Source organism: Gossypium hirsutum, chromosome D11, assembly GCF_007990345.1.
Source record: "Gossypium hirsutum isolate 1008001.06 chromosome D11, Gossypium_hirsutum_v2.1, whole genome shotgun sequence".
Taxonomy (NCBI): Eukaryota; Viridiplantae; Streptophyta; class Magnoliopsida; order Malvales; family Malvaceae; genus Gossypium; species Gossypium hirsutum.
This window is the reverse complement of record NC_053447.1, coordinates 34,261,560-34,405,738: the sequence shown is the minus strand read 5'-3', so window position 1 is coordinate 34,405,738 and position 144,179 is coordinate 34,261,560. Positions and strand designations below refer to the sequence as shown.

At 33.6% G+C, this 144,179-nt stretch overlaps 4 protein-coding genes and 2 long non-coding RNA genes across 13 annotated transcripts; 3 read left to right on the top strand and 3 right to left on the bottom strand.

Moving 5' to 3' along the window:
* Positions 1-27,192: 27,192 nt before the first annotated feature.
* LOC107913449 (uncharacterized) lies at positions 27,193-28,407 on the bottom strand. The gene is made up of 3 exons (XM_016842026.2): positions 27,775-28,407; positions 27,595-27,639; positions 27,193-27,512 (listed from the first exon to the last, which is right to left on the bottom strand). The coding sequence occupies exons 1-3, from the start codon at positions 27,963-27,965 to the stop codon at positions 27,416-27,418; spliced, it is 333 nt and encodes a 110-aa protein (XP_016697515.1). The 5' UTR covers positions 27,966-28,407; the 3' UTR covers positions 27,193-27,415.
* A 1,655-nt stretch (positions 28,408-30,062) lies between these two features.
* Positions 30,063-31,562, top strand: LOC107913450 (uncharacterized). The gene is made up of 2 exons (XR_001688528.2): positions 30,063-30,710; positions 30,843-31,562. It is a non-coding gene; the product is annotated as an uncharacterized lncRNA (long non-coding RNA).
* A 27,557-nt stretch (positions 31,563-59,119) lies between these two features.
* Positions 59,120-67,969, top strand: LOC107913451 (mediator of RNA polymerase II transcription subunit 18). Of its 7 annotated transcripts, none has more exons than XM_041104059.1 (9): positions 59,120-59,335; positions 59,885-59,961; positions 65,577-65,636; positions 65,729-65,862; positions 66,396-66,556; positions 66,645-66,752; positions 66,995-67,052; positions 67,135-67,491; positions 67,646-67,969. In XM_041104059.1, the coding sequence occupies exons 5-9, from the start codon at positions 66,526-66,528 to the stop codon at positions 67,746-67,748; spliced, it is 657 nt and encodes a 218-aa protein (XP_040959993.1). In that variant the 5' UTR covers positions 59,120-59,335; positions 59,885-59,961; positions 65,577-65,636; positions 65,729-65,862; positions 66,396-66,525; the 3' UTR covers positions 67,749-67,969. The 7 variants fall into 7 exon arrangements, with proteins under 7 accessions (XP_040959993.1, XP_040959992.1, XP_040959991.1 ...); XM_041104058.1 differs by having other exon boundaries at positions 65,726-65,862; XM_041104057.1 differs by having other exon boundaries at positions 65,574-65,636.
* A 3,187-nt stretch (positions 67,970-71,156) lies between these two features.
* Positions 71,157-120,468, top strand: LOC107911153 (uncharacterized). The gene is made up of 6 exons (XM_041104295.1): positions 71,157-71,365; positions 71,642-71,713; positions 100,074-100,159; positions 118,748-118,909; positions 119,578-119,762; positions 119,841-120,468. The coding sequence occupies exons 1-6, from the start codon at positions 71,157-71,159 to the stop codon at positions 120,333-120,335; spliced, it is 1,209 nt and encodes a 402-aa protein (XP_040960229.1). The 3' UTR covers positions 120,336-120,468.
* A 575-nt stretch (positions 120,469-121,043) lies between these two features.
* On the bottom strand, positions 121,044-122,462 carry LOC107911411 (uncharacterized). Its single transcript, XR_001687875.2, has 2 exons — positions 121,644-122,462; positions 121,044-121,551 (listed from the first exon to the last, which is right to left on the bottom strand). It is a non-coding gene; the product is annotated as an uncharacterized lncRNA (long non-coding RNA).
* Positions 122,463-127,571: 5,109 nt separating this feature from the next.
* On the bottom strand, positions 127,572-134,320 carry LOC107913453 (ABC transporter G family member 1). 2 transcript variants are annotated; one of them, XM_016842034.2, is made up of 8 exons: positions 133,936-134,320; positions 131,183-131,265; positions 129,528-129,992; positions 129,343-129,429; positions 129,134-129,256; positions 128,853-129,047; positions 128,685-128,771; positions 127,572-128,591 (listed from the first exon to the last, which is right to left on the bottom strand). In XM_016842034.2, exons 1-8 carry the CDS (start codon positions 134,228-134,230, stop codon positions 127,905-127,907), a joined length of 2,022 nt encoding a protein of 673 aa, XP_016697523.2. In that variant the 5' UTR covers positions 134,231-134,320; the 3' UTR covers positions 127,572-127,904. The 2 variants fall into 2 exon arrangements, with proteins under 2 accessions (XP_016697523.2, XP_040959987.1); XM_041104053.1 differs by lacking the exon at positions 133,936-134,320 and adding an exon at positions 132,887-133,061.
* Positions 134,321-144,179: the final 9,859 nt, after the last annotated feature.

Sequence of the window (144,179 nt, the reverse complement as noted above, 5' to 3'; positions counted from 1 at the left end):
ATAGGGAAAAATAAAATAAAATAAGTAATCCAATTACTTCGATTCAAATATATCTAGGCATTATTTCTAGATTGGGGTGTGACAACTCTCCCACCCTTGAGAAAAATTTCGTCCCAAAATGCAATAACACGTGGTGAGCATGAATTGGTGGCCATGTTCAGAAATTTTAATTTAAAATTTAAACCGAAGCTTATAAATGATGATCCGTTATATAACTAATGTTAAAGAAATCTAATCACCACTATCTTCATCAAATTTTTATTTTTCCCAAAAGCATTGTCTCATGTTAATTTCTAAACTATTTTCCTTTCCTCATTCTTGCCTTCTCCAACTGTTTGTCGTTTTCTCTACCTGAGAGACTTTCTCACATCCTTTCAAATTTATATCAACCCCACAAGGTAAACTTCTATTCTCCGCTTGCTATTTTCTTTCCTTTAGGTATATTTGACAACCTTGGTTAGGGTTAAAAGGTTGTTAAAAGGGAAGGTAAGGGATCAAGGGGGTCGAGATCCACAAGTTCGTAAAGTTAATTCTGCCTCTGAAGGTAGCGATGAACAAAAAAATTGAAATGTTAGCGCTCTAATAAAAGCAGCTAATTATGATGGCCAGTCAACAGAGGAGGAAATGATGCGACACCTGGTGGCTTGAGAAATCTATTTCCAAATTTCGCTTACAATTTTTAGGTCGTCGAGGGAGAGACATGACTGAGCAACACCGAATGAGGTTTCTTATTCCCTGTCTATTTATTAGAAGTTGGTTTCCATCTCCTTCTACATCCATTCTTCTACTTCGTACTCAATGAGTACAGAATTGCACGTAAGTCATCGATCTATCCTAGTGCACGTTGGTGTCCTACTTCATCGATTATTGAATTACAGGAGAGCCACCACTGCTTAGTGTCTTTCAAAACATATATCAAATTAAGGCTTGCCATCGAGGGCTTTGGCAAGGATAATGCACTTTAGTCCTCACAAAGGGCACGATCCCATTGTTGAAAATCGGGTCACGAACCTCTGTCTCAATCGTAATTAGTATATAAGGGTAAGGAGAAAACTTAAGGGTGATTTTAACTTCCCAATAAAATGGTCTATTCCAAGTAAAGCCACATGCCTCCAACGACAAGTCCTTGACTCCCTGACTGCCTTCAAGCAATATACTAGGTTGTACAGAGGTCGCACTTTAGTATTGGAAGACCTTCTAACAGTCAAAATATTTCCCTTTATTATCTGGATGAAAAAGGTCCCAATGGTTACCGGGCAGAGGATGCTAGGCTTGTTGCTCATCCAAATAAATTGTTACCCGCTGAACTTGCTTGGCCATATAAGGCCCTTGGTGACTTAGCTTTAGTTTTAGGAGGGAAGAAAATGGAGTCTAGAAACTTTTTCTATACTATCTGTCAATTATGTCCCCGCCGTTGGTCCTCCTTACCTGTAGGTGATAGGGAGGAGTCAACGAGTACTCCTGCGAACAGTGGTGTTTATGACAATATTGTTAATGATGCAGGCTGCTCTTTCAATTCATCAAGCACACTAAGGCATATATTGGATTTAGACTCAATGATGGACAGTTAGCGAGGTAGCAGGGAATGTAACGCCCTAAACCTGACCCAATTTTTTGGGTTCAGATCTCAGGTGTTACTTTACAAAAACTTAACGGAATTCAAAATAGTAGAAAAACCCTCTTTACTTAAAACCTTTTTCTTATCATTTCTTTTTTTAAGGATTTAATTTCAAAGACACAAAAGAAAATATTAAGAATTTAAACTATCACATCACACTTAGTACAACACATTACAACATATAAATTTACTAAAGATGGACTCTTAGAACGTAATCCCTACAATACACCCTTTTTCCACTGTATGCATAATAACTCACTTTGCAACTATCTTGGCGAGCTCCTAACATAGTCCCTCTTGGTGCATTCTCTTACCACATCACCTGAAATAATAACAAGCATTGTAAGTTTAGGAGAACTTAGTAAGAGTTAATACATAATACTTTGGAGGATTCTTTTATAATACTTGAGGAACATCTGTATGCCAGCTACCCTTCTTAACCACTTACTTCTGTTTGGGCTGATTCTATCCCAGATTCGAGTTTACACTTACACGCCAACTAATATACTCTTAATCATACCACCTCTCTCTTAACTAACTGATTAATTTAAGATACCACCAGTCATTACCTTAATATTTTCTTCTTATTAGAACCTTAAAAGTACTTTTTAAAAAAAATCTCTTCAAAGACTACTTTAAACAAACCATCTATTCAACCTCACACTTAACCTAGAATAGTTATTCACAGATACAATTCATTGGCGGATACATACACATTTGGCAGATACTCACGCAGATTTGAATACCCTCAGTTTACTAATCAAATCATATTCTTGTTCAATAGCCTTCAAGCTTACACTGATAATGAACTATACAGATCCCTTAGATGATTTCTACGCAACTTTATTACATATCTCTAGATGCTCAAAAATACAATGACTCTGATTCTATAATATTTCAGAAAAATTCATGGAGTTGTTCAGATATAGCAGATACCAGATAACTCAAATTTGACCCTACATGGTATAGAAAAATTTAGAATAATGGATACTTTTCTCATTCATAACTATGAATATGCCCAAATTCAAAGCTAATAGGTTATCATGGCGGATACCCCTTTCTAAACATATACACTTCTTCTCAAGAAATTCCCTCAAGACTTACTCAAATACATCACAGATCTTATTCAACTACGTTAACTTCAGACATATCATAACCTTATCATAGTAGTACAGAGTAATCGAAATTTATCTAGAACTTACCGTAAGAGCAGACAATCATTTTCCACCAGCCAGACTTAACAGAGTACGCCACAAGAGCCAAATAGAATACGCCGCCAAAGCATCTCAAGGATTTACATGTTTACTATCTCGACGAACTTCCACATAAGGTGTCATGGGTTTCTCCCTCATGGACTTATACATAAATTTCATGTATCGTGATTTGCCAATTCGATCCATACCATATTAAAGGTTACACTATGAACATACACACAAATATCTCTTGTCATAGGTCTCAACCACATAGTATCACTCATATTCATGTACCGTGATCTGCTAGTCTAGTCTTCATCTTACTAGAGGCTACACCATAACTATTCCCATATCATACTAAGAAGCCGTGGGTCTGAACCACATGGTCTTACTCATATTCATGTATCGTGATCTGCTAGTCTAGTCTTTATCTTATTAGAGGCCACACCATAATTATTTTCATATCATACTATGATGCCATGGGTCTCAACCACATGGTCTTACTCACATTCATGTATCGTGATCTACTAGTCTAGTCTTCATCTTGCTAGAGGCTACACCATAACTATTTTCATATCATACTAAGATGCTATGGGTCTCAACCTTATGGTCTTACACTTGATTTCATATCATGATCTGGCAATATGGTTAGCAATATAACTGTCATGCTAGAGGCTTCACAGAGGGACATTGCTCAACATTCACTTACTCAGAATTGTTAGCATTCCTGACTGATTCATAGTTTACGTATATCAAACCTTACCTGCATGCTTACCAATCAACATTCTTTTCAACATAACTTTATACATATAACACATCTCTCATCTTTACTTTACTCATACGCTTACCAATTATTATAGATATCATCATCCTTTATATATATACTTCTACTTAAATAGTTCACATATAAGAGTCAGGATAGAGACTCACTTGATACTCATCCACTATAGTTTGAAGTTCTAGACTCAGGTGTCCTTCATAAACTAGCAACAACAATTGCTTAAAGAACATAGGATTACCATTAAAACTCTATTACATACAAATTACTATTATCTCAATCACTGATAACCCTTATGCAAAGCCTTGTACTTACAACTTACTGTTCATAAACCTCTTTCAGACTTACTCTTTCAAAAACTTAACATGCAAAGCTATAATACTTACCAAGAAATGGAACAACCACTGATAAATCTAAAAATCTTAGCTTCCAGCTCCAAGAGAAAAGATCACATTTAGATTTAGAAAAGGAACATAGAGTAATATTGTAGAAAGAATAAATTCCTTCCAACTCCTTCTCACCTATATATATAACTCACTTAACTATTGGAACTTAACAAGTGTCGCTTGAATCCATAATTTATCTCTCCTAATGGCCTACTGGTTCTAAGAGAAACATAAATAAAAATCCTGAAATAATGATATTTGACCAATAAATCCTGTTGGTCCCTAACCAAGTCACTTTACAAGCCAACTCGCACAGTGATTTAGACAAACAAGGAATAGAATACCTTAGGTAATAACTTATACCTTAATTACCTTTTTAATTTAACAAGATATTTCTCTTTACATAATAGAATAACCTGAAACAAAGTCTTCACGTACTGCTACGACAGTTACTATACGCCCATTCGTATTCGCCAAAAAAAGTAATCTGGTGGATTACACCTCGCCAAATAGATTATTTGACTACAACATGTCTTAACTTGGACCTACCAGATTTGGGATGTAATAGGGAAGCTGTTGCCTAGTGGGAAAGGGATAGCAGTAGTGGTCGCAAGAGGCCACAGGTAGAAATGTCCTAAGGTATTGAGGAAAGTGGCAGTGGAAGATTGGTCAACCGTAGAAGAGAAGAAGAATCTACTGCAGTTGTAGGAGAAATTGTTGTATCCTACATTCCTGTGGTCTCTGAGTCTCCAACGATTTCCATGAACCTGCCAACCCCTAACACTAAATCTCCTCTAACGGAGCCAAGCTTTTGTACTATCCGCAACATCTCGCGTGCCTCCCCTCTTGGCTCATTACGTCTGACTTCTCCCACTAGTGAGGTAAAAGCTTTTTTCCCTTGGAGGGATCATCTTAGTGCTAGGAAATATCCTTTCTCCCCATACGCAGTTAGGTAAAAATGGGAGAAAGACTTGTCCCAAGAGTTAAAAGAGTGTGCTTAACCCTCTTTTTCCTCATCTAGTGCTAGAAGACCCTCCTTGACGGAGTTAGTGGCACCTTCGAGATTATGGTGGCGAGGTGTGAACTCATTGCTTAGGGCCTTTAAGAAACTTGCGAGAAGGATGAGGCCAAGCGAGCGGAGTTTGAAAAATTCACGAACTTAAGTAGAGAAGCCCTTAATAGACTCCACGAGCTGCATGCTAAAACTGAACACCAAAATAAGGAGCTTGCTGATTCAGTCTTTACCTGGGAGGCTAAAAGGATAACATGGGAGGCCAAAGAGAAGAAATTGGAGAAGAGGGTCAACCATTGGAAGCTGAAAGTATCATGGGAGGAGCAGATGAGGGCCAAGGAAGAGAAACATTGTGCTATAATAGAGCAACTGCGGGAAAAGAGTAGTGAGGCCTTGGAAAGCTATAAGGTAGAAACCACAAAAATGAAGAGCTATCTGCTTAAACTAAAATCGAACATCCTACTACACGCCCAAGCTACTATAGGGCCCTTTGATATTCAGCATGTAGACTTTGAATGCATGTACATGTACAAGCTTACCAGTGCTAATCTTGTCTTCGATGTTCTTTTTCCCTCGGTGGATTGTGCGTCATTATGGTGCACTCTTGACTACAGCGCCATAGGACAACTTGCAAATTGGAACATTTTATACAATGACACAGTTCTCCATTTTCATCATACGTGCATTAGTATATTTTGTAGGATGATACCACTTATTAGAACGACGAAAATGTGCAACTGTACACAATAGTTAACAAGTAATAAAGTGACAAGAATGTCGAGTTATCGTACCTACAAGGATTGTGCAATAAAATATTTATGAAATGTAAAAATTAAACAAATTGGTGAGGAAAAATATGTTGATTTGAAAGAGGTGATATAATAACTAGAAATTAACCAAGTGATTAACTAAGAAAATAAAATTAAAAATTTCTATGCACGATTTCTAAAAACAAATTTAATCAATATGACATAAATATGTTAGATTAATTTTATTCTTTAGCTTAGAATAATTAAAACTATGTTCGTGTTGTTACGAATAAATTCACAACAACTTGGTACCTTGTTGACTAATGCACATACTTACTTACTAAACTCATTAATCTCTTGAACATATCTCTATGTCAATTTAAACAATTAATCAAATTTTTATAAGTATAAGATTAAGTAAGGTAACAATATATCTCTGTATTGAAACAATTTAATCACAATAATCTTACAAGTTATGCAAGGCTAATGTATTGTTTAATACCATCGTTAATTTAACCCTCAACTACCTTAGAAGATTAAACATGCACCAATTAAATATTGTGTCAACTAATTACAATTTCAACCTATTTAATAATTAATTCAATTGTTACCTTACAATTAAAATGCAAGCATAACATAAGCATCATTTTATTTAATTGAACAATTTACGAAGACTTAATAACAACACAAACACATTTTTAACAATCTAAGTGGGCAGAATACAATTAATCTAACATAAAAAAATTAGGTCATTTTAATTAATTCAAGAAAAACAACACAAAAAAATATTCATATTCATGATCACAATGTAAATGGGAAAAAATGAAGAGAAGGGAACTAGAAAACAAGTCCCGATGTTTCTTTGAAACTAGACTAGTGTGTTCCTCTTCTTCTCTACTCGTTCTATCAATTCAATACCTTCACGAACACTTGAATGCTACTACTCCAAGGAGTGTGCTAGCTCTTTTTCAAGAGGGGAAATCGGAATGGGAAGGAAGACAAAGAAAATATGAAAATAAGAAAAGGAATGGAAGAAAGAAAGAAAAAGAAGAATGATGTGTGAAGTGATGGATGAAAATTGAGGAAGTGAAGGGGCCTTTTTATAGTGGGAGATGGCAGCTAAAATTAGCTAAAAATAGCAGTCAATCCTCCTTCCCATGGCCGGCCATGCTAGGTGGAAGGGATGGTTGACTTAAATTTTCCATTTTTAGTTTATGGCTAAAAATAGAAGGCATGAAAAGGGGAGGGGTTTGAATGGAATTTAGAAAAAGTTCAAGGGCTGATTTGCAAGTGAAAAAATAAGCTGATTGGTTAGATATATGGGATGGTTTGGGCTACTCTTTTGGGCTTGTCCATCCTCCCTCTTTACTTGCTCAGTTTAGACCATTTCCTCTACTTTAAGGTGCCCATTTTTTCGATAAAAATCAAATTGGACCAATTGATTCGAAGAACAAAAACTTAAATTTAAGCCCTCCATGGATGTTAATTCATCACCTTGTTCTCCCAAGGTGACTGCCGAGCTAATTTTTCATCATTTGTGCAAAACTGTCGAAAATAGATCAAATTGTGCAAATTTATTATAAAAATAATTAAAATTCAATATGTTTCATTAATTGAGTGCTATTTAATTATTTTGTAATTAAATTATGAAATTCAACAAAAATTACTTAGAACTACATGAATTAATGCTAAAAAATGCTGAAAAAGTCTATATATTCCTGTGTTTCCACTTACGCATATGTATTGATTTCATACATGTGGATTCATATACGCAGGTTCCTACCTGTGGGTCCTTACTTAGTGGACACGCTTCCATGGGCTCACACTCGTAGACTCACATGTGTGGATTCATGCATACGAACTCATTCTTGATAGACTTAGATTCGTGGGATAATATCTTGGCAAACTTAGACTGGAGGATTCATACTCGTTGGTTAGTTCCTACAGACTCTTGCTTGAAGAAGAGTTCGTGTGAACTCTTTCTTGAAGAATAGTCCATGTAGATTCTTACTTGAAAGATCGTCCATGCGAAATTTTACTTGAAAGATAGCCCATGTGGACTCTTACTTGAAAAATAGTCCATTCAGAATCTTGCTTGAAAGATAGTTCATGCGGACTCTTACTTGAAAGATAGTCAATGCGGACTCAAAAGTCAATATATTTAATAAGTCTCCATTTTCTACTTAATGCATTTAGAATCATAACCTAATTGCCTAAAATTTTAACCAAATATGTTTTGTTTTCATAACGTGTAGTGTAAATAGAATATAAACTACTTGGATAATCACACGATGTGTATGAATTTACTTCTAGTTATAAGACTTAATTCTAAAATACAAAATATTTTATGGGGAAATCATCAACATGCTAACAATAGAACTAAGTTAAAAAATAACGTTCTAGATACGGCTAAATACTGATTTAACTAAGGCATGAGGTTCCACCTCAAGGCCGTCCCACTGTATGTATGTTGCATCTAGGTGACAATTTTGTCTTCGCTCAATTGATTTTGGCTTGGTTCCTACTCGCACTCTCAATCTCTCTTACTTACGTACAACATATAATAACACAAAGGTATGTTCTAAAGAACTTTGTTAATTTTCGTACCTTTTCTTCACAACACGAATATGTTGAGATTCATTTGTGAATTATATGTAGTAGGACAATTCGGTCATCTATTTGGTGTAATATTCACCTCACACAAATTGTTTTACTTTTATTTGGCACGTCACCCTCAACGATTCGCTACCTGCTTGGTTCCAACAACTTATAAGCAGATATTTCATTCACGTCTATACGCAATCTGACACAATTACAGTTGTGTCAATGACAAAGATTCACCGGTGGATTATTCATGTGGATTCTTTCATTATTAGTAGTTTGCATGGCTCCTTGTGTATCTAATTCCCTATCCTCACGATTACATAAGCCGACATGGCATATAGTCACTGTTACAAACTATTATTTGTAGTGTTCCAATGGACTCTGATTCATATTATCGTCATCATGGTTCTTGTGGATTTATGCCCTTTGGACATACCGACAGATTCATATAGAAGATCCCACTATAAACTAGTGAAACAAGTTTACTCAACTTAATAAAGTGGACAGATTTGACAGCCCATCACACTCTGTCTCTACTTTGAAAGATAGCTAACATGTTCTTAGTAGTCTTCTTCTTTAAATCAACTAGTCATAATTGTCTGGTATATCCTTTATTTAATGCTTGTATAACATTTAGCTTACTCATAGCAACAGATTACACAATAACGATTGTGTTCTTGGCGGACTCATATAGGCAGATCCTTTTGTTACGGAATCATTTTTGTATTATAGCTCAAACGGGTCTCCATTATAAGATTGTCTTGACAGACTTCCCATTTAAGATCATCATGGCTAAATTTCTACTAAAGATAGCCTTGACGGACCTCCCCCATTAGATAGTTCTTGCAGACTTCCCATATAAGATAGTCCTTGTGAACTTCCCACTTAAGATAGTCCCTGCGGACTTACCGCATAGGATAGTCCTTGTGGACTTCTCACATTAGATATTCCTTGTGTACTTTCTGCAAAAGATAGTCCTTGCAGACTTACCACATTTTCGGACTTCCATTCGTCCCACTAAGGTCTCTCATACGTCCCTCGAGGGGCTCTCAAATGTTTCATAGTATGGCTCTTATACGTCCCACAAGAGGGGCTCTCATACACGGGTTTCCATCGAGTCTTCGTATCATTTATCTCCTTTTTTATCTCAATCTAATCAAACCCCCCTCAAAGCCACATAAATATAATGCGTATGCAATTCCCGTGTAGAACCATCTGAACCTCCTCAAAGCTACAAACATAACTAGATGCATATCAAACATACGTTCTGCCAATAAGGGCTATGAATCATACGACATATAACACACAAATTCCACTGACATATCATAAACATAATTATTACCAACCAGTCATATCACTTTAATACGAAATAATGCATTATACCAGACAAATCACTCACTCAACATAGTTAGTGACCGCTTATAAACATATTATTGTTTATAGTTAAATATAACACCAAAAATATAAGAGATAAGAACAATGGTGTACGCAAATGCACGGGTCAAATTGTAATATTGTAACACCCCTAACCCGTCTCCGTCGTCAGATTAGGGTTATGGAGTGTTACAGGTCATATTAAAGCAATTTACATCATTAAACCATTCATTTAATAAATTTAATAACTAGACTTGAATTACATTCCATTTATATCAAAAACATATTTACGGCCTTAAATTGAGCTTATGATGCCCTAAAAATGGTTTGGGAACAATTTGGGACTAATTTGAATCAAAATAGAAAAATATTTAAAAAATTGAAAATTTTGGAAACAAGAGTCACACGGTCGTGTCACTAGGCCGTGTAACTCTCTGAGACCATGTGAATAATCTTGTACTTAAAATTAAAATGACACATGATCGTGTGAGGAGGCAATGGGTGGCACACGGTCATGTGACAGCCTATGTCCTAGGTTGTGTGCATCTAAAATTGCTTCTAAAACAAGACAAAATTTCACACATCACTTGTGTACCAAGCCAAACCTAAAACCAACCCTTAAATACCTTAAAAACACTTTCAAAGAAGTTTAAAACATGTCACAACATACAACCTAAGTACTAATTCAACATGACCTTTATCACACATTGCTAAAAGGACCAAACTTAAATACATGTATAAGTACTAACCTTGCATAAAAGTTTATTTACAATCAAAGTGCTAAAACATACCCACACATTTACAAAATGAACATCCTATTTACATGCCACAATTAACCATAATTCAAGACTTCAAATTCTACTGATTTGAGACGATAATAGGTGTGATCTCCGACGATTCGACTAACACGATCCAAAAGTTCAAAATCTACAGAGAAATAATAACAAAAATAAGTATGTGAAATACTTAGTAAGCTTCCACAAATCAGTACATTAACTTGTCAAACTCATTTAATAGCTATTTGCACGTAGTAAATCGAACCTCGACCTTATTACAACATAATTCAATGATTCCAAGTCAGTAACAATTAGTCATACGAATATTCATAATTTAGAATTCATTTATTTCATTGAAACAATTCCATATCAATTACCCTTTATTCTTTCGATACATAATAAATGTGTTAGGTTACCCGTCCGGGCTAAACTAATGACAAAAAAGAAAAAAAATAGTCTGGCCAGGGCTATGTATACATGTAAGGTTACCAGTCCAGGCTAAACCTTTAAAATGATAACAGATTACCAATCCAGGTTAAATCCAAGTCACATGTCTATCCGAGTCCGTAACACATGCAAGAGCTCGGTCCAGAATAGAAATTTAGTCAGAAATCTCATGTATGAAACTTTTACTCAATCCATCGAAATCATTTTAGAATTTCAGTGTGTTTCACATATACCAATTTTGTTTCATCGGTTTTAAAAATATATAAATATCATTAACAACATTCAATGATGAATTATAACCAAAGATAACTATAGGAATTTACTGACATCATAAACTTACATTCATTTAAACATCATCAGCTGACATTTAGACGGACATCATTTTCGAACAACATTATGATGCACACAGTGAATTGTACTAATTTCCACGGTTTCATCATGTACAAACTGAGCTACTTAAACATCCATTCCTATAAACAATTAATTATAATAAATGAAATAATTAACCACCATTCAGATATCACCAATTTCACCTGTTCGAACAACTTAAATAAGCCTTAACACCATTTAAACAACAATAATTATTCACTTCTTTGACAGATTTATTTGATATCAAATAATAAGTTAACAATCATTATTTACCATTTGAACAACTTAAATTCAATAATAAATCGTCATTGAACATCAACAATTTATACACCCCTTTTTTAGTAGCTTAATTCCAGTAATAAATAACAAATGATAGCAACAATTAAACCTTAAATGAAACATGCATTGAAACTAAATCGAATGTCATGAATGTGTCTTGATTTGGATTGTATTGCAACCTCGATTGAAACATGTAATTTATACCACCGAAATGACATGATAATGTTATAAAATGGAAAATATTAAACTTCAATTAAAACAAGAATTAAATTCAACCAAATGCGATGGAATTATCCAACTTTGCACAGCAACTAACTTCAAATAAAAACATGATTTTAATCGAATCGAATGACATGCATTTAACTTGTACAAAAAGTTAAGTAGCAGCCGGAAATAAGAATATGAATAATCAATGGAGTTAAGCTCAATTTATTACCTTCATGCAAAAAATTTATCATGTTTGTTAGTAAATTTAAAGATAAAACCGAAAGTGTAAAGGTTTAAGGACCTTACGGCAACAGTTATGATCCCTATTCGGACAGCATGGAAATAATCAATTTAGGTCATAAGACAACAATAAAAATTCATATTTGAACAGCATAAATTTGCTCCAATTGGAACAATGAATCAGCAGCTATAATTCTTGTTTGAACAATATAAAAACACATAATTTTGGACATTAATGCAGCAACAAAAATTCATATTTGCTCACCACAAAACACATGATTTTGGTCAATAAGCAGTAGCATCGAACTGGAAAGAACATAAAAACACACAAGCAAGCTGGAATTTTACAAGTATAAAGGATGTACGAACAACATTCCGAATGACACCACTTAAGTGGTTTTTCAAGTGACTTACGTCCATTTAATTTGTCCAAGAACAACCTATCATTGCAATTAAAAAGAATGGAATCATTACTTCACTTAATCGATGTCGAACCATGCTTGATCAAAATTAAACATTTAGTAAGCTTAAAAGGAATTTAAGAGAACTTACTTCATTAATCTGACACTTGACTAACCATTTAACATAGAGTCTGCAGCATTTAATTTACTTTCATGTACAACTACCGGCATCATTAATGGCAACACTAAACATTCCTCAATTTATAGGTTGAGACATCATAAATCTACAACTAATTGGTCGCATTTAACTAGGCACATTAATTGATAGCCAGTCAATTATTTCCAGCATTTAAATTAGCCTTCACTAACCTTCACAAGCTTCATAAATAATAGCAATGACACTCTTCTTTTAACAGGTTTGAGAAATTAATTTCCAGCATTTACTTTCTTCAATTTCATCATATTCAAACTATTTTAATACAAAATCAAATGGACAGTTTTTTTTCATGTAATATTTGGGCAGCAACAACCCAACTATTCATCTCATAAACTCAAGCCGAAAACCGATAATCATGCATGGGGTTTGCATGCTATAACAACTTACTCAATACTCCAAAATCATCAAATTTTATTTCATTTCACTTACCAGCCAAAAGAATAGCAACGTACCAGTCGAATCCCATTCCGAGCCTAGCCTTGTGCAAGCTCCTTCCCTTTCTTCCTACTACATTCTCCCTTTCCCTTAGCAAGTTTCTTGAGCAAATTAGCCCCTAAAGAAAACACGCAATAAGCTATCCCCTCACCTTAGCCTTCGAATGAACAAAGAAATTCCAGCTGAAAAATTCTCTCCTCCCTTTTTTGTTTTTGTTTTTATTATTCTTTTTTCATCCTCCTATTTTCTTCCGCTATCTGTTTTCTTTTTATTATTATACTTTATTATTTTATTTTTTTCTCCTTATCATTTTATAATATAACAAACATATATATTCTTTTTCGTCCACTAAACCTCGTCCTTAATCTAAGTTTCCAATAAAAAAATCTGTAGTAATTTTACTTTTACCATTTTTACAAATTAGTCCCTGTACCTTAATTAATTTCTAATTCGATGAAATTATCTATCCAAATTTCAATTCACCTATAACATAACTCTATAAATATTTAATAAAAATACTTATTGTCTCGATTTATGAAAATGGGGTCTCAAAAACCGCATTTTCCGATACCATTGACTTTATGATTGTTACACTAGTACTTTCTTTTTTGTTTTTTTATTACACTAGTACTTTACTTAACTATCAATTACACAAAATTATTAGATCAAACTTTAATATATTTTTATTCTAGCCTCATAAATATTAAATTTATGAACACAGTTTACGAAAATGGCATTTCGGAACTGATGTTTTTGATACCACTAGAAATCAAGTTGTTACGAATATAGTTCAGTACAATGAAATACATTGAAAGTATTCCGAGGATTGTACGCAAGGGAGGATGGAAAAAACCATGAGAACCTTTTTACAATAATAAGTCTAAGTAGTAGTAATTAATCTCTATATTACGATAAACCATAAAATAAGTTGAAGAGGTAAAAATAAATAAAGAACAAAAAGAAAAAAAAAACAACTGAAATAATTCAATAAACCAATCAAGAAGATTAACTCGCTTCAGGGTTTGTAACTAACTTCGAATTAGGGATTTAGGGTGGATTAGCTAGTGATTAGCCAATTATCACCTATTGGCCTCTAATTAGCTAATTGATTAGTTGATACTCGCTTATCCACTGACCTCACTTTCTCAACCAAAACAAATTATGATTTACTCAGTTTGACTTATCTCCCGACCTCGTCTAGCCTATGATAACTTCCTAGGGTTGTCAAGCCTAGTGGTTTAAGCACACGTACTTCATACTAATTAATCCCTCTCGAGAAACCCTAAATCCTTCGTTAATCACATCCCCATCCACTCGTTAATCTCTTCTAAGGGATTTAGCCACTCAAGTTATTCATAATCTCTCTCTATTGAATAAACCATGTAAAGAACATAATCGATTTAGAAGAGAAAACAGATTTGAATAATCGTGGATTAAATATCGAATGGGGAATAGAGTAGTAAATCTCTTGATTGGAATAAAGAAATAAAACCAATGCAAAAGAACATAAACTAAAATACTTTAATTAAATAAAAAAACTCTTGATCAAATCTGATTTCAAGAGGAAAAACAATAGTTAAGAAAAACTGAAACGAAAATAATCTAAATCTACTCCTAAACAACTAGGGGTTTTGAAGGTGTTTAGGGTGAATTAGTTACATTCAACCCCTAATGTCTTATTTATAGAGGTGTTGGAAGCCCAAATTAGGTCTTCGACACGTCCTAGGTCTTCGTATAATTTTGATTGTGTGGACGAAAATTACCACGAATTTCTTGGGCAGGACATCGACGTGTGTCGCGCCACGCAAACTCTTCCTTGGTTGTTTATTTTGTGCCTTGACGTCCTGGGAAGCTTGTGCATCACTCGACCCTTGCTTCCATATCAATTGGCCTTTATATCTTCATCATGCACACTCAATTAAACATATTAACACAATCTAAGGCTAGTGTCGACCTATTGGGTCACAACACCAATAAAATGTGTTAAAAATAGTTATTTTATTAACTTTTAATCCTATGGCCTAAATACTGAAAATGAAATATAAAATCCTAAATTGCATAGAAAATAAGGTCCTTAAGTTCAAAATTGACCCAAATTGACTACTACATTTGATGGCAAGTCAAATACCCCCACACTTAAGTCTTTGGTTGTCATCAAGAAAACTAACCAAAAACAAAATAACAGCTGAAAATAAACTAAAACAAAAAAAAAGAAATAAACATGCAATAAAATGTACTTGAGATAGGTTCGTACACGAGATTGGATTAGGGCATTGACACTAGGAAGATTTGCCTAAATATAAAACTATAGCTAGAAATTTAAACAATTCAAAATTATTTACACCTAAACAGATTGGTTCAATAAATTACAAAGTAAATAAATTAAAGAAAATTAAATATATAACTCTATCAAAATGTATATACGAACATTGTATTCATTTTGGCAAAGTATAGTCAGTTCAAATATTTTTTCCTACTCGGTTTATTTTTATCTATGTTTTGAACTCTATTGCAGTAATATTTCCACGATAATCCCTTATGATTTTTTTGTCTGTGCCAATACTATCGAGATTTTTCTCGGGCACTTTTTATAAGGATTATACTAGTCATATTGCACCATTTCAATAACCATGGATTGTACCGAATATTTTCTTTTTAATTCGAACATCTTATACTTCAACAAATATAATTACCTATTTGTGTCTACCTTTATCATTTGGTATATTTAATCTCTTTTACTTATTTACATTCCAATAAACTGGACTAATTAGTCTAGATGTAAACAACCTGAATTATTTAATTTCACACTAAATTTACAATTTAAACAAACGACCTAGGTATATGCTCGTAACCAATCACTTGTATTTCCGCAAGTTGAAGCACAAGCATGCAATAAAGAAAACAAAAACTACTAAAACAATTAAAATAACTAAAAAGAAATTTTTTTAATTTTTTTCCTAAATCACCACCACACTTTAATCGACACATTGTCCTTAATGCGCAACTAAAAATATAAAGGAAAGAGGTTACCCGATTTGCGTGATACATGCAATCTCAATTGGTGGGACTACTCATTTCAATTTTGGCTTGTAATGGTTGTGCCATAAAAAATTGTAGGGTTCCTATAAAGAAAAATTAAAAACACACAAATATATATAAAAACTACTAAATCCTAACTAATTAAACTTAAAGAAAAACAATAAAAATCATCTCAAAAATAAAAATAGATTACACAATTCAAATATACAAAAATGTTCAGAATCAGTTGGACTTAGATTCTGACTCCTCCATCATCTAGGCTTTGCCTCTATCACGCCTCGTTGATGCTTTCATAGTCCACCTCCCGAAGTCCAGGTCGGATTGTGCTGGCTTAGGTCACAGATCACCACGCCATTTGTCGATGAGTGGTTTGGTCTAAATACACACTCATAGTTCAATGGTACGATAAGGGTCTCTTCCTCATCATCATCGTCACATCATCATCCTCGGTACCTTCCTCGACTGGTGGTACGAACCTCTCATACATGTCAGGGAATGGTACTGGTGTGGGTCACCCATTCTATTCCGCAATGTGGATTAAAATGTCTCCCAAGTCTTGCATCCAACAGGTTTGCCACTCTGATATTAGCATATTCATGAGTCCCATCTTCTTGGATGTGTGTGTTTGACCCTTCTCTTCATTGGCCTCTGGGTGTCGCTCCTATGTTTTGTCCTTTTCTCCTTTTCTTGATTTTGCTTACGTTAGAGCTCGAGGAACTGGTCATACAAGTTGTCCCCAATCACGCTTCTCACAGGTCTTGTGAATGGCTCGATTGGAGACATGAGTAAATTGACCTAGCAACATAAGGCAGTAATCAAATGTGGGAAGTACATACTTCTCTTCCGGTCTCGTATGCACTTGAGCATCTCCTCTTTAGTCCCGAGGCTGATGCAAATTTGCTCTCTCTGCAATATGGAATAAAGCATAACTACTCAATAGGCGGTGACATCATAGGCATTATGGGTAGGCGCAGGCGGGTGCAAATAAATTGCATTCACATCTTGGCCATCAGGAACATAATGGCCATGTTAAATTTTAGGGACACTTAGAGTTGGCTTGACAAGTCCACTTGCCACACCATTCCATTAAGTAATTAATTATAACTTGTACATTAGAGTCTTCAAATGTGACTAAACCTAACTGGTCCAAATGGTCATAGGTATGATATGAGGCACCGTAATATTGGTAAATCACATAAGGTGTAATCGGCACCCATTTTCCCTGAACAACAACGTGAGTGATCATCTTGCCCCACTACTTGCGATCCTTTCTATCTTTTAGGGAGGCACAGAATTCGTAACTATCGCATCAACCGCCAGTTCGGTCAAGGTTGCGTAAAATTTGTTCCAACAATGGAATTGTACCAACTCCCATATTTCATCGCAAGTAGACATGGTGGGACCAAACCTATGTTCTTGAATAAATGATCGTTCACTCATTTGAAGAAAAAACCATTTGACATCCGTTTTATAGAAGCGGTTGGCACTGAAATTACTCGGTGCTTTAGTGGATCATCGTTGTTTTCATGTTTCCATTTTCAAATTAAATTAAAATAACAAACCCAAATGATAAAAATGATAAAGATCGAGTTTAGAACACGATACCTTGGGTAGTTGTCGACAAACCTCAGCTCTCGACCGATGTGGAATGTGATAAAATTAAAAGATGAAAACTAAAATGAAAATAAATGGAGAACACTTACCTATGTGAATCGGAGGTTAGGAGTGCGAAGAACCGAAGCTTGATGGCGAGGAAGGCTTGCGACAACTAAAATAGGGTGTTTTCTCTCTTTTGGGTGCTTTAGATGTGTGTTCTTATACCTAAAATCAATTATTATAAATAGAATTTTAATGGGCTTCCTGCCTGAAACAGCTCAATTTTTTGCTATAAACACATGCGTGTTCCATTTTACAATCGAAGTGCTCATGTCGTACCACAACTTGTGTGTGGTGCGACACAACCCCCAAACATCAGGTGCTTTTGCTTCGAAGAGATTATGTTGTACCACAGCTTATGTGTGGCGCAACACAACGTTGTCTCCAACCCTTTGGGGTTTGTCGACATCCTTTGGTTGTCTGTTTTCGTCCCTGCTTAGCTTCCTTTCGTCCCTTTACATCCAAAAAATTGAATTCTCCTAATTCTAACATGTAATTACACTATAATTATCTTAAAATCTATCTACAAACTAGGAATTTAAACTATTTTACAATATTTTACAATTTTGTTAAAATCCAATAGTTGATGTTATGTCGTGCGACTGGACGTGTCCGACAATTCTTTGAACTTCACCATTGACTTCAACCGTAGTTCAAGACCATCTCGACTCTTCCAATTAGCCCTTTGTCCACCAGAGTCTCATCATTTTTCTCGTTCTCGCCTCTTATGAGTGCTTACACATGCATAACTCGGGAAATGCCTTTGATCAAAGTCGTTAGGGATTATATTAAGTAAAACATGACATTCCTCCATAACTAATCCCTCACTTTAGGAATTGCGGTCACATTTGGACACTTCTAACTCATCATTGATCTTTATAATTAATTCATTTTGTTTGAGATCAATCATTGATTTAGAAGTGACCAGAAATGGTCTACCCAACAGAATGGGGTTTCCCGATCTTCCTTACAATCGAGAACTACGAATGCTCGTACCTTAACCAATATATCATATCTGGTGTCTAAGGAAATTTTCAAGAATTTTCGATTAAAATGTGGGTTTTCATAGAAAAGGACCAAATGTAAAAAAAAAAAAAAAAAAACTTTCTCTTTTCTAGCTCTCTCATGTTGGAGCATAGAAGGATACTGAGTTATCTTCATCTTCCCTCTCTTTTTACATTAACATTTTCATAATATAATATTTATAAAAATATAATTAAAATGTTAATATTACAACATTTATCTAATTATTTAATTTAAAATATCATTAAAACATCTCTCATGTCATCATTACACTCTAGAATTCTCTCTCATGCTAATTGACCATTTTGCCCTTTGTAATATTTCAAAATTTCATCTTTGAATCCTCACTTAATTTAGTAAAATTGCAATTTAGTCACTCATACTTTTTTCACTTATTCAATTTGGTCATTATTCATCCATTTTTCTTATTTTCTAGATCCTTCTACCCTTAAGATATTTACACTATTAGCCCTTTAACTTTTCCATATTTATACTTTAACCCCTCAAATTCTGAGTATTTACACTTGGGCCACAAATTTTTCTCATATTTATGATTTAATCATTGCTTTAAATTAATATATCACAACATACCTCTTAAATTTTCTTTGAAATTACTCATCTTTCTCTTTTTTTCACTTTTATTTCCTTATTTCATTTTATCGAGGAAAAATCTCAATTTTTCACTACTTTCTTACTATAAGGATTTTTTTGGGGTGTTATAGTTTGTCTATTGAAGTATTTTGCTAAAATTTTTGTTTCCAACTAATAATTGTCAACTAGTTAGATCTTGAATGATAATATCTTAATTTATCATCTATTAGTGTTGGTTTGTTTACTAAAGTATTTTGTTAAATTTTTGTTTCCAACTAATAACTCTCAACTAGTTAGATCTTGAATTTAATATCTTAAGTTATCATCTATTAATAGGAACAACACTACTATGATTTTGAAGTTGCTTTCGAGATGCCAAACCTTAGCCTCAACAAAATGTCCTGACCTCTACATGATCCACCCGAATGATAGACAATTAGAACAACCTCAGAACTTTTCAGATAGAAAACCCCCAAAAAAGTACGTTGCTACTAAATGTAGTATTTCGATTAAAAATAAAATTATGTTAACACATTCTTTTTAATCAAAATCTTATCTTTGAATAAAATCTTTCCATAGAGGGATTTAAGGAACCTTCATAAAACACAATATCTTTACAATTAGGTTATTAGTTACCATAATCCCTCAAAACATGTCTTTGACAAAAAAATATTATATCATTATTAAATATTTCCAGTAAAATTATTCCAAGTTAAAATTAATATGAAGTCCAATTCATATATATTTTTAAATGTATCATCTATGCGTGTACATCAAGTATGTACTCATCTCGTGTTTAATATTTAACTTTGTCAAATTAAATTAATAATAACATTTCTATAATTAATTTTGATTTGTGTAACAATTAAATATAATTCCAACTTCTTTCGATTCTAAGCGCTACAACCATAAGGTGTGACCCTATAGGATCCTAAAATGATGGTAGTAATATTTGAACATTTATAATGTTATAAACAGTGGGTGACATCAAGTAATGCATCACTGCTACCCAAGTTACAAGAATTCATGGTTCAACATAATCTTTCTGTGATAATGTCATCATGTAGTATATCTCTTTGTCCTTTGGTATATGGATTGAACAAAAGTCATGGAATAATCACACTTGTATAGTCCAATCTCTTGTTTCTTGATTTTTCGAGTAGACTAAGATAAACAAATGAGTGTGGTTACCCATATCAACTCATTTGAGCATGACCATGTTTTTCTAGTCTCACGATCAATAGGTCTAAGATATTACACCCATTATGTAGAAGGGACAAATTCTATCTTGGTCACTCACATCCCATTATATAAATTGTGGCATACCTAACATCAGTCTTTATAGTGCAATCATTTACGGAGGACGTCTGGCTATGTCAAATCATATGACTCACGATGTTGGAATAATGGTGATCTCAAGTCTAAGGATCATAAACACAATTATCATTATGAGAAATGTTGTGACTATTACATACTAATCCAAGAAATATTCTCAATGTGGATTAGTCCAACATATTTTTCCCTAACATATACTTATATGTTGACTTGATATCACATATTCATAACAACACTTACCATCAATCAAGTACATATTAGTCTCAATGCATTATTGTTGTCTAAGCCCACAATAATTATTAACTAAGGACAATTAAGAATGATCATATCATTTTTAGGATTCTATCATTATGCAACGTATTTAACACAAAAATAAATATTGAAAACAATAATGGCAATGCATTTATTAATAAAGTAGGTAAAAGGTATGTTATTTCAATCATTATACGATCGGTCTTTGAGCATACTCTAGCACTTCAATCAGTTCAATTCTTCCCAACAATGAAACAACCAACATTTTTTTACACAAACCATGAACATCTGCCATCGTGAACTTCTAAGGATAGTACTTAAAATAGATGCCAAACATATCTAGCATTAAGGGAACTCGTGGCATTGTGGACTTCTAAGTACAATACTCCGGAAAGGTACCGAGAATATCTAACATTAAGAGAACCTCCAAAATATATGTTGACACCAAAACAATTAATGCACTTGCATAATTCAAAATCTCGTAACCAATATCAAAAATATGTTCGACCTCCACAAACAATTCCATTTCAACATCACCACTTTTTCAATACCCAAACATCATCGTCTCAATCTCTTTTTCATCATTGAGATCCACTACATAATCCTAACACTCCCTTCTAGTTGACATTAAAAAAAAATCTAAACTTCAAATTAGATATCAATTCAAGCTTGGATTTTCCTTAAAATCCTCTTTTTCATATTCTCCAAGGCAACATCATTAAAAGGAGTTTATGATTGAAGTATGACTATTATCAATCAAAATAATATATTCATTCAAATGGATCTGTTCTATTAACTAATTTGTCATATTCTCAATTGGCTGTCGAACATTACAATTTTAACAAATGATAATTCTTTTTTGTAAAAAAGTTGTTTTCTTGTTTTTTTTTATTCTGCCATGATAGTTTATATATATATATAAGTGTATTAAATTTTAGTTCTTTATTGCAAATATGATCAGAATCTATAAAGAGATTGTTCAAAAAAATTTAGTTTTTTTATTTATAACAATAAAACTAGTTAATTAGTATAACTTCCAAGTACTTGTGTTAATTTGTTGAAATTTTAAATTTTTATTTATATTTAAATATAATATATATCATTCTCTTAAACCACTAGAAAAATAAATGTTCACTCCAAAAGTTCAAAATTGAAATCTTTAAACCAATCTATAATATATATATACATATACATATATAAAAGCACGAGTTTGGAAAAAATTTAACTGATTGGAATACCTTTATTTTTCATCATATTACTAAATTAAATTTAAAAATATTTTAGAATGATTAGTTAAGACACTTGTGCAAATTTTAAAATATAGTTATCATTTGAAGACAACTCTATGAAAAAATTTGTAATTATAATTTACAATTATTAGTTAAAAAATTGAGGTAAAAAAGTTATTGGGAATATTTTATTTTTTTTAAATTATGCTAATTTTATTGATGTAAAATAGATATATTATTTTAATATAATTCTAAGCATCTTAATTATCACTTAATTAATATTAGAGTTATATACCAATTAAATTTTAAGTTTAAGTTTATAAATAACATCTAGTAGTTAAAAATATTCAATCAAGTAGCATTTAAGAAAAATTATACGTAAAAAAATTGAAGATTATTAAAGTTAGAATTGTATAAAAAATAATGAAGCATTGAAGCAATAATTTTTCAAAGAGGTAATATCGAAACATATTCGAACAACAATAGCATAAAAGAGAAAAATGTTTCGTGGATTTGTTTTGAAAGAAAGTCAAATTTTATCAATTATTTTTTAATCACTATTATTAAATGTATTTATTCATTTAGTGTAAATATTTTTTGTATTTATAATGAAATATTATTATAATTTTTGTATGTTACTTTCTCTAATTTTTTGTTTTATTAATTATAGTTTACTATAGTTAACAATATTTTAAAAGTATTATTTAAAAAAAGATTTGGTGGTTTTAATAATTTAGAAAAGTCTGCTACCCTAGCATGCAACTTTTGCCCTCTCTGGCATGTTTTTTAAGTTTTCTTGTTTTCGTCTCCTGTTTGTTTGACGGCGGCGTTCTATCAAGTCCTCTCTATTCCTCTAGAAAAGTGATACTCACGTTTGGGATTTCTACCTGAATTCATGGAAACTGAATTAGTTGGATTAACTCTCAATGAAGAAGAAGAAGCAGTCCTACAAATACAACTAGAGCCGAATACGGAAAAAGGAGGTGGGGGCTTTTCGGCTGATGGGGTGTTTCCTAACAACTAGCATTATTCACTTCCCAACAATGAAAAGTATTATGGTGAATCTATGGCATCCTGTTCGGGGTGTTCAAATCCAAGATCTGGGGGAGAAAAGGTTTTTGTTTCAATTTTTTCATGTCATGGATATGGAAAGGGTTTTGAAAGGGTCTCCATGGACTTTTAACAACCACTTGTTGGTGTTATACAAGCTGCAATGGGGGGAGGATCCATTAAAAGTTCCCTTAATTTTGACAACTTTCTAGGTATAGATTCATGATGTTCCTACTAGTTTTTTCTTTGAGAATTTGGCAATGCAATTGGGTAATTTCATAGGGAAATTTATGGAGTATGATGGGTCAAATCTAGGGAAAGAAAATTAAAACTTTATGAGAATAAAAGTCCAAATCGATATACGGCGCCCTTTGAAAAGAAAGAAGTAGGTTATCTTTTGTGGAAAATGCTCATATGTCAGATTTAAGTATGAAAGATTGTCACTCTTCTGTTTCTACTGTGGTCGATTAGGCCATAATGATTCTTTTTGTGAAGTAAAAATGGCGTTAGGAGCGGAAATTGCTGAAATGGGTTGGGATTTATTGTTGCGAGCACAATCTTGAAGAGCTTTAGCAATGAACAATGTCTAGTTACGTGAGGAAGGTAAGGTAAAACTGGGTGGAAATCGTGAGGATAGTCAAGTACTAGGAAACAGTCTATGGGACGTAGGAAAAAAATAGGGTGTGGAAAGGCTATTGATCCAGTTTTAGGATTTAATTTGGAAGGGGACCGTCCTTTTCAGGTCAATGGAGGGAAAATTCCTTGGTAGATCAAGTTCAAACTGCTATGGATCATGATCTGGAAGATGGTGTTTTAATTGGAGCTGAAGGGAAAAAGAGAGCTAGGGGGAGATTAAAAAATTAACAGCCAGGGAAGTGATCAATACTTTGGCGGTAAGGAATAGGAGAATGTTGGAAATTAACCATTTATCATCGGCGGCTGCCAAGAGGCAAGCCGACCAGGCGCAAAAAAAATTTTAAGTTGGAATGTCCGTGGTTTGAAGAGCCCAGGATAGTTCGAAGACTTCAGCATTCGCTGAAGGTCTATAACCCCCAGATGGTCTTCTTTATGGAGACAAAGCTTTGTAGAAGTCAGATGGAAAGAGTTTGCCGAAGTTGTGGTTATGCGAATGGTATTGAAGTTGGTTTAGATGGCACTAGAGAAGGGTGTGTTTGGCATGGAGAAATGATTTTAGTATCATATTTCAGAATTTTTTTAAAAGGCATATTGATGTGATAATTGAAGATAATGAAGTAAAGAATAAATAGAGATGCACAGGTTTTTATGGAACCCCTTATGCACAGGATAGAGATGACTAATGGGTTGTTTTAAAAAAATTATATAACGATGAAGGGATTCCTTGGTTTGCATGTGGAGATTTTAATGAAATCATGTATGGCTTTGAAAAAAAAAAGGAGGGTTGCCTAAAGATGAAAGAAGAATGGAAATTTTTTTAAATGTGTTGGAAGATTGTCACTTGATGGATGTGGGGTATTCTGGTAATTGGTTTACATGGGAGAGAGGTAATTTTCTAGAAACAAAAATCCAAGAACGATTGCATAAAGGTGTGGCAAACGAGGAATAGATGACCATGTTTCCTAAGGTAACAATTCAACATCTAGTACATTCTTTCTCTGATCATTGTCCTCTTCTAATTAATACGAAAATGGAAGACAAATGGTTCAATGGAAAGATATTTAAGTTTGAAGCTTGGTGGGTTATAGAGAACTCGTTCGCCCATGAAGTAAAATACATTTGGGAAATGTCATTAGGGAACTTGTTGCAAAAGCTGGATAACATAAAAAAGGGTTTGGAAAGATGGGCTAGTCGAATATGAATAAATAGAAAGAGGAGAAAGGAGTTTTTAACAGTAAAATTTTCAGAGTTGATAGGAGCTGAAAGGGATGATAATAGTTTGGTTGAGATGATTGATGCGAAGATCCAACTGAAATTTGAGATTGAAAAGGACGAACGCTACTAAAAACAAAGAGCTCGAGTGAACTGGTTGAAATTTAAAGATAGGAATACAACATTTTTTCATAGCCAAGCAACACAGCGTTGGAGAAAAAATTTAATTCATAAACTGCAAAATGAAGAATGAAGGGAAACGGAGGTCCTATAGGAAATGGAGGGTATTTCGAGATCTTATTTTCAAAATTAATTTTCGACAGGAGAAAGGAGAAATTATGATCATTTACGCTATGTCTCTAAGGAAGATAACCAAAGACTTCCGGTGCAATAGACAAAGGAAGAGATTCGAGAGGCGGTGTTTGAGATGGGGCCCATAAAAGCACTAGAGGAAGACGGATTCTCAGCTTTATTTTATCAGAAGTACTGGCATATTATCGGAGAAGATGTCACCTCTTTTTGTCTACAACTTCTTAATGGAGGTATGGAGGTTAGCTCAATTAATTCCACGCATATTGTGCTTATCTCAAAAATTGCCAATCCTTCTAATATGAAACATTTTTGACCAATTAGTTTATGCAACGCAATATATAAAGTATTGGAAAAGGCTATAGCAAATCTGCTTAGAGAAGTTATTGAAAAATGCCTCGATGTTGCACAGAGTGCTTTTGTGCCAAGTAGGTTAATATCGGATAATGTGTTATTGGATCATGAAATATTACATACGCTAAAACAGAAGAAATTAGGGAAAAGGGGGTTTATAGCGATAAAATTAAACATGAGTAAGGCATATGATAAGGTCGAGTGGAGTTTTGTTAAAGAGATAGTAGTGCGAACGGGTTTTGCTCCAAATTGGATTGAAACTCTCATGAAATGTGTGACCACTGTCTCATATTCAGTAGTCGTTAATGGTCATGCTGGAGAAAATTTTCGTCCAACTAGAGGACTTCGACAGGGTGACCCATTGAGTCCGTTTTTATTTTTAATATATGGATAGGGTTTATCTTGTCTCATGCGACTTGTAACAAGGAAAGGGTTATTGAAAGGAGTTAAGGTTAGTAGGAGCGGTCCACAAGTATCGCACCTGTTATTTGCAGATAGTTGTATTTTATTTGGGGAGGCAACAAATAGAGGAGCTACTTTACTCAAGGGAATCCTAGGTGAGTATAGAATTTGTTCGGGTCAGTGTGTTAATTTTGATAAATCAACTGTCTTTTTTAGTAGAAACACATCAGAAGATAGACTTTTGGTTGTCAATATATTGGGGGTACGCAGCTCAAGTGACCCAGAATGCTACCTAGGCTTGCCTAATATAGTCGGAAGAAGGAAAAGGGAGTCTTTTCAAAATTTAAAGGATCGGATGAAGAAGCGCATCGATAATTGGAGTGTTAGACACCTCTCTCAAGGTGGGAAAGAAGTGTTCATAAAGGCTATTCTCCAATCCATACCGACCTACACAATGGCTTGTTTCCTATTACCCAAATCGTTATGTGCTGATCTAGAGAGTATTATTGCGAATTTCTAGTGGCAGAAGGGACATGGTAAGAGGGGAATACACTGGTGTGCTTGGTGAAATCTTTGCATCTTAAAAGAGAATGGTGGTTTAGGTTTTCAAAATCTCGGACAGTTTAATATTGTGTTATTAGCCAAGCAAGGCTGACGTCTTATTAATTACCCAAATTCTTTGTTAGCTAGAGTTCTAAAAGCTAAATACTATCCGCACTCGAATTTTATTAATGCACAGTTAGGAAATCTACCTTCGTTTACCTAGAAAAGTGTTTGGGCGGCAAAGGGTCTCCTGTAAAGTGGCCTGTACTGGAAGGTTTGTAGAGGGAATGAGATTTCTGTTTGGGACAACTGATGGATTTAGGGAATTGATACAGATAGATAGAACAACAGAACCGACAATGAAGAAATCAAGTTAGTTTCGGATCTAATTGATATCACAAATAATACTTCGAAGGCGGATTTAATAAACAATACCTTTCAAGTGGACATAGCTCAGAAAATTTTGCAGATTCCTCTAGCGAAAACAGTTCATGATGACTTCCAAGTGTAGAAAGGAGAACCCACTGGTGAATTCTCAGTTTGAAGCGCCTATAAACTATTACAAGATGCTAACTTGGGTCCTAGTAATTACTTAATAAAGGCCAAAATTAAGGATTTTACAAGAAACTATAGAATCTACAGCTACCATAAAAAATTACAATCATAATATGGCGAAGTTCCTGGAACTACATCCCTACCCTAATAAATCTCAGACATAAACGAGTGGCCACGAATGTTATATGTCCTCTCTGTTGTACTTGGAAAGAAGATAGTTATCATGTCTTTCAACAATACCCTACAATAATAGAGGTATGGCAAAATTTAAACCTCTCTTGGGTCATAAATAACACGATTCAAAGCTTTTGAGAGTGGCTTACCTAGGTTTTCGAGAGGGGTACTTGTAAACAGTGCCGACTTTTTTGCTGTACTTTATGGTCAATTTGGAGTTCAAGGAATCAGTTAGTACATGAGGGGAAAAACACGACAGAAAGGGAATTATCATAGAGAATACAAAGGTATATGGCAGAGTTGGATGGTTTGGGAAAAAGGAAGATTACCTTAAATGTGGATAGAAGCCATAGACAACGAGAAGAGAACACGAGGGTGACGATTCAGTTTGATATAGCTTTTGACAAAAGAAACTCCAAATAGGCTTTGGGTCTGGTGGTTCGGGGTCTGATGGGCGAGATTCTAGCATCGAAGATTGTCCTTCATAATAACGTTTTATCTCCGTTTGCAACAGAAGCATATGTAGGATTACAGGCCATTACGTTAGGAATTTCAATTGGTATACTCTCAGTGGCAATCATGGGGGACTCACGAGCAGTCATCAAGAAATGCCAAACAAAAAAACCAGATAAACCAGCTATTGGGGCTATTATTAAGGATATTTAAAGCAAAAAATCTCGTTTTCAAGAAATTAATTTTCAGTTTATTCACAGATCAGAAAATGTTTATGCCCATAAACTTGCGTAATAAGCCTTAGAAAAGGGAGAGGACTCGCACTTGATAAGAGTAGTTTCGGATCACAATCGATCTGCTCCGGAAGGACGATGGTTAAGGAACCCAGACTGAGGCAGTTTCGTGGAGAAATAAAAGCAGAACAGATAGCAGGTAAAGAAAATATTTTGGAAATGGCTATCGTCAGAACAGATGGGACAACTAATGTGAAAAGACGATGGAGTTATGGTGTCCAGCTGTTGAGATTGACTAGGGTAGATAATAGGTTTCCTTTTCTTTGTTTTTTTTTCCTTTTTTTATTTATTGGTTTGTCTTTTGCTTTGGTGATTTTAGGGGGTGTTCACTGATAACGAAATAGTGAGGCTCGATTTTGCAATGGCTTGTTTTAGCAGGCCTAAACCCAGTTTTTGGGAAACAGCTTATGTTTTTTTTTTATAATTTAATTATAATAAATATTCAGTTAATTTTATTAAAAAAAGTATTATTTAAAAACTAATTAAAATTAAACACATAAAAATATATATTATTAGAAACTAGTAATTTGAAATGTTTCAGACACTTGCCATACAATTATACAAAATATTTAAGGTATAAGAGTAACTAAAATATATTTTAAGTTGCCGATAACCTCTTGATTTAATAGTTTAAATTAAAGAAAGAAAAAGAAAGGTGATGCACCCAATTCTAATGACTAGTTGTGATTTAGTTGCCTTGCCACTGGGGGAGGTTCAACCTTAAGTTAATATAAAATAATCATCAACGATACCTTTTAGCGAAGGTGGAGATACCATGGAAATTATATAATTTATAAACAATTTGTTATCCTAATACTCCTAGCTACAGGTTCTATATATTACTGTTTCTATCCGTTTATGATTTATCCCTTGTAATCTTTTCTTGTGGATAAGTTCTGAAATCATCAGCCAGGTTGTCAGCAACAGCTTATTTGGTATGCTTTCCCCGTAAATTTGCTGAAAATGCAAGACATAAAAAAAAATTGAGAGATTTAAGTTGATTTCAGTAATATTTAGGAAAATAAGTTAATTTTAAAGAGAGAAATGTATTTTAATAAAGTGTTTTTAGTCACCTCAATTGAAAACACGTTTTATAGAACATGTTTTTTGATTTTTTTTTAATATATTAGTTCTTTTGATCAATTAGTTAAATGTTAGTAGTTTTATTCTTGAGTCCCAAATACGATTCTTCTCTTACTCACGTTTGTACTTTTTATTCAATGTTGTTTTATTTTTTTAACTAGTGCTTTTAACACATTAGTTTCTCCGGTTAGATGATTAAATAATAATGATTTCATCCTTGAGCCCTATGTTTGATTTCTCTTTTAAGCACATTTGTATTTTTTTTATTTCATGTTGCTTTTAATAAATGTTTTTAATAAATAAATATATTATTTTCAATTTTTTTATTTTTAATTAATAACTCTTTTATTTATAAAATTAAATAATAAATATGTAATTATATGATAAATATATATTTTATATATATCATAATGTTAAAATATTTGAAATTAATAACTCCTTTATTTATATAAAGAAATTAATAATTATATAATAAAAATATATTTTTTTATATATTTATTATTATGTTAAATATATTTTATTTTTTGAAATATCAACTAATTTTTTTATATTTTTCTTTATATATAATATTTATATTTAAATATTTATTTTCTCCACCTATATTGTGGGTCTGATGATTTCTAATGTTATAAAATGAAATAATTATTTCAAATATAATTATTATTTTTATATGTAAAATGTAATGCCTCAGTTTTCTAAATTTTTGAGTTGTTAAATTATATTAAGTGATTTAATTTGTATTAATGATTTTTAGGTCTTTTGTTCGATTTCTTAAATCCCGTGTTTGAATCATGTTGTGTGCAAAAAAAATTATTTTTGCTCTGTTACTTGTTGCCGCCCATGCTGTCAGAATGTCTGTCAGACTCAAAATCTGATAGGATTTAGTAGGTAGTTAATCTTTTCTTTTAAAAAAATTGATTGAGAAATATTCTCCTAATTTTCTCCCCAAAACACTCACAATTTTCTCTCTCTCCCACTCCCCTATTCTGTCGTCCCATTCTTCACATGTTTTTCCATTTTCCTGTTTTTTCTCAAGCTACTTTCAACTCTTTCTCTATCATTTCTTTCCTCTAATTTTCTCTTTTCCTTTTGCTTGTTTTCACAATGCCAATAACATCCTTTACAGCCCTCTTTAGCCAATTTTCTATTCAATGTTGCTTCCGTTTAGACGTAGTGACTTGCTAGTATTGTCGTTGGTTGCCTTTTCTTAGTGTGTTGGTGGTGTTTCAGAGGTTTCGTGGGGTTGTCTTAAGTTTCTGTAAGCTATTTGTTTGTTTTTGTAAGAAAGTTGTTTTAATCTGGTTGGATAGTTTTAATTCGGATTTTACGGATGTGGGTTTGATGGATTAATTGTTGGTTCTATTTTGGTGAGGTGCAAGAAGCACACAACTTACCTCCAGCGAATTAGAGGATTTGTTGGGCTACTGCTCTGTTGGGTAAGTGATTAATGCTTTCGATTAAGGGCGGATTCCTTTTGTTAGGTCAAACGTTTAGCACTTGCAACCGAGTTAGTGACTTGGAAATTTAGCATATCACTGATTATTCGCTCGTTCTGAATGTCATTTTAGGTTTTAGAATTCTCGATGTTGTGTGGGCATCGTGAAACAATCAGGTTTGTACCTTCTGTCCTGAAAAATAGCGAGTAGCGCAATACGGAAAAACATTCTATTGGAGCCACACGATTTGGGTCAAGTAGGCTGTGTCAGCCACACGGGCGTGTAGGCCCATTATCCGTAAGTTTTAGTTAGGGTCGTGATTGAAGTGTGTTTCGATGCTAGCTACTTCGTAGGGTCTATTATGTGATATGTATAGCTTGTATATACGAAATTTGATATTCTACTTTTGTATTCTGAAAGCATGTTAGCATGTTCTGATGTGTAAAGCATGTATGATTTGTGTGCATCTAGATATTTGGATAGTGGTTGCTTTTGCATTGAGGTGGGATAATAATGTGATGGAGGAAATGTTGGCAGTTTAATGATCTGCCTTATCTAATGGTTTTAAACCACATATCTGTTCTGATGGCTTGACCACACTTATCTGATTCTACCGCATTATTTTTTGGCAGCTTTGACTACACTATTTTGTATAGTGACATAAGCTCACTTATTGGTGTGTGGGGTTAGATGAGTATTTATTACCCTATTTGGTGTGTAGAGATGGACAGAGATAGTGCGTAACAGATGGAGGTAGGATCTATATTTGTTCTATAATAAGTGTTACATTGCATGATATGACATGCCATCCGTATCTGATTTGATAATTATGTTGCATTGTATTGTATGTCATGCTGTGTATTTTGTTCGTTTCCAAACTTCCGTGTGATAATGCTATTTGTTTTGTTTGTATGGGCTGAGTTACACACTGAACTTTATAACCCCACTCAAATTTTCTGACTTCTCAAGTAATCAACAAACTTAGGATCAAGCGGCGCACGGGAGCTCGGATTGATTTTTTGGTTAATAAAACTAGACGATTAATGTATTAACGTAATATCTGGACTTTTGGGACCGTAAATCTGTTTTCGGACTTTACTTTACGGTTTGATTTATTTTCGACAGATTTTGGGCATTTTTATCGTTAAATTACAAAAACAAATTATTTTTATTCCAAATTAAAATCTTGGTTTCAAAATCAAACTTTGTAATTTCTGCTGCAAAGATTAAGTAATTAATTAGGAGATTTCTATAAAATAAATAATTTTAACGAGCATTTTCCTAGCCAAAAATTAATATTGACAAGGCAGATATTTTTTGAATTCAAAATTTGGGTTTAAAACGAGTTTATGTAATTCCTCAAGATTTGACTATAATGTCTATGCCGAGTGTAGGGTGTTACATAAAATATTTCAAATATCATTATTTTTCATCTACATTATAGTTATGATATTTCAAATATTTTTATATGTGAAATATTTCAATTAATTATTTCAAATATTATTATGTTTATATGTGAAATATTTCAAATACACATATAAAAATATATAATACTAAAATTTACTACCATCGATATGGATTGAAAAATAAATATTACACATAAAAATTATACTTACTAAAAATAATTACATTTACAATAATTATTTGATTTTATAAATAAAAGAGTTATTAATTAAAATTAAAAAACTTGAAAACAATATATTTATTAATTAAAAAAAAGTTTGAAACAACATGAAATAAAAAATACAAATGTGCTTAGAAGATAAATCGGACTTAGGATTTAAAGATAAAATCACTATTATTTAACCATCTAACCAAACGAGTTAATTTAATAAAAAAATTAATTAAAAATAATAAATAAAGCTTGAAACAATATGAAATAAAAAATATTAATGTAAGTAATAGAAGAATCAAACCTAAGACTCAAAGAAAAAACCACAAATATTTAATCATCTAACCAAAGGATACTTTTTATTTTCTTTTTTTTTTAAATCAGCTTATTTCCCTAAATATCACAAAAACTTGCCTAAATCCCTCTCTTTTTATTTTTTTTGGCATTTTCAGCAAATTTAGCCGTTTCCTTTATATGTATTTTACCTTTTCGTAACTCTGATATAATGATATTTCATGTTTTATTCATATAGATCATGCATATTAAATTTGATATAAATTAAAATTTTTAACTATTCGTTATATATAAAAAAAACTTTCAATCATTAAATGTATATTAGTATAGACAATATTTTAGATCAATATAATAGAGATATCGGATCAATCCAAAAAATTACATGCATGAAAAATACAAAATATCTTAATAAATACAACTGTTAAATTATTAAAATATTAACCATATAAAAAGTTACAAAAAATATAAAACTAATTTTAAAGTTTACACCAATATAAATAAATATTTCCCATATATATTACAATTTAAAATATAATACAAAATATAATCTCAAAAATAATAAATATAACAGCATCAAATATATGGTCCAAAAAAATAACAACATGAAATATTTAATTGATTCAAGTATTATATTTGTTTACTAAAAAAAATATAATATTTGTACCTTTAATAATTTATATTTACATAATTAGTATAACGGGGTGAATTATCCAAAAATATCGATAATTTTGAAAAATTATCGGATTAGGCCTGTTTTTTCGAAATGTACCAGATTAGCCTGGTTTTAGAGAGAGAAGGAAAACGCGTCCAGCTGGACGCACTTTCTTGTTTGGTTACCAAAACGCATTCAGCTGGACGCGTTTTCCTTCTCTCTCCACTGTTCGTTTATTCACATCGTTAGTGGTAAATTGTTTCAACATTGAAGAGATAGACGATACCTTAGCTGAAAGTGAAGTAAGGGCATCAACTTCATGAACTTTGGCTACACGTCTTCCTGACACTGCTCGATTTTTTGGCCATTGATATTTGTTACTATCGATCTTCTTGATGATTTAGTAAGCCTCATTATAAGACTTCAACAAGAGAGCACCATTCGCAGAAGCATCTACCATCAATCTTGTGTGTGCGTTGAGACCGTTATAAATCATCTCCAACTAGATGCAGTATGAAATCCCAAGATGAGGACACTTATGAAGTAATTCTTTGAATCTCTCCCACGCCTTGTACAAGGACTCATTATCCAATTGCTGGAAAGTGATGATCTCATTTGGCAACTTAGCATTTTTGCTAGGTGGGAAATACTTAACCCAAAATCTTTCTGCTAATTCTAGCCAAGTAGAAATTGAGCTAGGTGGCAATGAATTGAGTCATGCTCGTGCTCGATCTCACGAGTATGGAAACAGCTTCAACCTCAGTACATCTTCAGTCACAGCAGCTAGTTTAAATGAATCACTCACCTCTATGAATAATCGGAGGTGAAGGTGTGGATCTTCCATGGACATTCCATTGAACCGGTCCACCGTTTGTAGCATTAGAAACATCATTGGTTTCATTTCAAATTAGGGTGCCTCGATATCCGACTTCCTAATTCTCGGATTTAACTCATTAAAAAGGAGCATAGCATACTGTCTTATAGCTCGATCCCTATCATTAGCAATAAGGATGAGATTGCGCATATGATTGGCTTCATTTCCTTGTCCATCATTTTGATTTCCAATGCTCATTTCGACTTGTCTTTGGGTTAAACGTTCACGTCTTCTTTGTCTAAATGTCCGCTCGATTTTAGGGTCTACTGGTAATAAATCGATGATTCAATATATGCTCATAAACACCTAAAAAATAAATCACAAAAAATAAAAGAGTAATTAATTAATTAAGTTAGAAATAAATAAAAGAATAAAAATAAAGAATTAATTAATAAAGTTAGAAATTAAATAAAATATAAAATATAAACCAAATTGCAAAGAATAATTTCACAAAAATGATTAAGGCAACAGTCCCCGGCAATGGCGCCAAAAACTTGTAACGTGTAGGTTTGTGCAACTGTACACATTCGTTATCAAGTAATAAGTAAGTAAAAGAGTTATCGTCTCTACAAGGATCTATATGTTAAACAATTAATTGCAAACTTAAAGTTTTACAAATTGGTGATAAGAACACAATATTTCGAGCGATGGATGACTAAACTAAATTAAATTATCTATATGAAAGATGATCCCTAATGCAATTCTAATCTAAGTATGATGATTAACTAAAATGTATGAGATGAATTTAGCAGCAACAACACAAACTTCAACAATCAATAACATGAATAGGTTAGAATAATTACATCATTCAACTTACTTCGTTTTTCTAATGTTTAATAGTGTTCAGAAAATATTTCATGGCAACTTGATCTTTCATAAGTTTGAAATCAAATTAAGTCCTTTTGGAATCTTTTACTTAGTAAAACATGTATTTTACTGATCATATTAAACTAATGGTTTCTTATAATTCATGTGAAGTAACAAGGACGGGTTAGGTTTGAAACAATTTAATTACATAAACCTAAAAACTATGCAAGATAATAGAGCTCGTTAAAGTTATTATGAACCTTTAATGTAGTTGGGTTACGATCTAAATTAAGCATGCACTTTTCAACTATTGTTTCCATTAGCCATCGTTTGGTTAGGATTGCTCAGCTAATTCCAATGCATCCAATCACGTATGAATGAAATACATGGTTGAGTTTAATTGAAAACATGAATGATTGAGGCACAAACACTATAAACATGATTTATACAAACTTCATTGAATTAATGCACTCATCCTAGCTAAATAGATTTAAGCTACCATTGTTGATGACAAGATAACAAAGCACATTACAAACATGATTAAAATCAAAGCAACAAGTAAAAGAAGATTAAACTTTGTTCGAATTAGCAGCCTTGCGAACTCCAATTGAAGAAGTTTCCTCCCGTTCTCATGTTGCTCCTTTGCTAATGGCTCCTCAAGGTGGCCGACCAAGAAATGATCTTATCAAGGTTTTGCTGGCTAAGAAAGAAAGGAAATATGGGATGCTATGCGAGGGAATGAAAATAGGGAATGAGAGAATGGAAGAGAAATGTTAAATGAAGGATGAATGAGGGATGATTGAAATGTGAGATGGGAGTGGGTATTTATACTTGAGGTTGGTGGAGGAGTTTACTAAATATGGCATCAGAGATCCCTTAGATTTCTCCCACCTTTGGCCCGCCATAATATGTGGAAAGGAGTGTGAGTTGGTTGCTTGATTCAAGCATAAAATCATGTTTTAATCATGCAAGGGGTGGATGGTTTCTTCAAAAAATGTAGTGTGTTGATTTTTAATGATTTTCCAAGTGTAGGGACCACCAAATAGTTATCTTAAAAGCTTATTTTTGGCTACCCAAATATCCTTGCTGAATTGGGCTTCTATTCTCCTTGTTTGAACGGTTTTGTGACCCATTTAATAGTTCTCTTTGTTTGAACGATTTTGTGACCCATTTAATAGTCAGACTTGTGCACCATATAGCACCATTTTTCATTAAGTCAAAGCAACATTTTCATGACCCAATTTACACGGTTTTGTCGTCCAAGTAGGGTAGAATTGCTCATATCCATGCAAAAATTATAATAAGCTCTTTATTAAATCAACATCATGGTCCCACTGCATAATTAAATATATCACATTAATAAATAATATGAAAGAATTTAATTTATGCACATAATTAATATAATAAAACACAAATTTGTATATTCTATAAATTTATGTCCATTGTCAAAATATAAGCAAAATTCATTTAATTAATTAAAAAATACTCGGGATTAGTATCATTTTTAAGTAAAAAGGTGATAAAAACTACTAGAAAAACCCATATAATTTAGAGTTTACAATAACCTCGGTTGTGAAAGAAACATATTTTCGCTTCGCAGGACTATTTCTAAAGCGAGCGAAAAAATATGTTGGACAGATGAAAGGTGGCCACGTTTGGTGCGAGGGCTTTATGAAAGAAATTAGAGAGGCTACAACACGAGCGAACAATATCCATTTAGTATGTCACTCATGTGAAAACCTATCATTTCGGGTTACGGAGTTCAACAGACCTGACCAAGGTATTGTCAGGGGAGCGTACTATGTACACCTAAGACGATGGACCTGTGACTGTAGGAGATTTGATGCACTTTGTTTTCCATATGTAACACCCCTAACCCGTCTCCGTCACCGAATTAGGGTTACGAGGCATTACCGAACAAACACAACCATTTCTAAAACCAAACTGATCACAACATGAAAATTTAATTACTTTCGCATAGCTATTATAATTTACAATCAAAATGTAATTAACATCGTACTCAAACCTATACATGCCATAAGATTAAGTTCAAATATTTAACAAAATACCAAAAGAAGTCGATAGTGTGATGGACTATGCTGATGATCCCCGAGCTCGTAACGCATCTCCAAAATCTATAAAATCAAATGGACGAAAACAAACAAAGTAAGCTTTTATAGCTTAGTAAGTTTACAGCATAACTAAATGTATATAAATATATATATATATATAATATAACCTTTTAATCTATTTCACTGAGATTTCAATTAACACGAATAACTAATTTTTATACATTATTGTACTCAGACCATTTTATTTATATTCAGATATGTATGCCTGTCGAATGCGATCATTTGAATATTTATTTATACCAAACAACATTACAACCGAATGTATACAACCGATCATATATATATTATACACATATCATAACCGAATGTGTATGTATACTCATGATAAACTTTAAACCAATACAAATCTAATACATATGAACGAATGCATTCATTTTCATCAAATACTTATAAACAAAGATATATATATCTCGAATGCATATGTAGTTACTAATCAAGTATGCGTACCAAATATTTATAAGTATATATTTATCAAATGCAAAATCCCAAAGCATATATATATATTTTACAATTGCATAAACCGAATATATATATAATCATCAAACGCACTTAGCCGAATGTATATATAAATATACTTATCAATTAAATATATCCAAAATCATATAATTGTACACTTAATCACATGCTTAAAAGCAGATTCACCGGCATTTAGCCTACTAGGCTTAAAGCCTGATTCAGTACACCGGCACTTAGCCTGCTAGACATATAGTCTGAAATATTTCACCGGCATTAAGCCTGCTAGACATTTAGTCTGAAGTGTTTCACCGGCAATAAGCCTGCTAAGCGCTAAGCCTGAAAATCTCAATTTTCCCATATACATAATAATTTCCTCAAATACTTATTAATAGCAAACACACATTCATTGTAGTCCATATTCAATCACAAAAGAGTTGCAAATCATACATTCAATTCAATTCAAGAATCTGTACACGAATATACATTTAGATATATTCGAACTCCCAAGTACGTATTTAACATTTATACCTTAAAATATAATCAAGACCTATTCATATATATATAGATGTTCCAACTCCCATATACCTACTTATTCGAACTTATCTGTACAATTACAACATACATACCTTTAATCAAACCCAAATGTTTTTACCTACATATATATATGTTCGAAACTTATGTGCACATATATATATAACTCTCATACAACCAACCAAATTCAAGTATATATACATATAGATACATATATAATTATTTGAATATATATATACCTTTATACCATTCATACTTTAACTTAATTCAAATATTTATATAAGCATATACCTATATATTCGAACATTGTATATACATATTTATACCATTTATAATTTGAATTTATTCAATTAAATTACTTTTAATTATAGCTCAACAAAAAACATAATAGATATACATACATATATATTGATTTGATAACATTAAATAGCTGATAGACTTACCTCGGATATCAGCAAACTCGATCGACTAGTCGATTACTTTCGTTTTTCCCCGATCCAAATTCGTTTTCTTCGTTTCTTGATCTAAACATAATCAAATTTAACCTTTTTATTCATCAAAACATTCAATTAAGTCCAAAAATACATAAATGGAAAAATTATCATTTTGCCCCTAACATTTTGCACTTTTTACAATTTAGTCCTAATACAAAAATACACCAAATACACAAAATTCATCAAAATCATGCCTTATCCGAATCTTCTAATGGTCCCTAGTAGCCCATATATTTCATTTATTTCACATTTAAGCCCCTAAATTTTCAAATTCCACAATTAAATCCCTAATTTGGATTTTTTTATAAAAAATCACTTAATTAAACATGATAATCAAACACCAAAGATTTATTTTTCATCATCAAACAATAAATTCCTCACATTATCAACAATGGAAAATCTCAAATTCATCATCAAATCCGAAAATTAAAGCATGGGCTAGGTAATATACAAAGCAACGATCTCAAAAACGTAAAAATTATTGAAAACCAAACAAAAACCACACCTCAATTTGAGCTTCAAAGTGCCGAATCTTTAAAGCTTTCAAATGGTTCTTTTTTCTCTTCAATATTTGGCCAAAAGATGAACATGCATGGCCCTTTTAATTTGTTATATTAAGCATATATTAGCCTTATTTTTAATTTACTATATTAACCTTTATATATATATGACATATATAATAAGGTTACATTAGTCCTTTGCCACCCACTAACTTACATAGTGGACTATTTGCATAATAAAACCTCTAAGTTATAAAGACAACAACAATTAAGTGCTTTTATAATTAACCCCTAAATTTTCATTTTACGCGATTAAGCCCTTTTATTAAATCAGACACTTAAACGACGAAATTAAAACGCGAAAATTTCACACAATCAAATGCACACAAAATAATATTAAAATATTTTTTTGACTCGGACTTGTGGTCCCGAAACCACTATGTCCGATTAGAGTCAAAACCGGGTTGTTACACCATACGATCATGCAATTGCAACATGTTCCTCGGTACATTTGGATCACATGAGATTTGTGGACGAAATGGATGAACTACAACACATGTATAACGTATGGAAATATGAATTCCCACCGATCCCAGATGAAAGTATGTGGCCGCCTATATCGAGCACTCCATTCAAGTTGTTACTGAATAGTTCATTGCGTCGCAAACCAAAAGGTCAACTGAACTCTACTTGGATATGCAACAACATAAATATTCAAGAGAGGACAAACTAACCGAGGTTATGCAGTTAAGGTAGGAACTCAAGGCATACAAAGTCGTCATATCCAATCTTGGAGGATACTATGAGGACAAGATCTCGTTAACCAATTTATTTGTTTTTTAACCACTATTTGTTGATTTTTTTCATTCATTCTCAATTTTTTTATGGTTTGTAAATATTATTTTATTATACTATAGAGAACAATACAATATACAACTTTATTCCATTTCTCTTGTGGAAACTAGATCCTTGTACAAATTTGTAATATCCGTATAAAGTGACCGAATAAAACTTGGCTTAGCAATATAAAATGGCAATGACAACCAATTTTGATTCAAATATAATATTTATTTAAAAACATTTCATATTCAATATTCATACAATGTTATTGACTATAACTTAAGTAAACAATTAATATTTATATGACAAGTACAAAAAAAAATCATTTGTGTCGTCGAGCAGAATGTGTGCCAAGATGGGTGGTCGTCGGTTACAAGATGAATTTCTTCTTCGTTCAAGCTGTGGTTCCAGCTACCCTCTTCTTCATCTTCATCGTCACCTCCACCCTCTTCTTCGCTTCCATCCATGGTTGATTGTGATCTACTCTTTGGTTGCCATCATGTCTTCTCTATTCTATGAACAAATGGTTGCGAAGATGATCCACCTTGGTAGAACAATGATCCCAGGGGTGTTTCTGACACTATTAGCGTAGGCGTATAAGTATATTGTGTCTCATACACTGATGGCAAAAAATATAAACTTTTTGTCAGTGCCGCAAACATAGTCGGCATATATGTCATCTTCAAAATTGTCGTCATCTGATATGTGAATGGAATTGATATGTAATACAATAGGGACGGATGTTGTGGTCCAAAAATTATATTTGGAGACAGTTTAAAAATAGAAAAATATGATACAATATGTGGTGCTTGTGTAAAAATGACGAGGTTAGTGAGAATAGTAGAATAAGTCGAGTCATGCTAACCAAGGGGTGGTGCGACCATCGGTGCCTTTTCTTATGTTGGTGTAGATGGTTGACTCGCCTCGGCAACTATACCAAACCTTGGATTCCTAAGCATTTGTCATAGCCTCCTCATATGACGTTGCCTACCCTTGTCTCCTCCGATAGTAGATAAGGCTTACCATGGTGTCTAAACCATGGCATGTACTCCGGATCGCAGGCTAATTCTCTAGCGATAATGGGTTCACAATTAGGTATAAATCCATACCTATGTGTCCAAATATTTATATATTGTATGTGGAATGTAACTCAATTTTCATCGATTCTCCCTCGTAAGTCGATATTGTGCAGATATTCGATGTCTTAGGGTGTCGGTGGAATCGTTTCTTAAACCAAAACTGCCACATAACTCTATCAAATTTGTGCAGCTCCACTGTAGTATGCACTACCAATGGCACTTTCACGTGCTAGATGTTGGGATTCACTAATATTCGAACGAGATGCATGCTTGAATTCTCGGATTGGAGTATGGCGTCCATTCAAACTATAGTACAATAATATTTTTAGTTATATATTTACTACTAATTTTAAAATCAATTATGTTAATATTATATAATTTAAAATTTAAAAATATATATCTCCGCTTTTGATAATTGATCTAACCGAAGCCGTATATCTTGAAGCTCATTCGGTAGTCCCACATAACTCGGTTCATGGTTCCACCTATTGAAATAATATGTTAATACAATAATTTTAAATTTAAATAATTTTCTTATGGTAAATAAATTATCTAATAAATTTTACCTTGTTACAAGTGAGAATGTATAAGGGTAGTCCACTCAATGATATAAAAACGATAGTTGTTACCACGCCCATAATTACAGTAGGAGCATGCAACCATCAATTTTAATTTTCTATGGTTACATCGCCCGACACATCTCCCGGTATAACGTCACCAACATGGCTAACCCCCAATTAAGTAGGCCCATTTCTCTAAATTCCATGAGTTTTAGCAGCCACCTTAAATGGACAAGATTTCACGATTTATCGGGCACTAGGAGACCCCCGATGATCCTAAGGATGTACGTCTGAGTGTATTGTTCTCATTCAACTTCACTCAATTTTGCATCGAGCTCAACAAAATTTCTTTTCAATCAATTCATCTCTATTTGGGCTCCAAAAATCGTGTCTAGAACCATCCCTATAAGTTGCTTACATAAATCTCTCCAATCAATAGCGACAACTGACCCAGTCACTACCGGCCCATCCACTGGTAAATCGAGCTATAACCGCACGCCTTCGAATGTGATAGTACACTTGCAGCATGAAAGATGGAATGTGTATGTCTCAAGTCCCCATATTTCCACCAATGCGCTTACAAGTGTGGGGTTCAACTTACACCCCCTACCCATACAGGCCATATACAAAAATCATGCATCTCTTAAGTATGGTTTGATTAAAAAAGATGAAGGAGCGAATAGGTTGCGAATATACTTCTCCAAAATCTGATCTTCCGGCTAATTATAAGAAAACATACAAAATCTTAAATTTAAATATAACAACAAAATAATTAAATTAAACTAGATTTAAAAAAGTCTTACCATTTGCAATTGAACAGCCAGAATGTGCTTGCCATCCAAACGAATTAAAAAATTTATCATTACTAATTTCAATAAATACGAAAAAAATCATAAGAAAAAATTAATTTAAAAAACCTTACTAAAATTTTAATAAAAAATGAGACTGAATTGAGAGAGTTAAGTGAGAATTAAGAGAGAATTGAGAGAGTTGAAAGTGAATTAAAAAAGTGGGAAATTTGGGGTTTAGATAAGGAAAAAATAGCTATTGAGAGGAGCCATTGTAATTCGACCGTTGGGGGTAGTTGTTAGGGAAAACATTTCCAACTTGACACTTTTCCTTCTCTCTCTCCAAAATTGACCTAATCCAGTAAATTTCTAAAAAAACCGGCCTAATCCGGTAGTTTTTCAAAATTTTTGATATTTTGGGTAATTTACCTAGTATAACAAGTATCAAAATAAATCCAAAGACATCAGTTATATTTACATAATCTATTTATAATATATACATAATATTGGAAAAAATTTGAATCGATGAGAATATCATATATTTTCAATCATATTATTAAATTAACTTTAAAAATAATATAAAATTATAGTTAAAATGTTGTGCTACTTTTAAAATTAAATTATTACTTGAATACAATTCTAAGCATAAAATATATGCAAATTTTGTGATAATTATAATTAATTGCAATTATTAGTTAAAATTGAGGTAAAAAAGTTGTGTTAATTTTTTTTAATTTGCACTAATTTTATCGATGTAAAATAGAGTTGTAACACCCCAAACCCGGCCTAAAAGTTTAAGCCGAACTTGGACGAGTTTTAGGGAAGTCTATTTGGTGTGTAATGGAGTTTGGGCAGACTATTCTGATAAATCTACATAAACATACATGCTCTGCTCTATTCCGTTCTACTCTGCTCCGTTCTATTCTGTTTAGCTTAGTTCTGCTCTACTCTGTACCATTCGGTTCTATTCTGCTCTATTTGATTCAATACTGTATGATTTATTTTGTTCTATTCTATTCTATTTTTTGCTTTGTTCTGTTGTACTACCTTTGATTAAATCCCTGTGATACTCTAGATTTATCCGTATTGGTTATACAACTGCCCTTAAGTTCTTTACGTTACTACGATTTATGTAGCATGCTCTGCTTATTTGTATTGAGTCTGGTTATATGCGGTGATTGGTAACTCACCTTTTGTCTTACCTTCATCTGTTCAGGAAAACATCGAATTTGGGATCGGATGGCGTACGGGAGCTTGGATTGTCTTTCACTATAATAACTGTGATTTAATCTTTTGGGTTTGTAAATTGTCTTTGGATTTGCCTCGCTTTCCTTTTGATAATCTCTTCCGTAGTAATTAATTTCTAACAAGAAACTATAAAATCACCTAAACTGACAAAAACAAATTTCTAGTTTTCAAAGTTAACATTTCGAAAAAAGATCGATTTTCAATGCGCTGGTGTAACTCATCCAAGTTCAGCTTAAACTTTTAGGTCGGGTTTGGGGTGTTACATTTAGTGGTATCAGTGCCAGGTTTACAAAACTCGAGATGTGTTTTTCGGTTTTAAAAATCTTATTGAAAAATGTTTTAAGTAAATGAAACTTCTAACTGACTTCGAGATATGAGGTTTAAAAAAAGTGTGTGTTCAGATTTTGATTATTTTCAAGTTTGTAAATAGAGCATCCGAGATTCCGACGTCGATCTATAAGTATCTCTACCTTAGCTATGTTAAATGAGCTAACATATGTTGTAGTGTTTGATTACTTTGTTCTAGTTAAAACTGTGAAAACTCCGTGAAAACCTCTGCTAAAACTTTAAACGTAAGATTATTGATAAACCTAAATTAACTCATAAAATCTCTGAAATTGTAGATTGGTATACTAAGTATAGGTAGTCTCAATCATTGAGCAACTCGAGTCGAGTTCTTTGCTTGGGGCACTGAGCCAATTTCAGAATATACGAATTTGTAAAAACACTCAAATCTAGGGGGAGATAGTTAGGAAATGTAGGCGCTACGGTGCTTGGATTGTGTTCAGTGATTAGAAAAGGGATGATGAGACCCAACTTGAATAGGTGGGTCAATAGTCTTCATTTGAATGACTCTAGACTATAAGAGGAGAACGAGTACTGTTGACTAGAGTTCACAATCTAAGAATTCTTGCGTGAATGAGTAAAAAGTCGTTAGAAATATTGATTGTTTGGTATTAAGTTTGAGTTGTGCAGCGACAGCGTGGTGGTCCGTATGAATAGGAGCTATATCTATTCTACGGTTTAAGAACTGATGGGATTGTGGGAATTTCGGTGAAAAAATTCTTTTAAGGGGGAAAGAGTTGTAACATCCTAAAAACTGGCTTAGAAGAAATCGCGTTTTGGAACCAAAAGAGGTCATCCCTCGATTTGAGTTTAGACTTTGGAAATTCTTGACAACTAAATTGGTTTGGTTCAGTGGTCAAGTGTTCTGGGTATATGTGTGAGGTTCCGGGTTCGAATACTATTTCTAGAAATTTTGTCATTTTGCTTAAACTCTTACCTTTGAATGTTGGTTTATAAGTTAAATTCAATCAATTAATGTCAAGAATGAGCCTGCTAGTTCACTAGTTAAGCTTCTGTATTCTGTTTGGTCCTGTGTTTGAATCCTGGTCTGTGCATTAGGGAATTTTAATTTTTGCATTTCGGCGGGTGGTAGTTAGTCAGTTAGTTATTTAAAACCTTCTAGAAACCTTCGGTGAAGTTTTTATATCTTTTTGCTCTTTTCTATTCCTACCATATTTCTTCCGTCCTTCATTCCCGATGCTTAGTCCTTCATTTTGGCTTCTTCCTTTCATAGTGATTGTTCCTTTTGTTACGTTACGCTGATTCTATACGAAATCTGACTTATCTTTCTAGTTTAATTCGTTAGCCGGTAAGTTTGTTTTAAAGTTTTGGTGTCGAAAGTTCTTTGACATAACTGTGATTTGGGAATGTTAGGTTTTAGCGATTTGACTGCGAATTAATTATTTTGTTAGGCAATTGCTTGTTGTTTAGGAACGAGAATTCATCCTTGTTTCTCCTGCATTGAGTCTGTATCAGGTGGGTGCCAAAACCCTTCTTTTTTGTGTTTTTAGTTGTTAGAAAATGGGATTGTCGACGCCACACGACTAGGGACATAGGTGTGTACCTAGGCCGTGTGAGCCACACGGGTAAGGACATGGACGTGTGCCCAGGTCGTGTGAGCCAGACGGGCAAGGAAATGGGCTTGTGTCTAGGCCATGTAACTCATTATTTATGATTTAGAACCACACAGACAGACAACATGGGCGTGTGCCCAGGCTGTGTGAGCCATACGAGGAAGGACATGGGAGTGTGCCCAGACCCTATGGTATATGAATAGGTTTTGAATCTTATTTTTGGGGCCGGGAGTGTTGCCCAACATGAGCACTGACCTCCACAATGTACTTATGGTCTGAATTTGATTGTAAGAGGATTATTTGATGCTCTAAGACCTAGATATGGATGATATATGTGATATCTGAACTTGTTATACTGATGATGAACAACTTGTGATCGGTACGTATATCTGTTATGTTTGAACCTAAGTGAGTAGGATCCTTCAGAATGTAATGTGCTATTGTTTATGTATGCGAACTATCAGGTACAATCTTTATTCTATTAAGTTTGTTGGCACGCCTCTGCGTTGCTCTATTGATGAATAATATGCGATATCTGAACATGTTAGATTGATTGTTACTGATTCTGTTTTATAACTGTGCACGTGACTTCATGACAAACTTGATATGATCTGTTATGGTTCGAAAAGTCTGCTTTACAAAACATGGATTCTCATTGTTACTAATTCTGTTATTGGAAGATAGAATGTCTTACATGCTCATTACTCTAATTCTGCATATGCATGCCATGACACAATACATGGGACTTAGGTTGATGTTAAAGGAGGAAGATTTTGTACTGGCAGTTAATGTTCTGCGAAATTTATGGTTTGACCATATATAATTGATTGGCAATTTAACTGCATATTGATAAGCCATCGTTGTCGGGTAACCTAGGGTGGTGGGTCATCGTTGTCGGGCAAACCGGGATGACTTTTTTGGTATGTTTTGGTTGGATGAGTTCTGGGGAACTCTATTTGGTGTGTAACGGAGTTTGGGAAGACTGTTTTGATAAATCTACATTCTAACCTATTTGAAAAGAAAACATTGCATCTGCATAAACATACATGCTCTGCTCTGTTTCGTTCTACTATGCTCCGTTCTATTCTGTTTAGTTCAGTTCTACTCTACTCTGTACCATTCAGTTCTGTTCTACTCTATTCGATTCTGTATTGTATAATTTATTTTTTCTATTCTATTCTATTTTTTCTTTCTTCTGTTGTACTACATTTGATTAAATCCCTGTGATACTCTAGATTTGTTCGTACGGGTTATACAACTACTCTTAAGTTCTTTGCGTTACTACAATTTATGTAGTATGCTCTGCATATTTGTATTGAGTTTGGTTATACGTGGTGATTGGCAACTCACCCTTTGTCTTACCTTCATCTGTTTAGAAAAACATCGGATTTGGGATCGGACGGCGTATGAGAGCTCGGATTGTCTTGCACTGTAATAACTGTGATTTGATCTTTTGGGTTTGTAAATTGTCTTTGGATTTACCTTGTTTTCCTTTTGATAATCTCGTCTGTATCAGTTAATTTCTAACATGAAACTATAGAATCACCTAAACCGACAAAAACTTTTTGGTTTTCAAAGTTAAAATTTTGAAAAGAAATCGGTTCTCAATGCGTTGGTGTAACTGGCCCAAGTTCGGCTTAAACTTTCAAGCCGAGTTTGGGGTGTTACATGAGTTATTTCTTGAATAAAACTCCAAGCATCTTAACTATGACTTAATTAATATTAGAGTTATATATCAATTAAAATTTATGTTTAGCTTTATAAATAACTTATTGTAGTTAGGTATATTCAATCAAGTACCATTTAACAAAAATTATCGATAAAAAAATAGGAATTGTTAGCATTAATAAGGTAGAATTATATAAAAAGTAATAGAACATTAAAGCAATGGTTCTTCGAAGAGACAATATCGAATCATCTTTGAACAACAATGGCACCAGCGAGTGAACGAAGAGTATTTTAATTGATGATAATGTAATATAATATTATGATTTTTAATTTTTTTTGTAAGTTATTTATATTGTGTGAAGCACTCTTAAAATCATTTTTTATCTATCTGTTATTAGTTTGGTATAGGTGAAAAGATTTGCTAGTCTGATTTGCTAGTTTGGTTCAAACAACCATGACTCTAAATCTCTATACTTCATACATTTAGAATCAGTCCTACTTGTACTTTTAAAATTTTAATTGGCTATTTTACGCAACTGACCTAAAAAATAAATATTTACAAAAATGACCCTATTTGAAAAACTATGATAGAAATAACTTGAAATCTACAGTGCTGGGCGATGTCGGCCATCTCACCGCCAGCACCACCCTCCATCATTCCCTAATCATGTCTTAATGATTGCCCGTCTAATAAAAATGATATTTTTTTTGTCGGCACTGTAATGGCCGACACCCATATGCATTTTTTTTGAAATACCTTCAAAAAAATATGAATATTCTATGACTTAAAAAGAAAAAGAAAAAAAATATTTTAATAGGTGCCGGCTTTGTAGTGGCTGGCCCTGATTCAAAATAAAAAAATGGATTGAGGAGGAAGAGAGTTGCACTCCGATTGTGTCAGTTGGCTCGAAGGACGTCAGTGATGGCTGACTGCATAATGGAGTGAAGGAAGCGGGTAGGGCAAATGAAGAAGGAAGAAGAGATAGAGAAGGAATGAGAAAAGTAAAGAATGAAAAATAAAAAATAAAAATGAAACCAAAACCCATTTGTAACCATTATTGAGGAGAGAGAGGAGATGAGATGAGATGAAAGTTCAATAAAAGAGAAAATCTCTTACAGTTACCAATAAAATGACATTGGGGCCTATTTACTTTATTAGTATGAAAATAATCAGAAAAAACAAAATAGTTAAAATAAAAGTTAATAATATAAGCATCAAAACTTTTGAAAAGAATCATTTTTGATTTTATAGTAATAAGAAAGAACTAAAACAATAAAAATAAAATAAAATAAAACTCTTGCTTGATTTGATTGTATTCAAATTCAATGTAACCTTTTATGAGATATTAACTAAAAATAATGAAATTTGGAATTAGACGGGAGCTAACATATTGTTTAAATACTTTAAATGCTAAGGGGTTTAAAAATGTATTTAATGAATTCTTTTTATTTTTTAGAAATATTTAATTGAATGTTAAATATGAATTATTTAATACAAAATATCATGAGTTTTAATAAGTAAAAATAAAATAAAAATAAATTTACTCAAATAAAAATTTTATATCTTTTTAAGCGGTAAATGAAAAGTATTCTTGTCAATTCTTGTGAAAAAAAGAGAGGTAAAAATTAATAATTCAATTGATTGACTTAAGCAAATGATAATGTCTTTGACAAGACTCTTAACATAAAATCCCCAACAGCCATTGAATTATTATTATTTCAAATTTTGTTTGGTGGAACATTAATGTCAAAACTTTTTATTTCTTTGGTAATTGTAAGAGTTTTCTCTTTTATTGAGCATCAATAATGGTTTTAGTTTTTTTTTTATTTTTTACTTTTATTTCTTCTTTCTCCATCTCTTCTTCCTTCTCTACTTGCTTTAGTCACCGCCTTCACTCCATTATATAGTTAGCCATTGTCGACGTCTATCGGGTCAACTAACACAATCATAGTGCAACTCTTTTCCTCCTCAATTCATTTTTTTTTATTTTGAATCGATGCTGACCACTTCAACACCGACACCAAAAAATAAAAAAAATCTCTTTTTTTTAAGTTTTGAACCGGTGCAAGTCACTTCAACGCCGACACCTATTAAAATATTTTTTTCTTTTTAAATCGTACAATACTCATATTTTTTGAAGGTATTTCAAAAAAAATAAAAATATCATTTTTTATTAGAAGGAGCAATCATTAAGTCATGATTAGGGAATGATGGAGGGTGATGCCTACAGTGAGATGGCCGACACTGCTCAGCAATGTAGATTTCAAGCTATTTTCGTCATAGTTTTTCAAACAGGGTCATTTTTATAAATATTTTTTTTAGGTTAGTTGGGTAAAATAGCCATTTTAATTTCTCTAATTTTTGGATTTAAAAATCCGCTTTCAAATTATTTATAACCACGTAACATTTTAATCGAAAAGTTAATTATATTAATAATTTGAACTAATTAACAATATTATGAAAATATAGAGATCAAATTATGTTAGAAATTAAAGTATAATGATTAATTCTCAAATTCGACAAAAATTAAAATTAATCACTTTTATAAAATGAAAAGAAACACACTGGGTGTGGCACTGTGTCAACTTATATATATATATATAAAATTTGAGCATATTGTAAGAACTAAAATTAAAATTATACTATTGTTTTAAAATCTAGAAAAAAAAAACCTTTGTTTATTTTTGGACAGGTGTCAAGAGATGGAATGTTTGCATAGTGTATAGATTTCCTTCGTTGACATAGATTCACAAAAAAGATGTATTAAAGGATTGGATCAATGAGTCCGGCTTGATTCAAGCTTTAACAAGGCATTTGAAAAACCTATTAAACTATGACCCGATTTGATCTATCAACATAGACATCTACTATATGTGTTTGGTAGGAAAAAAACCATTTGATTTCTCTTACATGTCTATTAGAATAAAGTAAAACTACGGTCAAAGTAATGAATGATTAATAGGATGAGTGTCGTGTAATTGGCTTCAAATTTCATCAAAAATTCAGCAAGTACAACTCAAGGGTTAATATTTTTGGGTCTTTTTACCAAAAAAGTCCTTTTTTTCAAAATATACTGAAATGGGCCACTTTTTTAATTATTTACCGAAATGGGCCAATTCCGCGAAATCGCTGCCACATAAGCGCGATGTCAGGATACGTGACAGATCATCGCGTCCACGTCAGTGCGACCTGCTGACATGGAAGGAAATCACGCCCTCAAGGAAGCGATTTCCTTCCACGTCAGCAGGTCGCGCTGACGTGGATGCGATGACACGCGCGCGTGAACAGTGGCCCAACGGTCAAAAATTTGACCGTTGCCCCCCCAACGGTCACAATTTTTTTTACTATAAACCCCCCTACCCATTATTTTTTCACAAACAAATATTCTCTCAATTTCCTTCCATAATTCTCTCAATTTCCTTCCATAATTCTCTTAAACTCTCAAATTCCTTCCAAAATCCTCTCAATTTCCTTCAAAAAATCTCTCAAATCCATATTTAATTTCCTTTTCCATTCAATTTCATTTTTTAAGAAAATTTTAAAAATTTTTATTTTTTTAAAATAATTTTAATAATTTTAATATTTTCAACAATTGCCGGATCATTGATTCATCTTGATAGGAATCACATATCGGTGGAGCAAATAAAAATGGTAAGTATTAAATTTAAATTTTAAATTTTATTTAAGATATTTTTATTTATGTATTTTTAGATAATTATTAATTTATTTTTTGTTATAAAAGTCTAAAGATCGGGTATTGGAATGCAATATTCGGAATATGCATGGTCCTCCATCACCGTTAGTAGAGAGCTATCTGCGGGAAGCGGGATTTTGGCACGTGGCGACGGTAGGCCGGGGATGCAAGTTGGAGTCGAAACTGATCAGTGCGTTAATCGAGAGGTGGAGACCCGAGACGCACACATTTCATCTTCCATGTGGAGAGTGCACTATCACTCTGGAAGATGTCCATCTGCATTTGGGATTGCCGGTGGACAGGCACCCAGTCACCGGGTCTGCCCAATCTAGCAATTGGGAGGCGGTGTGCTACGAGCTTTTGGGCGCTGTTCCAGATAAAATGGATGGAGGTAAGGTGGAGATGGGCTGGTTACGTGCCACCTTCCCCGATCTGAATGAAAATTCAACCGAAATTGAAAGAATCCGATATGCTCGATCATACATTCTTCAAATAATTAGAGGCTATCTGATGGCCGACACGTCACGGAGCCGTGTACATCTAAGGTGGCTGCTAAAACTCGTTGATTTTAGAGCAGCCGGTGAATTAAGTTGGGGGTCTATCGTCTTGGCAACATTATATCGGGAGATGTGCGGGGCGACCAAACCGAGGAGAGCAAAAATCGGAGGTTGCCTGTCACTATTGCAACCATGGGCACGGTTTCGCTTTCCATTTCTACGTCCTCGAGTGAACCACCCATATACATTCTCACTCGTAACGAGGTAAATTTTATATTACATTTTGAAATTGTTATGTAGATTTTGTAAGAACAAAAGTATGCTAAAAATTTATTTAATTAGGTGGAACCATCCGGCAAGTTATCGTGGATTACCGTCTGAACTCGAAGAAATACGGCTTCTATTGGAGCAACGGTCGGAAGCAGAAGTAAATATTATTGCAAATAGATATTTCCATACATTCGCTAGTGGATTGATATTTAGTATTTAGTATTTAGTATTTAGTATTTAGTATTATGTATATAAGTAATATTTCTATCATGTTCATGTAGTTTCAATAGACACCATACGAGGATCCGGCAGTCCGGGCAGTAATCCCGGAAGAGTTTTTACAAAATCCGAACGCTTGGCACGTGAAAGTGGTGTTGATAAACTATGCAACTGTGGAGCCCCACCAGACAGACAGAGTCCTACGTCAGTTTGGATGTAGACAACCGATCCCTGCGGACCTTGAGGTGTTTGACGAGCACCACAAAATCGACCTTCGGCTATTAGGTACGGATTGGACTAGATACTAGTCAGAGTACATAGAAATGTGGGAAAATTGGCATGAATATCTACCTACCCGGGAACAAATCATCGTTCCCGAGTTAGCGTGTGTTCCAGAATACATGCCATGGTTTAGGATCCATGGGAAGCCGTATTTACTTACACCAGAGGAGAGGCAGCGGCAAATACGTGTCGGAAGGGAAAGGCGCGGGCCTCTAAATCCAATGGGACAAGACTACGAGGGCAGCCCCTCAACGAGACCCAGACATTCACCTGGTTCATCATCAGCGGCCATGCAATCACCGTCCCCAACGAGATCACCGACGCAGTCACCTGACGCAGCAATTCAACAGATGGTACCCACGCATTCGCCTTTCCCTATGATGCCAGGTATGTTTCCTAGCCCTTATATGTACCCTAACCCGTACATGTATCCTTTTCCGAGTCCTACGGCAGGTTGGAGCCAAATGCCCGGATCAGCTCCATTTCCTATAATGCCGAGCGGACCACCGATAACTAGGCCAGCGGCACAGGAGGAGTCGCAAGGGGGGCCGTCTGGGAGCTCTCCTTTTTACCAAACCTAATTTAATTTAATTAAAAACCCCAACCCTAATTTAATTTAATTAAAAACCCCAACCCTAATTTAATTTAATTAAAAACCCTAACCCTAACCTATTTTAATTTAAAACCCTAACCCTAGTTTAATTTAATTAAAAGCCCTAACCCTAAACTAATTTAATTAAAAACCAATTTTAATTAACAAAAGTTATTGGGCATAATAATTTTACACAGTTTTACAAGTTATGTTGGATTTCGTAAAATATTTCGACTGGTACTAACATTTAAGAAATTGTAGTAATTTGATAATTTTACTAACAATTAATACAATTATCAAATAGTAATTGAATAAAATGTAATTGCATCTAAAATTACATTCAACTATTGCGATTAAGGCATGATCGACTTGTATGGCCTGGGTTCCTACACCATCCGCACAACTTCTGTTGATTGGTTGTTTCTCGGATATCTATATTGTTCCGTATTCTAGTGGAGCAAGGTCGACCCTTCGGCTTGCGACGCAATTCTCATCCGGTAACAGCTTAAAAGGAGTAAGACATACGGGCGGCCACTTACGTTCATCTGGGACCGGTGGAAAAACGTGTCTCCATACGTGGTACATGTTTTCTAATTTGTACACATCATCTACATAACTCAGCGGATCCAGGCGGAGTTTCTGACAGGCTGCAACAACATGAGCGCATGGATAACGAAGTGCATCGAACTTCCCACAGTCACAAGTCCTGTTTCGCAAGTGTACATGATATTGCCCGCCAACAACACCTTGGTGCGGTCTGTCAAACTTCGTCACGCGAAACCATAAATTGTCTCGATCGTGACACACTGCGTGCATGATGTTTGCCCTCGCATTCGCCTTGTTAATTTCTTGAACTACCTTACTGCACCATACATGCCCACCCTGCATCTGGTCTGCATAAGATGCCTCTCGCTTTGGAAATAGCGCCGCCAAACGGAAATGTCTCTCGCACAACCACTGTTATCGGTAGATGGCGCGTTCCTTTAAGAACAGAATTTATGCATTCTGCCAGGTTCGACGTCATATGGCCATATCGTAGGCCTCCGTCGTATGCTTGTACCCACTGTTCGAAACGTATGTTGCAAATGTAGTCCGCCCCTTCTCCGTTTTGGGATCGTAAGATTCCAACATCTCGTGAAAATGATCTTTATTCATTTCATACCCTACCAATATAAGAACATAGCGAATATTTTATACCACTTCTACCAATAAAACTAATTCAAAATGACAAACGAAATAATACAGTTATATAGTAAATACCCATGTTGGTCACTTGTCGTCGTTCGGTCTTAGATGGATATTGCCTGTAGTAGTTTGAAGCAACGTGTCTCAGGCAATATCTATGGTGTGTACGCTGCCACAAGCTTCCCTCTCGATCAAATGCAGCTAGTATACCTGCGCCCCGATCTGAAATAACACAGATATCAGGTTGGGGGCACACATGCCTCCTTAACCTAGAGAGAAAGAAATCCCAGTCATTAGACGACTCCCCCGGTGTTATTGCAAATGCAATTGGAAGAATTCTCCCACCGCCGTCCTGTGCCACTGCAACCAATAGCCGATGACTGTACCTACCAAACATGAAGGTACCGTCAATTTGTACCAACGGCTTGCAGTATGGAAATGCGTCTTGGCATTGCTTAAAGGTCCAAAATAGGCGTTTGAACACTTGGCATCCATGTAGCAATCGGCCGTTGTAGTACGCATGTTCCGTTTTAAGGTCTGTGATGGCACCTGGGACGTATCTCTCTAGCACCTGACACCATTACAATATTTTATTATATGAGGCGTCCCACCCACTATGCATCTTCTCCAATGCCTTTTGCTTAGCTATCCAAGCCTTACGGTAAGAGGGCGTGTACCCCATTTGGCTATGAATATTGGCAATTATCACCGGCACTGAAGTCCTAGGATCTACTTTTATCATGGGCAGTATCAAGCTAGCTAACATAGCTGAATCCATTTTCAGATGATCTTCTGAAACACCTACAGAGGGAGGGAGTACATTAAATAATGCAAAATTTGAAAATAAAAATATTATTCAAACACATTCAATATTGTACCTGCAGCACATGTATGTGGACCTTTGTACTTTTTGATCTCCCACAACCCTGTCCTCTTCCTTAACGAGGCGACGATTTTCCATGAACATGTGCCGTCTTGCACCGCACACTTCGCCTCAAACTTATCAATTTTTGATTTAACGATGTGGTAATTAACGCTGTTTTTGATGCTATGCTGTTTCAAAGCACCAATAAAACTATCCTTATTGGTAAACTGATTACCAACTTCAAGTTCACCGAGATCTACCCCCAAACTTGTATGATCGCACAACCGGTGTGGTAGATCTGGAAACTCTAACGCATCGTCTGCTGACAGATCGACATTATGCATGTAGGCTGGAGGTGAGTATGCTCTGAATCGTGGATTTTCTTCATCATCTGCACTCTTATCACCATCTTCACCTTCTGTTGGAATAGGCTCCGGTTCAGAAAATAATCCCACCTCTGCACCATCCGGCCCGGGCTCTCGAGGTGGATCCACATCGGACTCATCTTCTAACCCACAATTATCTGCAGCGTACGACGTCCCCTCCCCAGTTGATGTCGTAGGTAGTACGTCATCCCTTCTTCTGGGTATTTGATAACGTCCCCAATTGGATGTAGATTTCCATCCACTAGAACTTGATGCAGTTCCCCAGCTCGTATTTCCAGCGTCAAATGTCGAGCCACCGACGTACATGTCTCATCCACCGACAGAGTGTCTTGATGAGGATGTGCATTCGACACCGCTACCGAACATGGGCTGTTCTGTATTTTGTAACCCGCTAACCGAGTGTCGGCCAGGGGTCGTGTATACATCTCAAACACTGGACGGAAGTACATCAGTTGGCGACGTAAATTGTACATATAACTCAATATAAGTTGCTCCGCTAGGAAGATGAGTCTGCACCATTGCCTCCAAGCTACGAGCACCTTTTATGTCGAACGAGTCATATGTCACCGGATCAACAGAAGAACAAAATCGATACGTGATTGACAGAACTTTCATTGGCGTCGTTCCAAAAATTTTATGCCTAATTCTTTTACGAAGTTCTGTCAAATCTATGTTTTGGCTAAATGACAGTCGCACCGTATTCTCCGACAAAAAAACAACACCATTCTCGGTGTGGCAAACCTCACCATCGTAGTAAATAACAGCACTAATACGTTCACTCATTTTGAAACTCTAACTTTCTTCGCCTTTCTAAAATGTTTCTGCTATGACTTATGCATTCTAAGAACATTTTCTACCTAATTTATAGCATCAGCCCAAACTTCCTACTGTAGCAAAATCGCGTCCACGAGGGTGCGATTTGACACTATTTGGTCAGAAACGTCAAAAAATAATTATTTCCTACATGACCAACTGTAGCGAAATCGCGTCCACGAAGGCGCGATTTCACAATTTCTTCTCATATAGCATCCTGGTATCAGTGATTTTATACTATTTGCTCAGAAAACGTCAAAAAAAATTATTTCTTACATGACCAACTGTACCGAAATCGCGTCCACGAGGGCACGATTTCATAATTTCTTCTCTGATAGCATCCTGGTAGAAGCGATTTTATACTATTTGACCAGAAATGTCAACTCAAAATAATTTTTCCTGGGACCCTTAAACCCTAAAAAGCTTGCACCCTAAACCCTAAAACCCAGAAAACCCAAACGTAAAATTAACGTCAAAATTGCGTCCCCGGAAACGCGCTACGTGACAGATCATCGCGTCCATATTAGCAGGTCGCGCTGACGTGGACGCGATGATCTGTGTACCCTGACATCGTGCTTACGTGGTAGCGATTTCGTGAAAAATGGCCCATTCCGGTAAATAATTAAAAAAGTGGCATATTTCGGTAATTTTTTTCAAAAAAGGGCTTTTTTGGTAAAAAGGCCATATTTTTGAGCTACCTTCAGTGGAGGTCGGTGAGTACCCTTGAACCCAAAATGATGAGAATAAGGATACGGCGATAGTGGCTGGCCCAAAATAGCCACACATGGCCTAGTGAGCCTAATCTCATGAAACTGCTAAGGGCTTTGGACAACTCCACAATTCGAGCTACGAGTATCTTCATCATGCTTAACGAACACAAAATAGAAAGAAGAAGAAGAATGGAGAGATTGATAAATGAATTTGGTTAGCTGGAATAAAATAATTATTCAAAAGGGATGTAATAGAAACATAATAGGTATTATGTAGTTTAATTGGTTGGAATTTAGAAGTTGAAAAATATTATATTGTTTCGTTAAGGGTAAATTACACCAACAGTCACTTAATTTTGGGGTAGTTGACAAAACAGTCACTCAGGTTTCAATTCAGTCACTCAACTTTCAAAAAATAACAAAATAATGACCACTAACAATTTTTCGTTACAGACGTAACGGAGCTACCATTTTCCGTTACAAACTTAACGGAGCTGCCATTTTCCATCCCCCTATCACTGCTCTCCCATCCCTCTCTCTCTTCCCCACCATCCCTCCCCCTACTCTGATTCTCTCCCCCTCTTTCCCACCATTGCTTTAATCAAACAAGCCCCTTTACCTTTTTGCAGACCTCCCCACCCTTGCCCTTTCCCCCTCTTCCCCTTATTCATTCTTCACCATCATCCCACCACCATTACCACCGTCGTCGTTGTTACTGCTCTGTTCCTTACATCAAATTGGTGTTGTACATTTTTGGCTTATGAGTTTACATCAGATTGGTTAGAGTCCATTTTTACTTCAACCTAACCCAGATTTCCATTTTTATTTTCCTTCTCATCTATTACATAATTCATTCTTTTTCCCTGGATTTTTGAAAGGCCCTCTTAAAATAAGAGGGAAAAATAGAGGGAAGGGAGGTATCCTGTTATTACATTCAATTTTGTCATCATTCATAGACATTGAGTTCATATGATTTAGAGTATAAAGTTTAGTGGTGAAATCAATATGTAGAGTTGCCTTTTGTTTGAACCTCAAAGAAATGCTATTGCAAATCCTCTATTGCCATGGTGACTGATTTATCAACTTTACATGATCATTTAAATCAAACAATAACTCTGGTTCGTAACAACACCAACTCTTGCATTATTTTTTTTCCTTTCAAAAAAGACTAGACATAATAAATTCATCATACAGTATATTTATCAGAATGAACATCAAAACCCATTTTAAATTGTTCCTCTCTACATGTAGAACAATATAAACCACTTTGTCAAATGATAAAACTTCAAATTTTTCTCTTGAAATGAACCTGCACTTTATTCAATAAAAAACCTAAATTTGCAGTTCCGAAAGAAATGAAAGTCAGTAGTGATCTCTATTAGTGTTTTTTCGATTTAGTGTTGTCCTCTGGGGGAAGGGATATGAATTGCAGGATCGTTTGGACTTTAGCAACAAGTTCCTATAAGCACGCTGTTCCTATAAGACCATGCCAACCCTCTGACTTCCAAATTTGATGTAAGGAACAGAGCAGTAACAGCACCGACAGTGGTAATGGTGGTGGGGATGATGGTGAAGAAGGAATAAAGGGAAGAGGAGGAAAGGGCAATGGTGGGGAGGTCTGCAAAAAAGTAAAGGGGCTTGTTTGATTAAAGCAATGGAGAGGAAGAGGGGGAGAGAATTGGAGTAGGGGGAGGGATGGTGGGGAAGAGGGAGAGGGATGGGAGAGCAGTGATAGGGGGATGGAAAATGGTAGCTCTGTTAAGTCTGTAACAAAAAATGGTAGATCCGTTACGTCTGTAACGGAAAATGGTTAGTGGTGACTGTTTTGTTATTTTTCGAAAGTTGAGTGACTAAATTGAAAATTATATTCATTAATAACTTCAATCTTATATTCATTCATTAAATTTATTTTTAATCTTTTTAATTTTAAAAATTAATTAATTGTTAATTTAGCATATAGATAAATGTCACGTTAGCAAAGTTAATAGATGTTAACCTTTTCATCTATTTTGAGTGATTTAACAAATAATATAAGTCTAAAAGTAAAAATAGACAAAAAAAATTAAATAAAGAGCTAAAATGATTTTTTTTTTGTAAAGTAGGAGAGAACCAAATAAGTCATTATGCCTTATTTAAGTAAGAAAATAAATGTTTTTTAAATTGGGCCGATGGTCGAACCGGTCAGACTAATTGGTTATTTAGTCTGATCAGTTTAATCAATCTAGTTAAAAATTTATAAAAAAGTCCAATTCAACCACTCTGTATCGATTTTCGAATCAATCGATTCAAAACTCTTTTTCAGATCGATACCCCTATTATTTCTCGTCCAACTAGTCAATTCGGTCCGATTCAAATAAGGAGGATAAAAAAATAGTTTACATATCATTTTAGGTAATTTTTATACGAATAAAATGGGAATAATCCATTAAAAAAAAGAAAATGGGAATAATTTAGGGGTGATATATGAATTAAGCCATTTTCTGCTACAGTCTCTCTCTCCCCTGTCCCCAAAATCCCAAATTAATAAACCCTAATTCTTTCTCCTCTCTCTGTCTACCGTTTCTCTCCGCAAGTATCAATCTTGCTTTTTGAATCAGTCATCTCTTTTGGTCGTTGCTCCCCTTCTATTCTGAACTGGTCCTTCAACGTTAACAGAAGTAAGTAATTTGGCATCTAAATTTCATTAAAATCTCTTAATAAATTTCTCTACACCGATGGCTGATGCATCTCATCTACATGCTGGTTATCACTATTTTAAGAGCAATAATAATTTGGGTTTTTCGAACTTGGTTGATTGGTTTGCTCGAATGTTGAAAGCTTGAAATTTTAGGAGATTTTTTAAACATTGGGTTCTTGGGTTTCTCAATGAGTTCCTGTTTTTCTTTGGGTGAGAAATTGGGAAAATTTGTAGTTCCTTGAGTAGGCAGGGAGTTGTTTTTCTTGTTTCTAATTTTAGTTTTGGTTTTACGTTGAAAATTTTAGTGTTGTATGATGTTGAACTATGGATTCAAAATCAATTATTTTCATCAATAATACTCTGTTTGGTAGTTCAGAAAGCAGAGGAATTGAACTGAATTTGAGAACTAGTTTTCATTTGTTTCAAGAAGCATTATGCTGCATTTTTTATTCAATGAATTTCAATGTATATATTTCAGCTACCAATGTAGTTTATTTAGTAACAATTTACTTTGACTTTTTTTTTGCAGGTTTCTCAAACTATTCTCTTCATTTTCCCGAAAATTCTCTTCTTTCCTAGAAAAGTTTTGATCTTGAGTAACAAAAGGTTTGCTTCATAATCCCATCAACTTTTTTTTATCACATTTGAAAAATAATTCTAAAAATTAACAATTTATGACAACTTTTCATTTTTTACTAGTTTGGACCCTCGAGTCTTTGCCTAAATATCATCTACTTGGATCGTTTCCTATCAGTTTTTGAATTACATGCAAGTTCAGAAGTTAGCCTCGATTTTGGTTTTTTCTGTTATTGCATCATAACAATATCCATGTAAATTTCAACATTTTTATAAAAAAATTATGATGAATACTTAAGTGTAGCCCAACAATGCAGTCCACTTCGATTAGATTAGATTAGATGAGCAAGAAACTTGAATTGATTAGTTACTTTTATTTTTGTTACTAAAACCTAAGATGTAAGATTTTGATACTTTCAACTTCATAATCAATTAATTTTTATTTCCAAGTTACACTAATTTATGATGAAACAAATCCATAAAACTATACCTGTCTTGATACTTTGTTTTGATATATTAATGTCTTCGGTTTTCATCATAAATCAATGTTTTGTATTTGGGTTGACCTTAAATGAATCTGCAATATTGTGCATCCACTTGGACTGTAATTTGACGTTGCACTCTTCAACATTTTCAATTGATTTAAACTTACCAGAAAAATCAATATTTTCAATTATTAATTAATTTATTTAATATAGTAAATGTTAATGGATACGAAGAGAAGAATGAAAACAAGAGAAGAATAGACTGATGAAAAGTTATTTATATTTCATCTCTAGAGTTAGCCTATTTATATACAAGTTTATATAGTGTAAATAAGGACAGAGAATAAAACTCCTAAATTTAATCCCTAAGAATCTGTAACACTCCCCCCTTAAATTGGAGCATAGGTATTGATCATGCCCAACTTGTTACATAAATAGTTAACCTGGTTCGTGCCTTTTTAAACAAATCAGTAAGTTGTTCTCTTGTCTTCACATAACCTATGGAGATTGAATTGTCCAAAATTTTCTCCCGAATAAAGTGACAATCAATCTCGATGTGTTTGGCTCTTTCATGATAAAATGGATTTGAGGTGATATGAAGAGTTACTTGATTATTGCATAAGAGCTTTACTGGTGAGGAATACTCCAACCCAATTTTAGTTAACAGATGTCATATCCACATAATTTCACAAGTAGACTGTGCCATAGCCTTATATTTCAATTCTGCACTAGACTAAGATTCAACATTTTACTTCTTGCTCCTTCATGATACTAAGTTTCCACCAACAAAAATACAATATCCAGTAGTAGACCTCCTGTCTATCTTAGATTTGGCCCAATCAACATTTGCAAAACACTCGATACGAGTATGCCCATGATTGTTGTATAATATGTTCCGTCCAAGAGCTCTTTTCAAGTAACATAAGATCTGCTCTAGGGCTGCCCAATGTTTGACAATGGATGCGGACATAAACTGGCTAACAATAGTCTCAACAAATGCAACATCCGAAGGAGTTACTAGTGAGATAATATGATTTCCCAAATATCCTTCTATACCTCTTAGGGTCATCAAAGAAATCACCATCATCTTTGTAAGATACACATTGGTAACCATTGGAATAGTACAAGGTTTAGCTACCAACTTTCCAGTTTTTGCCAGTAGATAACATGCTTTTACTAAGACATAAAAAATTCCTTTCTTGCATCTCAACACTTCTATCCTCGAAAAATACTTCAATTGACCTAAATCTTTTGTGTGGAACATGGTATGCTAAAAATACTTTAGAGATGAGATCTTTGCAGCATCATCTCTTGTAATAACAATATCATCAACATATACCACAAGAAGAATAACTCTAGCCTCAAATCATTTATAAAACACAGAATGATCACAATTGCTTTTCTTCACCCAAACTATTGAACTAGCTCATTGAACTTTCTAAACTAAGCACAAGGGCTTTGTTTCAATCCATAAAGAGATTTTTTCAAATGACAGACCTTTTCATACTTCCCCTGAGCAACAAATCCAAGTGGTTGCTCCATATATACTTCTTCTTGGAGGTCCCCATGAAGAAAGATGTTTTTGATATCTAATTGGTGAAAAGGCCAATTATGAAAAGCGGCTAGTGAGATGAATAGATGAATAGAGGTGAGTTTTGCCACATGAGAGTATTTGAATAATCCACACTATAAGTGTGAGCATAACCTTTTGCAACTAATCTAGCTTCAAGTCTAGCAATTGAGCCGTTTGGATTTACCTTAACAGTGAATACCCATTTGCACTCAACAACATGTTTACTAACAAGTAAATCCACTAGGTCCCAAGTATCATTTTCATCTAATGAATGTATTTCCTCCAACATCGCATCACACCAACCAAGATGATTCAAAGCCTTTAGAATTGTCTTAGGAATAGAAATAGAATCTAGGGATACAATTAAAGAGCAAAGAGACAAATGGTTATATGAAACAAAATTAGAAATAGGATATATACATTGGTGTTTACCTTTATGTAGAGCAATGGGAAGGTTAAGGTCACTTGGGGTTGGATCAGACGGTGGAAACACTGGTAAAACGGTTGGATTTGATAATGAAGAAATTGGTATCAGACATGTATCATGAGTCTCTTTTTGTCTGGAATAAACTTGAGTAACCAATGGCGGAGTTGGAGTAGTGACAGTGTACATTAATCAATCATCTTCCTCCCCTTGTTTTGGAAGATTTTAAGGCGTCTCTTTTGAAAATAATGATACTTGGTTTGAGAATGCAACATCTGTAAACACCAAATATTTCTTGAGGTCTGGACTATAACATCGGTATCCCTTTTGAAGGCAAGAATATCCCCAAAAATACACACTTTTAAGGATTTTGGATCCAACTTAGTGACATGAAGCCGAACATCTCGAACAAAACAGGTACACCTGAAAATTCTTGGTTTCATCGAAAATAATGGTTTGGATGGAAATAGAACATTGTATGGATTATCACCATCAAGTACGGAGAAAGGCATGCGATTGATCAAAAAATAGGCTGTTGAAATAGCATCAATCCAAAATTATTTAGGAATTTTTGTTTGAAATAAAAGAACTCTAATTGTCTCAAAGAGATGCCTTTTTTTTCGTTTAGCTACACCATTATGAGATGGCGTGTCAACACAAGAGGATTGATGAAAAATCTCATTTTGGATCATAAAGGCTTTGTAAGATTTGGAAAAGCATTTTTTAGCATTATCTTTGCGCAAAATTTGGATAGGCACACCAAACTGAATTCTTATCTCAGCACAAAAAGTCCCAAAATGAAAAAACACCTCTGACTGATTTTTCATAAAATATATTCACCTCTGACTGATTTTTCATAAAATATATCCATGTTATTGGAGAATAATCATCCACAAACGTAATAAAATACTAGAATCTAGGTTTAAATTCTACCGAATATGGTCCCCAAACATTTGAGTGTACTAATTCAAAAGTGGAATTAGATCATTTGTTAGATCTTGGGCTCAAGGGGCTCCGTCGATGCTTAGCAAAGTGACATGCTTCACATTCCAACAAAGGTAGGTCTTGAAACTGTGGACATAACTTATTTAACAAAGAAAGAGAAGGATGTCCCACTTGACAATGTGCTTTGATCGGATAGAGAACATTAGGACAAGTCACGAATCAAGGAACCCACGAGTCGAAAATACAAAGACCATCAAATGCATGTCATTTACCAATAGTGCGAATTGTCACAAGATCCTGCAAAAGACAATGGTGGAAAAAATGAGATGGTGCATTTTGGGTCACAGTTAAGTTTACTGTCAGAGATTAAATTAAAGGTGAGTTTAGGTAAATTTAATACTGATGATAAGGTGATAGATGAAATTAGGTTAGTACTTTCAGAACCAACAACTTTATAAGTGATTCCATTAGCATTAGCAACAAGAGAAGATGAATCTTGTGATTGAAAGGTAGAGAAGGATTGGGATTACCTGTCATGATCTGTAGCTTCTAATTGATGACCAATTTGAATGAAGAAAATAAAACATGCATTACATTTAGCTGAATCCATAAATGAAGCAAAGAGAGCCACAATATGACGAAAGGCAGCAAAACCCGCAAAAGGAAAGACTACAAAGGGTCCAAAATAATACCCGAGTAGTACTCAAACAGTGTTGAACAGTACCCTAACAATACTCGTAAATGGTACCTAAACAATGCTCGTGAATAGTACCCAAACAGTGTGAAACCTTAAAAAATAAAAAAAATGACCCACGGATCTTCAATTGATCAAGCATTAGACCACCGGGCTATAATCGGATCAAGAAGTCTATGTTGGAGATGGAAGCCGGTGGCCTAACACTGCCTCATGTGCCCACATGCGTCCGCACGTGAAGAGAGTACTTGGATCTTTTAGTGGCGCATGGTGCTTACATGCGGACCCCTTGGACACCGGAATTAGCAGTTTGGTTGTCGAGCTAGTGGCGCACCTTCCTGTGTTGGTGGAAACAACAAAATACCCTAACGATTCGCATTCCAAACAACAAACACGAACTCATTGAATAGAGCCAAGTGGCTCTGATACCATGTTGATGAATACAAAGAGAAGAATGAAAACACGAAAAGAATAGATTAATGAAAAGTTACTTATATTTCATCTCTTGAGTTAGTTTATTTATATACAAGTTTATATAGTGTAAGGAAAGAGAATAAAACTCCTAAATTTAATCCCTAAGAATTTGTAATTATCAATAATATATTAATTAGACTTTATAGTAATTAACAAAATATTTTCTTATTTAGAATGTTATTCATTTAGTAATTTGAATGTGGTAATAGTAACTAAATAGTTATGAACTTATCATATTGCATAACGTGTTCAATTTAAATCTGACACTAACACCATTTTTGGTTCAATGTAATGTTCTATCCATTTAGGCCTAATTCAAGGGGCCCCCCACTAAACATGTGTTTGGTTGAAAGGAATGAGTTATTACGGGTCATGGCATTTCGCCCTTTATTCCAATTCTATTTTGAGTGCAGCCTGAATAACAATTCATTGGCCCCCATCTGAATTGTAATTTAGCCATGGAAGGTAGAGGAAGCGAAAATTAAACTTCCATTGTTGCATCAGTATTCACCATTGTCTCCACCACAAATCATCTTGACGCTAAAATAATGGAACTAACAAACTCCTAACTCAACCAAATCTGCTAGTTTCTATCTTGGTTTAGAACCAAATGCAGAACTCTCTCGGTCTTGGTCTCGCCCTTTTTCTGCCATTCTCCAATTTGCAAGTTCAATGACATAAACATATATATCAAAATCATTTGGAAAACAGGGTTTTCTCTTCTTCTTTTCCTTCTATTTAATTGATTAATTTTCTGTTTGAAAGATCTTTAGATTTGGTAAAGTATTGTTGAATGCTCAGACTGCTCACAGTAGTTCTCTTTCACCTTAGTATTGGATTATACCATCACATTCTTAGCTTTTTAATTACTTACAGTTGTTCACCTTCTCCTTAATTGCTATTATACTGTTGAAGATCTATGTTTTGTCTTCATTAGCATAGATTACTTGTTACATATGTAAGTTGTTAGATATTTGTGTTATATATTTGATAATAGAGAAAAACTATTTGCTTGTGTTGATGTGTTGTTTCCTTAATTGTTATCAGCAGCCTGTAGCAAAAGGAAGATCTATGTTTTGTCTTCATTAGCATAGATTACTTGTTACATATGTAAGTTGTTAGATATTTGTGTTATATATTTGATAATAGAGAAAAACTATTTGCTTGTGTTGATGTGTTGTTTCCTTAATTGTTATCAGCAGCCTGTAGCAAAAGGTCTTGAAGAGAAGGCCCCTAAGAAACCTGAATCAAAAGCTACTGAAAAGAAAGGGAAAACTGTTGAAGTAGCTAAATAAGAGCCCCTTGATCCTGTGGCTGAGAAACTTCGCCAACAAAGGTAAAATTTACTACTTTTAGCTTCTAGAGTTATGACGCTAAGAAACTTCCCCAGTTATTCAAAGTGGGTGTTACTGCATCTGCACTTGTTTGATTTAAGCTCATCCAAGTTAAGAACTATTGCTTTGTAGGTCCTCTAAACAACATTAGTTTTTTCTTCCCATTTGCATACTTGGATCTCAGAAGTTTGTGGCATTCTTTACTCGTGGTTAAAATTTTCACTTAATTGAGGATTTTAAATCAATTGTGGGAAGTAAATGGCATAATTTTTAAGATCTTATATTCATTGGATTCCTTAGCCTTAGGCAGTTAGGCTTGCTTCATACAACCTGGAAAAAATATTTATTCAATTAAAAAGATTTAGTGAAAATCCAACATAACCCTATTACTTAATGAGGGTGAAAATATTATGTATAGTATATATAGATGTAATAGAAAAAAGGTAGTCAGATACTGGGCTTACATTGGGTCAACGAATCCAAGAAAAAACATTTTGAAGTTTCAGCCTGTAATTTGTTTTTGGGTCGGTGACAGCACATTTCAACTCCCATTTCAATATTCAAAAAGAAGAAAAAGTGTTACATAGTGAGCTCCTCTATCAGTTGCCAGCTGCATTTCATTGTTCAAAACAATAAGGTTTGAATGCAGAAGTTGTAAAAATGGAATGTGTTGTTCAAGGAATTATAGAGACACAGGTAAAAATTCATGCCAAAAGTACTTTTTTTAAACAACTTTGGGAATCATGTTAAGAAGATTTTGGTTTCTGTTCTTTTTTTTTTTGAGATTTGCAGTATGTTGAAGCACTCGAAATTCTACTTCAGGGTCTTTGTGGGGTTAATAAAGAACGCTTAAGAGTCCATGAAATTTGCCTTAAAAGTGGCCCAAATCTTGGTAAATGTTCACATTCTCACTTTGCCAAAGTTCTAATTTTTCTTACAAGCCTATGTAGTATCAGATGATAGAAGCAATTTTTGCTTTTTGGTTTTTCTTGTAAATGAGTTTCCTGCTTAATCATGTAGATTTTTTTTATTCATGAGTCATCACTTGCTTTATTTGTAATATAAGACTAGTAATTAATAAACCTCTTGATCAAATTGTTTGGTTATGCGCTGCTAATGCTATGAATTTCACAGGATTTGTTGTTTCAGAGGTCAGATTATTGTGTGATCTTGAGCAGTCTGAACCTACTTGGTAAACTAGAATTTTTAGTTTTGTTAATTTTGGGTATTTGATTGTTATTTTGGATGTTTATAGCCTTCTATATTGTTTGTAGGACTGTTAAACATGTTGGGGGTGCAATGAGGGGTGCTGGGGCAGAGCAAATTTCTGTTCTGGTTAGGAGTATGGTAGAAAGCAAAGCAAGCAAGAATGTGCTTCGATTATTTTATGCACTCGGATACAAGTTGGATCATGAGCTGCTGAGAGTGGGAATCACCTTTCATTTCCAAAGGGGTGCTCCGATAACTGTAACTGTTTCATCTGTTAATAAGATGCTAAAACTGCATGCAACCGATGAGGCTGTGCCAGTAACACCTGGTATACAGCTGGTAGAAGTGACCGCCCCTGCAACATCAGAAAATTATAATGAAGTCGTTGCTGCTGTGTCTTCCTTCTGCGAATATCTTGCACCGTAAGAATTTAATCTGCCTTCTCAACATGCATGATTATTGCGCAACTTGTCTATCTTATCCAATTTTTACTTTGTGCTTAGAAACCGACACACTAGTTTATAGATGGTTGCATTATATTGAACTGATACAAGCTTTTGGTGTTTAATTTTACAGGCTGCTGCATTTGTCAAAGCCAGGTGTTTCAACCGGTGTTGTGCCTACGGCTGCTGCAGCTGCTGCATCTCTTATGTCTGATGGTGGGGGCACAACCTTGTAACTGGATTTGTAAAATTGCAGAATGTTAGTTATGTACTTTTGCATAATTGATTCATTCTCCTCATATATGGCTATCAAACATACTCACTGTAGTTTTAATCTCAAGACACATGATTAGACTGTAAAAACGATGGGGGAATTTGTGGAGTTTCTGGATGGGATGTGTACAAGTTAGTTGAGCCTTAAACCCAGAATTTCTATACTACAACTTCTTGAAATTAATATTCGTGAGATGAGCCATCATCAGGTTAAGCATAGTTTATTTCACAAATGAGTTACGAATTTTCCACAAGTTTTACTTTTTTTAAAATATATATATATATTAAATTATGGTATATATCACTTTGTTAATTTCATTTGTGAAATTAGAAAATTTTATTAATAATGAATACCATATTTGAAGACTTAGCTTGTATTGACACCATGCTTGGTTGAGTGTAATCCCATAACTATTGCTTGTCTATTCGGTGGGTTTAGGTTATTACTTTGGTTGGTTATTTGTCTTTTCGGTGGGTTTAGGTTATTATTTTGTTTAGTTAGGGGAGTTGGCGAACTGGCCTGTAATGGAAATGGATGCTATTAGGGATGGGTCGTGATAGTCATTCCATGACATGGGCTAAGAATAGGGATTCTATTTCCAATGGAATGAAAGTGAAATCGAAATTAGGGTTGGATCAAAATATTCCCTCTTCATATCGTTTTCTCGCTCGCTTTTCCCAATTGCTTTCTCCACATTGAAATTTACGTTTGAAATTGGTGACTTGCAGAGGTTTTGTTCGCTCGCTTTCAGTTGTTCATCCTAATTGAAAGGTAAGTTATGATAAAATTTATATATTATTCATTTCCCATCATCTCTCTTCGAAAGATTTTGTCTTTTTTTCTTATTACGTTTTTTTCCTTGAATTTGGCTTAATTTGGGTATGATTTTTTTCCCAAATTAACAAAGAAATGTGAAGATTTAAAAAATAAATTTGCTTTTTTCTGGACTTTCTTTTTCCCCCTACGGTTATTTTGCCAACTTTTTTTTTGGTTTCCTAGATGAACAACGAAAATATAGAAATAAAAAAATTGCTTTTATAAAGTCTTTCTTTTTGTTTGCCCCGAGTTTTCATTAATCCGGTAATGTTATTTTTTTCAGATTTAAAAAAGTTCAAGATTTCTAGAAAAAAATTGATTTGTTTCGGGATTTATTTTTAGTTTCCCACTCAATTTTCCTTATATCTTTTCAAATTTGGCAATTTAAATTTGGTTTTGGTTTGTTGTTTGCTTCCTCCAACGGTTACTTCACTTTTTTTTTGTATGACTTCTTAATTTGTAAAAATTTCGCAATTGGCTTGTTGCTTATTTTGGAATTATATTAATTTGTGATTTTTTTTTATTTTGTAGGTAAGCAATCTGAAGTTTACGGTTTTTGCTAGTTGTTTCTCAAAAAAACTTTTCTTTCGAATGGAAATTGAGAAACTGGATAGGATTAATAGAGTTGTTTTTTTTTAACTATGTGAGATGTTACAAACTTTAGGAGAACTGAAGTCGTCAAGGAACATGGACTAAAACTTCCTCATGGTAAAGTGCAGAATTGGAAGAATTTGAATTAATTTTTAAGATCATACTTTTTTTGGATAGTTATTCATGATAAATAGTTTTTTTTATAGGTTGTTATTGTTGACACCATTTTTTTGATAAAACGGGGTCAACTTGGATTTTGAAAATGAAAACGAAAATGGGAGTCGCCACCAATATTTTTTGATGAGGTGTGATTGGATCACCTTAAAAATTAGTTATTTTTAATAAACGATTTGATTTTATTAAAATAACGGTTTTGGTCCACGAAATTCAAAAAAATGGGTTCGAGAGTCGGTTACGTACGAGGAAGGATTAGCACCCTTGTAATGCCCAAAATTGGTACCTAGTTGATTAGCTAATGTCTTGATGTCGAAAATTGAAAATCTTGAAAAATTTTAAAAATACGATCCTTGCTTTGAAAGAAAATATAAAAAAAAACGATCTGCTCATTAAGACTTTTTCATTTCAGAAAGAGAAAATATCACACCCAATGCGTAGGGTACGTTATCTTACCTCTTCAGAAATGAGCAAGTCTAAACTTGCATAAGAAAATTCAAAAGAGTGTTTGATTGTTTGAGTCATACGAGAAAATTGCAACCCAATACGTTAGGGCACAATTTCTCGCAATATTAAACCTTGAATATTGCATTCATAAGGAAAATCCTCGTCTCGAGAAATCAACTAGTCATATCCAATGCATTAGGATACGACATGTTGAATTCCCAATAACGAGCTTTTAGTTATGTTTTATAATAAAAAAATTTAGATTATTTAGATTCAACGAAGGAAATTGGAACTCAATACGTTAGGGCTCGATTCTCTCGAAGATTCTAAATATCGAGTATTATTTTATTTTTGAAATTTTTACATTTTTGACGAATCCGAGTAAAAATGAATATAAAATAACAATAATGTTGATAATGTAAATAAAATAATACAAACACAGACTATAAAATAAAATAAATAAAAGGATAAACTAATATGATACACAATAACAAGCATATAATTTATGAAATTAAAACAATAATACGAATACGGATAAGTAAATAAACAAAGAAAACGAACAGCATTATGGAAATGTAAAAAAAGAAAAAGAAAGTATACACGTATATATTACACGATTATTATTCATGGAAACATATGTAAGTAAAAGCATACATATTTGCATAGAAGTGTACATACATGCATGCATACATAAATTTTAAAAGGCTCACGAAATTACATCTTTTATGTACATGTATCTATATAAAGAAAATGTGTTTATACATACATATTATTTATAATACAATAAGTTTTAAAATTTAAATGAAAATGTACAAAATGAGCAAATAAAAAAAACAATAATAGGTAATACCAATGGTAATAATATTAAACTTATTAATAAAAATAAATAAATAATAAAAACAATAATAAAAGACTAAACTAAAAATTAAAATGAATTTCGGGGTTAAAACTGTAAATAACTAAAAGAATGGTCCAGGGACCAGAACAAAATGCGCTAAAAGGGCGAAGGACCAATCAAGCAATAATCCCAACCCTAACACGCAGCGTTTCAACGCGGACCAAAATGAAACTGTCAGAAAATTACATGGCCAAAAATATAAAAATCCCGAAGACCCGATTATGCTACAGCTCAAAAGAGGGAGGACTTTGCGCGCAAATAGCCCATTTCATGAAAACACGCGGATCCCCCTGGAGCGGGTCGGATCGTGCGCGGGTCATGGGGCTTAAACGGCGCCGTTTCACTCTTGGTATAAATATATAAAAAAACTCAAAAAAATTTAGTTTCATCATTCTTTAAAAAACAAACAGAGAGCAAAGCTCTCTCTCAGGCCTTTAACCGGCCATGGCTATCGGCCGTAGCGCCACCGCCGTAGCACCACCGTGGACGATGGCCGGCGTTGCGCAAAAGAAGCGTTTAAGCTTCGCTTCACAGCGTACACGAAAGCTAGACCCTCCTAGCCTGAAAAAGATGAAAAAGGAGGGGTCTTTCGCACCCCTTCCCGTCCGATTCCAACACCGAAGATGGTCTCCGGCGACGGGCTTTCGAGACAGGTAAGTTTCCCTTTTTCTTTTCTTTTTCGTTTTGCTTGTAGTTTTAAAAGAATAGTAAAAAAAAGCAACAAATAACAGAGAAAAATAAAAATGAAAGATAATATATGAGAACAGAAAAAAGAGTTTTCGAATCAACCTTTTTGTTCTTTTTTATGCTTTTTTTTGTATTCGAATGTTGTAAAAAAAAAGCATACAGAGATGGGGCTCGGCTTTTATAGCCGATCTACTCCTATTTTCTATTATCTGGTTGCTTGCGTGTTCTCTTTCTTTTTGCAGGCATTTAATGGGCGACGGTGGATGGGACAGAGACGGTGACAGACGCGCGGTGGTGGCGGTAGAAGACGGAAGGTCTGAACCAGGCTGCACTTAGGAGACCAACAGTTTGAAGTAGGGGCGGCGCATAGGGTTTCAGAAACTGAAACCCTAGGCCGACTTTGGTTTCTGGGTCAATTGGGCCTGGTATTGGGCTCCGTGTTTGGGCTTGTAGTTGGGTTCGGTTTATTGGATTGAGGTTTGGGTGTATTGGGTTTTTGGGCCCCGGGTAAATTTGGGCTTGTACAGTTATTATCTAATTGATGCTGGTTACACAACTTGTGAGGGGTTGCTTGCGCATTTTAGGGGATAATGATATAATTTGAATGAATGGTGACAGGGTCACCAACCAAGTACTCCAGAAGAATTTTTCAATATGAAATATGTTCCAGCATGCAATATTATTAAAAGATGCTTTGGGTTATTAAAACTTAGATGAGGAATACTTAGGAGTTCATCATTTTATCCTGTGAGGTTGCACAATAAAATCATTATTACATGTTGCTTGCTTCATAATTTTATTCGAACTTATATGAGTCTTGATCCTATTGAAGCGGAGTTGGGAGAAGGATTACCTAGTAATGTGATAGAGGACGATGAACCGAATATTGTAAATATTCATCCATCGGATGCATGGGCTACTTGGAGGATGGAAGTAGCCAATTAAATGTTCTATGAATGACAAGCATCTAGAAATTAGTTAGGTTTATTAAAACATAGTGGAAGATTAATTTGTTTATGTTATTTTATGTATCTAGTTTATGAAACTTTGGATGTCTCGACTACAAAATTGCAATTGTCGAAGCCAAACCAAGATATTCCACATTTTAAAAGAAGAAGAAAAAAATTCTAATGTAAGTGAACAAATTTCTTCTACTTCACATATTGATGCTGCCACGTTATTGGGGGGAAACATACAGACTGTTGGTTTTGAATTAAATAGGAACATTGCCTTTGAAGTGCTAATTCAAGAAAGACAAAAATGCTTATTCAAGAAAATGCCCAAAAAATATATCTAGCCTTAGGTCAAGTAGAAAGATTAACTAATGATGAGAGCTTTCTTGCGCTGAGCAAAATTCCAGACTATCCAACTCAAATGCTCGTTTTCTTAAGTCCATCTTCTTTTGTGCGATTGAAATGGGTGAGAAGATTTATTTCTACCAAAATCATGGTTGTGTTGGTATAATGACATAATAGAATGCCACAGATTGTTGTAACCTTTTGGTGCTATAAAATTTAACATGATGTTTAGAGGATAATTAAATTATTTGTTTCGCTAATGATATTTTAGTACATTCGTAACAACCCGTTTTCAGTAGTGTCAAAAACAGTGGTTTCAGGACCACAAATTCGACTAGTGAGTTTATAATTATTATTATTTAATACTTATGAGTCAAATATAGTATTATGTTGAATTTTGATTTGATAATTTCTACTAATTGAATGAATATTTAAATATAAGTGGTTTGTCCCTAGAGTTAAATGGTTATGAAAAATGAGGTATCGAAATCTCGTTTCAATAAATCAAGCTCGTAAATATTTTTATTAAATATTTACAGAGTTACTATTTACGTAATTTGAAGTTTGGTTCGAAATTTTCATTGTTTGACTAGTTAATTAAGGAAAAATGACTAAATGGTAAAAGATGTAAACTTTCATCACTATTGATTACTATTAATTAAATTGCATAACCAAAGTTTGTTTAAGGATTTATAAGGCAATTAAGCCGTTACTAAAGTGGGTGGACGATTTATGATATTGTTCTAGTTATAATATTATAAAATTTAATTAATTAAGTTAATAAACAATAGTTAAAAACATAAAAAAATATCATCATCTTCTTTATGGAGTTTTTCCACCGAAAAACAAAGTGAAAGCCTCCATTTTTAGAGCTTGTGGTTCGACCAAACAAAGATTTATGCATGTAAGTGATTTTTCTATTCGTTTCTCATAAATTTTATGTTTTTGATATCGTTGTAACTTAATCTAGCTAACGCATGGTTTATTTTGTAAAATTGTTAAAGGTTTAGGTGTAACACCCCTAACCCGTATCCGTCACCGGATTAGGGTTACAAGGCATTCCTGAACAAAACATAGTTTAGCATTGTCATTTATTAAAAATGCAAGCACAAAGTAATTTAATCTTCTTTACAATTTTTTTTGCGAACTCAATTAATAACCAACCTCTTATTCCTACAAGTCAAATTCGTATATTAAACCATATCAACCCATAACACACGACATATTATTTATTAGCATATAAGACAATAGCTAATATTACAACATAGCCAAATATACTTTTGATACTACTAATTTATGCGCAATTCTCCAGAATAACAATAGCTATTTCTAAGCTCAATTGCCAAACCAAACATACCAAATTCATATGCTAAGCATCATGCCAAAATTTCATAAACACAAACAATTCATTTCTCGTTTATTCGACTAGCAAATTAGCCTCAAAATTCATACCAATTCCACCATTCAATATTAAGCTAATTATACTATTTCATAACCTAATACAAACATTAATATGTCACTCTATAACTATATATATATAACCAACGAAACATACCTAAAACATAATCATTATTTACCAATTAAAACGGTACCTAAAATAACCAACCAATCAATCATAGAACATATTCATTCTTTGCCATCATAAACCACACCTAAATAACCAATACACAATCAAAATATATATTCGTCATATAACCTTATGGGAAGATACACCATGTGTTAAAAAAATACATCCATCATTTACCCCATTACTCAAGCCGAATTATATGACCATCCACCCAAGATATACCATATAACATACTTCCAAAATAAGCTAATTACATGGTCAATTTGTACATCATACTTAACATTACTTTCAAGCCATTTTGCATGGCCATATATATATACCATTCAAAACAAAGCATATCGAAAATAGCTTATACATCATTTACAAGCCAACTCACATGGCTAATTTCATATCTCAAAACATATCCTATTGACACTAGCCTATACATGTCATATACCATATATACACAACTTAAAAGTACCGAGTAGATGGTTGGATAGTGTGACGTAGCCTCTGACGATTCCCGAATTCGAGCTAGCATTGAATTCACTATAAAACACAGGAAAAACAAACAAGGTAAGCTACAAAACTTAGTAAGTTCGTACTAAATATACTCAACAATTCATAAAACACAAATCATCAATTTGAACAAATTAATGTATAATTCATGATAATATCAAACCTTCCATAAGCTTATTCATATACTTATACGAAAAGTTTTAACCTTTTCTATTTGAACTTCATACTTACATGTACATACCTGTACAAATTCATAACGAATTCATACCTTCTTGTAACACTATCGAATACTCAATGTTTCGCACACTAAATGGCATCGCATAGCCAAAGCTATTATAATCCCGCACACTAAGTGCCTTACATAGCCGAAGTGTAACACCCCAAACCCGGCTTAGATGTTATGGCCGAATCTAGTGATGTCACATGGAAAGGGATTTGAAGACAAGATTGTCGAGTTAAAAAATCGTTACAGTAAGTTAGCTTTTATTTAATTCGAAAAAAACTAGTTGATTTTCTTTAAAACTTGTCTCTTAGCAGAAGCTTTTGTAACCAATTAATTTAGGGAAAATCGTTTCTATTTATGAAAAACCTTAGCTTTTAGAAAAAAAATCATGTTTTGTGGAGTTGCAGTTTTTAAAAAAAATCCATAAAAAACAGTATAAAGTTCCAAATTTAAAGCCAACCAGTCCATAGTCCAGAAGATACATCAAAAACCCCAAATAAGTAATAAATTCTAGGAATTAACGAAAAATAGTCTAAAATTTATGTGTGGCCACTGTTGAATCCTCCGCTGCACCGACCTGTCAAGTCTGGGGATTACCTGTACAGATTAAACAGAGAAAGGGTGAGTTTTCACAAACTCAGTGTGTAATCCCTACAGAAAACATGCATACAAATAATCAACAGAATTCAGTTAGATACACAGTCTGGGGCTCGTGCCCATCACAAATTCAGTTTAGGCCTCAGCCCATTCAGATACAGTCTCAAAAATACATTAGGGCCTTGGCCCATATCAGATACAGAATGCAGATACAATAAATCAAAATCTTACCCACTAGCCTCTACACACCATCTCCTTCCAACCCTACATGCCATGTGGGGTTTAAATCAACCCACCCATCTCTACAAACCATGCTATACCGAAATACGACACATAATCAGAAGGTTGCAGTTGAGCTGCCAGATAACAAGCTTAATAGCCTTTCAGACACTTCCTCCAAATATCGTCAACCCACCCCAATGCCATGCAACATACAAAATATGTCATGCCATTGTGCAATTAATAGTACATACATTCAGATATAATAAGACATGCTCGGTATAGAAATCAGACAGACAGATCACACATATAAGGGTCTAAGTAAAGCTTACCGACCCTACAATAGGTGCACAGTCAACTTGGGCGACCCGTGCAACCTTACAAAACTTTTTAGAAAAATGGGCTCACATGCCCATGTGGCCCTCTTGGCCCAAGTTGGCCTTATATGATCCATTTTTAATGTAACTGTGCTAGTTAATTATTTATATATGTTTTCACTATTTACTTATATGTTCCTTTAAAGTTGTCTACTTGAGTCACTGTTACTAAATTATTTATATCTTGCGCTATAAAATTCCGAATTAAGATCCGCTTGATTTTTTTGAAACTAGACTCAAATAAATTTCTACCATAAAATTTTTAAAATTTTTGGTTCAGCCAATAAGTACAGTAAAATCTTCAAACTTACCCCTGTTCTGCTGTCTGATAGCTTCGTCCCTTCTTTGCTAAAAATTAATTATCTCGTAGTAAAAAATTTGGATGATGTTTCCATTTGTTTCTATTGAAAATAGACTCATTAATAATTTAAAAATATAAATTTTAATCCCTAATTATTTGTTTCCAATTTTTGATGATTTTCCAAAGTCAGAATAGGGGAACCCAAATTCAATCTGACCTTGTCTCACAAAGTTTATTATACCTCACTATTTACAATTCCATTACTTATATTGTTTCTTCTATGAGAAAATAGATTCAATAATATTTAATTCTATATTTTTTTCATCCTCTAATGCGTTTTCCACAATTTATGGCGATTTTTCAAATTTAGTCTACTGCTGCTGTCCAAACAGTAAGCAATTTCTACTTTTCGCTGAATCCCTTTTTTTTATAATTTCAGGTACACACCTGCTTTTTGTTTGATGCTAAAATAGTCCCCGAGCACTCCAAAGCCTATAATCAAGATACTTAACATCAATTTAATGGATTTACAAGTGAATTAACAACCAAGAACGAACAGAAACCCAACTTACCACCAATGATAACCTTCCGTTTAACTATTGTTAAGATGAGAACACTGAATTCACTAGTCCGACCCTTCCCCTACGCCCAAATCGTAGAGAAAATACATTACCACTTTAGTCGTTAAGAGATTAATGACAGAAACGAAGAGAAACACTTACCGAAACTAGGCGAGCACTAACTGCGTGCAAAAACGAAGGAAAATAAATGGATTAGGGAAAATCAAGAAGAAGACAAAGTAGAGAAAGATGGAAAAACTCAGAGAATTTCGACAAGAGGAGAGAGAGAATAATAGACGGTAGATTTTTTTGGAAAAGAGAGTCAAAATTTAGTTATGGGAAAAAATAAAATAAAATCCCGATAACCCCCAAAATCCCTTAATCTTCTCCCCTAATTCCCAATACACATCCATTACCCAAAATCCCCCTATTACACAACTCTATCCCAAAACCTGAGCAAAAAATAATACCCTTGCTACATAGGGATTCGAACACAATACCTCCACCATAATAACACACCATTTAACCACCAGACCAGCCGACCCATTCTAATGTAATTTACCCAAAAATCAAATAAAAGCCTAATAAATAAGAGCAAGACCTAATTCATTTAAAATACCATAATTTGCCCAAGTGAAGGCTTGAACTTGGGACCTCTCAAACACTCCCAGAACACATAACCACTAAAGCTGACAGATATTTGTGTCATATTTTCACAATAACGAAATTAGAAAGTTTGGGGCGTTACAATTCTACCCCTTAAAGAAAATTTCATCCTTGAAATTTACCTAATCAGAACAGATGAGGACACATCGCATCCCCAGGCTCCCTTGTGGCCTCATCAGTGCTATGATTACGCCTTAGAACCTTTACCAGTGGAATGGATTTCCTTTTCAGAACCTTAAGGTCTTGATCCTGAATCTGAACTAGCTCTTCCTCAAAGGTCATGTAATACCCCAAAAATTTTTACAGTAAGATATTATCTTTGATATAGTAAGGAAATAAAGTGACAAAAAGGAGAATTTTGAGTTATGACAATATTCAGAAGTATATTATGACATATTAATTAAAGAAAGGATTCAATTGCAAAAGTGAGAAAAGTTTTGTTATCAAAGAGTAAGTACTCAAAATTTCAGGGGTTAAAGTGTAAATATGAAAAATTTGAAGGACCAATAGTGTAAATATTTTAAGGGTAAAATAATCTAGAAACTAAAGAAAATGGATGAATTGAGACCAAATTGAATAGATGAAGAATTATGAGGGACTAAAATGTAATTTTACAAAATTAAGTGATGACTCAAGGTAGGAACTTTGAAAGATCTAAAGGGAAAGATGGTCAATTAGAAGAAAGAGAAATCTAGAAAATAATGATGATATTGGAGATATTTTAGATCAAATAAATAAATAAATAAATATTAGTTTATTAATATTTTAATTTGATTTTTAAATGACATTTTATCATTTTATTATTATTTTATTTAGTATATATATGTGGAAGAAAAGATGAAGAATCGTCTTCCTTTCCCATGCATTTCACGTTAGAAGAGAAGAGAAGAGAAAGAAAGTTTTGCTTTCTTTACAATTTGGTCATTCCACTAAAAATTTACCATTTTCACCTAGAAATCAAAAGAATTTCCATAGCTACCAAGAGAGAAAAATGTTAAGGAGACTATGAGGAGCTAGAATATCAAGTTAGATTCGAGAAATAGAATCTGGAGGAGAGAGAAAATCAAGTTAAAGATTGAAATCAATAGAGCAAGGTAAGAACATCAAGATTTCAATATATTTTTAAGTTTGATATTATTGAAAAAGTATGAAATTGATGTTAATGTAGGGTTTTATTGTAAAAGGTTCTATGTTCTTGATATGTTAGTGAAGGGAAACAAAAGAAATTGATAGAAAATATTGTAGAGAAAGGAAATGAGGGTGTTATAAATTTGATTATCAACATCTTGCACTAAAATAGTTTTAGACAGCAGCAGTAGGTTAAATTTGAAAATCACCATAAATCTTGGAAATTGAATTAGAGGATGAAAAAAATATGGAATTAAATATTATTTAGTCTAGTTTCTCATAGAAGAAACGATGTAAGTAATGGAATTGTAAATCATGAGGTATAATGAATTTTGTTAGATAAGATCAGAATGAATTCGGGTTCCCCTATTTTGAATTGGAAAAATCATTAAAAATTGTATAAAAATTATTATGGGTTATAATTTATATGTTTAAATCCTTAATGAGTCTATTTTTAATAGAAACAAACAGAGACATCATCCGAATTCTATACAAAGAGATAATTAATTTTTAGTGAAGAGGGGTCGAAGCTGTCAAATAGTGAAATAGGGGAACTTTAAAGAATAAAATGTACTTATTGGATGAACCAAAAAATTTGAAAATTTTATGGTAAGAATATATGCAAGTCTAGTTTTAGGAAAAATTAACGGATCATAATTTGGAGCTCTATATCATGAGAGATAAATAAATTAGTGACTCTGACTCAGACAGACAACTTGAATTTACATATAGGAAAATAGTGATAGTATGGATAATGTTGTTTAAATGTGTTATACACATTAAGGATGTGGAATGGAGAGGAGAAGGAGGAAAATTGGGAAATATATGAATGATTTGTGTATAATTGGTCATATGCTTGATTATAGTTGATAAATGATGAAATAGAAATGATGCTTATATTTGTGCATTATTGGTCATTGTTTAAGCTCATGTGTGAAAATAAAGTTTCATAGTATGTGTATATGGTATATTCGGTATATGATTTGGCATGAAATAATATCATGAATGGTTTATGAATTAACACAAGTTGGTAAGCGTGATACATGAATAAATGTTGTGCTCATCCATGCTTATAATGCTTATCCTATATGTGTATTTGGCTAACATATTTGGTGTACATGCTTAGGATTTGGCCAAGTAGTGGTTGGATTATGCCACGTTAAATTTATAAGTTGCATTGAAATGGTAAGTGCCTAATTGGAAATATGCTTGTGATCATGAAAAGGGTGGTAAGGTTTAAATTATGTAATCTCTAGTGAAATGGTTTATCATGTGGTTAGTTCCAAAAAGAGTTATGTTTAAATACACTAGCTTGCGACTATGGTTGAATGATATGTTTATATCTTGTGTAATGTGCATAGGAAAAGAGTGTGGAAAGATAATGAAATAGTAAGTTCATATGGCTGAAATTTAATGATTAAATGTTAATTTCATGAATTATATAATGTATGATGAGATATATTTGTTGATGATTTGAGAATAAAATAACAATGCAAAAATCGAATAAATGATCAAATTGAGCTGAACGTCGGATTTGAGTACTTCTGATCAGTGACAAATGATAAGTGGTAGCTTTAGCTACACTTATCTGATTAGTGACAAGTGACAAGTGATAAGTGATAGCTTTAGATACACTTATCTGATCAGTGACAAGTGACAAGTGACGAGTGGTAGCTTTAGCTACACTTATCGTATCAGTGACAAGTGACAAGTGATGAGTGGTAGCTTTAGCTACCCTTACTTGATCAAGGACAAGTGACAAGTGATAAATGTGATTCGTGTAAGACCATGGCAGGGCTATGGCTTCGGAAAGTGTAAGTGATCATACGCAAGACCATAGTTATACTATGGCAAAGTGGAAGTGAAGTACTCAATTTTCCATAACTGTTCCCTAATTTGATTAAGGATGGTAAGTGACAAATGGACCAAAAAGAATTATAGTAAATGGATAACTGGTAGTGAATTTATACCAGGATGATGAGTTGAGTTGATGTTGTTATTTAAGCTAAAGTGATATTTTCATTACAAACTTGAGAATTTCATAAATGTGTTAATGAAAGGTATAATCAATAAACGTTGAGTTAAATGATAAATAAGTATTAGTATTGAACTTAATGATTTGAATTGTGAACATGAGAAATTTGTGAATTGAATGAAATGGAAATGAAGCATTGAATTATTAAGACTTGTGAATTGCATGAATATGTATCGGGTCTCGTAGATCCTATTTATTATGAATATAATATTTTGAGGATATATTATGAAGAATTATAAAATCATGTTAATAATTTGAAACTTTTAATTTAGATGAAGTTTTATAACTCGATTAAATACGTTTACAAGTGTATGTGTTCTAGTAATGCCTCGTACCCTATTCTGGTGTCGAATACGGGTAAGGGGTGTTACAGGTCAAATCTGGCCTAACCTCGATCTCTTCAACAGGGACAATATGAGTAGGATCAGAGCGGTAGTGCCTCAACATGTCCTCTAGTATCTGAATCACCCTTTCAGACTGACCATCGGTCTGAGGATGATGAGTTGAGTTGATGTTGTTATTTAAGCTAAAGTGATATTTTCATTGCAAACTTGATAATTTCATAAATGTGTTAATGAAAGGTATAATCAATAAACGTTGAGTTAAATGATAAATACGTATTAGTATTGAACTTAATGATTTGAATTGTGAACATGAGAAATTTGTGAATTGAATGAAATGGAAATGAAGCATTGAATTATTAAGACTTGTGAATTGCATGAATATGTGTCGGGTCTCGTACATCCTATTTATTATGAATATAACATTTTGAGGATATATTATGAAGAATTATAAAATCATGTTAATAATTTGAAAGTTTTAATTTAGATGAAGTTTTATAACTCGATTAAATACGTTTACAAGTGTATGTGTTCTAGTAATGCCTCGTACCCTATTCTGGTGTCGAATACGGGTAAGGGGTGTTACAGGTCAAATCTGGCCTAACCTCGATCTCTTTAACAGAGACAATATGAGTAGGATCAGAGCGGTAGCGCCTCAACATGTCCTCTAGTATCTGAATCACCCTTTCAGACTGACCATCGGTCTGAGGATGATGAGTTGAGTTGATGTTGTTATTTAAGCTAAAGTGATATTTTCATTGCAAACTTGAGAATTTCATAAATGTGTTAATGAAAGGTATAATCAATAAACGTTGAGTTAAATGATAAATACGTATTAGTATTGAACTTAATGATTTAAATTGTGAACATGAGAAATTTGTGAATTGAATGAAATGGAAATGAAGCATTGAATTATTAAGACTTGTGAATTGCATGAATATGTGTCGGGTCTCGTACATCCTGTTTATTATGAATATAATATTTTGAGGATATATTATGAAGAATTCTAAAATCATGTTAATAATTTGAAAGTTTTATAACTCGATTAAATACGTTTACAAGTGTATGTGTTCTAGTAATGCCTCGTACCCTATTCTGGTGTCGAATACGGGTAAGGGGTGTTACAGGTCAAATCTGGCCTAACCTCGATCTCTTCAACAGGGACAATATGAGTAGGATCAGAGCGGTAGCGCCTCAACATGTCCTCTAGTATCTGAATCACCCTTTCAGACTGACCATCGGTCTGAGGATGATGAGTTGAGTTGATGTTGTTCTTTAAGCTAAAGTGATATTTTCATTGCAAACTTGAGAATTTCATAAATGTGTTAATGAAAGGTATAATCAATAAACGTTGAGTTAAATGATAAATACGTATTAGTATTAAACTTAATGATTTGAATTGTGAACATGAGAAATTTGTGAATTGAATGAAATGGAAATGAAGCATTGAATTATTAAGACTTGTGAATTGCATGAATATGTATTGGGTCTCGTAGATCCTATTTATTATGAATATAATATTTTGAGGATATATTATGAAGAATTCTAAAATCATGTTAATAATTTGAAAGTTTTAATTTAGATGAAGTTTTATAACTCGATTAAATACGTTTACAAGTATATTTGTTCTAGTAATGCCTCGTACCCTATTCTAGTGTCGAATACGGGTAAGAAGTGTTACAGGTCAAATCTGGCCTAACCTCGATCTCTTTAACAGAGACAATATGAGTAGGATCAGAGCGGTAGCGCCTCAACATGTCCTCTAGTATCTGAATCACCCTTTCAGACTGACCATCGGTCTGAGGATGGAATGCAGTACTGAAGCCCAACCTTGAACCCAGAGCCTCATGTAACTTCCTCCAAAACTGAGAAGTGAAACGAGGATCCCTATTAGAGGTGATCGAAACTGGTACTCTATGCAGTATCACTATCTCAGAAATATAAAGCTTCGCCAGCTTCTGCAGAGAATAATCGGTACGAACAGTTATGAAGTGGGCGAACTTGGTCAATCGATCCATGATGACCCATATTAAATCCTTCTTAGTGGGTGTTAAAGGCAACCCATTAACGAAATCCATAGTTGCGCGCTCCTATTTCTAAAGAGGAATTTTAATTGGCAGCAGCAAACCTGAAGGTAACTGATGCTCAACCTTAACCTGCTGGCAAGTCAGACATCTGCCCACAAAATCAGTAACCTCACGTTTCAACCCTGACCACCAATATAACTCACGGAGGTCTCGGTACATCTTATTTCCGCTAGGATGCATAGCATAAGTTCTATTATACGCCTCTCTTAGTATGGCCTGTCTCAAATCAGTATCATTCGGAACACAAATTCTCCCACGGAAATAGAGTAACCAATCACCGTTCAATCTAAAATCTGTAGTACTACCACCTTCAATCTGCCGGAATCGAAGACCCAACGACTCATCCTCCAACTGCTTACCCTTAATCTGCTCAATCCATGACGGCTTAACCTGAAGCTCGGCTAATAAACTACCACCATTAAATAAACTTAGGAGAGCAAATATCGACCTCAAATCAGTCATAGCCCTACGGCTCAGAGCATCAGCCACCACATTGGCCTTACCAGAGTGGTACTCAATGGTGCAGTTCAATCTGTCTGTGGTGCCTAAGGTTAAGTTCCTTCTGAGTGAGGAGATATTTGAGGCTTTTATAATCAGTGTAGATGATACACTTCTCACCATACAAATAATGCCTCTAGATTTTCAATGCGAATACCACAGAGGCCAACTCCAAGTCATGCGTCAGATAATTCGCCTCATTGGTCTTAAGCTGACGAGACACATAGGCTACCACTTTATCATCCTGCATCAACACACATCCGAAACCGACATGTGATGCATCACTATAAACAGTGAACTCCTTTCGAGGCTCCGACTGTATTAGAACAGGGGCCTCAGTCAGTACAGTCTTGAGCTTCTCAAAGCTCTCTTGCTGCGCATCAGTCTAGTTAAACAGCATACCCTTACATAGCAGCTTAGTCAAGGGTGCTGCAATCAATGAAAAACCCTCTGCACATCGTCGATAATATCTCGCCAGTCCCAGAAAACTGCGGATCTCAAACACGTTCCTAGGCTGCTTTCACTCAAACATAGCCTTAATCTTTCGAGGATCAACTTGAATCCCTTCAGCCGAAACTACATGACCAAGAAATGTCTCCTTACGCAGCCAGAACTCGCACTTACAAAACTTAGCATAGAGCTATTTTTCCCACGAAGTCTAAAGAACGACTCGAAGGTGCTCATCATGCTTATCCTCAGTCCTCGAGTAAACCTGTATATTATCGAGGAATACCACCACAAACTGATCCAGATAAGGTTGTAAAACTCGATTCATTAAATCCATGAAAGCTGCTGATGCATTAGTCAGTCCGAATGGCATAACTAGGAACTCGTAGTGACCATAACGAGTCCTAAACACCATCTTATGAACATCAGCCTCCTTAACCCTTAATTGATGATATACAGATTAGAGGTCAATCTTAGAGAAAACTGAAGCTCCTCAAAACTGGTCAAACAGATCATCTATCCTCGGCAGGGGGTACTTGTTTTTAATGGTCATCTTATTGAATTACTGCGAGTCGATGTACATCCGCATGGATCCATCATTCTTCTTTACAAACAGTACCGGTGCTCCCCACAGAGACATACTAGGGTGGATGAACCCACGATCTAATAACTCCTAATTTTGAGCCTTAAGCTCCGTAAGCTTCTTCGGTTCCATTCGGTGAGGGGCGATAGACACCGGAGCTATACCAGGAAGGAGCTCTATCCCAAACTCCACTTCACAATTCGGAGGTAAACCCGGTAGCTCCTCAGGGAAAACGTCCATAACATCCTTTACCATTCTGATATCCTTAACTGTAGAGTCCCAAGAATCTGAAACACTTACATAGGCCAAGAATGCCTCACATCCCTTATGAACCAACTTCTCCGCCACCAGTGCAGAGACACATTAGATAAGTAGTTCTGACGTTCTCCAATCATGACTACCTCTATATCCTGCTCGGTGATTTTTTCCTTCTTGACTAGGCCAAAAAGATCTCACTCCCTCTGTGGGGCTATCAGAACTCTCAAATTATCTTTGAGGCCATCCTCAAAGCAGATACATCGCTTATACTCAGATGCCACCATACATCGCGTATAACGGCTTAATCTCAGAAACTCGGCCTCATACTCGACCACTAATCGATCACCCTATGTAAGATTCAGAAACTCCCTCCTAAGTGCATCCACATAACTAACTCCGACATATTTCCCCTAGAAGGAGGTCTTAAAGAACTCCCAAGTCAGACGTTCTGGCTGAGTGCCCTCCTTAATAGTAAGCCACCACTGATAAACCTTATCACACAACAGCGAGACTGCACCCTTCAATTTCTGCTAGTAGATGCAATCCATGTCATCCATGATCCTCTCCGTGGCCACAATCCAGTACTAGACCAAATTAGGGATGACCCTAGTGACACCCCTGAAGAGCACAGCTCCATTGAACCAGAGTCATTTCGTAACTGATTCTCGGCCCCCAAATCCAGTATTGGGCCCAACAACCAACTCAAAAATCCTTAGCATTGCCTAGGACAATGCATCGTCCCCAGCCATGCAATTTTGAGACCCAGTCTTAGTAGTGGGCAACACTGGCGTCTCACTCGTATCCAAATTTGGTAGGCTGCCCGATGACGAGGACTCAACTCGAGCCCCTCTACGACCTTTACCTTGGCCACTGGTACCCCATCAAGGGATACCTCGTATGCTCATATCTAATCGGATTTATCTGGTATTATAAGTTTTATGAATCAGTTACAGTTTCAGTGTTTATTAACAACTGTTTTATGTAAAACAGTATCGATTATTCAGAGTTCATTTTCGTAAATTGCAGGCTTACTACAGTTTCCAGTTTCTTTACAATTTTAAGTATACACTAACTAAAGGGTTTTCAATTTATTACATATAATAGTTTTAGAATATACTATCTATAACAGTTTCAGTTTAAAATAAATCACAGTTTAAAATACTTACAGGATTGGTGCCGGAGACTCGGTGTACCACTTACTCAGTAAAAACATTTCAAATCATTTGGAAATCAATCAATTTTTTGAAAGCCCAATTTTTATAAAACCCATAATCCACAGCTGAGTTTTGCAACCTGGCTCTCATACCACTAAATGTAACACCCTAAACCCGGCCTAGATGTTATGGCCGAATCTAGCGATGTCACATAGAAAGGGATTTGAAGACAAGATTGTCAAGTTTAAAAATCGTTACAGTAACTTAGCTTTTATTTAATTCGAGAAAAACTAGTTGATTTTCTTTAAAACTTGTCTCTTAGCGGAAGCTTTTGTAACCAATTAATTTAGGAAAATCGTTTCTATTTACGAAACCTTAGCTTTTAGAAAAAAAACTGTGTTTTGTAGAGTTGCAGTTATAAAAAAAATCCATAAAAAACAGTATAAAGTTCCAAAAAAGCCAACCAGTCCATAGTCCAGAAGATATATAAAAAACCCAAATAAGTAATAAATTCTAGGCATTAACAGAAAACAGTCTAAAATTTACGTGTGGCCACTGTTGAATCCTTCGCTACACTGACTCGTCAAGTCTGGGGATTACCTATATAGATTAAACAGAGAAAGGGTGAGTTTTCACAAACTTAGTGTGTAATCCCCACAGAAAACATGCATATAGATAATCAAAAGAATTTAGTTCGATACAATCTTGGGCTCGTGCCCATCACAAATTCAGTTTGGGCCTTGGCCTATTCAGAAACAGTCTCAGAAATACATTAGGGCCCTGGCCCATATCAGATACAAAATGCAGATACAGTAAATCAAAATCCTACCCACCAGCCTCTACACACCATCTCCATCCAACCCTACACACCATGTGGGGATTAAATCAACCCACCCATCCCTACGTACCTTGCTGTACCGAAATGCGGCACATAATCAGAAGGTTGCAGCTGAGTTGTCAGATAACAGGTTTAATAGTCTTTTAGACACTTCCTCTAAATATCATCAACCCACCCCGACGCAATGCAACATACAAAATATGTCATGCCATTGAGTAATTAATAGTACATACATTCATATATAATAAGACATGCTCGGTATAGAAATCAGACAGATAGATCACATATATAGGGGTCTAAGTAAAGCTTACTGACCCTACAGTGGGTCCACAGCTGACTTGGGCGACCCGTGCAACCTTATAGAACTTTTAAAAAAAATGGGCTCACACGCCCATGTGTCCCACTCGGCCCAAATTGGCCTTGGCCACATGATCCATTTTTAATGTAACCCGTGCTAGTTAATTATTCATATATGTTTTCACTATTTACTTATATGTTCCTTTAAAGTTGTCTACTTGTGTCACTGTTACTAAATTATTTATATCTTGAGCTACAGAATTCAGAATTAAGATCCACTTGATGTCTTTGAAAATAGACTCAAATACCTTCTACCATAAAATTTTCAAAATTTTTGGTTTAGCCAATAAGTACATTAAAATCTTCAAACTTACCCCTGTTCTACTGTCTGACAGCTTCGTCCCTTCATTACTAAAAATTAATTATCTCTGAGTAAAACATTTGGATGATGTTTCTATTTGTTTCTATTGAAAATATACTCATTAATAATTTAAACATGTAAATTTTAACCTATAATTATTTTTCTCCAATTTTTGACGATTTTCCAAATTCAGAACAGGGGAACTCGAATTCAATCTGACACTGTCTCAGAAAGTTTATTACATCTCACGATTTACAATTCCATTATTTACACAGTTTCTTTTATGAGAAACTAGACTCAATAAGCATTAACTCCATATTTTTTTCATCCTCTAATTCGATTACCACAATTTATGGAGATTTTTCAAACTTAGCCTACTATGCTGTCTAAATAGCAAGCAATTTCAGCTTTTCACCGAATCCCTTTTTTTTTGCATGTCGGGTACACACCTGATTTTGTTTGATGCTAAAACAGTCCCCGAACACTCCAAAGCCTGTAATCAAGATACTAAACATCAATTTAACAGATTTACAAATGAATTGACAACCAATAACGAACAGAAACCCAACTTACCACCAACGATAACCCAACGTTTAATTATTGTTAAGACGAGAAGACTGAATTCACCAGTCCGAGCCTCCCTCTGTGCCCAAATCGTAGAGAAAATACATTACCACTTCAGTAGTTAAGAGATTCATTACAGAAAGGAAGAGAAACACTTACTGAAACTAAGTGAGAACTAACCGCGTGCAAAAACGAAGGAAAATAAATAGATTAGGGAAAAATCAAGAAGAAGAAAAAGAAGAGAAAGATGGAAAAACTCAAGAATTTCTGCAAGAGGAGAGGGAGAAGAATAGACGGCAGAATTTTTTTGGAAAGGAGAGTCAAAATTCGGTTATGGGAAAAAAATCCCGATAACCCCCAAAATCCCTTAATATTCTATCCTAATTTCCTCTACACATCCACTACTCAAAATCCCCCTATTCACAACTCTATCCCAAAATCTGAGCAAAAAATAATACCCTTGCCTGTATAGGGATTCAAACACAAAACCCCCACCATAATAACACACCATTTAACCACCAAACCAGCAGACCCATTCTAATTTAATTTACCCAACAATCAAATAAAATCCTACTAAACAAGAGTAAGGCCTAATTCATTTAAAATACAAAAATTTGCCCAAGCGAAGGCTTAAACTTTGAACCTCCCAAACACTTCTAGAACACATAACCACTAAAGCTGACAGATATTTGTGTCATATTTTCACAATAACGAAATTAGAAATTTTGGAACGTTGGATGAAGCTATCTTAGTCTCACACACTAAGTGTCATATATAGCCGAAGCTATTCCCAATCGCACACTAAGTGCCATCAATAGCCGAAGCTATCTCGAATTGCACACTAAGTGCTAAACATAGTTGATTAATCGTCAAACATGACAGTATTCTCGTGTACACAATTTATGCAATATCAAAGCATTAAAAGCATAATTGTAACAATGTTTATCACGTACGAACTTACCTGGGATGCTAAAACGGCGAATCGAGTAATTTAGTCTATAACTTTAGTTTTCCCCCGATCTAGGTTCGAATTCTGCTTTTCTTGATCTATATAATATCAAATTCAGCTTATTCAATCACTACTTTATTCAATTTAATCCAAAACACACATTTGGGCATGTTTACACTTTTGCCCCTAAAGTTTCACATTTTTACAATTTAGTCTCTATTTCACAAATACACAAAATTCATGAAATTTAATACCTTCCTAAGTTAGCCGAATTTTTCTAGTGCACATATCACCCTATATTTATCATTTATTCACACATTTAACCACACATTTTCACAAATAAATCCCTATTTGACATTTTTGTCAAAAATCACTTAACAAAATATGATAATCTATGAACAAATATCCATTTTTCATCATCAAACATTTAAAATGTTAAACATTCATCAATGGCACCTCACAAAAACATTGACAACTTCAAAAATTAAGGCATGGGCTAGCTAGAATACAAAGCAACAATCTCAAAAACGTAAAAATCATCAAAAATCGAGTTCAAAACACTTACAAATTCAGCTCCCAATTGATTGAACCCTAAAATGAACTAAATGTTTTCTTCTTCCACCATATTTGGCCAAAGAAAGATGAAATGAAGCTTAGTTTTGGTTTTTTTAATTTAATTAAATTTAAATCACAAATTACTTAATTAACCTTAATGAAATAACATTAAATATATTTAATGATTGTCCATAAATGTCCACTTACACAACCAATGGTCTAATATCATCATAAGGACCTTTAGTTTAATAAATCAAAGCAATTAAACACATTTAACATATAGAATGCCACTTTTGCATTTTACGCGATTAAGTCTTTTTTCTCAAATTGAGCTATTAAACGATAAAATTAAATCACGAAACTTTCACACATATATAATCACATGCTGTAAACACCAAAGATAATATTAAAATAATTTTCCAACCTTATATTTATGGTTCTAAAACTATTGTTCCAATTTAGCTAAAATCGGGCTGTTACAACTCTCCCCCCTTAGGGATTTCCGTCCCCGAAAATCTTGCCAGTGAATAAGTTCGGATATTGCTTTCTCATAGCATCCTCAAGTTCCCACGCAGCTTCTTCAACCTTGTGTCGATGCCATAATACTTTTATAAGTGCAATTCTCTTATTTCTCAACTCTTTGATCTCACGGGCTAGAATTCAGATCGGTTCTTCATTGTACGATAAGTCTGATTGAATTTCAATCTCGGTAGGGGAAGTAACGTGTGACGGATCTGATCGATATAGTCAGAGCATAGATACGTGAAACACATTATGTACCTTTTCTAACTCAGACGGTAAAGACAGTCGATATACCACTGGTCCAACCCGTTCGATAATCTCATTAGGTTCGATGAATCTCAAACTTAACTTTCCTTTTCTGCCAAATCTAATTATTTTCTTCCAATGATATACTTTCAAAAACACTTGATCCCAAATCTGAAACTCAATATCTATTCATTTCAAGTTTGCGTACAATTTCTGACGATCAGACACTACTTTCAGACTATCACGAATCAGTTTCACTTTCTATTCAGTATCTTTAATCAAATCGACCCCATGAATCTTATTCTCTCTGAGCTTAGTCCAACACAAAGGTGTTCAGCATTTGTGACCATATAAAGCTTCGTAAGGTGCCATTTTAATACTCAATTGAAAGTTGTTATTATATGCAAATTCAATCAACGGTAAATACTTTTCCCACGTACCTTCAAACTCAAAAACGCAACATCGTAACATATCCTCAAGTATCTGAATAATTCACTTGGATTCACCATCCGTCTGTGGGTGAAAAGTGATATTGAAGTGTAGCTTTGGACCTAGTGCATCTTGTAGTTTCTTCCAAAACCGTGATGTGAACCTCGGATCTCTATCCGTAACAATAGAAATAGGTACTTCGTGCAATCTCACAACCTCGAAAATATACAACTCGGCTAACTTATCAAGCGAATAGTCCATTCGTATTGGAATGAAATGAGCTGATTTCGTTAATCTATCAACTATAACCCATATTGCATCTTTCTTTTCAGAGTTAGAGGCAATCCCGACACAAAATACATAGTTGCTCTATCCCATTTCCACTCAGGAATCATAATCGGCTGCAAATAAACCAGACGGTACCTGATGCTCAGCTTTAACTTACTGACAGATCAAACATTTAAAAAAAATCTGAGATGTCACGTTTCATACTAGACCACCAGTAAAGCTGTTTCAGATCGTTATACATTTTTGTGCTTCCCGGATGAACAGACCAGCGACTACTATGAGCTTCATTTAAAATCATCTAAATTAACTCTGAATTTCTCAGTTCACATATTCGACCTTTGAATTTCTTGGTACACATATTCGACCTCTGAATCTTAAATAATCATTAGCATTGACTCGAAACTCTGAATCAGAATTCAAATCACATTGAGCCCGTTTTGCTAACAATTTATTATCAACTTCTTGAGCTTTACAAATCTGCTGCATAAATAATGGTCTTGCTTTCAACTCAGCTATAATCGAGCCGTCATCGGATAGAGCCAACTGAGTATTCACTGCACGCAGAACAAACAAAGATTTCTGACTTAAAGCATCAGCAACAACATTGGCCTTTCCTAGATGGTAGTCAATCACTAGCTCGTAATCTTTTAACAATTCCAACCATCTTCGCTATCGTAGATTTAGATCTTTTTGAGTCATCAAATATTTGAAGCTCTTGTGATCAGAATAAACATGATAGTTCTCACCGAATAGTTAGTGACGCCAAATCTTCAACGTGAACACGATAGCTGCCAATTCCAAATCGTGCGTCGGGTAATTCTTTTCATGCGGCTTTAATTGTCTCGAGGCATAAGCTATGACTTTGCCTTCTTGCATCAAAACACAACCCAAACCATTTAGCGATGCATCACTATAGATTACGAATTTTTTACCCGATTCTGGCTGTACTAACACTGGAGCTTTCGTCAAAAGAGCTTTCAGCTGATCAAAACTTTTCTGGCACTTGTCCGACCACTCGAACTTAACATCTTTCTGAAGTAGTCTCGTCAACAGAGTTGCAATCATTGAGAAACCTTTTACGAATCATCTGTAATAACTAGCAAGTCCAAGAAAGCTTTAGACTTCGAATACATTTTTCAGAGGCTTCTAATCCAATATTATCGAAATCTTGCTCGGATCGACTCGAATACCCGATGCTGACACAATATGTCTCAAAAAACCAACTTCTCGTAACCAAAACTCACATTTACTGAATTTTGCAAATAGCTGTTTATCTCGCAAGGTCTGTAACACTATTATCAGATGTTCAGCATGCTTAGATTCATCACGAGAATAGATCAAGGTGTCATATATAAACACAACACTGAATCTATCCAAATACGATCTGAAGATCCAATTCATTAGGTTTATAAAAGCAGCAGGTGCATTTGTTAGTTTGAAAGGCATAACTAGAAACTCATAATGCCCATACCTCGTTCGGAAAGTAATTTTTGGCACATCGGAGTCTTTAACTCGCAGTTGATAATAACCCGATCTCAAATCTATCTTAGAAAACACTGTAACCCCTTTTAGTTGATCAAACAAATTGTCTATTCGTGGCAGAGAATATTTATTCTTGATGGTCACTTCATTGAACTGTCGATAATCGATGCACATTCTCATAGTTCTGTCTTTTTTTCACAAACAAAATCGGTGTACCCCAGGGAGAAAAAATCGGTCGTGTAAAACCTCTATCTGTCAACTCTTGCAACTGAGCTTTCAAATTTTTTAATTTGGTCGGTGCCATTCTATACGGTGCTATCGATATTGGAGTTGTTCCCGGCACTAACTTAATACCAAATTCAACTTCTCTGATAAGTGGCAAACCCGATAACTCTTCAAGAAACACATTTGGGTATTCACACACAATTGGTACTGACTCAATCTTTTTTTTGGTCACTTTAGAGTCGAGTACATAGGCAAAGTAAGCTTCACAACCCTTTCTCACATATTTTTGAGCTAACATCGAAGAAATCACTGCCGGTAAACCATTCAAATCATATGACTCAATCTGGATAATCTCATTATTCTGACATTTCAAATCAATCATCTTTTGTTTGCAGTTTACAATAGCATCGTGCAGTGTTAACCAATCCATACCCAGAATTATATCGAATTCGTCGAATGGTAACAACATCAGATCAGTCAGAAAACAAAAATCTCAGGTCATCAACGGACAATTCTTGCATACTTTATTAACCAAAACACACCTACCTAAGGGGTTCGATACTCTAATCAAAAATCTAGTAGACTCTACAGGCAAAGTCTTACTGGATACTAAAGTCTCACATACATAAGAATGAGTCGATCCAGGATCAATCAATGCAACTACAATATTATCATAGAGAGTGAAAGTACCGGTAATGACGCCTGGAGACGACACTTCTTCGTGAATGTGAATAGCGTATGCTCGAGTAGGTGCTCTAGCCTCGGACCTTACAGCTGTATATGTTGTCCCTCTTTGACTACTACTCACAATTCTTGTGTTTCTAGGTGGTCTACCTCTAACTTCTGAGTTACTTGGCCTTGTACATTGGACATTATACTTCTCAGCTAACTTCGGGTAATCCCGAATGAAATGATCTCATGAACCACATTTATAGCAAACTCTATTGTTATACTGCCCCAGCATTCACCAACATACCGTCTCCCACATTATCAACACTCAGGTTTGTTGTTTCAAACACTTCCGACACTTGATTCCATTGCAACTTGAGTCTTAAGGTTGGAGTATTGTTTCGCACGATCTCTACTCCTATACCCCCACTGAAGCATTTGAACGACTGGATGATTCTCTGAATTTCTTTGATGAAGATTGATAAGGCTTACTCTTAGATCTTTTTCTCTCGTCTCCAGCTTCTGAATCCGCTTTCTTCTTTTCTTTGCTAAGCTCCTCAGCTTTGCAAGCTCTTTCAACTAAAACAACGAATACATTCAAGTCAAGAATTCTGACCAAAAATTGAATTTCTTCATTCAACCCTTCGATGAATCGTTTACACATAATAATTTCAGTTGAAATGCATTCTTGTGCGTATTTGCTCAATCTCACGAACTCATGTTTATATTCCGTCACAGTCATACGACCCTATTTTAACTCGAGAAACTCTTTCCGTTTTTGATCAATAAATCTCTGGCTAATATATTTCTTTTTGAACTCCATCTGAAAGAACTCCCAAGTAACCTGTTCTCTCAGAACCACAGATATCAATGTGTTCCACACTGATACGCAATATCTCTCAAGAGTGAAATCGCACATTTAATACATTCATCCGGAGTACAAGACAATTCATTAAATACTTATAACGTGTTTTCAAGTCAAAATTCAGCTATCTCTACATCATCATCGAGAGTGACCCTGAAGTATTCAGCCCTGAATTTACGAATCTTATCGACTGGAGGTTTACTTAATCATATCGAATCAACAACGTGAGGCATCACAGGTATTTGCAAGGGTGGAGGTTGTTGAGCAGCCGGGTTCGTTCGAACAAACTCTGAAAACCACTCATTCATCATTTGAAAGAAGGATTGCTTAGCCTCTCCCTCGTGGCTACTCGTAATCAGCCTAGAATCAGCCGGTGTTGCCCCTTGAATAGGAGCAGGGAAATTACTTTCCACATCATCAACTACGACTCGACCGGGATCCATTTACAACTATACAAAAACACATTTTAATTGTTAGGAATCATCACACTATCGCAATTTATATATATGGTATGTATAGCTCACACGCGCTACATTAGTTCTAGAACTAACTAAACTGTGGCCCTGATACCAATTAAATGTAATACCCCTAACCCATATCTATCGCCAGATTAGGGTTATAAGGCATTATCGAACAAAACATAGTTCAGCATAGTCATTTATTAAAAATGCAAGCACAAAGTAATTTAATCTTCTTTACAATTCTTTTTTCCGAACTCAATTAATAACCAACCTCTTATTCCTACAAGTCAAATTCGTATATTAAACCATATCAACCGGTAACACACAACATATTATTTATTGGCATATATGACAATAGCTAATATTACAACATGACCAAATATACTTTTGATACTACTAATTTATTCTCCAGAATAACAATAGCTATTTCTAAGCTCAATTGCCGAACCAAACATACTAAATTCCTATGCTAAGCATTACGTCGAAATTTCTTAAACACAAACAATTCATTTCTCATTTATTCGGCAAGCAAATTAGCCTCAAAATTCATACCAATTCCACCATTCAATATTAAGCTAATTATACTATTTCATAACCTAATACAAACATTAATATGTCACTCTATAACTATCTATATATAATCAATGAAACATACCTAAAACATAATCATTATTTACCATTTAAAACTGCACCTAAATAACCAACTAATCAATCATAGAACATATTCATTCTTTGCCATCATAAACCATACCTAAATAACCAATACACAATCAATATATATATTCATCATATAACCTATAGGAACATACACCATGAGTAAAAAAAAATACATCCATCATTTTCCTCATTACTTAAGCCAAATTATATGACCATCCACATAAGATATACCATATAACATACTTCCAAAATAAGCTAATTACATGGCCGATTTATACATCATACTTAACATTACTTTCAAGTCATTTCGCATGGCCATATATATATACAATTCAAAATAAAGCATATCGAAAATAGCTTATACATCATTTACAAGCCAACTCACATGGCTAGTTTCATATCTCAAAGCATATCCTATTGACACTAGCCTATACATGTCATCTACCATATATACACAACTCAAAACTACCAAGTAGATGGTTGGATAGTGTGACGTAGTCTCTAACGATTCCCGAATTCGACCTAGCCTTGAATTCACTATAAAACACAGAAAAAACAAACAAGGTAAGCTACAAAGTTTAGTAAGTTCGTACTAAATATACCCAACAATTCATAAAACAGAAATCATCAATTTGAACAAATTAATGTATAATTCATAACGAATTCATACCTTCTCGTAACACTATCAAATACTCAATGTTTCGCACACTAAATGCCATCGCATAGCCGAAGCTATTATAATCCTACACACTAAGTGCCTTACATAGCCAATGTTATCTCAGTATCACACACTAAGAACCATATATAGCCGAAGCTATTCCCAATCGCACACTAAGTGCCATAAATAGCCGAAGCTATCTCGAATCGCACACTAAGTTCTAAACATAGTCGATTAATCGTCAAACATGACCGTATTCTTGTGTATACAATTTATGCAATATCAAAGCATTAAAAGAATAAGTGTAACAATGTTTATCACGTACGAACTTACCTGGGATGCTAAAACGGTGAATCGAGTCGTTTAGTCGATAACTTTAGTTTTCCCCGGATCTAGGTCTGAATTATGCCTTTCTTTATCTATATAATAACAAATTCAGCTTATTCAATCACTACTTTATTCAATTTAATCCAAAACACATATTTGGGCATGTTTACACTTTTGCCCGTAAAGTTTCACATTTTTAGAATTTAGTCCCTATTTCACAAATACATAAAATTCGTGCAATTTAATACCATCCTAAGCTAGTTAAATTTTACTAGTGCACATATCAACCCATATTTATCATTTATTCACACATTTAAGCATACATTTTCACAAATCAATCTCTATTTGACATTTTTGTCAAAAATCGCTTAACAAAATATGATAATCTATGAACAAATATTCATTTTTCATCATCAAACATTTAAAAGCTTAAACATTCATCAATGGAACTTCACAAAAACATTGAAAAATTCAAAAATTAATTCATGAGCTAGCTAGAATACAAAGCAACAATATCAAAAACATAAAAATCATCAAAAATCGAGCTCAAAACACTTACCAATTAAGCTCCCAATTGACCGAACTCTAAAATGAACTAAATGTTTTCTTCTTCCACCATATTCGACCAAAGAAATATGAAATGAAACTTAGTTTTAGTTTTGTTTTAATTTAATTAAATTTAAATCACAAATTACTTAATTAACCTTAATGAAATAACATTAAATATATAATGGTTGTCCATAAATGTCCACTTACACAACCAATGGTCTAATATCATCATAAGGACCTTTGGTTTAATAAATCAAAGCAATTAAACACATTTAACATATAGAATGTCACTTTTGCATTTTACGCGATTAAGTCATTTTTCTCAAATTGAACTATTAAAAGATAAAATTAAATCACGAAACTTTCACCCATATATAATCACATGCTGTAAACTCCAAAAATAATATTAAAATAATTTTCTAACCTCAAATTTGTGGTTCCAAAACCATTGTTCTAATTTAGCTAAAACTGGGTTGTTACATTAGGGACCTTCCAATGATGAATTTATGGTGTTCATGTGATTAGATGAAAGATTTATAAGTTTGGTTGTTGATTAGGACTATTTTGTAAATGAATTTTGATTAATTTTGAATTTAGGGACTCATATGAAAATATATAAAATTTAGAATGTAAATTTTGTGACATTTTCAAATGTTTAAGGGTTTATTTAGGGATTAAATGTGAAATAGTTTCGATTTTAAGGACTAAATTGATCGAAGTGTAAAAGTTTAGGGAAATTTTTAAAATAAATTTTATAAGTTGCATGCATAAAAATGAGTATGATAATGTATTTGAATTAGATAAATTAAATTTAATTATTATATAGATTAAGAATTGAACTGTATGAGGATAACCGGGGAAAAGAGAAAATCGAAAATTAGTCCCTATAAGGCAACCATTAGCCATATATATTAAGAAGTTCATATTATAAATATATGTATATATTTATGTTTTATGCTTATGTGAATTAGTTAAATAAACTATATTGCATTGTTAATGTTGGATTAAGATTATCAATTGTTTTCGATTAAATTTTAGGTGAGTATGACTTATTTGTAATGTGATAAACATACATGAGTTATATGTTCTTCAGAAAAAGCGTAATTGAACTATAGCATGTGTACGAGTATATATTTAGAAGTTCCTCTGAATTATAAATGTGATAATTCTATTTAAATGCCCATTTGAACATAGTAAACAATTAGGATATGATTAAGATGCCAATAAGGTTAGTACACACACTTGTACGGGATTACACATTTGTGCCTCTGTTTGCACTTCGGTGCCTCTGTATACACTTCAGTGTCTCTATTTTCACTTCCGGGCCTCTAATTGCACATTTGTGCCTCTGGTTGCACTACGGTGCCTCTATATAGCATTTCGATGCTCTGTGGTGTGGTATAGTTACCCGAATATACGAGTTTTGTTACTATAGTTCATCGGGCTAATAAGACTTAAGAATGATCTTTATAAAATTGGTTAAGGTTTGTTATTGATAGCAAAAGATTTATGTTATTGATGGTAAATGCAAGTACATTTCTATAGTTTATGCAAAGGATTGCTTATGCAAATTAATCAATTAATCTATTAAAGAACATGAATTATTTGATGATTTGTTTCTGCGTAAATCTCACTTGTTCTTGCAAATTGAACTTCGGGTATTTATAGCCTAAATTGTTTTAATTTCAATTGATTAGATGAGGTATGTTGGTTTAGATTAAGTTATGAACTTACTAAGCTATTTAAGCTTACTTTTCTTGTTTTTTTGTTTTCTGTAGTTAACGTTTTGCGGAACTAGTCGGAGAGATCAACTTCAAGGCTCACACTATCAAGCTTCTGTCTCAGTAGATTTTAACTCATTATTTCGATTTTGTGGCATGTATATAGGGCATTTTGAGTTGGTGAATTTGAAGTTCTAGTTGGATTTGTATCGTGTTTAAAGTTTATATGTAATATGCTAAATTTAAATTTTTTATGGTAATTTTTTTTAAGTATGATGTGAGTTTAATTTGATAAAGGTTAGACAAGTTTTAGCTTGATTGATATGCATGGTTAGTTGACACTTTGGTACATTGCACATTGATGATTACATGAGTATTAGATGAATGATTTGAATTGTTTGGTTAGATTGGTTGTGATGGTGCTTATGGCATATTGGTTAGAACTAGGAATTTGGCATGTTTTTGATGTCTTTTAAGTGATTTGAATAAATGGTTTTGGTATGCTTGGGACTTAAGCAAACCATTGTTGAAAATCTTGCATTTCAAGGTACCATACAACACATAAGATCTACCACACAGTTTGACACACGGCCATGTGTCTCACACAAGCATGGGACATAGTCGTGTGTTCTGTTCAATTTTGTTAATTTTAGATACACACGATCATAGTTAGTGACACAGTCTAGAGACACGACTATGTGTCTCCTTCTACACGGTTATTTCCTTTGAACACGATTGAGTGACACGACCATGTTTCTCGCACCATATGGGTTTTGGCCTGGCAACAAGGCCGTGTGACCCCTATTTTCAGTTTTTACTCTACTTTTATGTGATGCTTCATATTAGTCCCTTATTGTTTCTTAATTATTTTTAGAGTATCTTAGACACAATTTAAATATCGATTTAGTACGAATAACATGATTGTTGAATGAATGATTATTGATAATTGAATTAAATTAAATTTTTGAATGGGATTCTCCATTTTTTATCTGTTGAATGTTGTAGTATCCCATAACTCAAATCTAGTGAGGGAGATGGGTGAGGGGTGTTATATTTAGTGGTATTAGAGCTACGATTTAGTCAACTCTATGACTAACGTAGTGCGTATTGAGTCTAGAATATACATGTGATAGTGTAATGCTTTTGACCGGATCTGATTCTGTTTTTCTTATAGATACAAGATGTTGACCAAAACAAATCGTGTCGTAGCTGATGAAGTTGAGAGTAATGGTCGAGCTTCCAATCAGGAAGTGAGTCAAAGTATGTCAATTTTGCAAATGTTTGATACTGTATTGAAAAATGACTTTTATGACATGATGAATCAATGGTTCAACGATTTTATATGAGCCAATCCTATGTTCTGCAACCTCCACCCTTGACCATGCCTCCTCTGGCACCCTCGTGTCTTCAAAACCTTTTACTTGCAATGGTTCATCAACCTCCTATTGATAAAATCTGTAAATGTGGGGCTCAAGAATTTAGGGGTAAATTTGATGAGGATCCTGCTAGTGTCGAATACTAGCTTCAAAATACATAAAGAGTTTTTGCAGAATTAATGTGTTCACCTGAAGATAGCCTGAAATGTGCGATTTCGTTATTGAAAGATGAAGCATACTCATGGAGGTGTAAAAATGAAAATAGGACTATGTCGAGCTTTAAACCACCTTTAAATTAGATTTGAGCATGAATATAGACCAAGTTATAAAATTTTAAAACTTTGGATTAAGTATCAATACTGAATAAAGAAGTATCGATACGAAAACATTATCGATACCATTTAGGCAATTTTCCAAATTAAGGTATCGATATCATTTTCCAAGGTATCGATAAAAGTTATGAATTATCGATACTAAGTAAAAATAATCGATACCAAATCTATATTCTACCAATTTTGAAACTGTTCATTTGGTAAAGTATTGATATTTTTGGTCTTAGGTACCAATACTTTCACCAGATGATGAAAAATCTTAAGTTTAAAAGTTCATTTCATGCCCAAACCTAAAAGTTAACTCATAGATACTTATAGATAAACAAATAACATGCATAAAACTCATTCAATCCATTACAAGCATGCCAACAGAACACTTATATCATTCATCCTAAGTGCCTAACTAATACGCCACAGTTGGCACCTCAATTCAGCCATTCACAACTAAACATTCATCGCCATTCATACCATCATTTTCATACATAATCATCCACCTATGAACATTATTCCATATACCAAGATTTCATCAAACAGGGTTCACCAAAATGACCAAAACTTAGAGACCAATTCATGCCACAATAAGTCATAACAATTTAAAGCTCACAACATTGTATAAGTATCAACTTAGCATGAACCAAAGCACAAGTTTCAACCTCACATTACAACATCATTAACACTTATTTACATGCCACTTATAACCTGTCAAAATGAGTACAAATTTACCAAAAGAGTTGATGGATAGTGTGAGATCCAAGGACGATCTAATCAACAACACAAATTCGAAAATCTACAAGGAAGAAAACAAAACAAGGTAAGCTTACTTAAAGCTTAGTAAGTTCATATAATTAAACAGAATATGCCTGCCATTTAGCATCATACTAATTGAAATTAACATAAGAACTTAAAATTTCTTGTCACCTTACATATTTCCTACCATACCAAAATGGTTAGTCATGATCATTTCAAGAACATTAACACATATAAAGATAGCATATACACATAACATTCATATGCATTTCATGAATAATATCTCATAACATTCATATACACATAACATTCATATGCATTTCATGAATAATATCCATATATTGTTTTTCCTAGAGAACTTTAGTAAATTAACTTCGGATACTCAAGACAACATTGCTCACTCGAGCTATAAATCGAGACATTAACCATTACTCGATGTTACTTACACAAGCTGTTAAGAATCCACAACAAATGTTGGATCTTAGCCATCGGTATGGTATCCACCACCAATACATAGTACTTGATAAATATAACACTGGCACCTAGTGGTTGATACATCATGGTCATTGGTACAAAGTACATGATAAAGTAGTCACTCGTACATAGTACCTAATAATATGAACACTGACACATAGTGCCTGATAATATAAACACTGGCACGTAGTGCCTACTAATTCCTAATGACATGTCATCTGTATCCTAATCATTCACTAAGCTCACTTGGGTCTTAACTCAATTCTCACATTCTTTCCATCATTATAACTTAATACCATATTCAGCATGATCATATACATTTCATATCATGTTACAGTTCAATTTAAACACGTATAATTGTCATACTTTACAATTTAGTCTCTCAATTCCAATTTAAATATTTATCTCAACCAACCCTACCAACACACATATATATACATTCATAATACAAAAATAAAAAATTATTAAACAAAATAAACCTAATACAAACTTACATAAATGAAACAACAACAAACACCACACTGATGACTACTCAATAATTTTTCATTTTCCTCGTTTATCGATCGATTGATCCGTTTCTTGATCTATATAATAATTTAACTTAATTAATCATTTCAATTACCTTAAAATGCTCAAACATATGCATATGAACCCTCAACAACATTTTACAATATTTCCCTAAACTTTTATCTTTTATTCAGTTTTGTCCCTAAAAATGAAACTTACATATTTATCATAATTAAGCCTAAAACCCTTAAATTGAATTCATCATTAACCCTTTAAAGCCCACATTTAATGAAATTTTACAAGAATTTCATTCCAATTTCAATATTTTATCATTTTAGTCCCTAAACATTAAATTACCTAAATTCACTTTACAAATTAGTCCTATTTCAACACCTAGCTTCAAACTCAACCATGAACATTCAAAAATCTTTAAGAACAACAATTATAACTTTTCAAACCTTTAACAATTTTACAAAATAGTCCCTAGGCTAACTAGATTAAGCTAAAACGATCTCAAAATATAAAATTTATAAGAAACAGGCTTAAAATCAACTCACATGCAATGGTCAAATATCAATGAATGTTTGAAGCTTTCCTTTACTACTCTAATGGAGGTTTTTCGGTGGTAACAAAGAAATAAAGAAGATGATAATGTTTCTTTCTTTTGTTTTGTTTTTATTACTTTAATTTTTATATTATTTAATATAACTTAACATAAAATAATCACATGAAAAACATCACTAACCTTCCATTATAATCCATTATGGTCTAATTTCCTTTTAAACCCCCCAAACATGCTTTTATACACATTTAGTACATATAATTCAATAGTAATTAACTTTTGTAATTTTTACGATTTAATACTTTTTCCTTAATTAACTATTTAAACATCAAAATTACTGGACCAAATTTTAATACGACATTTCTACTAACATCATAAATATTAAATAAGTAATATTTATGGACTCATACGTAGAAATTGTGGTCCTGAAACCACTATTTCTAGCACAACTGAAATCGAGCTGCTAGAACAGGTTTTTTTCATTTTCCAAAATAAACATCATAAATTAATTTAAATTAATTAAATAATTTTCTCAACGCGATTCTAATTCTATTAAAACCATTGCAACTTCACCGTAAAAGAATTTATAAGGAAATATATTTAATATTTCTACATTAAATGGATTCATTATAACCAATTAATTTAATTCCTTTTTTGAACTTCAATTAGTTAATTAATTAATAATTTGAAAACACATATATTAATTTTTCAGGTCATTTCCATTTAGTGAGAAAACCACATCCATTTCTGAATGTTTCTCATTTCTCCAAATTTACCATTTTTGTTCATTTATGTTCATTTGATTCAACATGCAATCCATTTCTAATTTTAACAAGTTAGCGGAGGGAGCGATTGGACATATTCAACTAGGGCTCAAATGATTTATAATTAAATTCTAGTTTCCGTCTATTAATCATAAACTCATTTAGTCATTAAGTCATTCCACTATAGTATCGTGACTGAACCCTCCCTAATGACATACCATTACGAAAGCAACTCGTTCAGTGCTCGTCCAATGACTCGATCATAAGTGTGTTACCTTTACATAAGGGTGTTCAAATGGTTGACTATTCAGTTAACCAAACCAGTTTTTTTTCAAAAAATATTAACTGAACCAAAATATTTCGGTTAATTTGGTTGATTAACCGAATTAACCGAAATCTATATGTTTTTGCTTGGTTAAAACAAGTATAAAACATATCAAAATAAATAAATTGATAATATTCATTTGATTGATTTAACCGAATTAACTTAATTAAAACTATATATAATTTGTATTATTAATTATTAAGTTCGGTTAATTAGGTTAATTCCTCGATTTCAAACCGAATTAATCGATAACCGAACTTCCAAAAAATTATTAATTGGCTTTCGACCGATTTAAATTAATTAACCGACCCTATTTTATCTCATGATAAGCATTACATTTTCCTTCATAAAAAAGTCAATTATTATAAAATAGGATTCAAGTCATTCATCACAAAGACGAACGATCCGTGACCACATTTACTTTTCATCTATGATGTAATGTCAATGAAAAGATCATTTACACATATCTCGGGCTATGAATTCCACTATGTGAATGACGTTACATACTGCAGAAGTCGTATACTGAATGCATCGGATTTCAGTTCCTTATCTATTAGAATTCAAGTTTTTACTTATATCATATTATATGAGTCACGCATACATAGTCCATCATCCACTCAGGATTTAAGGTATGTCGCACTATGAATGTCACAAGTGAATAAATCTATAAACGAATTCAAGATCTATTCTTCTTGGGTTCAGTTCGATGTACTGTCAGTCTAGTCAGTCACATTTATGTCTCTATCTTTTGGGAGTCATTCGCTTCAATACCCAATACAAAGCATCTCCCCAATTGGATTTTGATAGATGACATGATAGTCTTTTAGTCATTTTAATTTTCGATTGGACAAAAGACATATTTGGGTTCATTTACTAATATAAATTGTATTTTCATATTACGATTCGACTACGTAATATCGCTTAGTATTAGCTTAAACATTAGACAACCAGTGAGCCAATATTTACTTCTATTTTGCTTTGCATGCAAAAATCACATGAGGACATTATACAACATATATTAATGTAATCCATGAATTATTTTATTAACCAATTTGTTTGAAAAAAATTAAAAGTTTATAAACAAATATACTATACTTAGGACACCAGATCCAGCAGTAAGAAATTTATTAGGAACCAAGATTGTAATTAATTAGAAATCTTGAAAGATTGGTTATAGTAGCTTGTGCATTGAAAAATAGTAGCATATCGGGGACTCTTTTGAAATAGAAGGTTTTGCACAGTTCAAATGCTCTAATTTGCCTCCAATTTGGGATTCAATCATGTTGAAGTCAAGGGAGATAACTCGGTGATTATATTAAAGTTGAAAGTTGTGGAACATGATAAATCCTTAATCAATTTTGATATCATCGATGGGAAATTAATTTCAAGACAAATTCACACTTGCAAGTTCTCACATATTCCAAGATATGAAAACATTGCAGCTCATTCATTAGTAAAGAAAGGACTCACAGTAATTGAGAACACCTTTTAAATGGAGGAACTGCTCTCAGACCTACTATCATACTTGGTGGTTGACTGCTATGGAGTTAACCCACCAAATTGAGCACTTAACAATTAGGAGATGTTTGGTTGAAGGTAATGGCTACGCCATTACCTGCCTATTACAAGCCTATTCTGTAGGCCCACTTAAACAGATGTTTGGTTTAAGGGAATACCCTATTACAGGTGTATTCTATTTTGGGCTTAAGTAGAGATATTTGAGGATTTCTATTCCCTTCCCTCTTCACAGTTTACCCATTCGTTGCCATATGAACCCTATTTTACCCTCACAAATTCTCACATCAAAAACACTCAAACGGCAACCATTTCTTACTTCCTTCAACTCCAGCATTCCTCCCCTTCATCCAATGTTAGGTAAACATTTTTCCTTCTGTTGTTCCTTTCATTTTCCTGTCTGTCTTTTTTTTCTTACCCAAGTTGCGTGTCGAGTGGGGGTATTAAGGTGGCTTAGGACGAGAGAGAATCGAACAATCAGTCGACTTGGAAAGGGGATGAGTGGGCCTTTGCTGGCTCGGCGTGTGGGACAGAGGTGAAATTTTAGACCTAGTTTGAAATTGAAACACTCTGTAAGGAGGTTGAACCGTAAGATGTTACAGGAGTAAGCTAATCCTTGGCTTAAGAAGCTGAAGGGAAAAAGCGGTGTTGGCTTGTCAGAGCAGCAAACGACCCAATGTCTGAGGTAGCAACAAAAAGAGGAAAAATAAATTAATTTCACTAAAACGGTGCTTTCGTGTGTTCATGACAGATGAAAAGATTAATCATCCTATTCAATTTTAGTATATGGTTCATATTTTGTTCCCATATTCAATAAAACGGTGCTTCTAGTATAGACCAGCCTAGTTTCTTATTTCATTTTACTCTACAGGCCATATTGGATAAGCTACTTTCCAAATACTCAGGCTATAATCTATGCTGTTGATTCAAGTGACACAAATAGGCTGGTGATAGCTAAAGAAGAATTTTATGCAATCTTGGAGGTAAATCCATCAACATGTATTTTACTAGTTTTCCTCTTTCTTAAAAACTTCCTAAAACCTTGCTATGGTATATCTTTTAAATATTCCATACATTGAAGATGATATATAGATTAGTTTGCAGGTGGTAACATCGATCTCATGGTCCATTGTAGTAACATTTGTATTTTATAAGTTTGATAAAAAGAAAGAATGCTACATGAAAACCTTCTTTCTGCTCCCTAGAATGTGATGATGACTTGTTTATATGTCTATAACCAATAGCGCTTACTTGGTGTTTACAATATCCTACTTCATTTGTCAATGCTTGTTTTATGTATTTCATTAATGCTTTTTCTGGACAAGTTTCAAGTGTGAATATTTTACAGAAAGAGGAGCAACAGTTCTTATTTTTGCAAACAAGTAGGTTAGAACATTTCCTTTTTCTTGTTCAAGTATCGTGAACCTTTTTTCTTCATCTTATTTTAGCCAATTAGCATTGCACAAGAGCGGATCATGTGCACATTCTTGGTGTATACAGGATCTTCCAGGTGCACTTGATGACGCTGCAGTTACAGAGTCTTTGGAGTTACACAAGATAAAAAACTGACAATAGGCTATTTTTAAAACTTTAGCAATAAAAGGGGAAGGTCTTTTTGAAGGCTTGGATTGGTAAGTTTCATGTATCACATGTAATTCATGTTATCCTTGAATATACTTGGCAAAATTGCCTTGCAGCCTATGCTATGATGAGATTCATTGCATGTATTTATAATTAAGAACTTCAAAGTGATTTATGCCTGTGTTCTATGCATCTTTCAACAATAGAAACTAGTTTTAAAGTAAATCTATCCACTCCTTGAACAAATCATCTTTTAAATGGTAGAATGCTGAGTCATTTGTTTATGCACATCGAGTTATTCATCATCAAAGTAAGGGATCTGTGAACCTATTTGATCATCCTTTGTAACTCCTAAAGGAAATTAATTTATTGGTCATCATTGTAGGTTGAAGGTAGCAACAAGAAGGGGAAAAATATCACTCAAGGATGTGCTAAGGTAACAATATCCTCCCAATGTCTTTGTTGTAAGTTGGTTATGTGTTCAACTTTAGAAAGATGAAATTTGTTAATAGAAAAGGAGGCTGCCAAGGTAAAGAACAACACACCCTCGTAGGATGCCAAATGCCAAGAGTCAACAACAACAAAAAAATGAACAAGGAAAAGGGACATAAACAAATATCTCTACTGGAATGATAATACCATTACACTTTTCTAGTAATACGGGAAAGACAATATATACGTGTTAAACTACATTTACAATTCGGATTTGATCTTTTTACTTTAAACAAGAACATTTTGGTTATATTTAATTTTTGATATGTTTTTATTTTTGATATGTTTCATTTAAAACTATTTTAATCTTTTAATATATTATTAAACTATTTTTATTTTCGATATCTTTAATTTATGTTATATTTAATTTTGGTCTTCAAACAATGTTTTATATTACTTATATTGTTTGATTAAAAATTATAATTAAACAATGTTTTATATTACTTATATTGTTTGATTAAAAATTATAATTAACACTACAAAAATTATCTCAACAAACGAAACAAAAAAAGAAAGTAAAATGCTACAAACAAATCATGTTATGGTAAGAATGTAATGTATATGGAGTTTTAGATTTTATTTAAATAAAAATAATAATCGAATATTTTAAAATACATAATTTTTAATATATTTAACACACTATATACCTATAATCGAATTGAGTTAATACAAAATAAAAGAAATTAAGACCTTATTTTATTTTCTCATAAAAATTATTAAATTCATATTATTTTTTTTCCTTTTAATAATTTTAACTATTCAAACAAAATAATATATATTTTTCTATTCACAATTATTAATTCAATAAAACATTAGTTAATTACAATGTAAGGATGAATACAAACTTTTTAAAAGGTAAATTAAAGATCGAATATTTTAAAAATTTTCATATAATATATGTATATTTCTGTAGAACTGGAAACTATGTTATTTGATGTGGATGTATTAAATGGGTATTTTTTAAAAAATAATTATTAAACGTCAGTCATCAATTAATCAAATCCACAAAAACACATTCTTTTCTTTTCTTTTTTTTTCTTTTTTGGGTGATTGATAAAGAAATGAATTTCAAGTTTTTTGTAATTTCTATTTTGTGTTTTGTAAAGATTCTTAATATGTATTGTTCATTTTTCTTTGATAGTGTGTTATTGTTTCCTCCACCCACAATTGAGCGTCTTGTATTCACTGGATCACTGTAAGTTCTTTGGCAATTAAATTCTTTGATTTTATTTTACTATTATTGAAATTAGTATTGGAGAAATGTGACCCTTTTACTAAGATTTAAAAATATGTAACACTTTAATATCTTGCAGTAATGGCTCGTCTGCCTTTAATAGTACAAAGTCTGAGGCGTAAAAGAATTGGTCTTGCATTGACAATATGGTTGCAAATGTGTACAGTTGCGAGTTGGTTCTTAGTTACATTGGGTGCCATCCATAGCCTACAAACTTATAGACCAAGGATTAAATCCTATATTTTAGATTTTTATGCAAAACGAGATTATGTGAAAAGACTTGTATATGCTAGTGACGAGACCTGTATTGAACAAGTTAGGATGAATAGAATTACCTTTCTTAAACTATGTGAGATGTTACAAACTTTAGGGGAATTGAAGTCGTCAAGGAACATCCTTGTTGATGAGCAAGTGGCAATATTTTTACATATCATTTCTCATCACCTTAAAAATCGAGTTATCAAGCATCACTTTAATAGGTCTGGGGAAACCTTTAGCAGATCATTTCACAATGTTTTAAATGCTATCATACGCTTACAAGATGTGTTATTTAAAAAGGCAGAGCCAATTACAACTAATTCTACAGACCCAAGGTGAAAATAGTTCAAGGTATTGGAGTGAGTTCTATATATAGCTTGTACATAATATAGTATCCTAACTTAAGGTTTTATACATGTGATGTAGAATTGCTTAGGTGTTTTAGATGGAACCCACATCAAGATTAGGGTTCAACAGTTGATAAACCTAGATATCGAACGTGAAAAGGTGACATAGCAACAAATATGTTAGGTGTTTGTACACCTGATATGCATTTTGTTTATGTTCTTCTTGGTTGGGAAGGTTTTGTTGCTGATGGACAGGTTCTTCAAGATGCCATTAGTAGGAGACATGGACTAAAAGTTCCTCATGGTAAAGTGCAAAATTAGAGGACTTTGAATTAATATTTAAGATTATATTTTTTGGGAAATTAACCATGACAAATAGTTTTTTTATAGGTTGTTATTATCTAGTTGATGCTGGATACACAAACTGTGAGGGATTTCTTGCACCTTTTAGAGGACAAAGATATCATTTGAATGAGTGGCGTCAGGGTTACCAGCCAAGTACTTTAGAAGAATTTTTCAATATGAAACATGCTTTAGCACGTAATGTTATTGAAAGATGCTTTGTGTTATTAAAACTTAGTTGGGGAATACTTAGGAGTTCATCATTCTATCCTGTGAGGGTGCACAATAGAATCATTATTGCATGTTGTTTGCTCCATAATTTTATTCGAACCTATATGAGTCTTGATCCTATTGAAGCGGAGTTGGGAGAAGGATTACCTAGTAATGTGATAGATGACGATGAACCGAATATCATAAATATTCATCGATCAGATGCATGGGCTACTTGTAGGATAGAACTAGCCAACCAAATATTCAATGAATGGCAAGCATCTAGAAATTAGTTAGGTTTAGGGTAAAAATAGTAAACATTAATTTGTTTATGTTATTTCATGTATCTAGTTTATAAAACTTTGGTGGTGTTTGAATTTTTTTTGTATTGTACTAGACTTGTTGAATTATAATTTATTTTCTTTTGATTTATCATGTGTTATAATTTTATAAAATGTTGACCTGTTGATTCATAATATTGAACTTAATTTTAATTTTTTTTCTTAAGATAGTTATGTCAGGTTTTTCACAATCAAGTGTTTCTTCCCAAAATTCTCAAGGAACCAAAAGGAAATAGGTTCCAGAAGAAGATGCTGCGTTGGTTGCCTGTATGGTCGACTTGCACAATGTTGGAACCTTCAATGCTGATACGGGATTCAAAGCCTATTATTTAAATGAAATAGAAAAAATGTTAGAAAAAGTTTTACCCAATGCCATGTTGAAGGCTAAAGTTAATCTTGAATCAAGGATTAGAACATTGAAAAGGGATTGGTCAATCATTTATGACATGCTTAGTGGAAAAAATAACAGCAGTTTTGGTTAGGATTAGCATAGGCAGCTTGTTGTTGCTGAAGATGCGGTGTGGAACTCATATATAAATGTAAGAATTATTTCAAGTATTTATTATCTTATTTTGACCAAACTTATATCTAATATGAATTCTTCATTTTTATAAAGTCATAAAGAAACCGGTCAATTCAAACATCGTAGTTTCCCTTATTATGACCAACTTACTGCCATCTACGCAAAAGATCGAGCCACTAGGAAAAATGCTCAAACAGCCGCTGATATTATTGAAGAAATAGATGTTGAGGATGTAGCTACTACAAATACTCATGAAGAAAGAAACGATTTCTATGGATGCGAAGCTAATGTTTCTTTGGATGACATGGATCTTTCAGCTACATAATCGCAACCAGCTAGAAACCAAGGTGATTCCACATTTTCAAAGAAGAAAAAAAAATTCTAATGCAAGTGATCATATTTCTTCTACTTCATTTCATGATGCTGCCACTTTATTGGCGGAAAACATACAGACCGTTGGCGTTGAAATCAGTAGGAGTATTGCCTCCGAAGTGCTAATTCAACAAAAGTCAGAAATGACCATTCAAGAAAGAGCTCTAACATTATATCCAACATTATGTGAAGTAGAAGGTTTAACTGAGGATGAGCGCTATCGAACATTAAGCAAAATTCCAAATCATCTAACGCAAATGCTCATTTTCTTTAGTTTACCTCCTTCTGTGCGATTGGAATGGGTCAGAAAATTTCTTACTGACCATTAAAAATCATGGTTGTGTTGATGATATTTTGATAACTTTTTGTGTTTGTAATATTTGGATTGTATAATGACATGATAGAATGTCATTACAATGTTGTAACTTTTTTATATTGTAAAATTTTATAACATATGGATTATGACATATAAACTAATGAAATCATGTAACTTTTTGTTAATATATGAATATTATGTTTGGATGTGAAATATAATTCTCAAGTTATTTATTACTTCTAATATTTTTTTTATTGTAGAATAATTAAATTATTTGTTTCACTAATGATATTTTAGCATATTAAATATGTATTGCAGTTTAAAAATAATAAAGTAGATTATATATTATTTTTATAGTATTATATATTATTATTATTTAATTCATATAATAATTATATTAAGAATTTTATTAAATTATATATTATTTTTATTAAATTATATTTAATAATAAGGGTAAACAACACCCATGGTCACTTTTGTTTACCTCAGGTTACATTTTAGTCACTTATGTTTGAAATGTTATGTTTTAGTCACTTACGTTATCGCGTTGTAACATTTTAGTCACGGAGTCGTTAATTGTCGTTAACGGTATAACAGTAAGCTGACGTGGCACGTTAAATCATCATTTCAAACAAAAATTTTACAATTGGTCCCCATATTTTTTTGCTTTGAACAATTTAATTTTTTTTCTTTTATGTTATTTTAACTTTTCATTTTTCTTTTTAATTCTCTTATGCTTCTCCCTCTAGTTTCCTACCTTCTCCATTTCTTTTAACATATCAGGAAGTCGAATTGGCAGTGAAAAAAGAAGCATGGTATGGGTTTATGGGTTTTGGTTATAGGCAATGATGACTTTTGACTTTTTGCTTCATTTTTCACAGCCAATTCGACTTCCTGATATGTTAAAAGAAATGGAGAAGGTAGGAAAATAGAGGGAGAAACAGAAGAGAATGGAAAATAAATAAATAAAAGAGAGAAAAGTTTAAAGAACATAAAAAAAATAAATTGCTCAAAACGAAAAAAATATGGGGATCAATTGTATAATTTAACTTAAATTTTTGGTTTGAAATGATTATTTAACGTGCCAAGTCAGCTTACTGTTACACCATTTAACGGCAATTAACGACTCAGTGACTAAAATGTTACAACATGATAATGTAAGTGACTAAAACGTAACATTTCAAACATGAATGACTAAAATGTAACCTAAGGTAAACAAAAGTGACCATAGGTGTAGTTTACCCTAATAATAATTATGTTAAAATATGGTTAAATTATTTATTATTTTTCTTAAATTATTTTTAATAATAATCTTATTAAAATTTAATAACAATAACAATAATCATCTACCTAAAAAAATTCTGCTAAGGATATTCTAGTCATTTTAGTTTTTTTTCCTTATGCTATTACAACATCATTCCATTCAACCAAATAGAAGAATACTATTATAGTTCTATTCCATTCCATTCAACCAAATAATTGAATTACTGATTACAGCTTTATTCCATTAGAGCTCTATTCAATTACAGCTCTATTCCATTAAAGTGAACCAAACGTACTCTTAGAAATGACTCTGGATTGCTCGGACATACAATGATTCCATGGCAGGAACGAATTGCATGTTATTTTTTTCACCATTAAATTTTCAATCTACAACTACTTATGGAGTTTTGGTGAATTGTGATGAAGACTAGCAGGATTTCTTTGCGTTATTAGAGGAGAGAACTAGAAAGTTTTTTTAAATTGTGTTTGGTTAGCTGAAAAAGTGAAATGATGGGAGGAGAGAATGGAAAAGTGAAAAGAAAATAAATTTTGAATATGTTTGGTAGGGAAAAAAAAAAGTGAGATGAAATAAAATAGAAGGGATGATTATTTTTCATCCTGGTACTTAAAAATCAACTTTTTCAAATTGAAATGATTAAAAGAGAGAAAATGAATGAGATACATATATTAATTTGAAATTATGTATTTTTCAAATGTTTTATTTTTTTTACCTTCATTTTTCAACTTTACCAAGTAATGGATGAAAAAAAAATACATTCTCTCATTTTTTTCATCTTCCTACCAAATACACTTATTAAAAGAAATATTATATATTTTTATATTTCTACTTTTTCTATCCATTCAATTTTTTATCTTTACAATTTTATTTTTATTCTACCAAACGAAATCTTAGTTTTTTTTCTATTTTGTTAGTCTAGCAATTTTAAGGGCATGCTTTTTTTTTTGTACTTTTCAGTTTCTCTCATAAAATTCAACTGGTATCGTTTTCAACCAATTTTTTTTTTAAATTCAATTAATTCATACAATTATTTTAAAATAATTATTAAATAAGTTCTGATATTTTACTATCTCAAAATATATATACATATAAATATAATAAGCTAAGCCAAAGGAACAACACAACTGAGATAACGAAGTTGTAGAATCTCTGCTTTAGTTTAGCGGCGTAACCATCTGTACGATTACAGACTTATCCATTTTACATGAGCTGCCCTGCTTTTATAAATATTTCTTTAATATAATGCTTTCAAATTTTGATTTCTTTTTAATTCTTCTATATTTGAAAATATTTCCATATATTAACTTAATCGTTAGTGGAATGGAGTAACTTAATTAGACATGGCATTAAAGGCGATTAACCTTAACCAAATTACAAAGATATAAGTGCAAAAAAAAAAAGAATCAGAGATAATTTAGGGTAAAAGAAAATTTAATTTCTTAATTCTTATTCTTTAAAATTATTATTTAACTTTTTTTATTTTATTTAATGTTTGATTTAGGGTCTGTTTGATTGGCGGAATTGATTTTCCGGAAAATCATTTCTGCCTTTTCCAGCGTTTGATTGGCGGAAAACATTTTCCATTTGGAAAATGAACTCCAAAGCACGGGAAATTAGGTTACATTTTAGGGAAAATGTCTTACCCTTTCAATTTCCGTAAGACATTTTCCGTGCTCTCCTCTCTATCGCCTCATTCATTCCTTCCTTCATTTCCGGTAGAAAACACTGCTTCTGTTTATCGATTTTCCACTAACCCCCCAAGAAGTCCTTCATTCCTTCATTACCTCAGTTCCCTCTTCAATTATCGCAGTTTTCTTTCATTTCCTCAGTTCCCTCTTCTCCGTATCCATCCAGATTACCGATCCAAACGTGCTCAGTTTCCGACCATCATTTATTTTTGCTATCTCCACTCCAATTTCCGTCAGATCTGTGGGAAATTTCAGACATTATTTGATTTTTTATGGTTTTATTTTCAATTTGTCGAAAAAGACTTGCTGGGTTTGTATTTTCTGTCCCGATATTTCTATAATTTTTTTTTTCACTTTCACTCCATTTGTTTGATGTTGAGGTTGCAATTTGATTTTCTTTTATCCTGGTATGATACACAGCACAAAGACTCGTAGTCAAATAGTTGATATCCTTCATTTCTGGGAAATTTCAACCTCTAAAATTCGAACTTGTGTCTGGTTTCATTTCATAAGAGAATGTTAGTGCATTGTTCAGTAATTGTTGACACTGATTAGATTGTAAAAGGGTTTTAGGTTTTTATGCGCGAAAATTGGGTAATGCAAGGTGTTGATTTCATATCTTGCTATTGTCAAGCTTGTTGAACCTACCTGCAAACTGTATATTTATTTGCATTGTTGTATGGCAAAACAGGTCTGTAGATTGGTTAAAATCCAAAAAAATTGTTTGTTCACAATCAAACATAAATAGTGCTTAGCATATGCATATCATATCTTGAAATTTGACAATACGTTGTAGTCTCAGAAAAACCAATGGAACTAGAAATTTGGTATAAAATATATTAGCAATTTGGACACTCGATATACCCTGCATCCTCGTTAAGAAGATTAGGGCCATGCCTTCCAACACTGTAGTGTTGGTCTGAATCCAACTCCCATAGTGTTGGTTTACCCTGTTGTGGCTGAAAGTGACCCAAGAACCTGAATAGGATAATGCCAAATTCTAGGAGTGTTATTAAGGTGGGTTAGTGGTATGGGAGAGAGTCCTCATTGCACTGGACCCTCCCTGCTACCAAGCACATTATCATAAATGTGACAACTGCAATTTGCACAAAACTACAAGCATTTCCTGTCATAAGCTATAGTAACTTGTTTTTAACTTACAAATTAATTGCACTTTGGTTCTCTGCATCCATGTATGCTTTACTATAGTAACGTTGCAAATTAATTGGTATTTGTTTTTTTTTCTCTTACTACAAAAATTAAGCATCCATAACATTCTTGTTTAGAATTAGTAATTGATAGAATTAGTAAGAAAGTCAACTACGGTGGCCAGTCTCTACTGTCCCATTTCATCCCCCAAATGAGTTCACAAAACTTTTTTATTTCTTTTAGAAATTTTTTTTCCTCTACTGCAAAAGTTAGTTTGGATTTTTTTGGATATCATGTCTGATCCTGCAATAACTTCTGAGATTCCTTATGCGACCCTACTTGTCTGCAAACAATTAGCATTCAATCATAGATTGCAATTTTCTTCTGTTTGAAGCATGATTCACACCATATAATACAAGTATTGATATATTGTAATTTCAATCCATTAAATTAAACCATTAATGATTTGTGTTTGATTTTTTATTGCTTCTAGCTGTTCTAATTTCTTTCTATGCTTGACCTCCAGCTGTATAGGTCTTACTGTCCTAGCCTCTACCTCAGCATTCTTACTCCTGTTGGTGGCCTTGGTTGATATTTTCATAAGAGGTTGGTCCAAGGTTTTATCTTTGGAATGTCTTCTTTCTTGATTCTGGTCTGCCAATGGCATGGCATTTGTGGTTGTTATATGTTTGTGGTGTGCTTGATTTATGATTTGGTATAATATGCATTTGTGGTTGTTATAATTCGGTTCAAGTGAATTAAGCATGGTTGTTGGATGTGTTTGGGTATGGTTTATTATTGATTTACATTTTTACTGTAATTTGTTTACATATTATTTGGGAAATGGCAATGATGAGCTGTTATATTTGGTTGATGGTAGGTAAATACATATGTGCATATGTCATGAATTTTGGTAATTTTGGCATGATTTATAGCATATGGAATTGGCATTAAAAAGGTCTGGGTTTAGGTTGTTATTATTATGTTGTCAGTGGTAATAATCTTTGGTGCAATGCAAGCACAGAAGCTGGTATTAACGAACAAGACAGCCAATAACCAATGGGGAACAATATAAGTTTATGGGAACAATGACCTTTTCCCAAGTTTCCATGTTATATATTTAAATATATGTAGTAATATAGAGTTTATGGCAAGGAATTATGTTTTTTTCTTTAAAATATAAGGAAATGTTGTTTAAATATTACACATTGATATCGATTTGGAAGTTTAGGTGTGATACATATTCATTTGCTATCTGAATTCAAACATGCCTTAAATTTCCATTAAAGAGATTGTAGTGAATATACAATATGAACAGGAGGGAAAGAATTTAGTTATGGCGACTGTCACGTGCCAATTTATCTCTAAATTATGACTTCATGCACCCCACCATTTTTTTCACAGTTCAAAGACTCAGAATTAAAGAAAAGATGAAGTTAGAAATGGGAAAGTCTCAAAACTTTTGCAAATGACAGATAAACCAAAATCAAATTTGTTTTTAACTTTTCAAGTAGATTTTGATTTAAGAAATCAGGAAGCTAGTAATAACTCATCTATAGGCATCTTAGGGACTGATATTTTTGTTAGTTATGTCCGAAATATATATATACACACATGTGGTAGTATTTAGTACTAGCTTTGTCCAGTCAGTCTTCTCATGCTGAAAATGGAGCAAACAAAATCATGATGGACATTTGAGATTATAGCAATTATAGCAGTGCACTTAAACATTATTTATTTTTTTATAAAAAGTAATCAATTTTTAATTTTAAAAATTATAAAAAATAGAAATAAAAAATTTTATAACATTGTCAAATTTTTTTTGTTTAAATTTCGAAATAAAAAAAGAAAACACACTTGATAGCAATTTATAATTTTAAATTTTTTTATATTTTAAAAAAGAGGCATCACCATTTTTAATAATGTTTTTGCAATAAAAAACAATACTTAAATAATCAAATTTCTGTTAATGTATATTTTTTATAAATAATATGTTAAATATTAAAGTATTGCACCTAATAATATATTGATTTTTAAATGAATTCCATTCAAATTTCCCATTCAAATTCGTGATTAATTAATTAATTATACATGAAAGATAACCTAATAATATATAACAAAATCTTGCACCAATTGAAGTATTGTATTAACTATGATCAATATATTTTAAGTGCTACTTTCAAAAAATTATTATGCAATTATAATTAGCTTGATATGTATGTATGCACTTTTAGTCATGGTAACTTTATGTGATCTTATGAAAATCTTGCATCTTTTGTAGTAGTGATCATATATCTGTGTGGCATTATTTTGTGTAGATGAATCGTAATCAACATCAAATGGCAATTGTCGGAGTCGTGGCTTCAGTTTTAGCTTTTGGGGCTCTTTGGATTAAAAAATTAGAAACTAGGAAGGAAATTGCTTCTCGCCCTCGTGTGAATCGAGATTATGAAAGAGAAAACTATATTAATAGTATTTTATATAGTGGTGACCAGCATTGCATTGATGTGATAAGGATGAGACCGATCGCCTTTTTTAATTTATGTGATATTCTTAGTACGAATAATTTGTTACAATCGTCTAAATCTGTCAATATTAGGGAGCAAGTAGTTATATTTTTACATATAATTGGTCATAATGTAAGGTTTCGAGTGGTTGGATCTAGATATTATAGATCAACTTAGACAGTTCACCATTACTTTAGGGTTGTATTGAGAGCTATTTTGAAATTGTATAGACTAGTTATTAGATTACGTGATGAGTCAACTCCTAGTGAAATTAGAAACAATCCAAGGTTTTATCCTTATTTTAAAGATTGTATTGGAGCATTAGATGGAACTCATATTCGTGCATCTGTTCCACCTAGCATGCAAGGAAGATTTCGTAGCCGTAAAGGGGGGACAACACAAAATGTATTGGCTGCCATTACATTTGATTTGAAATTTTCCTATGTTCTAGCTGGTTGGGAAGGTAGTGCACATGATTCTCGTATTTTAAGTGATGCACTTTCGCGCCCAACAGGATTAAGAATTTCGGAAGGTAATATTTATCTCAAATAGTTCTAGTAAGCTCATAGTTTATTAGTATTAATTATATATTGTAAAATTGTAGGTAAATATTATCTTGCTGATGCTGGATATGGCATCCGAATTGGATGTATTACCCCATATCGTGGTGTTCGATATCATTTAAAAGAGTTTGGTGCTGAAGGGCCTAAAAATGCAAAGGAACTCTTTAATCTTCGCCATTCATCATTACGGATCACTGTTGAACGTGTTTTTGGGATTTTGAAGAAACGGTTTCGTGCATTAGATGCTGAACCATTTTGGAATTTTCAAACTCAAGTAGATATAGTTTTGGCTTGTTGTATCATTCATAATCATATAATGGGAGTTGATCCTAGTGATTTACTTAATCAAGGATTATACGAGGTGTCTGAGTCTGATTCGATAATACAAACTCTCACGGAGCGAGAAGAAAGACAAGAAGTAAGAGAATGGTCTGCTAAGAGAGATGAAATTGCACAAACTATGTGGACTGATTATATGACTAGAAATATTAGGTATATTTAGGGCTTAGGGTTATTATCTCTATGTTATGTATGTTTTAGTATAATTTTTTTTGTAAATGTTGGTTGGATAATGATATTGAAATTTTAGATTGTTGGATTTTGATATATGTCTTGAATTTGTTAGATATTGATTATGTTTTAACCTTGTTGGATATTGTATTTAATATTATGTTTTAAGCTTGTTGGATATTGAAATTATTGACAATGACAATTATTTAATGTAGAATGGGTAAGGGCAACAAAGAAGGGACCTCCAAGCAATTCAGGTGGACAAAATCGATGAAACATGTTTTCCTTGAAATTCTAGCAGAGGAGGCTTGAAAAGGAAATAAGCCTTCTAATACTTTCAAAGCAGTTTCTATTAATTGAGTTACCGACGCCATTTCTGAAAGATTCCAAGTCCAATGCGATGCAAAGCATGTGGAAAATCATTTGAGGACAGTAAAAAACCAGTGGCAGATTATATGCAAAATTCGAGGTGAAAGTGGTTTTGGATGGGATGATAGCATGAAAATGATCACATGTGATAGAGCGACATATGATGCAGCAGTGATGGTAATATATGTATATATATGTTAAGTATATTTTAATTGTTTTTTACTTGTTATCCTAATTGTGTATAATATCTAACAGGCACACAAGAAGTATGAACCATTTTTGAATAAAAGCATTGATTATTATGATGAAATGGCTTTGGTTGTTGGCAAAGATATGGCAACAGGGAGTTTTGCCATAACATTTGCTGACATAGATTTGGATGATGGTAATGAAAATTCAATGCCTGTAGACTGTGACAATGAAGAGGCTGAAGAGGTAAGAACAAATGTATCTTCATCTGGCACATCCAAACGTAAAAGAAAAAGTGGTCAAGAAAGTGTCGTTGATGAACAAATTAAATTTGTGGGTGAACAACTTGGCAAAATTGCTAATGCTTTGGATCAATTTACTGCCGATAAGACATCACAGCTTTACAAACAAGTGATGTCGATAGAGGAAGAAGGATTTGATGATGACTTCTTGTGTTCTGTGTTTGATTATCTAGTGAGTCATGAATCCGAGGCCAAAGCTTTTTCAGTTAAAAGTAAGAACCATAGAAAAATTTGGCTTCAAAAATTTTTTCAGGGTTGAAGATATTGATACTTTTATGTGGTGTAATATTATGTACTTGGACAATGTTGTTACTATGTGGTGTACTACTAATTATGTATTTGGATAATATTGTTTTTAGTACTCATTGTGGTTTCGAAGCAATTTATAATTATTCAATACTTATTTTTTTAACACAATTACAAATAATTTATTTGATATTAGTTTTTTTCAATTTATAACGATTAATATTGTAGCTTAATAATTGAGTATTATTATAAATAAATCATTGCAATATATGTAAAAACAATTTAAAATATAAAAATTTATTAATATATATTAATATATGTAAAAACAACTTTTTCGAAAAATATTTTCAGGAAATCTGTCAAACAGCAGAAAATATTTTACACAGATTCAATCAAACACATTACAGAAAAGTAAAACATTTTCCAGAAATCATTTTACGGAAAACATTTTACTGGCAATCAAACAGACTCTTAATATCAAATCAACCATTGTTAAATTATATCATTTCATTTGCAATAAAAATAAATTAAATTACCAAACTTTCTAAACATATAGAGATTAAAATAATCTTTTTAATATTAAAGGTACTAAAATAAATTTTAGTATTAGATAAACACACTTGTAAACTTTCACCAGGTGATGTTAAAAATGTAAACATTTCTTTCTTTCTTTCTTTTTTAAGAAAAAATATAAATATTTCTTAATTTAAATCTACTAATGTAAATATAAACATGATATCTAATATTGTTAACGATAAAAACTCACGGGTTTGTTGCAACTTATCTGTACATGGCTATTTTTATATTATACATTTAATGGTGAAAATCTGCAAAGAATCCCAGCGACCCACCAAACCCCCCATGTTAAACAATTTAATTTTAGATCCTAACAGGGAAAAAGAGGTGAAATAGGGTTTACAGAAGCTTGGAACCAATGAACAGTAATTCCAAACCTTTAATATAAAATGGTTATGATATGTTCAAGGGTTGTAAAAGTGATCATCGCAGCGGCATTTCCATCCAAGAGGCTTGTAATTGGAGTATTGGTTAGTTGATGGGTGAAAAAACCGCATGGAATTACTGATGGCTTTGCTCAAACCTGGTTGAAACCGGTTGTGGGTGGGTATTGTAGGCACTTGGACTGCCATGCAAGGGTGGCATCCGTTGCATTTGTTATGGCAGCTCGGAGGAGTTGATCCCAGCCTGATTTTCTCCACAAAAGAGAGTCCCTAATTAAGAAAAACCCAATATCACCATTATTTGAAATATTAATATATGGAAAAGAAAGAGAGAGAGATGGGAGGGGGGGTTGAATGCTAACCCGATCAGGGGAGGTTGAAGACTGCAGGTGGCGAAGGGAAGAGACCGGAGAAAGAAGAAGAAAGCAAAGGGAAATAATAAGTAAAGTAGAGGTGTGAAGGAGGGGGAAGTAAAAAGTGAAGTGGCAATCATCATGAAGGGATTATTTCATTTCATGTAACCATGAAGTCAGTCGCGGTAATATCACAGTATTGGCTCCCAAAACTAGCTTTGAACAGAAACCAAGAAACAAAAAATATGAATTGAAATCTGAACAGGAAATTAATCTGACCCCTGCCCCTGCAAAGGCAAAGGGAAAGGGAAAGAGAAAACTGAACTGGGTTTGGAACTGTTGGGTAGCTACGATGAGAATGGTGAAGGAAGAGAAGGGTTAATAAATTGGGGGGTAATGTGGGTGGTACTTGCTGGTGTGACCTCAATGTGTGAAAGAGAGAGATAGTGAAAGGAACAACACACAATTGGGAGAATCCACATCACAATGGAAGGGGACCCCAATTGGCCTACTGTTTTTTTTTTTTTTTAATCTTTGGATTGATTGGAGGTGCAATTGCTGGTAGGTGTTGAGAAAGCGAAAGGATCGTGTCTGAGTTTTTGGTTGAAAATTGAAAGCTGGGGAAGCAGTGGATAGTTATTTCAGCATTTAATAACTGCAGACTCCACTCCATCACTCACTTTTGAATCCCAAGTGTGTTTCTTATTTGTATATTATCATGGGTTTGACTCTGACTTGTTCAATCTTTCATTTTCATTATGTGGAATATAAATCACTTGGAACAAAACAAAAAGAAAATTAAATGTAACACTGCCAATATGCATATACTTATAAAAAAGGGGGCAGTTTGAAAGTAAAAAAAAAAAGAAAAAAGAAGCATAGTTGGTGCTGGGATTTAAATCTGAATTCACATTCGAATATTTCATCTTTTAAAAATGATTTTATAATTCGTATGTTTTTGTTATTGATAAATACGGTACTAAGTTTTCATATCATAAAAGAAAAAGATATCATAGGCTTGGCCTCTCATGTCCTTTGAAGATTTGGTGCCTCAGGTGCATTCAAGAGCAGGATTTTGTATGTCAAATTTTGAGGACTAATTTTGTTTCTTATATATTTTATAGTTTATAAAAATACAGCTCAATCCATATCCCACTTCACCATGGACTCCACTTGGCATTGACAGACTATAACTGATCTGCTTAGCACCATATCCAACCCTGCCATTTCTTTAACCTGGAACTGTGAACTTCCAATCCAGATACTAGAAAAAGTTGCCATAACCGGAGAATGCTAATCTTCTTAACCAAAAAAACCAAGAAATATATATTATATTTTAAAACAACAAAAAAAGAAGAGATATTCGTTTACAGATTACAGAACGAATCAGGTAGTTTCGTGACTGGAGACGTGCCACAGCAACGCGTGAAACTCAGAAAAATTGGCACTTAGCAGTGGCTGGCTGTGGCCGAGTTTCCAAGTAATGTGCACCGACAGGGGGTGCTGTGAGATTTATTTTTTTCCAGCGCTTTCTTATCTCTATTTTTCCTGATTTGTCGCTGCGATTCTTTGCTTTTTAATCAGATGCCTCCCCCATTAGTCATTCTTCAGCAAACAGTAACATAACATACCCCAAAAAACACAACAAAACTAAGCTCTCTTTTTTCAGTGTTTTATACGCAGAGTTAAAACTTATAACTCCTAAAGAGAAGAAAAATAAAGATGTTGGCAGAGACGTATTCTTGCAGTTTATCATCAACAATAAAATTAAAAATTAATACCAGTTCAGGGATCTTGAAATTTTAGCTTTAAAATTTGTTAATGATTGCTTTTAAGCAGCGTTTAGTTTATCCTTATTATTATTTCATTTGGATTAAAGGTTGAAGTCAATTTATAAGAGATGAAGATAAAATTATAAAATTTTTGAGGACCAAAACTAAAAAATGTGTTACAAAAATATTAAATTAATTTTCTCATTTCCCGTAGGGACCAAAAATGCAATTGTTCCGAATGGATAAAAAAACAACCTTAAATTTAATGTTTTAATTTATGCGAGGGCTTAGAAGACAATTCCCTCATTTAGTAAAGGGGGCCAATGCCCTACCTCCGCTATTTGGATTCAAAACATTCTCGCATTCACAATTCGTGTTAAAATGCCGAAATATAAGTATTCTTTAGATCATCCCAAATTTCAAATGAACCCATCATTTTTTATAATTCTAATCTGTTTCGTCTTTTTTTCCGAATAAAATTTAATTCCAATTAAAAATAAAAATTCTCTTTTGCTTAACAGCGAAACAGTTGATTTTATAATTTATAATTATAATTAATATATTAATTATGATTATGATGCAATTATAATTATTAGAATTAGAATTTATAAATTTATTTCAATCATATAGTTACTTAGTAATATATAAATTCTAATAAAAATAAGAATTTATTATAATTTTATGGAAATTAAAGCTAAAAAATATTAAAGGAGTTAAACTTCTAAAAATAGATCTATAATAAGTACAATTTAGTAATATATGCTTCTAAACATCAAAATTCTACATTCTTGCCAAATAAACCAAGTATGATATGAAAATGTAATATATCCTACTTTCTATAACTAATTCTACATTCCTATAATCTTATTCTCAAATATAATCTTGCATTCCTTGAACGAATGCATCCTTACAATATTTTGAGTGTCGACATCCATTGTCTTTTGACATTCAAATGACACTTCAATTAGTTAATCTTTTTGCATTACCTCTCTTTAAAAAATCAAGTATAATCACATAGCTCTTAATCTTTGTCATTTTTGTTAATTTAGCCCCTATTTTTAAAATCCCTAATTTTTTTTATCGGATAAGTCACATTTCTTATTTAATTCTATTAGATTTGGTCGGAAAACAATCTCATGGTTGTTAGCCTTTCTTTTCTTGTTCTTTCTTAATCTAACTATTTTCTAATTGTTTAAAGCATCATTTTCAAAATTCAAAAAAATTGATCAAATTTATTTATTAAATTCTCTTAGCCCCCGCCCCAAAGAAAACCAAAAAAAGAAAAAAGAAAACCTTTCGCCATTACAAAATGGAAGAGAAAAGAAAAAGAGAAAAAGCATGCGATCAACTAATGAATTTGTTCTTAGAATTGAAGAGAAAAAATAAACTCAAAATTTGCCCCCTCCCCACACAGCCGGAAGCAATAAAGAGTTTGATGAATTCTCAAAAGCCAAAAAATGTTTTCAGGGTGACACCCACCGCAAACAATAAAAACAAACTTCCAACCACCAAAACTCCAAGACACTTCAAAAATTTTAAAGCTTTATTTATTTATTTATTTTGGAAACCAAAGTGGTTATTTGTTGGAGAACTATTTTTATGTTTTTTCTAGAAGATGATTGGGTTTCATCTTGAAGAAGAGGATGATGGATTTAAACTTGTAGATCTAAGAAAAATAGGAATTTTTTTTGTTAACAAGAAATTTAAACTAAGTGGATATACTTTATTCGGTATATATACTTTTTTTTATTAATTTTATATTTTTATGTTTCTAATATTTTTATTTATTTTTTAATTTATATATATATATTTAGATTTTATATAAATTTTATAATTTAATTTTTTATTTATAATATGGCATAATCTTAATGTTCCTCTTATCTCATTTAGCATAGTTTCTTATCCCATGAAAATTTGTGAAATATAGGTTTTTTTTTTAAATGCATAAAAGTTAAAAAAATTGAGAGCTAATTTTATGATTATACTTTTTTTTAATGAAAATAACGAAAAAATTAATGATATAATTGAAAATGAACAAAGTAAAGAAATTAATTTTAAATAAATAAAATAAAGAGACTAAATGGACTATAAGTAATAATCTGGAAAGGAAAAGCTGGATATTAATGTGCAATCTGGTTGCTGCAGAGTTGTCATAGGGAGGTTACGTATGAGAATCACATGGTACAAAGTGGTTCCCATAAATCTGATGATTCGATCCACTCAACGATGTTGACTTCCCCATTCCCGTTCCAACGCTTTCTCTTTACGTGTCCTCTAAACTGATTAAAATTGCTAAACTAATCTCGAATAAAAATGTGTTTTGAGACATCCTCTTAAACATGTTCTTTTTTGTTTTTTTAAATAATGGCTTGTGAGATATGCAGGTTGATATAGGTACACGTTATGAAGCATTAATATACATTCCAATCCTAAGCAAGGGTGCTAAAAAGTTTTGGCATTTTTTTTAATTAAAAAACAGATGCCCTCGTTAGAAAAGTTACTCATCAAAATGAATGCATCCAAATGATTATTAAATAAATTCATTACAAAGCCAAAGACCAATACAAGTTGGCGGATCGTGGCACCATGTCAATACATTCACATCACTTAATGCGCAAGTCCCTTCCAATATCAACATTCAATTTGCACCACCCAACTGATGGTTCAATCCATCTAGGAACCATTATATACGAATTAAAATTTAGCAATGGCAGCTTAGAAGCTGCGAGAAAAATCTTACACCAATCTGTAGCAAAGCTTAAATATGGGACAACATTAGAATGGTGATATTGATTTCGAATGTACCATACCCGCCGACACAAAATTAAATATATGCAGGGACCATAGAACACAATACTCGACAAGAGGCAGGCTGCAAGTGAGCAAAAAGAATCATGGTCACCATGAAGAAATAAATCTCGTACGCAATAACGGTGCCAAAAAATATGGAGATCATATTCCACATACTTCAAGCTGAATTCCACCAGGGTTAAAGAGATTATAGTGAGCAAGCAACAAATAATTAAATAATCTCCAACCAAAATTTAGGAGGCGGTATTAAAGGGTTTTTCCTTGTTTCTTCAAGAAGTTCAAACACTCTTGTTATCGATGCCATAGTAAAACGGGCTGCAAAAAAAAAAAAAGAAGGGAGTTCCTCCACTCCCATGGAGATATCTAAGAATGAAACAACTACCTTGGAGACCAACAAAACTGTGAAAGAAAGTCTTCCATCGATCGATCAAGATGCCCAGGATGAGCAGATTGATCGTTTGATGGACTCCCTAACAGAACAAGATATTGAAGCATCAAGTGAAAAACAACCTAGAGATGAACTTGATGAGACACCTATTCCAACAAATGATCAAATAGAGGAAAACGATAAAGATGAAGAAGAATCTTCCTCCAAGGATCCTGAGGAAGAAAGAGATGAAGAAATAAATAGAGAAAGATAAGGAAGACTCAGTGAGAAACACGGGGGAAGAATTTGATGAAGAGAAGCTGTATGATAAAAGGTCTAGTTAACTGATCCCACATGTTTTCAAACAGAAAGTGGGACAAAGCAGGGAATAAGAGAAGGAGATGAAAAACAAACTGAATTTGACTTACCAGCAAGCTTTCATACTTATGCTGCTAGCGAGACATTGGCTGAACCGAGAGTAAAAGATGGAAGGAAAACAACCAATGGAAGATTACAGGCCTATCACTCGAAGCAAGTGAAAAATAGAGACACGATCAAAGCATGACCACGATTATGTCAAGGTAAAGCCTTGTGATTTTCTGAACAATGAAGCTAAGAAAAGGTGGAAATTTGTGTCAAAGAGAAACCTTGATGTTTAACATGTGATAGATAGTGAATAGTTTGAAAGATATGGTTTGCTTCACTTGCTTGGCTCCACACACATCTTTTGAAAATTGTCACGCTTGCAAAGCCTTTGTTGCTGATATTGTCCAAGAATTCTACTTCAATTTGCTAAAGAGTATTGTAGATAACAAGTCTAAGCATTATATGCAAGTATACTTGAGGGGCATGAGTACAATTTTAATACAAAAGTTATTAATGCCTTACTTGGTCATCCTATAGTACTGAAGGAAAATACACCAGGAAATATGACAAAATTGCCTCAGTCATCACAGGTGGAGTGGCAAAAAGTTGGCTTACATAACATAAATTTAAACATTGTCATCTTTTTCCTTTCCCAATATTATAAAAATAAAAAATACAGATTTTTACAATACAATTGATTACTTTGTTCGCATATACCATTTATACCACTTCGGTATACAAATTCTTCTGATTAAACAGTGGATATTTATCGTCTCATACATTGCTTTTGTAACTAGAAAGGTCCAAGTTATTTCATATTAGTCCACGCCAATGGACATCGTAAACGAAAACCATAAAATTGGTGTTCATTTCAAACAAGGAGAGTAGTTAGGTTCTATTGAGTTGCAAACCTAGACAAAGTCATAACAATATAAATACTTAATATGCAACCTTTCAAAGCATTTCTAATTGTGAAGAAATAGAGGAAGGGTTTTCTAATATCATACTTGATTTCTTAGGAGAGGCCGCCATATAATCCTTGATAAGAGGCTTAATCTTTTCAACTGTGATAATAATTCCCCAGAACATGAGACGGTATACAACCACCATGCCAAACAAGATTACAAGATCAATCCATTTAGAGTATCCCATTTCAACTTGCCAAAAGCTTCTCAAGACTTCATCACCAGTAATGGTGGGAGGTCCCCCAACTTGATTGTTAGGGAAACTTAATCCTTCAAATTCATTCTTGTAGAATCCTTGATTCGCATACTTGTGAAATGCAATGTAGTACATGGGGTACCTCCAGATTGGTTTTGGGAGGTCGTCAGGCAACCGAAAGAAACCGCCATTTAAAATCATTATCCCTTGAATACCAGCTCCTGTAATGATTCCCATGAGATAATTCGGCACAACGCTTGCAACAGTCATCATTATGCTCTCGACCAGCATCGTGCTAGTGAAGAGCAATATGACAAAGTAGATAAAGTGATCAAAACTCTTTTGAAGTCCAACCAGGTAATAGGCTAGTGCTCCCGGGATTAAAGAGATAAAACATAAGTAAGGAATGGATGAAATTGTGTTTCCAATGACAAATGCTCCAACCCCATAATGTCCATTTAGTCTTTCTCGGCCAAAGATCTGATTTTGGTGAAGAGGGGAAAAATGTCAAAAACTAATAAAGCATGTACGTAAGTGTCTAAATGGTGAAGACATTGAAAAAAAAAGTAGTACCTTCATGTCTTCAACAAAAGAAGGGAATCCTCCTATCGCCATGAAAGTCAAGAATGCCGCAACAAACATGAGCATGGATCCTCTAGCCTGAAAATCCGAAGTTTTGGTAATTCGTTTACATTATCTTTACTAAATAATGGAATAGTTTATAATATGTCATCAAGTTACCTGAATTGAGCCATAGGTTAAGCCAATATCATGGAATATAGTCCCAACACATAAACATAATGCAATGTAGATTGCAAAGCGAAGCCAGTAGTAGCCTAAATCACGATACATATTAATAAAAGATCTTTTTGTAAGAACAATGCTTTGGGTAATAAAGCTGGCTTGACTTCCCTTCTTCTCTAGAGGCCCTCTTTTCTGCAAGTAAAGAACCCATACAAGTTAGAGTAATAGGCTTTTTTGGGTTAAAGTCTCTTTAAGACTTAAGTTTAAAACAAGCATACTTGTTGGGATATCTTTAATACGTTATGCTGAACTTGCTTGCATATCTCTGATGACTTGTAAGACTTAACAAGTGTATCAATGATTTCCTCTGTGCTACTGCTACCTATTCCTTGCTCTATGTCCTAATCAACACCAATAATTCAAAAATTGCTAATTAACTTATCAATTGCATAGTTTATACTTTGAGTGAAAAGTATCAGATACTTACTTCATCAAAGTCTTTGTTGATTGTTCTAAGATAGTGATCTGATGGGTTCCTTAAAGGTGGACATGGGAAGCCATTTGTAGCAAAAAGCTAGAAACAAGTTTAGTTTTCAAAAGAAAAAAAATCATCAACCAGTCATAATTAGTTGCCAATTTGGACGAATATTTGAAAGATAGATCTATGTATACCATCTCTGCCATTGAAACAGGACCAAAATAGACTGTTTTGCCATAGGAAAGAAGGCAAAGATTATGAAAGAGCTCAAAAACTTCACTACTAGGTTGATGAATGGATGCGATTATAGTCCTTCCATGTTGGTGAGCTAGTTTCACAATCCGATTCATGACATGGTAGGATGCTGCACTATCTAGTCCACTAGTGGGCTCGTCAAGAAAGAGAAGCTTGGGCCATGTTAAGATCTCAATACAAATGCTGACTCTCCGCTTTTGTCCACCACTAAGTCCTTTGGTGCTCCACCCTCCGATTCTGGTGTCCATGGAATCTTGCAACCCCATTTCTTTGATTGTCATTTCAGCTCTTTCTTTCTTTTCAGATATTGACATGGAATCAGGCAGCTGAAGCTGTGCTGAGTAGAAAACAGCTTCCCTTACTGTAAGCGTTGTCATTAAAGTATCATCTTGAGTAACATAAGCCTAATATTGAACATTAAAAAAATGTTGGTTAGTGATTTTCTTAGGCATGCTTTGATGAAAGTCATAATTCCCAAGTTGTTATATGAAAATACAAATAACTCTACTATAACAAATATATGGCATGTAAACACATATAACATAAGGTTTATCAGCCAACAAATTCAATAATAACCAGTACATTATTATGAAAGAAGTAAAAATAATATAAAAATTTTGCAGTACTTTTTGAAAAAATAAAAATTATAGGTAAGATAGTAAAAGAAAAATATGCAATTTTATTTTTATTGACAAGGTTGAGGATTTAGGTTATTGAGTATTCAAGTTCAATACCTTACTAGCATGTTTGGATTGGTTAAAAGGGAAGGAAAACTAAGCCCCCTTGCTTGGACAACATATTTTTACTCTGAAAAAGGAAGATAAAAAGATTTTTCTAGTCGTTCTCAATTTTGAAATTGAGCAAATTGGTTCTCTTAAAAAAACTAGAGCAATTTAATCATTTTTAATTTCAAAAGTGAGCAACTAAGGATAATTCATCACGATGTTAATGTTTTCTATCAATTGTACATAATTTTGATTGATATAATAACAAATTTAGCCTTCGATGTTTATATATTTTGTCATTTTTTTTAATTCTAAAAAATCGATAAATTTAACCTAAATATTTACACATTTAGACAAATTTTGCTGTATAAATTTGTTAAATTATGACTAATTTGATAGAATATATTAATTTTTTGGGCTAAATTTGTTATTATATCAATCAAAATCATGTACAATTGATGGAAAACATTAATGTCGTAATTAATTTTCCTTAATTGCTCACTTTTAGAATTGATAAGAATTAAATTACTTTAAATTTTCTGAGAAGAATCAATTTGCTCAACTTCGAAATTGAAAGAAATTTAACAGAGTTTTTTTTTTAAGTAGAATAATTTAAAAGTCCACCACTTTCAATTATTTTACTTTATATTTTAATACCCAATTTGTGGAAAAGTGATAGGAAAATAAATGTTAAAAAATAATATTTAAAATATCAATTTTACTTTTGAAACATTTTATTATTAGCTCTATTTTTGAAATCTACCGTCAGAATAGCAAAAAATATGGAATAAAAATAATAATAAACCATCCTACAATAAAAATGAAAACATGGAATAAAGAGAAATCCTCTTGGTAAATAATTTCCATACCGAAGTTCCAAAAGCAAGTGTTTCCTTGCGACCATTAATTAGGATCTCCCCTGTTTGATGCATACGCGAACTTAGTAGTCTTCCTGCCAATCAAACACTTTTTATCATTTTATCATCCAACCTTACTAAAGAAGCAGTTTGCAGGCAAAGTTGAAGTACCATGATATTAACATTAATTATTTTATAACTTTATAGGAGATAAACAGGATCTAACATTTTACTTTCGGTGCACACCCATATATTTTTTGATATAAAGAGCGACGTGGGAGGGGGGGCATCAGGCATGCTCCATCCCTTTCCTATTCTTCCTCAACTTTTGAAATGTTTCATATTTAAATAATAAAAATATTTGACTTTTCCAATTTTATAATTTATTTGTTTTTCGTCGGCCCCGTATAAAATTCTTAGATTTAGTAATCAATCAATGTCCATCAACGTGATATCATAGCATTCATACTACAACTCAAATAACATATCGTTTTCCTTTTAAATTTATACACACAAACAAGACTAGAGCCGTAAAATTATAATGGTAGTCTTTATATTAAAAATAACTTTACATTTTATTTTATTTATTTATAAATAATAAAATTAAATTAAAAAATAAAATAATATTTTTCCTTAAAAATTTAATCTATCTCCATTATTAAAAACTACTGTAAAAGATAAAATAATCAGATAATAAAATTAAATTAAAAAATAAAATAATATTTTTTGTTAAAAATTTAATCTATCTCCATTATTAAAAACTACTGTAAAAGATAAAATAATCAGATAATTACGTATAATGTGCCACATGTACTTCATACTGTCGTATAAGAATCAATTTTTAATAGTAAAAATAAATAAAAATTTTAATAAAAAAGTTAATTTTTTTAATCTAAGGTTATAGACTAATTTACTTCTTTTTCTTTTTTCTTTTTTTAAATAAAGGAGAATTTAATCTAACTCTCCTACAAACAAATCCATATTATTTTTACAGGTAAACTATCAAAATAGTCATTTTTGTTTACCTCAGGTTATATTTTAGTCACTTACGTTTGAAATGTTACGTTTTAGCTACTTACTTTAACGTGTTCTGACATTTTAGTCACCGAGCCATTAATTGTCATTAACAATCTAACTGTAAGCTGACATTGCACGTTAAATCATCATTTCAAACAAAAATTTTAAATTAAATTATATAATTGGTCTCTATATTTTTTTCATTTTGAGCAATTTAATTCTTTTTCTTTTATATTCTTTTAAATTTCCTTTTTTTTCCTTTATTTTTCATTATTTTATGCCTCTCCCTCTGTTTTCCTCTGTTTTCCATCTCTTTTAACATAATTTTTCTATATTTTCCATTTGTTAAAACTTTTTTTTATGTTTATGAAAAAAGAAAAGGCAAAATTTGAAACCAAAATAGAACTTGCTTCACATATTCTCACCTCACAATTACAAACCCTCATTGTCCATCATCGCTCTCAATGACCTAGTCAACAAGCTCGCCTCACTCGAAGGCCTCACCAATTGTGACTTATGGCAGTCCGCCCTCAACAAAGTTTCCCAAGCCCATTCACTTAACCTCCTAACCAACCCCCACGACCACCTTATTTATCTTACTAACAATATTCTCACCCTTTCAAAACTACGTTATTTCATAGATTCTTCAAATGAGCTCTACACTCTCAATGACTAAAACAACCATTATACGAAACTTACCCTCAATTTTACCTAAACCAGTTTGGTTCCATGCTCCATTTCTCTCTTCGGTTCATCCATGCTCGACTTTCAATCAAGCTTGCTTGGGAATATCTAAGAAGGCTTAGATCAATTTTATCATTTGCTTAATTTTATTTGTCAGAAAATAAAAGAAAATGAAAGGAATAATCTACACGATTTTGTAAAAGTTTGGAAACAGGAAAATTTGTTGAATTCAATTTATGTTTAGATTTGGTTAAGGATATGGTTTTTTATATTGATTAGTTAGATCTAGTTTTACTTTCAAAATTAAGTTATATTCAAATCGAGTTGTTTAAGAATGTTTGATATTCAATTTTGAGTCAAATTTAATTTAAGAATCATGTGAAAGAAACAAAGATTTCGTTTTTTGGTGGGCAAAAATTATATTTCTGCAGTGAAGAATATGAGAAGAGAGAAAAATAAAAGGAAAAAAAATCAAATTGTTCAAAAGAAAGTATAGGGATTAGTTTTAACAAATAAAAAATATAAAAAAACTACATTAAAAAAAGAAAGAAGGGAGGAGAATAGAATAGAAAATAATAATAAAAAAGAGAGGAAAGCTGAAAGAATAGAAAAAAAATTAAATGGTTCAAAACAAAAAAATATAAAAATTAATTGTATAATTTAATTTAAAATTTTCGTTTGAAAGATGATTTAACGTACTATATCAGTTTACCGTTATATCAATAACGATAATTAATATTCAGTGACTAAAATATTACAATATAATAATATAAATAATTAAAATATAATTTAAGTCAAATAAATATAACTATTTTAATAATTTACCTAATTTTTACCCACTGTATCATATCTCTATCTGTTTTAATTTTCGAGAGGTGACCGATCCCATCGACAATTCCCGTTGGCTAGTGGCTATGGTCAAGCGGTTCTGACACAAACTATTTGTAGGTTTACTATTATCTTCAACCAGAAGTCGTGAAAAACTAGTCAAAGTGAGGGATATTCCGATTTTCGGAAAATGAAAATAGAAAAGGGTAGCAAAGATGTAAAGATAAAAATATGACCTGCCAGTGTATCAAGAAGGGTTGACTTGCCACACCCTGAAGGTCCCATGATGGCTAACACCTTCCCTGGCTCAGCATATCCTGTGAGCCCTTGTAAGATCGCCCTGCTTCCCTTTCTGCCCCCAGAAACAGTCACCCAAAGATCAGTCCATGTCAAGAAAACGCCATCACCTGCTTCCATCTCAATCCTGAAAGACGCCGCTTCCTTGTAGGAATCGATTTGTCCAGAAACCATGCTTTGAATCTCCAAGTTGTCATTCTCAGCTGCTTCAGGGTGATGGTTTTGAGATGACATGCTGAATACTGGACTAAGTTAATGAATGAGAAGAGATTGAGTGAAGCTACTGCCCATCCTTAGTTATTAAGTGTATTTATGTTTACGTATACGTGAAGATGCAAGACTTTCCAACTAAAGAATAATTTTTGGAAAATATTATATACACTGCTAGTAGCAGACAAATGTAGAATTGGTGATTTTAGGTTAAAAGTATGCAGAAATCCCTATCGAGAAGCAAATTTTAATTGTTTTTAAATTAATAGAAATATTTAAATCTCTGCAAAGTTTGAAACGTTAAACGTATTATATTGATTAGGTGAATCTATAAGTTCTGTAAGTTTGAAACGTAATTGTAAGCTGCGCAAGTTTGAATTTTGAGAGGGGATAGATTAAATTAGTGAGATGAGAAAAAGGTTACACGTGGATAAAATCACCCCAAAATCTTTTTGCTCTATCCCAACACTCCAGGGTTGATTCCAGCTATATAATATCTGTTGCTGCCGCCGGCAATGAGGATGTCCGGGATAGAGGTGTTGAGGGCTGTGTCCCAATCGGATTTAACTACAATATTAATACCTTTTATATTTTGTTAAGTGACCTCTAATTTAAAATGTGAGTTTAAAATTTTACTTAAAATTATTTATATTTGTAAATAATTAACTTAAGCTTATTTTAGATTCGTCCATTTATTTTTTTATTTTAAAAATCTATGTTTATATTTATATTTGTTATAAAATAAAAAGGATAGAAAATAAAGAACAAAGAGAATGAAAAAAGCAAAGAGAAAACGTATTTTATTGATCAATCTAAATATTTACAAAACTTTTTTAAAGTCTCTATTTATAAGCATAAGAAGTATAAATAAAGTAGCAATTTACTTCTAATGACTATTAGAATTTAAAGTACATCAAAACTTATCTTGATCTTGATAGACATCCACTTAATAAGATATTTATAACACTCCCCATTGGATGTCCATTGGTAGATAATGTGTCACGTTAAAACCTTATTAAGATAAAAATCCCGTGGGAAAAAATTCTTAATGAAGGAAAAAGTGTACACATATCTATAATATGCATAATATATTGCCTCATTAAAAACCTTATTAGGAAAACCCAATAGGACAAAACCTCGGTTAAGGGAAAAAGAGTATAGCGCGTATTTACTCTCCCTCATGAAAACATCATATAATATCTGTAACACCCCAAACCCGGCCTAGACGTTATGACCGAATCTGACGATGTCACATGGAAAGGGATTTGAAGACAAGATTGTCGAGTTTAAAACCGTTACAGTAAGTTAGCTTTTATTTAATTCGAAAAAAAACTAGTTGATTTTCTTTAAAACTTGTCTTTTAGCGGAAGCTTTTGTAACCAATTAATTTAGGAAAAATCATTTCTATTTACGAAAAACTTTAGTTTTTAGAAAAAAAATCGTGTTTTGTGGAGTTGCAATTTTTTAAAAAAATCCATAAAAAATAATATAAAGCCTAAAATTTAAAGCCAACCAGTCAATAGTCCAGAAGATACATCAAAAACCCCAAATAAGTAAAAGTTCTAGGCATTAACATAAAATAGTCTAAAATTTACGTGTGGCCACCGTCGAGTCCTCCGTTGCACCAACCCGCCAAGTCTGGGGATTACATGTACAGATTAGGGTGAGTTTTCGCAAACTCAATGTGTAATCCCCACAGAAAACATGCATACAGATAATCAACAGAATTCATTTAGATACAGTCTGGGGCCAGTGCCCATCACAGAATCAGTTGGGGCCTTAGCCCATTCAGATATAGTCTCAGAAATACATGAGGTCCTTGACCCATATCAGATACAAAATACAGATACAGTAAATCAGAATCCTACCCACTAGCCTCTACACACCATCTCCGTCCAACCCTACACACCATGTGGGGATTAAATCAACCCACCCATCCCTACACACCATGCTGTACCGAAATGCGACACATAATTAGAAGGTTGCAGTTGAGCTACCAGATAACAGGCTTAATAGCATTTCAGACACTTCCTCCAAATATCATCAACCCACCCCGATGTAATGCAACATACAAAATATGTCATGCCATTATGAAATTAATAGTACATACATTCAGATATCATAAGTCATGCTCGGAATTGAAATCAAATAGACAGATCACACATATAGGGGTCTAAGTAAAGCTTACAGATTTTACAGTAGGTCCACAGTCGACTTGGATGACCCATGCAACCTTATAGAACTTTTCAAAAAAATGGGCTCACACGCCCATGTGGCCCACTCGGCCCAAATTGGCCTTGGCCACGTGATCCATTTAATGTAACCCGTGCTAGTTAATTATTCATATATGTTTTCACTATTTACTTATATGTTCCTTCAAAGTTGTCTACTTGAGTCACTGTTACTAAATTATTTATATCTTGAGCTACATAATTCCGAATTAAGATCCGCTTGATGTTTTTGAAACTAGACTCAAATATCTTTCTACCATAAAATTTTCAGAATTTTTTGTTTAGCCAATAAGTACAGTAAAATCTTCAAACTTACCCCTATTCTTCTGTTTAACAGCTTTGTCCCTTCTTTGCTAAAAATTAATTATCTCTTAGTAAAAAATTTGGATGATGTTTCCATTTGTTTCTATTGAAAATAAACTCATTAATAATTTAAACAAGTAAATTTTAATCCGTAATTATTTTTTCTCCAATTTTTGATGATTTTCCAAAGTCAGAACATGGGAGCCCGAATTCAATCTGACCTTGTCTCACAAATTTTATTATACCTTACGATTTACAGTTCTATTACTTACACCGTTTCTTCTATGAGAAACTAGACTCAATAAGCTTTCATTCCATATTTTGTTCATCCTCTAATTCGATTTCCAAAATTTCTGGTGATTTTTCAAAGTTAGTCTATTGCTGCTGTCCAAACAGCAAGCAATTTTGGCTTTTTGCCGAATCCTATTTTTTTTGCATTTCGGGTACACACCTGGTTTTGTTTGATGCTAAAATAGTCCTCGAGCACTCCAAAGCCTATAATCAAGATACTGAACATCAATTTAACGAATTTACAAGCGAATTGACAACCAAGAACGAATAGAAACCCAACTTACTACCAATGATAACCCTCCGTTTAACTATTGTTAAGACGAGAACACTGAATTCACCAGTCCGAGCCTCTTCCTACGCCCAAATCGTAGAGAAAAAAATACCACTTCAGTCGTTAAGAGATTCATGACAGAAACAAAGAGAAACACTTACTGAAACTAAGCGAGCACTAACCGCGTGCGAAAACGAAGGAAAATAAATGGATTAGGTAAAAATCAAGAAGAAGAAAAAGAAGAGAAGATGGAAAAACTCAGAGAATTTTGACAAGAGGAGAGGGAGACAAATAGACGGTAGATTTTTTTTTTTGGAAAAGAAAGTCAAAATTTGGTTATGGGGAAAAAATAAAATAAAATCCCGATAACCCCCAAAATACTTTAATCTTCTCCCCTAATTCCCACTACACATCCACTACTCATAATCCCCCTATTACACAACTCTATCCCCAAATCTGAGCAAAAAAATACTCTTGCCTGTATAAGGATTCGAACACAAGACCTCTACCATAATAACACACCATTTAACCACTAGACCAATAGACCTATTCTGATGTAATTTACCCAACAATCAAATAAAAGCCTATTAAATGAGAGTAAGGCCTAATTCATTCAAAATATCAAAGTTTGCCCAAGCGAAGGTGTGACAGCCCAAAGTTGACCCTAGTCGGGAAGTGGTTTCGGGACCGCTAAACCGAGTCACCGAAATGTTTGAATGTGATACTTATTGTCTAGAATATGTAATTATGAATGTGTGAAAATTTCAAGCTTCAATTTGGTTGATTTCATGTGAATTTAGTCAATAGGACTTATGTGAGAAAATTCTAAAATGTGATAGGTCAATGTGTGAGGACCTATTAGTGCATGTGGACAAAGGGGGGACTTGCATGTCAAATTTCCCCCCTAATGAGTAGTGGCCGGCCATGACAAGGAATGATGGGCAAAACATGTCATGAAACATGTTTTGTTAATGGAAGAATAAAATAAGGAGTATGGGTAATAAAGAAATGGAAACAAAAGAAAAAAAATGTGTGGTTGCCCCCCATTGCCGTGAGCTAAAGAGAAGAAAGGAGAAAAATTTGTGTTCATCCTTTCTCATCTTCATGCTTGCCGAAACTAGAAAGAAAAAACAAAGAAAATTTTCTCATCCTTTGGTTCATCCTTGGCCAAAAATTTTAAGGAGGAAAGAAGAAGAAAGGTGAAGAGATTCGGCCATGCATGTAGCTAGGCTAAGGTATGTTTGATGATGTTCCATGAGATGCATGCATGTTTTAGTTGTTAGCTTGAGTTCTACTTGGCCCATGGTCTAAATCTTGCTATGTGATGGAATTGGCACTTGACCATGGATGCATCATTCTTGGTTGATGTTTGATGTTGTGGTGATGAGGCATGAGGATGAGTTAAGATTCGGCCTAGGTGGAGGTCGTGTTAATGCCATTGCATGCAAAATATGAAGCTTGTTAATGATGCATGTGATGATGGCTTGATGATTCTTGAACCTCCTTTTTAGCATTTTTGTGTGAGCACATATGTGCATTGGTTGCTAAATGGAGAAGAATCGGCTAGCAAGATGTGTGCTAAGGCCGAATGTAACTTTGCATGTTAATGAGCAATGCATGTGTTAAATTGATGAAAAGGGGGAGGATGCTTTACTAGTGTGTATATGTGTGTATTAAGTGTTGAAATCGACCCCAAAAATAGACATGCATATTCGGCCAAGGGGAAAGAAATTAGCTAATATGTTGTGTTGGTGCATGATTTTTGCATGTATGAGACTTTAATGTCTAATGTATAAATATGGGCTAAGTGCCTTGTGTTCATCTTTTTGATGCCTAAATGATGAAATCAATCTATTTGTTTAATTAAGCTCAAGAGCAAAGGGGAAATAAATCCGATAAAGGGAAGGAAAAAGTGGTTGAATAGCTAGCGGAATCGTTCGACAACACCCGAGGTAAGTTCTTGAGTAAGAGAGCTTAAATTACGATGTGATTAAATCATGCTCTATGTGTGGCTATTGAGCCGAATGTGCAAGGACGATATGTGCCTTGTGTTTGAGTTTCGCAAATGAAAATGAAATATGAATGTGCATGATTAATTGAATGCTGTCCGGGCTAAGTCCCGAAGGCTTTGTGCTAAGTGAATATATCCGGACTAAGATCCGAAGGCATTTGTGCGAGATACAAATTCCGGGTTAAGATCCGAAGGCCTTTGTGCGAGATACTAAATCCGGGTTAAGTCCCGAAGGCATTCGTGCGAGTTATTAAATCCGGGTTAAGTCCCGAAGGCATTCGTGCGAGTTGTTAAATCCGGGTTATGTCCCGAAGGCATTGTGTGAGTTACTAAAACCGGGCTATGTCCCGAAGGCATTTGAACGAGGAGCTATATCCGATTAAATCCCGAAGGTACGTGATTTGGTAATAAATGAGCTTGCTGTAAAATTCTAGCGAATACTCGAAAAACATCCCAATATGGGGATATGTTACGTATGTGTTGAATTTAATCGAGCCCTTACAAATAAATGTTCGCTCAGTTGATAAACGAGCTACCGGCCTTCGGCTAAGTTAGTCTATTGTGTATGTACATAAGGGTTGTTAATGTTGTGAAGCAAGTTTGATATCGGTAAATTGCTTATTATGAAATATTCCATTTAGCCAAATGTGTGTTATTCTTTGTTTATGCTGGAATTCCTTGCTCAAACTTACTAAGCATAAATTGCTTACTCGTTACACTGCTCCTCTGTTTTATAGATTTTTGGTTCTCCAGCTATCGGACTCGGGATCTTGAAGTCGAAGTCGCCCACACTATCAAAGGCTCTTTTGGGTACTATTTTGGTTGAATCTTGATATGGCATGTATAGGACTACCCATTGTTGTTTTTCGAGTACTTTATGAAATGTATAAGTGTACAGCCATGCGAAAATGGCTTGTAGAAGTGGAGTATGGCATTAGACCATTCGTGTTTATGAATGTATAGATGGTTTCATGATGTAACTATAGTTGGAATGGAAGTGTTGAGCAAATGATCAGCCACTGGAATGGCTAAGTATGATCATATGTGGGCTTATGTATGACAAGGCCCTAGTTGGTCCATGAAACCCCAAATTAGGTAAGGTTTACTTTGAAAACAGAAGCTGATAGCAGCAGTGGTGTGGATTGGAAAAATCACAAGAATTCGTAGGAGTGGAATTAAATAGTGAATAAATTATGTAATCGAACCTTGATGAATCTACTTTCATATGGAAGTAACGAAACAATCATAGGAACAGTACAGTAAGAGATATTCGGGTTCTTGTGGAACAGGGCCAGAACAGTTTCTGGATTCCCTGTTCCGCCTTTGGAAATTCACTATAAATTGACCAGAGATAATTAGGGGTCATACCATATATGTATGGATTCCTCTCTGAGTCTAGTTTCCATAGAAACAAACGGCATCAGTATTGAAACTCTGTGCAGAGAGATATCCAAGTCGTAATGGGAAAAGGTCAGTGTAGTCGACCCCTGTAACATGGGAGACTTTGACTAATAAACTGTACTAATTGGCCCGACCAAAAATTCTAGAAAAAAAATACATAGGTGGGGACATGAGTCTAGTTTCAGGGAAAAATCACAAAACTGATTTTCGAGTTGTGAAACTCAAGATATGATTTTTGAAGCGACTAGTACTCAGACTGGGCAGTGTCTGGAAAATTTTTTCAAAGTTTGTTAACATCTCGTGTCCGACTCCGGTGTCGGTCTCGGGTTCGGGGTGTTACAGAAGGCTTGAACTTGGGACCTCCCAAACACTCCCAGAACACTTAACCACTAAAGCTGACAGATATCTGTGTCATATTTTCACAATAACGAAATTATAAATTTTGGGGCGTTACAACTCTACCCCCTAAAAGAAAATTTCGTCTTGGAAATTTTACCTGATCAGAACATATGAGGATATTATTGACGCATCGCATCCTCAGGCTCCTACTGGCCTCCTCAATGCTATGATTACGCCATAGAACCTTCACTAAGGGAATAGACTTTTTTCGAAGGACCTGTACATCAAGCTCCAGAATCTAAACTGGTTCCTCCTCGAAGGTCAAGTCTGGCCTAACCTCAATCTCCTCAACAGAAACAACATGCGTGGGATCAGAGCGGTAGAGACGCGAAAAACATCATGAATACGGTCTAACTCCGAAGGTAACTCTAACTGATAAGCGATAGGTCCTACACGTTTTAGAATGCGGGAAGGTCCAATAAATCGAGGGCTCAGCTTGCCCTTGCGACTGAACCTCATAACCTTTTTCCATGACAAGACCCTAAAAAAACCAAGTCTCTCACAGAATACTCTACCTCACGCCTCTTCAAATCCGCATAGGATTTCTGCTTATCAAAAGCCACTTTCAAACGATTCCGAATCAATCTAACATTATCTTTTGTCTCAGAGACCAACTCAGAACCCAGAACAAGTCCTCGCCCAACTCAGTCCAATATAAACGAGTGCGACACTTACAACCGTACAGTGCCTCGTAAGGTGCTATTTGGATGCCAGACTGGAAGTTATTATTATAGACAAACTTCGCTAACGGCAAGTACTCCTCCCAACTGCCTCAGAAATCAATAACACAGCTCCTCAACATCTCCTCCAGTATTTGAATCACCCTCTCGGACTAACCATCTTTCTAAGGATGGAAAGCAGTATTGAAGTCTAATCTTGAACCCAGAGCCTCATAAAGCTTCTTCCAAAATCGACACGTGAAATGAGGATCCCGATCGGAAATTATCGAGACAGGTACCCCATGCAGTCTCATTATTTCGATATGTAGAGCTTAGCTAATTTCTGAGGAGAAAAGTCCATCGTTACTCGCTCCTATTTCTATAACGGTATCTTAACCGGCTGCAGCAAACCCTAAGGTAACTGATGCTCAGCCTTAACCTGTTGACAAATCAAACAGCGAGCAACGAAGTCGGTAACCTCATGCTTCAACCCTGGCCACCAATATAATTCACGAAGATCTTGGTACATCTTATTTCCACAAGGATGCATAGTATAGAGACTACCATGCGCCTCTTTTAGAATCGATTGCCTTAAATCCTCATCATTTGGTACGCAAATCTGACCGTGGAAACAAAGTACCCCATCACTGTTTATCTCAAAATTAGTAGTACCATCATTCTCAACCTGACGAAAATGCAACTTAAGAGACTTATCCCCCAACTGTTTACCTCGAATTTGTTCCATCCATGTCGGTTTGACCTGAAGTTCTGCAAACAGACTTTCATTATTGAATAGGCTAAGTCGAGTGAATATCACTCTCAGATCGGTCATAAGCCTACGGCTCAACGCATCGGCCACCACATTGGCTTTACCGGGATGGTACTCAATGGTACAATCATAATCTTTAAGCAACTCAACCCATCTACCCTGCCTAAGATTTAACTCCTTCTGAGTGAGGAGATACTTGAGGCTCTTATGATCAGTGTAGATAATACACTTCTCACCGTATAGATAATGCCTCTAGATTTTTAATGCAAAGACTACGACGGCCAACTCCAAATCGTATGTCAGATAGTTCGCCTCGTGTGTCTTAAGCTGACAAGACGCATATGCAACCACCTTACCATCCTGTATCAACACACATCCCAAACCGACATGTGATGCATCACTATAAACCGTGAACTCCTTTTTAGGTTCAGGCAGTACCAAAATAGGAGCCTCAGTCAGTACAGTCTTAAGCTTTTCGAAGCTCTTTTGCTGCGCATTAGTCCAGTCAAACGGTACACCTTTACGTAACAGTTTAGTCAAGGGTGCTGCGATCAGTGGAAATCCTTCCACAAACCTTCGGTATTAACCTGCCAACCCTAAAAAGCTGCGGATATCAAACACATTCTTGGGCTACTTCCAGTCCAATACAGCCTCAATTTTTCGAGGACCGACTCGAATCCCCTTAGCAGACACCACATAACCTAGAAATGTTACTTCACGTAACCAGAACTCGCACTTGCTGAACTTAGTATAGAGCTATTTTTCCTTCAAAATCTGAAGAACAATCCTAAGGTGCTCGTCATGCTCATCCCCAGTCCTCGAATAAACCAATATGTCATCGATGAACACCACTACAAACCGATCTAGGTAGGGCTGAAATACTTGGTTCATTAAATCCATGAAAGCTACCGGTGCATTAGTTAGTCCAAATGGCATCACTAGGAACTCGTAGTGACCATAACGAGTCCTAAATAGCATTTTATGCATATCAACCTCCTTAATCCTCAACTGGTGGTACCCAGAATGTAAGTCAATTTTGGAGAACACAAACGCCCCTCAGAATTGGTCAAACAAATCATCAATCCTCGGAAGTGAATAATTGTTCTTAATAGTCAACTTATTTAGTTATTAGTAGTCGATACGCATACTTATGGATCCATTTTTTTCTTAACAAACAATACCGGTGCTCCCCACGGGGACACACTAGGGCAGATGAACCCATGATCCAATAACTATTGAATTTGAGCCTTGAGCTTCGTAAGCTCTTTTGGTGCCATTCGATATGGAGTGATAGACACCGGAGCTGTACCAGGGAGAAGTTCAATCCCAAACTCCACTTTTCAATTTGGAGGTAAACCAGGTAGCTCCGCAGGAAAGACGTCCGAAAAATCCTTACAGTTCTGATGTCATTAACAGTAGAGTCCCTAGAAGTAGAAACACTTACGTAGGCCAAATACGCCTCACATCCCTTGTGAACTAGTTTCTCAACTTCCAGTGCAGAGATCACGTTAGCCAAGTGATTCCGACGTTCGCCAATCACAACTACTTGATTACCCCTTTCAGTTCTCAATACGACTCTTTTAGTCGCATAGTCAAAACTGACATGATACTTGACCAACCAGTCCATCTCAAATATCA

Bases quoted from the DNA above. Each gene is read 5' to 3' on its own strand.
- LOC107913453 (XM_016842034.2), bottom strand. From the start codon at position 134,230: ATGTCATCTCAAAACCATCACCCTGAAGCAGCTGAGAATGACAACTTG. The intron at 129,993-131,182 runs GTATGGAAATTA...GTTCAATATTAG, and splicing joins CACTTGCTTTTGGAACTTCG to GCTTATGTTACTCAAGATGA. The intron at 128,772-128,852 runs GTAACTTGATGA...TCGGATTTTCAG, and splicing joins TAACCTATGGCTCAATTCAG to GCTAGAGGATCCATGCTCAT.
- LOC107911153 (XM_041104295.1), top strand. From the start codon at position 71,157: ATGGCTATCGGCCGTAGCGCCACCGCCGTAGCACCACCGTGGACGATG. The intron at 71,714-100,073 runs GTCTGAACCAGG...TTTTTCTTATAG, and splicing joins GTGGCGGTAGAAGACGGAAG to ATACAAGATGTTGACCAAAA. The intron at 100,160-118,747 runs GTATGTCAATTT...GTAAAATTGTAG, and splicing joins CAATCAGGAAGTGAGTCAAA to GTAAATATTATCTTGCTGAT.
- LOC107913451 (XM_041104056.1), top strand. From the start codon at position 66,526: ATGTGTTGTTCAAGGAATTATAGAGACACAG. The intron at 67,053-67,134 runs GTAAACTAGAAT...TATTGTTTGTAG, and splicing joins GAGCAGTCTGAACCTACTTG to GACTGTTAAACATGTTGGGG. The intron at 67,492-67,645 runs GTAAGAATTTAA...TTAATTTTACAG, and splicing joins TTCTGCGAATATCTTGCACC to GCTGCTGCATTTGTCAAAGC.
- LOC107913449 (XM_016842026.2), bottom strand. From the start codon at position 27,965: ATGCTTCTGTTGCAAACGGAGATAAAACGTTATTATGAAGGACAATCT. The intron at 27,640-27,774 runs GTAATCTTCCTT...CATAAAGTACAG, and splicing joins GGCTTCTATCCACATTTAAG to CAAAAAAGTCGGCACTGTTT. The intron at 27,513-27,594 runs GTAAGCCACTCT...CTATTATTGTAG, and splicing joins TACCCCTCTCGAAAACCTAG to GGTATTGTTGAAAGACATGA.